Raw genomic sequence first — 121896 nt, forward strand, 5'->3', positions numbered from 1 at the left:
TTTGTAAAAAATACAGGTAGCAAAAGCTGTCACAATTCATTTGTAAGTTTATTAGATTTATGACTAAAATTTCATTGAAAGAGCAGACAATGGGAAAAGTGTTAAAAGAACTACACTTACAGCTTTACTGAATAAACATGTACATATGTACTGTAACTATGTATCTACTGTTTAGTAAAACTGCCATGGTACTACTACGTTGTCTCTTATATTAAAAAAAATAATCTGCATTGTTAGCACTTCTGCTTATCTTAATAGATGCATAAACACCGAAATTCAATTTGTCCATTAAATCACCGATAAAAAGAAAAAAATCTTCTCCTATTAAGCTTTACCCCTATTAAGTTTGCTGGATTGCTGTACTCTTCATTACTGTTGTCTCTCAAAATATCACCTTCACTTCAGCTGTAAATAGCCCAGGAAAATAGTTCAAACCTTAAAGGGAAACTTCCAAAGAGAAGATATTTTTTTTTCCCCTCATAGCCGAGACCTTTCCCAAGGGAACAGGCCACTTTTGGAGGTGTTAGTGCTTCATGTTTGTAGCAATGGAAAAAAAAGTATATAGAAATAATGGGTTGGCTGAGTATATTATGAAAGGATTGCTCCTATTAGGGGATTCAGGGCAAATAAGAGTCAAGATAAAACAAAGTTATGGTGGAAAGCTTGGAGAATTTGTACTAGTTTCAATATCTTTGCTTCCATCTTCTAAATTGCCAATTGTCAAATGTCATTACTGGTCAGGCTGTTAGCTGCTTATTTGATTACGGTGTAGCCCCCTTTCTGGAGCATGAGTGTGTCCATGTGTAAAATCATAAAATGTGCTTGTGCGGGTGTAAAAGCTCAGGAAAGCATGAAGAGGATAATTAAAGATATTTTGTTGCCTTTTTAATACATAGATATATCTACAACAAAACACAAAAATACTAAGCTGTTTGCTTCCATTTGTCCTTAAAGAATTTGCAGCTGCATGTACTTCAGTAGTTGCCAAGAGTTCTCGTACAGTTTTAATACTAATTTATGATGAAGTATACCAAATGAACCACAAGTTATTTAAGAAAATGAAATAAGGAAACTTTAGAGGTTTCAGCAGGAAAACAGACTGAAGGGAGAGTAGTCTGATGTAAATGAATAGACGGCTTCAATGAAAATGAAAGAGAAGAAAACTCCCTCCTGGGGTTCATTATGCCTCTTGAGCTGTTGGTAGTAAAGTTAATTTTTAAATGCTTTGAGGTGATTAAGAACTCAGGCATCACTCTAAATGTAAATAAGTCCTGTTTCATTTCCTTGCAGTTAACTGATTGCAGCAGTCACCAGCTACTTAGCTTGCCGATGTATTTGAGATCCATAGTCTAGTTCATAATTAACCCTCTTCATATAAAGTGAAAATGCTAGCAAGCCTGGGTTTGAATGTATATAACCAGGATGTGACATACTCACTCACTAGAGAAAAAGAATGTTTATATTTGTAAATAATGAGGGCACTATTTGAAGTTAAAGTATCACAGAATGAAAATCAGCATATAAATGAAAAGCTTGCTTCCACCGAATGCAGCTTAAGAACACAACCATAATATATGCAGTGTAGAAACTTCAGCTTAAATAGATGAATTATTTATAGTAAAAATTTGGAAATCCATTGCAGCTGGACCTCTTCCTCCCCAACAGGTCTAGTCAACAGAAAATGTCGACAATCTGTATATGAATATCACATACAGAGAAAAAAATCTCAGATGATAATCCATTCTTGTAATGCACCTATACAAGCAGTTAAGGTTTAACAGCAATAATCTTGTTCAAGGCAGTGACTGGGACCTCTGAAATCTGTATTCTCATTCCAAATCTGTCTCAAGATTGTTTCATGGCTAAGCAAATGTTTCAGAAGTGACTAATGCCATGCACCAGTTTGTAATTACCTAACCCAGGACATGCTAAGCCATAAACAATCAAAATATCTCTGCTGGATACTGAAATACTGAGGCAACCAACACTCACTTCTGAAAATGCTGGCCTTAAAGTTCCCTACACTTAGAAGAGGACAACTACATCTCTTTTAGAAGACTGAGGCTAAATTCCTTCACAATTCTGAAATATTGTAGTAATCTATTTTTAGCAGAGGTTCTTTGCATCTGTCCTACTTTGACCTTGATCATTCCTATGATATAAGCTAAAAAAAGCATGCCAATAAGAGCTGAATTCAGGACTTCTACACTCCCATACTTACAAATGAAATGAAATGACAGATAAACGGCGCTTTTATTTCCTCATACACATCAGCCTGTCAGGGATTCCCCACATCCCAACAGGTAGATGGAGATTGCTATTTGGTCCAAAGATCAGCTTTAATAATTTCAGCCCAAAGGTTGTTTGTATCAAAACCAAGAAGCTCCCAAGGGTGATATGCTCAAGGATAACATCCTCCCAACTAAGAATCCCAAAGGTACCTGGTTACACCCCCCAGTCTTTACAGTTCTGATACAATGGCAGGAGAAGATGCAGTTTCTCAAGAAATTAGGTTTAAACCATTCAGAGATTTGTGAACCTACACCTGTGTTTCCAGCTCCTCCTTGGAAACAACAGGCAGCTAATGCTGCACACAGAAAATCTGCGCATCCTGCGCTCCTGTAACTTGTCCTAGCTAACAGGAATCTCAGGATTCCACATCAGTTGTTTCCAGCTGATTTAAGGTGATATCCCATATACACTTCACTGCAATGGGAGTATATTCAGATTGGATATTAGGAAAAAGTTCTCCACTGAGAAGGTGGTCAAGCACTGGAACAAGCTCCCCAGGGAAGCGGTCATGGCCCCAAGCCTGTCGGTGTTCAAGAAGTGTTTGGACAACGCTCTTAGAAATACCATTTAACATTTAGTTTGCTCTGTGTGGAGTCAGGATTTAGACATGATGATCCTTGTGGGTCCCTTCCAACTCAGGATATTCTATGACTCTATGATTCTAAAAAGAGCAAAGGTACAGGTTTTATTAACAATACAGGCATCCAAGACAAAAGATGCAACATCCCTATTGTTAAAGTAGTAGTCTAAAGCCCAGGAAACTTGGGTTCAGCCCCTAGCCCCAAACTCACCCAAAATGTAGTGAAACAGTTTTCCCACCTGCTGTCAAGTTTCTTTACGACCCACAAAGGCATCTGACATTTGTCCAAACATACTCTAAATACTGCAAATATTTCAAGGCAAGGGGCAACCTGCAGAGATGTCCATCTACCTGCAAAGTCAGTCATTTCACATGTTTAGTCAAACCAGATTTAAACTTTCTCTTTTTTTTTTTACTTCATTTCCTTTTATTTACTTGAATACAAGAGGGATTGCAGGAGGAAAATGTACACAAAATAGACATGAGGTTTTCATAGGCCCCTTCTAAACCGAAAAGCCAAAAAGTATCTCGCGGATGTTGGGTACACCTCTGCCTTGCAGGGAAAGAGAGATTGTGCATCTAGATCTAGATGGAACAAAGAAAGAAAGTAAGGTTGATCAGCCAGTGAGCTAGCAAGAAACTGGTAATTTCCAAATGAATAACAAAATACTAAAGTCATTATAAATAAACTCTACAAAAATGCAGTTGCTCTTTTCCCAGCACTCATATTTAACCCCAAGTGACTAAAGTGGAAGAAAGAGAAATGTCCTAAACTGATAAAGATAGACTTCCTGAAACAGCTGGCAGTCTGAGCTTAGCTCAGCACTGCCCCAGCTAAAATCCTATTTCTGCTCCCAGATAGACACAAGTTTTTAGTACATTTGCTGAAATAAAATTGACTCCACCCATTTTGGAAACAAGGTCTTTCCAGTGACTTTTGCTCCCAACTTCCATTCTCACACTGAAAAAAGTTTTACTCAATGTTGTTTCCAGATTAAATATTTCATTACAGTTTTATTCTACAAACATCTTGAATACAAATGAACAGCTGGATTAATAACGCTTTCCTTCCAGAAAAGACAGGACAGTATAATAATATCTGGCTGATGAGTAAGTCTTTCACTACATTTTAACTCTTAGCTTTTACACAAGTTAACATAAGAGTTTCTCTTCTCCCCTGCTCTTCTCCAACTTTTAAATCAAATTACTGCAAGTATTACTCATGTCTCACTTTCTATACTTCACACTTGTAGCTGGAAAAAGATAGGGAGAGAGAGGTGAGAGAGGTTGATCTAGTCATTTATTAATGTCAGGGAGCTTCAGGATACATCTATTCAGTGTGGGAGAAACATTGTTATTGCTCTCAGTAAATTGAGGCAGGTCCCATCAGTCTTGCACACAAAAATTCTCCAGTTGTTCACATTTGCTAAACGAAGGTTCTCTGGTCAGCTGCCTGCCGACAGGCACTGAAAGACAGCAGCAAGAAACATTGTACATCTCTCGGGCACCCGCAGGGAAAGCAATGTTGCCCCATAAGAAGGTTCACAGAATTTCTGAGTAGCAAACAAAAAGGCACAGAGAAATCGCTGGAAAGCACATATTGAAACAGGTGTCTGATTGTACAGTTATATACATTTATTATTTATAAGGCAGAGCTGGCTGTAGCATCTCCAGCAGGCAAGATGGTGGGGTTTTTCTTTTTTTTTTTTTCCCCATATTCTAAATATAGTTGACTTCAGAGTTTATTTTAAAAATTATGTCAAGCTTTGGAAGTTAGGCTTGAATATCCCTGTACATGGATACGTGCATTCAATGATTGTGAAAATGCAAATTGATCTATGATTATAACTAGAAATTAGTCTGAAAATAACTCTCAAAGCGAGGTAATACCTGCCAGACAGCACATTTCAATACCCGTTTTTGCAAGCACAGCAGCTACCTACTTCTGTGTTTGAAACTCAGGCCCTTTGCACAGTACTTTAACCATCACTTAAGAATTCTACATCAATGCCCTTATTGGAATCACAGCCACATTGTTAGCAGGTGGAAGTTTTCTCAAAGGCCACAGCCATAACAAGCCCGTAACATTACCAATTAATAAATGTGGAATTAGAAAGGTAATTTCTGTTATATCCTGGCTACCAGGAATCTGATAAAAACTCTCAGCAACTGTAGCACTCCATGAGAAGGTATGCTGGCGAATACCATGTTATTTTGTTCCTTTTGTTCTTTATCCTTCATCGTGCTTCACTTTTGTGTGCTAAATGTGGACAGATTCTTTGCACAGAAGCTCCCCACCCCTCATCTCTCCTTCACCCACCATGACACCCATCCCCACAGAGGACAGGTTACCTTCACCATTCTTCTCCCCTCTGGGGCTGTTCACTCACAGGCAAAAGGGAAACTGAAAGTCTTCCCATCTCACTGACCGGCCATGGCAAAAGTATCAGAAATCCTGGCAGGGCTTTCTACCCATCCTGACAGTCAGCCAAAAGCAGAAGCAGCCAGGCAGCCACACGATGGGTGGATGGACACAAGAAGAGCCAGGTCCTCTCCGCGAGGTGGAGCAGGTGCCCGGCCCTTACAGCTAAACGTCCCCCAGGACACAGACACCTCCCAGCGAGGAGCGGGGGGCTTCCCCCTCACTACTTGCCAAAAGCAAACAGTCATCCCACAACCAACACGCTTATTTTAAGCCTTTCGATTTTTAAAATAATCTCGTTGTCTTTCATAGAGGTGAAAAAGAGGTCTAACCAGTTTTGAACGTTTGCAAATGGCAACCAGTATGAACTGTATAAAACCACAGTAAGTGTTGGCACCTTGGTGTAGTTGAACGAGAGGTTCTTTCACAATACTTAGGCATGGATTACAGTTTTCTTCATTGTACCACTTCATTAATGCAACCTTTCCCATGCCTTACCTGTCTGGGATAATAACAAGTGCTTCTTCAGAGGAGTACTGCAGAAATTAATATTGAAATGTATACAGCATCACAAACAGTAAGTGTAATGTCTCGTTAGCAGGACAGAAGCACACACTTGATGTGGTGCCCAAGTGTGTCTTCCCCAAGTGAAATTCTGGAGGAAGCTCAGCCTCGGCAACCCTGAAGCACAGAGCATTAGCTGGTGCTCAGCATCTCTCAGAGTATGAGCAAGACTGAGCAGCCTCAGCCCACACTGACAGTCTGAGTGAGGATTTTCACATCTTATTCTCAAAGCTTTTCAAACCCTGATCCTAAGAGAGGTCCTAGGAGACTTTCTAATTTTCATACTTCTCAAATGCAATTTAATTTAGTTGCCCCTCTTTCTCAAGTCAAATCAAGACTTAGAGGGATTTGAGGAGAAATACAATCTCCTTTCATTAAAAGCAGGGTCTTATCACAGATCTTCATGATTTGTATTGTCCTGGCAATAGGGGAGATCATGTAACTGGGAGTGTTTATTTTCTATGAGGCAATTAAGGTTGAGAGATATGATTGTAATTCTATGTGCTTACTTGCAAAACTATGTACTCACTTACACCTGGGCTGGGCCTGGTCACTCTGGCACCAGTTGCCAAAGTTACTTGTGTGTGCACATATCAAGGGCTTTGCGAGGTCAGAGAGAGACCATTCAATTGAGACTTGATAAACCTTGTCAGTGTAAACAAAATTCTTATCAATTTGAGAGAAATATTGATTTTTATATCACATTTCTCTTTTCCCAGCAAATCTACAAAGATGTAGCACAGAAAACTCATGATTACATTTTAACTGCTCTTCTCTGCAATTTAGAAAGATGTCCTCTTTTAAGGGTTTTTTTCTCATATTAAATAGTTATTCACCTGAATTCATACCCCTTTTTATCCTTATCGTGCTGGTCCCCCAGTTCTGAACACCCGAACAATTCCAGATTGTGTTGGAATCAATTCTTACTACTCAAGCTTACCAGGTATACTTTTTTCCACAGGTTAAGGAAATGCACCTCTCCTAGCCACTGACAAAATACTACAGCCTGTTTTAATATCTTCTGAGGAAAAAAAAAAAACCAAATTACAAGACAGAGAGAAGGTTGCCTGCACAAGGCTATGACTTGCAAGTAAGGACAGTTACGACTGCTGATTACAAAAATGCATTTTCTTTTGTGACTGGGGACAAGCCCTTCCAGTAAAATATGATTTCAATTAGCATTTACCATAGATCAGATAGACTGGTTCTTAACCTTCTCTGACACCAGAAAGAGCAGAGGATGAGCAAGTTAGTCATACGATACATGGATACTCAGTTAATCATCTAACACAACCAGCCTCCTCAGGTAATCACCCAAGTACTGCTAATTATGAAAAGAATAGATTATACCACAAAAAACAGATATTTAAACTTGTTTCCTGGGCAAGGTGATTTCTTCTCTTTTCTTATCCCTCAAGCAAAGACTGAATATAATAAACATCAGTATTTTCTTCCACCAGCTTGCTATTCTCAGCTACATCTAATCTTTCACACCTGTTCAGACTCTTTAACCCTTGAAGTTAAAAATCCTGCAGAACAATACCTCTCTTAATTAACTTCACTGCTTGTAACCAAAATCATAAAACTAGGAAGAATTTGGTATGAAAGTTGGTTCTTAATCACTTTCATTTATACTCTCTAAAATCTGATACAGCCTGACCCATTTCCTTCCCAGTCAGTGGCCAGTTCCTGCTCTACCCCCGTTCTCCCACTCTCCATAACCTGTACCTAAAGACCAGCCAGACGAAGCTGACCCCAGTGAAGACTCTGGTGACAAGAAGAAACACAGCATGCTGAAGCATTTTTAGCCATAGTGTATTCTCCTTAGGACAGAGGACCTATACTATTGTTGAATTAGTATGTCCCGAGTTCATCAGTGTCATTAAGCTCTCATTTAACATTACCTTCAATGTAAGAAGACTACTTAACCCTGATCAGCTGCAAGTTGTCCTCAAGCTCAAGTACCAGTATTGTCCTGTGGCATCAGAATGTCCATGGAATCTAAAAATCTTGCATTACATCTTGCAATGTGTAACAAGAAATGCTACAGGTATATCAGCTTTGTTTGCCAGATTCTACAATAGCATCTCAGGGAATACTGAATTCAGATAAAAATACTAAATGTTATGTTCAAGGTAACTTATGGCTGATAACTAGAAGATTGATTAAAACTTCTGGATAAAGATTATGGGCAAAACTATCACTCACCTGGCACATTGGGACTTCCACCTTAAGGGTAAATATTGAGGGCTAACACAAGACTGCAAGATAAAACTCTCACAAGCCTGACTACCTCCTGCTACCTCGTCTTTTCACACAGTTAGCAACATATGTGTATATGTGTAGGGATGTTCATATACTCACAAAAAAGAATTTCAAAACACTTTATTGCACAAGCTTACTCCATATTGAAAAAAAATTAATCCAGATGCAGCAGGTGTTAGTTATGTTGGTTAATGTGCCTCTGGAAGGCAGGGCGCTGTGTGGTATAAGAACCCATAGGATGCAAAGACTAAATGGAAATGAGATTAGCAGTGTCTGTCTCTAGAGACAAATTATTCAGTCAAAATGATTATTCAAAAAGAGCAGTCTCTGACAAGGGAAAAAAAGATAGAATGAGGGTCATAGGGAGACAGTGTGCATTGTTCAAACATTGATAAACAAGCAGCACAGAAGGGGGTAGAGCCCGAGGTACCAGTCACAGCTGAAATTACCTATTTATCGGATGCTGAGAATTACTGAGGTGAAAATCTACTGGGAATGGACAAGGCATAAGAATGCAGAAAGACAAACAGATGCATGTAGAAAACTCAGAAACCTCCTGACAGGGATGGAGCAATAACTGCCATCTCCAGACTAACAGGCAGTAGGAATGGAGCAGCACTTTCTACTGACCAAATTAAGGTTTAACAGACTGGGAAGGCAGTGGGGGAGGAGGGCTTTAAAATTAAAGGGGTTTACATAAGAATTGTTGTTCACTTCTTAAGGTTACAAAGTTGGGCTTCCATTCCTATTACAATGTCCTACGTTTTCCAGCACACTGTTATCTACAAGTACTGGTGTGTAATTACGTGTTTCACAAAGTGGCCCAGTTACAGGAAGCCATGACTAAATGCTGCTACTAAATTAGCCTCCTGTGTATTAGTTACTCTTTTCATACAGGAAAAATGGAGATTGACTCTTCTCTCATGTTTACACCCATTTTGAATCGATGCAAGTCTAGCATCTCACTGCATCTAATGTGATCTACCTTTCCAAGTGGGAGAAGACTCCAATCTGCTGTTTCCATTAACTTTTCAAGATACATATTTTCCTCCAAATATTAATGATATACAGAACCCAAAAAATTACCTCATGATGTTTATAATGCTGTATTTCAAAAGAATGAATGACTTAACTAATGTAAGCATAAGAATGAACTTTGCCTATTTACCATTATGCAGTAAATGAAGGCAGGAGTATGAGGGAACTTTCATGTGTATTTTTACGTACATTGCATTATGGGTGTGCATTGACCTTGACATTTCTGTAAATAATAAAACTTTTCTTATGACCACAGAGATGAAAGAAAAAAAAAAAAAGAACATCAATAAAATATTTTTTCTTCCCTCCCCAGCCCAATCTAATCCCAGTAAAGAGAGGTGCTGGGTGGAGAACCTTATTCAAATAGGTTAGGATATATACTACATAAGTTGACTAGTTGAGCAAGAAATGTTTCAAAGACCTTGAGTGCAAGTCTTTGTTTATTGAGAATAAGCAATCAATCAGTCAGAGCACACAACAAGACCTTGTTCAAACAATGGATAATGATGAGTGCCTCAGTCACACAGCTGAGATTGAACAAGTAAGCTTGATATTACCAGCAAAAAAGGCAAAGTCAACAGCATAAAAGTCACAGAATAAGAGAGTTCGGGGAGGTCTCAAGCACAGGAATGTTAATATACATTCAAATGGACAGAGGGCTTTCTTGAGATTTCTCTTAAACAAAATGTTTATTATTTAAAGCTATCAAAACTCGCCTTGGAAACTAGATTAAATAAATCCCCCACATTTGAAATCTCTATGACTTAAGGCCCACTTCTGTTAAATTAATTTTCATGAGATTAATAGCATCAAGATTATTTTTTCTTCCTGTATGTATTTGTTTATGTTTTCCAGATTTCATTTACAGCAATTGCTCCTGTTTATAAGCTTCATTGAAAGCAGGCCAAATGTGAACAACAGCACAGAAGAGAAACAGTCCACATCATTATGAAAAAAATTAATGGAAAATTTAGGGCAAAACAATAACTAATTATTCTGTGCAATACATCTCTTTCTCTTCCCAGCAGTTTCTCAAATACATCTCTCTGTATTTCAAATGAAATTATAAGAACTCCCAAATTTTGCAGCCAGTAGATCCTGACAGTCTTCTGATTACTGGTGATGGATGAACTTGCACTATTTACACAGGAATGGGGGGGATGTCTGGTGAGAGAAGAGAGACCAGATATGCAGAATGATTCCACTTCCTTGGGTTAATGAACAGTGACAAGATGAGAATGTCATTTGCTTCATCAACCTGCAAAGTATATTTGAAAACAGAACTTGGTTCAACATAAAATTTATGGGTCTGCTTTACTTGCTGCTAACTGCAAATCCTAGCACATGTAGTCTTCATTCTCCCACATTTTCCAGGAAGGTAGTGGAAATCTTCAGATTAGCAAAGCTATTTGTGTGAGAGAGTTTACAAGACCATAAGACCACGTTGGCTGTGGTGTAAAACATTGATTGATAACCCAGGCTGTTACTGCTAACCATTTCTGCACTGCATTCCAACAGCCCATTCCTCAAACATTTAGCTGGTCATGTAAGATCATTTTCCTTGAGCCCTTGCAGAACTTTTCTGTTCAAAATTTCTCTGTTATGTAGCTGCTGAAATTCATTCATTTATCTTATTTATATAAAAAAGAGTTAACCAGGAACTTAGTTGTTGCCAATGGAAATTTTTTGAAGAGAATCTAGTATGTCTTTTGGTTTTGATAAACTGTGCATTCCCGCAGCTACGCAAACTGAGGGCATTACATCTCCATAAATAAGTATCAGTCTTATTTATTTCCACATGCACAGGAGAGACAAATGCTGGAAATGGAAGTCCGAGGTATATTTCACAGTGGACAGAACCAGGATGCACTTCCTGCTCCTGTGCTGCACTTGGACAAGGGCCCTCCAAACCCTCAGCCTCTGTTGTGGCTATGAAACATTCATTTTGCACATGTAGAAAGGAACTAAAGGACACACTGACCACTGTGTTCAACTGCTCCTTTTGCCCAAGAGGGAAAACACTGTACTGAATTTTAAACGAAGTGAATTTGGTAGACTTCCAGAGTATGAACTGTTTGATGCCCTCTGCAACCCAAGGGCTGCAGAATGGCAACAGGGTTTTGGCTGTTTGAGATTTCAGGGGATGAAGGGCAAAAGTAATGAGAACTGTCTTTGTGCTTTGCTAATTTTCCTCCATTTAGAAAAAAAAATATATACACATAATGAAGTTGCTGCTTATGATAAAGTCTAGGAAATTTCTTGGTAAATGTATACTGACCTTTAGTTATTTTCAAGCATTCTGTAGATTGAAAGACAGATATATATGCATGCAAAAGGTACCTATTCACTCAAGCACTAAGGATACACATCTTTTCCTAAGATACTTTTTTTTATGGAGACTTTTTATTCTAAGATGATGATGATGATGATGATGATGATGATGATTATTATTATTATTATTATTATTATTATTATTATTATTTTGATGAGATACTATTAATGTGATCCATAATCAACTCTCCAGGACTTTTCTACAATGATAGAGGAAAACTATGGCTAAAATATTTTCAATTTCAGCCCTCTCTTCTTCTAGCTGGTTATAGGGCTTCCCCAAAGGATTAGCATGACACACTCTAGCAAGTGGGTGACCTACAACAAGGTAGATGAAAATTTGACTAGACTCAAAGGGTATTGGTCAACAGTTCAAAGTCTAAGTGGGGGCTAGTTAGGGATGGTGTTCCTGAGGAGCCAATATGGGGCTGACACTATTTAATACCTTCATCAGTGAGCAGGGATGAAGGACTGGGAAGGTTCGTGGCTGATGCCAAGATGACGGGAAGAGTTTCCACCCTGGGGAGCAGCATCGCCATGCAGAGGAACTTCAGCAAGCCGGAAGGATGGACAGACAAGAAACACATGAAGTTCAGCAAAGACAAATGCCAAGTCCTGCCCTGGGGATGGAAGTGCCCCTTGCAGCAGTACAAGCTGGGGACGGACTGCCTGGCTTGTAGCTCTGCAAGAGGGGCCTGGGCAAGGGGTGCAGGATAATGGCATACAGTGCTGCGTTAGCAGAAGACCATGGCCAGAAAGACAAGGGGAGTATTGCTCCTACTCAGCACATCTGTGTCCAGTTTGGGGCTTACCAATAGTTGAGATATATTTACAAACTGGGAAGAGTCCAGAGAAAGGCCGTTTAGCTGGAGGCTGGAGCAGATGAAATCCAAGGAGAAGCTGGTAGAATATGTTTGTTCAGCCTGGAGAAGAGTATGGGGGAACCTAATTGCAGCCTTCTGCTACAGAAAGAGTTCTCCTGAGGGTGGACCCAAACTCTTCTCTGAGGTGCGCAGCAAGAGGCAACAGTCACAACAAGTTGCAGCAAGACAAGCTCTAATTGGACATAATAGGAAAAAAATTCAGACTGAGAGTGATTAAGCACTGAAAGAGGTTGACCAGGGACATGATGGAATCTCTGTCTTGGGACATTTTAGAAACATGACTGGACAAGATCCTGAGTTACCTGATTTAAATCTGAAGTTAAGCTCAATTTGGGTTGGACTAGTTGACTTCTGGAGGCTTCTTCCAACTTGTCTCTTTGACACAAACTCATCCTTATGGGAACAGCCATCTCAAAAGAATAGAGATGGACTGTGGTCCCTCTGTCATGTCAAATGAAAGCACAGGAGCTGGTTGCCTTCAGGAGACCAGGTGCAGCAGCAGCATGCAGCAACACTTTTGGAGGTTCAGCTGGGCTAGTGCACTTCCATACATCCACTCTCTGCTGCAGTATCTGAAAAGCACTGAACATTGTCGGAGTTTGTGTAGAGCCCAGAAGAGTCTATTATGCGTAGAGGATAAAAGAGTCATGACAGTAAAATAGTTTGCCTGGGAGGTAACCTGACCTGCTGTCACAAGCTTCGTTCAATAAACTCACTGAATCTCTCTGAGAAGCCACAATGAAACAGTCTTCACATTTACTCAGAGTGCAACCCAGTGGGGTCCAGGTCCTTTGGACAGCTTTATAAAATAAATATTTATTAATTTGAGTTACTATAATAGTCTAAGTGTTTACTGTCTATGAGAATTGCTTCCTTTTGGTCTCCTCCCTGAAATTTTCTACAGCTGGAAGTTGCTCTTTCCTTCACGTTGCCTGACTGCCCTCTGAACTCCCCCTCACCTCTCTCCATCCTTCCTGTACAACTGGCATTACACTCTAATCTCAGTTCACTTTTCCACTCTGCTACTACTTCATCCACTCCCTCCTCAGTACGGCCAGCCTGGCAGAACCCTCACTTGCCGTTTTTATGGATTTCACATGTCGCCTGTCATTCCTATCATTCCTGCTACCACTTTCTGCATTGTCTTGCTCTGTCTGTTTGGATGTTGTGTCAGACCAGGTGCTTGGATACTCATGGGAACGGGTGTGGTGAATAAAATTTATAGCTTATGGTAACGGGAACTTCATAACAGCACTCTGAGTATCTGGGGTTAGGTGAGTGCAAACTCTGCAGGAATTCACAGGACCAGGCAAGAATCCAGGAAGGAGTAAAAGTAGGGAGATGTATTTGTATTTCCAAACAAGCCGTCCTTTCTTTGAGTCTGACCACTGCAGTCCCTCCTCTGGTGCACGGCAGCACCAAACAGCAGTGGTGCACGTTGGCTTGCAGAGGAATGAAGCAAGCCGTCCCTTCTGCAAGCTGCAGCAGGACAGACACTGACACATGAGGGTTTGCTCATCTTTCCCATATTGTATGCTCCTCTAACACACAATCAAATGCTGTCTTTGGGGATTTTGTTATGTTTTTTAAGGAAAAACAAAGAATCTGTAGCTGATTACTCAACACCAAATTTGTGGAATTGCCTCTTTATTAACTAAAAGATAAATCAAGCAGTTCTGTGAGTGCCCAGATTAATGCAGCCTGGTGGATTAGAGCACCATAGCTGTGACTGACATTGTGTTTTGGGGTAGGCAAGAGTTGCAGCTGAAGCTTTCTGCGTGATGGAGACATTCAGAAATTTTCTCTTTTGAATTTCCTAGTGTTCCATGAGGAGTGAGTTATCTTGTGATGTGCCAAGGCACAGCTATGGTCTGTCTTTTTCCTCTCCCTACCCGCTTAGTTTCACAAAACCTGTAGAAAATTATTTGGTTTTGACAATTTTACTCTCTGGCCAAACTCAGGTGAGATCAGCTACCTCTTCAAGCACCACTGTAGGAGCACACCCTGGCATAAGTGCATGAGGTGTACACATACACACACAGAGGATGAGTACATAAGCCTCATCTTCTTAGGAAATCTGGCTAAAGAAATGAAAGCAAAGAGATGGAACAGAGAGGTATATTTAGTAGTCAAACAGGTTTTTTTGTTTGGTCTTTTTTTGAATAAACAAATAGATTTAGGACACTCTATTCTACTTGCTTTTGGGCAGCAGGACATTTTCAACACTCATACCTTTACTCATTTTTTTCTACCACTCCACAGCATATGTAGGTAGCTACCAAAGCTCAGGCATTTCCCATTTCAAGTCCAGGTTTCCAATGAAGATGGCAATATATAAATGTAATAAACTGCTTTATACATCCCATTAATGTAATCGATTGTAACTTGTGCCTATCAGTCTGTCAGTTGTTACAATCACAGCAACTTTTGAACAATAAACCTCTAAAAACATCCATCTTGTAGGTTTTGAAATAAATACAACAGGATGTTAATAAACTCCAGGAAAAAAACCATGCTCGTAACTCCTACACACGTTCACAGTTGTATTTTTAGGTTATATATAATAGACAGCAATCTTTGTTTGGAAGCCAAGACACACTTCCCCAGTGAACTGCAGGATACACATAAATAATCAGGGCTGGAAAAAGGTCATCACACGGCTAGAACTGGGGTTAGCAACAGCACTGTGCAAACCAATTGCTCAGAAAGCCTTAAGCAAAGCAAATCAAACTGCATGCAACATGACTGACTCCTGAAAGCTGAAAAGACTTAATCTTAGGGATGAGCCAACCTTGAACCTTATCATTCAACAAATTTTATTAAGAATCGACAAGTAGCGAGAGAAGTTACACAGTTAAGCTATAGCTCAAGGGAATAAGAGTGCAAAAACAAGCTGAGGAGCATTTAATAAGGTCCAAGGACCACCAGCTGAGCTCGCAAGAATCAATAATTAAGAGCTTGGTCCCAAGGTCTCCTTATTGCTGCAGTAGAGAACATATTAATGGTATATATTGACTTGCAATTAGGGATTCCTGAAAATGTTTCCCTTTTAACTTTTGCAACATAAAATGTAGTTAACAGCAAAAAAATAATATATTGACAAACTGTGTCTGTTTTCCATCAGAAAAAAAAAATAGATTTCATCAGGAGCTACTTGTCTGAAAGCTCAATTTTTGTATCTGAAAATTGAGTTATTTTCATTTCAATGCACTTGGGCACTATCTTGTGGTCATTTCATGATCTCATTTGCTTCATTGGGCTAGAATCCCTAGACAGATTTGCCTGCACTGTGCCTTATGCCCAGGGACTCCCATGCTGCAAGCGAGAGAATCTCTGCCTGAAAGTGGGAATTCTCATGGGAGACACAGGTATTTCCACAAAGAATGAACACCTCACAGCAGCTCACAAATTGTGCACAGAGTATATAGCATGCTAAGAGTCACTGCTTGTCAGGAGGAAAGGTGGCAGAGGAGAAAGCTGGAGATTCAGAGGTGTTACACACTTTGCAACTGAATTGTTGTATGCTTTAAACACAGCTTCACAACACTAATTAGGAAGCTAAGCCCCGTGATTTCCTGACAGATTCCTAAATATCTTAGAAAATCCCTCAGGGAGAACTGTAAAATGCAGGAACTCCACAACTGAACTGTAACTAAACAGACTGAGTTTTGAATCTCACACCAATCTGTCCACAAAGTCTGCTTTCTATCTGAAATTTTTGCATGTTCCATATCAAGGAAATATATGTGCTTGTTTGTTTGTTTTTCTTTTCTCTCAAAAGTTTCCTGTAAACCAGATAAGGCATCTTGCTTTGAATTCTGAAGGCGTTTTAAATTAATACTGCATACTTAATCTTGTCTTAACATGCTTTTTGGTTTGTTTTTTTCATTTGGTCTGGGAGCTATATATGATGGGATGCAGCAGTTGTACAATCATACTGATTAACTGATGCTCACTGTTACAGGAATGTTACGAAACAGTTAACTGAAGTTTGTAAAAAGTTTTTCAGAATCTTAAATGAAAGCTGTATCAGTTTAAGTAAGAAAAAGTTATAAGGAGTAGAAAATGGAAGAACATCTGATGAAATGATGTATAGGAAAACTATAAAACAGAGGATCTGTGCAAATCTTAGCTAGATGAACACCCATTTGTAGCTCCTTCAACAGAATTAGAGTGGTTGAATACCATGTGCTGGAGCCTGATCTCGTTTACCTCAACAGCACTGATGGGAGCTGAGTTACTCCTGATTTACACCAACATAAACAAGACCAGAATCAAGCCATGCAAGAGCCCTAGGCACAAGCTTACAATGAGAAGAAAAGGAAAGAGCTCCACACTAGACAAACCCACCAGCCCAGGGGCATTCCTAGTCTGAACTACATGCTATATGACAATTGCCAGTCCTCTGGCAAAACTGCCGCTCATTATGTATGAATCCTTACAATCATGAAGAAGAACATTTCTCTTCCACCAAGGATACATAAAGTCAGTGTTTGGGGAAGGGCAACATCTAGTCATGGTCAGAAAAAAAGATCTGGTAAAAACAATTCCTCCTTCCTCATCAATCAGATTCATTTCCTGTATACCTGAAACAAATCTGCTTATTTTATTGACAAAAGAGGCTTTTTTTTATTAGTTACCTGCAAGCTGGCTGTTCTTTTGAGCCAAATCTGAAGCACACAGTGAATCTTTTCTTACATCCCCAGCAATGTTCTTGGTGAAGCTTCGCTTGCAGCCCACACTCCAGCTGTAGGAGTTGTGATGGAATTACAGCACAGCTGGATGTGAAGAACATGATTGCACTTTAAGGTGCACTTGCAGCTCTTTAATAAAAATTCAGTCTGCACATGTCTGATGGAAAGGTCACTCAGAAATAGACACGTATGCTGGCAACATACTTTCTAGGGTAACTTCAAAGTATATTCAGTGTCATGCAGGACAGAAGCCATTGAGGAGCTGTGAAGAACAGTAAGCCCAAATGGGGAATGTTTGCAAGGAGGCTTACAGTCCACACAGGTCCAGCTGGTTCCAGGACTGTTCTTTCACACAGATCCAACCTTAGCATTAAATCTGCAATTTTCAAATGAGTATTCACTTAGTTCTTACCACCTGTAGCAACTACCTGCTTTCACATTACAACATTACATATAGACACCGAGTCCCTGTACAGTTATTCTGGCCTTACACTCCAGAATTCCATTTTGGGGCTGAGACTACATTGCATACTACAAACATATCCACAATGACTTGTCCAAAAAGCTCACCAGAAGTCTGGGGAAAAGCCAACTATTAAAGTCAGATCTGCAAAGATCTGTTCAAGTATCCGTATTACAGGACCATTATTCTTCTTCAAAGACTGCCAGAACATTGCGACTGTATTTCAGATGCCTGACAACTGTTGTATAAGAGGATATAATACTGCCCTCTGCAATACATTTGTTCCATCGATATCTGTACGCGGCAGAGAAAAATTTTTACTAATTCTGCCTGCCGTACCTGCAACACTGACTTAGATTCCTCTGCCAGCCAAGGAGGAATTCTTGAACAACAAGGGAGTGCCAGGAGCAGAGACCAAGTGACAAGACTAAGATCAAGGTAGGATTCCCTACTTGCTGTAATTTTATTTTCTCTAAGTTAAAAGGAAATAATTTTTTCCTTTATCTCTCCTCTTTTTTTTTTTTGTTTTCTAATGCAGTAATTTAAGGTGTGGTGCATTAGACACTAACCTAAAAGCGCCTGAAACAGAGATGGAATAATCAACACACAAGCGGTCCCAAAACCGAGCAGAATATCTGGAGAAAGGATCTCCATATTATTCCCCTTGGGTTACAAAGTAAGGTTTCCAATCCTTTCAGCATTTGGGTATTCTTGTTTCTTTTTTCCTAAAACCTCCCCAGTTTATCATTAGCCTCAATGAACTGTGAATACAACTGAGTATAATATTCTTGAAATGAAAATACAAATGCCAGATATAGGGTTTATTCTCCTGCTTACATGAAGTCCATGTTAGTCCTGTTTGCCAAGGAGTTATCCTAGAAGTTAATATCCAGTTTACCATGAGCCAGAATCTCCCTTAGTTGTCATCAGAATGACTGTTTCTGGGACAATCTCTCCTCCAGTACCTTTGGCTTCTATTCTTTCTTCCAAGATAAAGTTGCCTGTTTCCAACTTTTTGAGATCTGTAGGTACTGTTTCTGTTCCTTACTTAGCATTTTCCCAGTCTTCGAGCTATCCGCAAACTTTGTGATAATTTAATTTTTTCTTTCAGAATATGTGAAAAAACATAAACATAATGGGGCAAGAATTAATCCTTGCATGAGCCCAATACTAGTGTCTTTGCCTGGTAAGAATTTCTCACCTACAGTTATAATTTGAAATATATTATACAAGCATAATAATTTTGTACCTTTGTCCTTTCTTCGTCAAAATGTCACTTGGTACTAAGCAACACTCACTGCAGAAATCTATCAATCAAAATTGTAATCCTACTATAAACAAAAATGATTTTGAGTGGATTTCCAGGCTGTCAATCCATGTCAACTACATTAATTGCATTATTTCCCCTGCTTGTTTGTTAACTGATGCACTCTAACAAATTCATCTGGTATTGAATTCAGGCATTAAGTAACCTAGATTTCTAAACACCGAGGAATGGTACTTAAATATAATTTTAAAATATTTTACATCTTGCAGCCCTTTGAAACTTTCCCAGTAGACTAAAACACATCACTGTTAATGATGGAAAAACCTCCTCAGCCTCATCTTTTTAAAATCTCAGATATATATCATGAGTTCATAAAAACCAAACTCAGTAACTACTCTTCCTCAGCATCTCCCAAATTACTAAGGAAATTGAAAGTATTTTCAACTGTGAGGTGATATGAATTCATTAACCCACTTTTTCACCCCTGTGGACAAATAAATATATTTTTTCTCTACTGTGCCACTTTTCTGTCATTGGTAACTGTACCATCTCACCAGTAATAGACCAACAATATTTTTTAGGATTCTTTTTGTTACATGAATGAAAAGCTTTCTTGCAGTCCCTAAAAGTGCCAGCCACTGATTTTTCCTTTTCTGACTTTTGCCTCCCTCTTCCATTTTCTATAACTTTATATATCTACTTGGTATTCATTGATATCAGCTTCTTCTTTAGTAAATATTACTCTTTTAAAAGCTGTACAGCTACTTTCATGCTCTTCTTTACACCATGTGGGGTTTTTGTTTGTTTTTAAGATACAGTCTTCTTTCTAAGCTGTAGAAATGGCTTTTGGAGGCTCTCATAGAGTTTTCTTAAATCCCTCAGTTCTCTTCTTCATTAGCTGATTAGTGGCCCTTTTTACACATGATGAATATGCATAAATGCATGTCACAGTGTATATGTTTCTACTTATTTAACATACATATCTAAATACAGTAGTAAAAATTTATTCTTTTCTCATACAATAAATGCAACTGTCTCAATCACATCAACTTTAAAAAAACCCACTGATTATGAGATGTCATAATTTCCTCTTTAATTTTTAGAGTTGGGTCTAATATAAGATTTCTCTATTGTGGGTACAATATCTTGTGGCTTGGAAATGAAAATTTAAAAGTTTTTTGAAAATCCAGAGATTTTACTTTTATATTATGGTATTTCCAACACATTGCTCTCACTAAAGTCTGCCAGGATAACACAATGTCTTTCCCTTATTAAAAAGCACTCATTAGGGACAGTACTTCAGGGGGTTTTTTGTTGCTACAATAGTAGATGACAACTAAATTCTTTGTTATGCTTTTCTCCTTTAAGACCCTGACCAGCAAACACCTAAAATCACTAGCTTCGAATTGTCTGTCATTTGGAGACTTCTTTTCCTTTGACATACAACACTAATCCTTGGGGGGTTTTGCTTAACCTGTCCTTCCTTGATTTTAATAATAAATTTTAACCCTTTCCATCATGCTTATTTTCATCTCATGTATAATGAGATGGAAAACATCTGAAGTCTGTTGCTTCTTCTCACGACAGAAGGTGAGACAACATTGCACAAACATACCCTCACACTTGTTCAGTACATTTGTGCTCATCACCTTCTGTCTCCTGCTGTGTATAATGGTACCTGTTTCTCCTGCCTGGGGTGATTAATAGCCAACTACTTTCATCCTGGTTTTCACTTTCTTTGGCTCCTCAGCAGCCAGATGCCCTCTTCATAGATCTGGAGAAGTGCTGCCACTCACAGTAAGCTCTCCAAGAACTCTTAACCTTCTCCGATATGCCACACTACCTTACTCATCCTTTCATTTAACTTCCCTGCTCTTTATCTGCTAGACCCATGTACTGCTGTATTTGAACCAAGGTGGCAGCAAAAAAGGGACAGATTTGTATCTTACTCCCTTCCAATTTGCCACAATCCTCATACTTTCCACCTTTTGCTCCTCGTTTGTGGAGTTCTGTTTTGGTGAAGCCAGTTTTTATCAGCACAAATATTCAGAGAAGGCTAGACATCTTCCTTGCATATCTTGCTTACTGTTCACAACAATCTTTCTTTGTATCTAAGAGTGAAATAACGTGGCTCTGATTACACTTGCACAGCTGTAAATCTATTTGTTTAAATGGAGTTATTCCTGACATTACACAAATGTCAGAGCAGTAAGCCCCGTAATTTCCGAGCACAGCAACTCACTTTAGCTAAAATAGGGGGTTATTATTATTTTGTAAAAATAAGATGCTTTCATTCTGACCTAGATAAGAATCTCTTTCCCCTCCATACTTAAGACAACTATGAAAATGAGATTGTAAATCTCCTATCGAGAAGAGACTTGGACAAATCAATAATTTATGTTATGATTTTGAGAGACTTTCACCTTGAGGAAGTGCCAGCACTATCGTAATTCTGTAGATCTTGTTTGAAAATGTTTTCCATTACTAATCAGGAGAAACTTTTTTTTCTTATTATTTATACAAGGCTGCTTTGATTTCCAGTGTGTGACACTTCAGAATGAAAATGGTGTCTGCATTAATTAAAAACAAAGATGAGGACTCTTACTTTCCTCCCCCCTCACTTAAAATCCAAGTAAAATGCTGGCAGGCAATACTCAGCATGTAGTGCTCTACTTCCAACCATGAACCCCTTTTATAGATTTCTGTCATTTTAGCTGCTCTTGTCTAAAATCACTGGTTATAACAGTGAGTTGGAAAGAAAAATGAGCAGACAGTTAAGAGCAAAACGGGGGATAGGTATGCGTGGCAATTAAATAAGCCTTCTACAAATCTCAGGCAGAGAACATGTCACTCATACAGCTCCTAAACAAGACCCTGGCAGTGCAAGGTTCATGCTGAGGCCTTTGGGGGAGAAAAACTTATGAGTTTATGCCCAACCATCTTTCTTTTGACCTCCAGAGCTTTGTCAAGTGCAGACTGCCATGTCAACAACTCACTTTCCCAAATCTCCCATTGTTTCAAGAAATCTTCATTGTGACTTGTAGCAACATGTTTGAACTGCTTGCTTGCTTCCTTCCACAGGATCTCTTAAGAGATTAGATAAGATTATTAATGGTCACCCATTCTTGCACATTGCACCATAAATCAAAACCACTCACTCAAAGTGAGGTAGCACTCCCAGGTATGCCCACATAAAGTACATATACAAGAGCTCCTGGAATGACATAACCAACAGCAGGGCTGGGACAAGTCTCCTGGTAGAAGTTCTACATTTCCACCTTGGCCACTGCAGACAGCTGTGACATTTCTGAACCCTACCTAGAGACAGCAGATGACCTTCAGGCCTTCTGGAAGTTGTAGAAATTGTGTCTGACTTCTGTATGCCAAGTAAAATTATTCCCTTACATCCTTATAGCAAACCAAATCTAAGATGTGCCAAAGGGCTAAGAAATCTGGAAGAATAGGAAATATGGGGGGAAAAAATAAGGGAAGAGTTCTTTGGGCTGGTATTTTCACTGTTAGCACCAACTTTCAGCTCCAGTGGATTTAGCCTTTGTTTAAAATGAAGCACCATGCCACACAATTTTTACAGATTTGTGGGATGAAATTACTTGCTTTGTGCAGACATTTGCCTATCACTCCAAACACCTTTTCTCCCAATTCACTGTTACGACCGTGAAAAAAATGGAAATATTCATCTATTTTGGTTCACAATCTGAAGAAATAAGCCCATGCTTTATTCAAAGTGAAAAAAAAAACAAACCAAAAAAAAACAAAACCACCCCCATTTAACTTTCCCAAACTTCCCAAGTCTTGATAAAGCTTTATGTTGCAGTCTTAGCTTCCTAACATAACAGGACATCACATCAAGCAGGGCACAAATCTAAAACAACTCCAGAAACACAACTTTTCATCAAAACAGAAAGCATGCTTTTATTTAAATACTTTCTTTTTCATGCACAACTAAAAACAACATAAGTAATGAATGAACAACTAGGATGACAAAGAACTTCATGGTCCCTGGTCAATTTAAGATTATTTAACCCTTATCTCAAGGTGAAAAATAATAACTATTGGGTTTTTAATAACTTCAAAAATTGATCAAAACTCACAGTACACATCAAGAATTATACTGGGAAAGGAAAGCCTACAACCTCTAAAGATTCAGATGTATAGACTGGAAACTATATAGCTCCGACTCCCTCTTAACTCCTAGTCTCACTTACTCCCTCCCCTTTCTCGTATTAGTTTTTTTCCTTTTTCCTTACCTCCCCTCGCCCCTACAAAGCAGCTCAGATATCCACATATTTATACAGCGTTCACGGCAGCAACTCTGTGACTAAGACAAACTGATGAATATGTAACATGATCTTAAAAAATGCATGTGAATTATGCAAAGGCATCAACTTAATGAGTATTTTCATTTTGTCCTTTTATTGCATTGAGGGGTTAGTTTATCTAACAAAGAGCATCAGAATAAATCAATTGTATTCTGAAACCTAGGTAATCCATCTGGCTAAACAAGGAGAATTATTTGAAATTAATCAAAGGACTGGAATTCTTCTACCATAGGATGAGACGGGATGTGCTGTTTAAAATGTCAGGGCATCCAGGACATTTTGATATGCCATCAGAGGTCTTCAAAATGTGAAGTAGGAAGTGAGCTTCCATCTTAGCAGTCAGCAAACAGAAACTTTTTAAGAATCTTCACTGCCTTTAGAAGATTGTCGTAACAATTATTCATTTTGATTTCTGGAATTGAAGGGATGATGTGACTACTTTGCAGAATGTAAAAACAAAAAATGTGCCATCATTTATCATGCCTTTGTTATTTCACCTACTGGCTCATTATCATAAAAGTGATTTTAGTGCAGACTCTTTAAGGGTGACAGAGATGTGCTTTTATTTGTGCAGTGGTGCATGATGAGTATTCAGATAGGAAACTACAGGTGTATTAGAAATACATATTCAGAAATCTCACAGATTGTTGCATTTGGGTATTGCCTATGAAGTGCAACTGTTAACTTAAAAAAAAAACAAAACCAAAAAAAACAACGCAAGAAGTAACTATATCCATTTCCAGTCAGTCTGGCAAGATGGACAATACCATATAAGTTGGGCAGATATCTCAAAACTTCAGCATTTGCAAACGTTAGGATTCAGAAGCAGCACTCAGTGTAAAATCCGACATAAATTACATTTGCATGAAAGTCTTCAAATAATTTTGAAGTGACACATTCCTAATAATTTCCAGCCATGTTTGTCTGGAAACAATTAAACAAAACTGGTTAAAAAAATAATCTGTTGATGCATTTTCTCCATCTCTTCCAACTAGTAATTCAGTTCCAGAAGTTTCACTGCTGTTTTTATAATGTATGCTTTTTTTTTTCACCTGGGTCATTTCTTACACATGTGAAAGTTCTATCTCACTTTTTGCCTTCAACAGTTTGAAAACTTTAGAGAAATCATTAATATTAAGAAGAATGCAAAAGACGATAGTTTTCTCATCTTGTCTTTGTTTCTCTTTTCCTTTGGGCCACATAAGTATGTTCAAGTCAGCAGAGACAGCGTTGCTCTTTAAAAAAAACTGCTGATTTAATATTTAGTAGGTGATGGATTCCACCTCAACAATCAGACTCAGGAATAAAAATAGTCTGAATCCCACTCAGTGCCATGCACAAATCCATAGATAGAAACCCAAAGTATTGTACAGCACAACACTTCCTGCACAGTAAGCTCGAGACAAGCTGCTGTGATTCCCTATATATACACATATATTCTGAGCTGATGCCTGTCAAACCAGCCCCTGGTTAAGTGGCAAGCATAATATAGCTTCCTTTCCCTAGAGGTAACTGTCCTCATTACTGAAGCGAATGAACCCCTAGGTGTATAATAGAATCTTCTTTAAAATATTCATCATATGACAGCTGATATTTCAGCCATATTTGGCTGGAATGCTACATTTTGGGGAATGTAGGACTCCATAGTCAATTAACCTAGTATTTTGCTCACCATCTAATTTTTTTTTATCATAACTCATTAAACATTTATGTTAGTATATAACTTGTTACTCTCCTATTCAAGGCTTAGAAAGATGTGCAGACAAGGGTTTCTCTACTGCAGCAATGTCCATGAAAACCTCTGGACTAGCAAGGCTGAAACTTTCCACTTTCACTCAGCCGGAAAACACCAACTCCTCCAAGGTTAGTCACATCATCCAGCATGGTTCTGTTTCCTTCACACTTCTCAGAATCAACACTGCAGGCTGTGAAAACCTCCCTCTGCCAGCAGGCCTCAGGAAGACCATAGACAGGCAGGGGGAAATAAAACAGGGGCTAGAATACCTCACCAGAAATCAGAACAAAGAAGCTATGCAGGGAGAGAAAAAGAGAGAAATACAGCTGTGTGTTATTCAGCCCAAACATTTCCATCCTCAAACATCAAATGATCCTTTTCTTTTTGCCTCTGTATTCTTACTTCTTTCTTAGAAAAACACTCCCATTTTCCCTGCCCCCTCCTCCCGTTTGTTTCCCTACCTGTTCTAAATTACAGCCACAAACTCCAGTAGGTCCTACTCCACCTGCCTTCCCACTGTACCCCCTCCCAGCACCAGTACCTGCTGCCTTTCCCAACCCTTCCCAGTCCTGGTTTCTCGCACGGCACATAAGGCAAGGACACAAATAAGCCCCGCCAGTGCGGAGGGAGGGTGTCACTGACAGGCAAGACTTCGCAGGATGTTTACATTCTGCCAGCCTTCCTGACACCAACACAGCATTCCAGCATGCTGGTATTATTTTTAAGTGATTCCTCACATGATTAGGACTCTCCCTCCGTTCCCACATGCTACTCAAACACTGGTGGCAAAAAAATCCATCCTTACTCTCATCAGGACTTGTTTGTCATCAGAATCCTCCTTTAGTTTTAGTCATTTGCTTAGTTTTAATCTACTGATCTCATTATGCTGGTCTAATTAAAATCATTTGCTGACGAATATTGTCAGTAATGTTACAGTTGGCTAAATTAACACTGGCTTAGCCTTAGCTTTTTTATCAGCTTAACTATGCAGCACTGATTGATGAGCATTTAAAAGCAGGAATTCCTTTCTTCAGGTCAAAGGCATAAAAGGAAGAGTGAAGATTTGAATGTGATACATCAACAAGTATTACCAAAGAAAGTCTGATATAATCGAGCAGAAGGCAAACCAAACGCACCTCTCCACAACTTCCCTGCAAGCTAGGTCGTAACAACAAGCATGCATTTGGCGCAGCCTGTTAAAACAGCAGGAGCAGAGCTTAATATCTTGCTCTAAAATTGCTGTTATAAGCAACATATCTTGTTGTCTGACTCTTATTTACTTTTTTGGCATAAAGTCAGTATTTCTAGACCACAAGTATTCCTACAGACAAAAATTAATTGCAATATTCATCACCATATATGTCTAAATGATAGGGATGCTGGAGTGTTTTACAGTGAAAACACATCCAATTTTAATGAAGTTCAAAAGAAGAAATGTTTATTTATGGATTAAAGTACACAAAGATCTGCTGCTCACACTTTCTGAAATACTGACAGCTTTTTCTTTTTTTTTTAAGAGAGAGAGAGTGCAAGGGAAGGAAAGACTTCACATCTCGTACATAGTTATGGTGAGTGGATCAATGTTCCCAGCAGACAGGCAGAAAGCTCCTGGGTCTTTTGACACTAGTTGAGAATAGATGACATACAACTGAAGTATGAAGACAAAGTTGCCTCTAAAAGGTTGCCTCTGGTGAAAGGGTGGAGATGTTGTGCTGATAGCCCATCACAGCTGCAGGGGGATGTCTCAACATGTCTTGGGAAAAACTGCATATTTCTCTGTTTGGGGCTCAGCTCTGCTACTGTTCAAATTCAGTGACATCTTCTTAACACTCCTAAAGTTATTCTGGAGAAAAGAGGTGGAATCCAAATTAGAGGAGTATCCTGGAGAAATTTATTTTCTATTTATTAAGTTCTTAAGAGAAAAGAGCATAATTAGATATCCAAAATTAGACCCTCTACTGAAGACCTAAATAAAAACAACTTTAAGAGAAGATGTGAAGGCCTCAGAGTGGCATGTAAATATAAGAGAACTATGAAAAAAATTCAATCTAGAGAAAAATACAGCTCTTGGATAAAATTCCTAGAACACTCTTCCCCACTTTAGGACTTTGCAACCACTGCCTATTGAAGGAGAGCTGCTGCTGGTGGTCTTCAGAATGAGCCATTAACTGATGGTGCGCAGAAATATTACTAGAGGGAATATCGGCCTCCCTGAAATACAGATTCAGCCTGCTTGGAGTCAGATGTTGGGAAGGAAAATGTTAACATCACTAGAAAACTGTGGCTGTGCATGGCCTTGACAGTAGTCCACTGGATCAACAAGAATCCAGGTTTGCACAGGCTCCAGCAAATTAACTAACGCAAGAAATCCTGACTGTTTTAAGAAAAAAAAAAAAGTTTTTCTTGGATTTCTCTGTTCAGGCTGGCTGGCTGGATAATTCATTTTTGGGAGGGGCATAAAGGAGAAAAAGAAAATACAATAGGCAGGTAATCCTTACTGCTCTGAGAATCACTGCTAACACCGACCTGCTGTCAGATGATCCAAGGACAAGAAAAGATACAATCTGTTGCCATTATTACAGTCCAAATCCTCTATGGATTCAGCCACAGGAAAACAGCAAATCCAGAATTACACCTTAGTGTGCACTACATGGACAAAGAAAAAAAAAAAAGACAAATAATTTTTGCTAAGCCAGCTAACAGCATGCTGCTTCAATACTCTGCCTCAGGCCATGCAGCCTCAGCTGCACCATCTGCCCTGGAAAGACTCCAGAGAGAAAGAAGCAGCTGAGAGTGCAACAAGTCGAGGATCCAGTATAACCATGACTGTTCTGTGCTATGACTTCACCTGAAATCTCACCTCCCCAGATCCTATTTCTTGTTCTCAGACACCTACTTTGTTAAATTGTTATTTTTGATGTGTCCTCCTCTATTCAGCTGTCTTCATTACTTATTTCCCTGTAAGTACTGGTTTCATATGCCTTTCCAATGTGTATCCTTCTCCCTGAATTCACAAGGGAGAGCAAGCATCCTGGATAACAGGCACAGTGAAATGCCACTTACGGTCGAGGTATTAGGCACCAGGAATAAAACACAAGATCAGATTTTTGCAAGAGCAGTAAAACCTTCCAAAATCTTGGTGACATCAATTATTGGAGATAGAGGTAAAATGCTTTTTCATATATTCAGCAGCAAAATTCCCATTGACTTCAACACTGCAGGATATGTCCCTGTGCACTGAAACAAATCATCTGTATATGAATGCAGACAGGAAGAAGTGGCCTCCAGCAAAGCAATTTTTTATCTTTTGGTTCTGAGGAGTAATAGTAAAAAAGTCTCTCCCTTCAATCTGTATCTCAGTGAAGTCACCCACAAAGAGATGTAACATTCTGGATCACACTCTTTTGTTTTCCTTTCCTTGACACCTTACCATGCTTCCCATTTTGTTTATACATTTCCTTTTTATTCTTAACATGCAAAAGTGACTGACTTCATATGAGGCCATAATGCAAAGACATTTGTGGTTTCTGAGGGTTGTGATGTAAGGAATAAAATCCAATGGTCTCCTACAGGGAAGAAATAAGAAGGCAGTACGAATCATCTGCAGACATCGGTGTGAAAACCTCCATTTTGGCTAACAGATCAGGAAGCAGACTGGGGATACTTAGGTTGCAAAGTGCAAGTCTACAGATTCAGCTGGAGAACGTGACTATCTTGCTGGCAGTGCAACAAGACACACACCCTTTGCAACTCTCGTTCACAGGAGAGAAAGAATAAGAAGGAGCAACTCGTGAGCTGCGCTGCCTCAACCTGCAGAGCGGAGGAGCAGTGTCTGTCCCCTGGTTACATGTCTGTACACCCTGATTCCCTGTCTGCCAACTGCAGAGGCAGCCCTTCCCATGGGGCATCTCCTCATCAGGCCAGAAGACACTCCTGGCAGTGCCGAGACCGTTCTCCTAAAAACCCTCCATGCTCCTGCAGCTGTACGCAGGTCCACGTGACAGGGACGGATCCCTCCTATCAAGTATATGCAACAACTGAAATATTTTGCTACTATCTTCAGGACATCAATGTCAAATCTTACACTGTCTTTAGCAGGAGCAGGGCAGGAACCTTACATGGCATCGGATGAGTTGCTGAATGGAAAATGCACACTACCTGGAAACTATCTTCAAAACTCATTTTAAAGAATGACTTTGGAAAAATCTGCCATCATTTTCATCTTTACAGATGGATTAAAAAAGACACCTGCAAATAATTTAGAAAGCTGCCTTTGTTTTTTTCACATGCATACAAATTATTTTCTGCTTGTGCTTTTGAATATCTGAATCCTGATTATTTCCACTGGTCTTACTGCTCTGCAGGAAAGCACTGCTTCTCGGCTTCTAGCTCCTCACATCCCTGAGGTAAGGGCAGGACCTGTTCTTACTTGTTGAAAATGACTCTGTTGTCTCAGAGCACAGAGCAGAATTTAATGATCAGAAAAGTACATATTACACAGGCAGTTGCAAGCAGTTCAATGCTTGGGATTTTGAAGGAGGTTATTTCTACAGCACAGTTATGTGGAATGTTTTCTGAAATTTTCACACATATATTTGAATCCATCCTTGGGGCCTGGATGTACAGCAGATGGATTACGAAATCTGACTTCCAACTGTTTTATTATCACTGCTTACTGCTGCCAAAGCCATTTCCTTTGATATCTCTGATATAATCCCATCATCACATCAGGGAATACGAAGTGACACCCGGCAGACTCGGAAAGGATAGAGGTGTTCAAAAACTACAAGAGAGGAACTCAAATTTCCTAGGCCAGAGAAGAATGTAAAGAGAGGTAAAGGAGAAGGAACGAGCATAACATCATCTTTACTCACTGCAGTGGGTCCACTTGTGTGTGTGTACATCACTCCCTGCATTCACATCCAGTTCTCGGACTGAAGCCACCGTTAACTCCTTTCTGCTCATGGAGAGGCACACGCCACTGCACGTGACATCTATCAATGAACACCAAACACGCTGTGAGGCTCAGACAGGTAGTTGTAGAAAAAAGAAGGAAAAGCAGCATAACACTACTCGCTACCAACCGAACAGGCCAGAAGAGTAGTCATGGCAGGCAGATCCAGCCATTCATTGTCAGTTCTTACCCCATGCGGTATTTACGATCCGAGGACCCTTTGGCAGCTTAGGTTGAAGCAAACCATTTGTTGCAGTCCTCGTCCAGGGAGCATCCACCAGGGCCTTATTGCCACCACACTAGCACCAGTTGGCACTGTTTTGGCTGTATCATAAAGCAGAAGAGCAAACCAGGCAGGGAGACTTAATTTCTGTTCCTTAAAGGGAGAGAACTAGGGCACATGAGGAGGACAGAAAGGAAAGGCTACCTGTAATGACTCTGTCCTTAGCATAAGTGGAGGGGCTTACAAGGCTATCACTTTCCATAAACACATTTAGAGGCAGAAGGTTACCATTTTGCCAGCTGTGTGACCTATTTATATTCCATTGTATTTTCCGCAAGTGCAAATGTGCAAAAAGCAAACTTCTGCCCATCTGAACAAAGACAGTAAGGGTGAGCTGTCCCATGATACTGCAGGATACTCCTCAGCAAAACCTATAGCAGGAGGTTCAAAGGCAGTAAGGGGGAGGACACCCCTGCTCACAGCACGCTTGCTTTCCTCTCCTGTGGTCACACCAGAACACTGCAGACTGTGTCTCTGCTAAGATGTCTTTCCATGCATGGAAAAAACAATGACAAGGAATCTTTTAAGATAATAGTCTCAAACCATTGCAGTCATGAGCTTAATGAAGATGGCTTTCACAAATCAAGTGAAGAGCTCTGGACGCAATCCGAAAGACAATGTTGGGAAGCAAATTACTGCACTGACAATCAATTGGGTTCCTATATCCAAATTTTAAAGTACGTAATTGTATTGAGTTTTGTGGCTATTTCCCTCTGTAACAGCCAAGAAAGATGAAGGGACTCTCGGCATAAATTTATAATAGTTGCTTTACAGACTGTATCTGAAACTCCCATTTCACACACATCCTTACCACTGAGATTCACAGTCCCAAATCCTTCCAAGAAATGAGTGACCAAAATAATGTTATTACAGTTAGTACAAGCAGTGCAACAAAGTCTACACAAGTTTAGATACAATACAAAAATTAGTACATTTATTAATATGTATCCAATGCTTTTTAGCTTATCTAGTCATCTTAAATACACAGCATTGTTCAACTACCCGTAATTAAAAAACAATACTACCCATGACACAAATGGCAGTATCCAGATTATGACACGCACTGAAATTTGTGATCCAGGTTTCCAGGTTCTTGCAGGTGGAGATCAATGGGGTCAGCCAGACACAGCAAGACTTTGCACAGAATACAACCACAGGATCAGTAACCTTTCCTTTTCTTAGATGACTTTTTACATCTGTTTATTCCTTTAGGATCTGCTGCTTTTAATGACCAACATTATTCTACTTTAGGGACAAACTATTCTTTTCCCTAATGGGAATAATTTGTAGCAACCACTTGTCACCTTCTTAAGACCTGCCCATTCAAAAGCCTGTTCCAGGGATTCACATTAATTGTATGAAAAAATACTTTCTGTAGTAAGCTCTGACATATTGCAAATGCACTGAATGCTTGACATTTTTATGATTATGCTAATATTGTGATATTTGATGTGCTTGTTTTCGAAAAAGCATGGTGCAATTAAGTTCTCTGAAAGAAAAACAGAAAGAAACAAATCAATCACTGAGAAGGCATGAAGAATGAAAACTGCTTCTACCATCTTTGGAAACAAATGCCTGCTAGTCAATGGCAAACAACACATTTGAACTAGATACTTCAGGAGACTTGTCAGTTTTACTCTGAAAGTAAAAAGCACTGATAGGGTGACTTTCAATTTTTAGCACAAGTACTGGCTTGACTCTCACCTGTTCCCTCTACCTTTGAAGTATATTAGCATTTGTCATAAAATGACTCCTTCCTTCCATCACTGAAAGAAATAAAAAAAAAATCTGGTTCCTCTTAGACAACTTCAAACCATGAATAACCCAGTTAGGTCACAGAACCTTGCTTTTAAATTCATCTCCATTTAAAACATGTTGCCTGATTCAGTTATAGCCCAAATTAAATTAGGAGAGGAATAAGATTTATAAATACCAATATAAATAATTTTATAATTCCTCTCCCCCACCTACAGACCAGCAGATTAACAGGAAGAACCAGAGCACTGAATGAGGCACTACTGGAACAGCACAGTGCTTGATGGCAGGAAGGCTAAATGGATTGGTGCTGTGGAGTCAAGAAGAAACACAGAAGAGCACCTTTGGCAAAGGATTCAGAGAACAGATGATCAGAAAAGTACCTGAGGGAGTTAGAGTGAGAAATCCCCAAATGCCTGGAGAATGTGCTGTTCACCTCATGAAGCACCCTAACAACAAATTGTGGATGGGGAACTCTGCAGAGGTCTAGCAGAATCTTCAGAAGAGGAAGAGATGATAGTTTCTGATAAGTCACAAAAAACCACATCCACATCAGAGATGACTAAAGTCCCACCAACATCTGATCTTAACAGTGCAGCAGACACTGGAGGAGAACCAAAGGGGAAACCAGCTGCATATTTTTTGATACAAAGCTACAGGAGACATAAGAAATGGCTACAGCTTGATTACAGCAATGCTAAGAAGCAAGACCCATCTCCCCTGCCAGAACCTTGAAAGCAGCAGCTCACTGAAAATACTGAAGTAATTTAGTAGCAACTTTGGAAGCAAATTAAAAGAACATTCATAACCTCAGGGACTGTATACATTTAATCTCCTGTTAAAGACAAATACTAGCCAGACTGAGTTTAATAAGTCTAACTTGATGGAGACTTATTATTGATGAAATCAAGAATCAGCTTAATTCCCAGAGATCCAATTCATTACATAATTCATAGTCAAGGCAACAATAACAAGCTTAGGAAACCGCAGAAAGAACTAAAAGAGGGGTTTGATAAAAAAATTGAACTCACAATTATTGGCAAATCCTGAGTTAAACTCTGAAAATAAAGTTATAAAGAGGAAGAAGCTAGAAAACTGTAGAGAGAAGTTTTAGCTCTTTTCCCTGAGACAACACAAAATAACAGATTTAAGTTAAAGAATTGGTCTGGAATTCAAGGGAAGAAATGAAAAGATTATTCAAAATCAAAAGGGATGAACCAGCATAACACAAAGCCTAAGAAAATAATCCTTTCAGCACAGTCAGGGTCTCCTACAACCTTTTCTGTTTCTAATAAAATGTGTACACCTAAACTTTGTTAATGTTCTCAGTATTTGGCTTTTTTCAGATACATGCACTCTGGGATTAATAATGTAGAGGCCCTTGACCTACTGAAAGAGCTCCTTATATAATTGGCATGGTAACAGACGCAGCATTTCTTTAACAGAAGTGACAATTAGTGGGTACCCCTTCTGCCACCCATCCAGTATGACACTAACCCTTTCTGAGTTACTTTCCTACACTGTAAAAGTAAACCCAAAGCTTCCCAGATCAAACATCCTTCTTTTGGGATGTTTTAACTTGGGACAGCTCAACGCCCCATATATTTGTTTCCTTGGGCTTAGTCTCCAACAAACTCTTTCTGCTTTTGCTGGCTGCAGAGCCTTTGAGAAGTTAACCCATTGGTCATTTGTGGTGAGAAGGGAAGCAAAATCTGGAGGGAGATGGTGTCTCTTTCTACTGAACTTTCTTTGAGTAGGTCTATGCCAACATGTAAGCCCAACTACAAACACACTGCTTAGCTGCAGCTATGCACTTAAACAGAAATTTATCCCAAAATCTTAAGCCTTTCAAGATGGCAATTAGCTTTTCAGTACAGACCAGTATCTCAGCCGCATGTCCTGGAAAGACTAAGACTGAACCAGACCAAACATACTACAGTTTATTTTACCTACCCGGGATCAGCTAGTTCCAAGCTCTGAATATTTTGGGTGGGCTTCATCTCACCTTATTTTAATCACCTAGAGTGTAGAAGTCTGTAGCGTTCGCTACATATCAAGGTGCCACGCTTAGACCACTGGTCGGCCCGGACCAGGTAAAGAGACAGATAACACACACAGTGTGAATGCCAACTTCCGCCTTTTATTGCGCAGTTAATTCCTTTTATACTAACAAGGGGAGGTGGGGTTACAGGTACATCATAAGGCTGCGACTAACCCTCTAACTTTCCGTGACATCACGAGATCTTCCAAACGCCGAACCCTACAGAAGTCTATATCTGAGCTAGTTAATCTAGGGGGGTTTTAAAGTTAAAGAAGAAAAATAAGCATTTCAAAATGATTCATCTGACCTATTTTAGTTGATCTACATTACAATGAGATTGATCACACCTTAAATTTTATTAAGTCGAATGACTCAGTTTCTGACTTGGTAAATGGAGTATAACTACCGGCTCAGGTATTTTGAATATACAATGCAACCTTCTGCTGACAATGGAGACAAGACATATGCAGGTTACTAGAATCAGTATGTCTAAATTCTTCTCCCAGCACTCCACATATACACTACACAGAAGGTGCGAGTCCTCCACTTCACTTTGTTTTCCACCAGCAAATAGGTTGTTTGGCTTTCTCCATCTTTGCTCACTTATATGATTTTTGTAATGCAGAGGAGTAAAAAGGTATTTTGCTTTATTATTTTCCTCAAACTTTGGGAATCCAAATCAGAAAAGGAAGAGTGTTTAAGGCATTCACTGCTGACTATCTGGATGTCCCAGGTTCTTACTAGATACAGAAGGGTGCCAAATTCTGAACCTTGGTTTGAATTCATTTTCCTAGCCAGGCTCTACTAGTACAAATAAAATGGGATCTAATGCAGTAGAATGTCAGTCTTTAGACCCACCATGAACTGATATGGGTTTTTTTAAACCCAAACCTGACTAACAAGGTTTTTCCAAAACCCAAACTCATTATAATTAAATGTAATTACAAACCCCACATCTTTAAATCAAGGTTTGCTCAGAATGAAAACAGCTTCTGCTAAATTAAATTCTTTTTCCCTGTAGGTGGCATGGTAAAAGTTGAACTAAATAAGGGAAGCATATAAAATTACCAAACAAACAAGCTTACATATATATATATTTTTTTCTTAATCCAATGCCATTGTAAACACTAATTAATGAAGTAGCCCTAATTATTACAGTAAAGTCAAAGAACTAAAATTTAAAATAAGACCAACACTTTCCAAACTGTCTGAGATTTTGGCTACCTCTACTTTTGCATCACCAGCTGTGAAAAGCCAGTTCCCTCATTTCAAAGTGCTGAATTCACTACCATAAAAACTAACAACAGCTGGGGTTCCCCGGCATCTGTGAATATTAGATCCAGAACGCCACACCTTCTTCCAAATATAGAAACTCTTTTTGACAATATTTGCCAAAGTAGTTTCCTGTTATACTACACAACTCCTCAAACTACTAACAAGGCAGTCCTTAGACCAAAAAGATCAAACCTTGGTTCCACCAAACGCAGCAGAAGTTCTGACACTAATCACGATGAGGTAAAAATTAGCCTCTGGTGCAGAAATAAATGGAGGCGCTGTATATGAAGTTATTTTCTGCATTTCTTATAAGGAGTAAGCCTCACCTTTGAGTCATTCTATAATAAATACCATATCATTGCTCAATTGTATGGAAATGGTGATTAGTAGTTTTGCAAATGTTTTGTTTGGGATTTGCATTTTCTCATCAAAGGGTACTTCTCTGCCTTCATATGCTGTCAGCCTCTTTTGGATGAGACAGCTCAGCACAGAGATGCCTCAGCTACATCAGGAAGAGAAGAAAACATATTAAACCACAAAAAAAAGTACAAGATAAACACATAGACTCTGAGTTCAGCTACAGGGGCTCGGAAATGGAGGGAGCTGTGGCATAATATTTTGGGTTGACTAAATACCATTCCCCAAAATTTAAGCTACTGGCAGTTCTTAAAAAAGAAATTCCAGAGACTAAGGCAGAATGAAAACCAGGAGGGAATTTCAGCTTCCACTCCCAATTTCTGGCTTTAAAATATTTTTACCTTAAGATATTTCACCATTCAAACTTTGGGGGTTCTGTATAGTTTAAACAAGTGTCAAATACATGTGCTGTAGACCCTCAGCCACGAGGGAGTGGTTGATAATGGGGAATGGATAATAGGGTGGGGCCACCGTCCATTTCAGAGCTCCTGAGATAGTCCTGGGTTTTAATAGGTCCTTCCCACCATGCCAGTATCGTCAAGGAGCTCCAAACTGATTTGAGTTGTGAGGATCATGTTGAGCAGAACTTGCTATAGCACTTCTTTTCTTAGATAGACCATGCAGATGGGGTTTGGTTCGTTGTTTTTTTTCCTTTTTTTTTTTTTTTTTTGTGGCAGGGAGGACAGGAGAGTTCACCTTCCATCTTTTTGTTGAGATTTAAACTAAATCTAAGCAGTTCTGTATTGATTAGGGTACCCAAAACCAAAAGACAGTTCTTTGGGTTGCATTGGTTTTGCTAAGAGGGATTTCACACAGTTTTACTGCTGGCTATCACCTTAATGCTATGATAGAAATATCCAATTATAATGCTTTTTAGACTTACAAAAGACAACAGAACAAACTGCTGCTGTTCTTTCAGCACAGCTAAAACTGTAGATCTGCAATAACCCATCACATCCTTTATGTAAGGATTTACTCAAACTACTTTTAAATATGCATTGTGTAGCCAGTACAACCATAACAACAGTTTGAAATTAATGGACTTTAACTGCCATTAACTCTGAATGGATACCACTGTGAGCATTATGAATGTGAAACAGCCCTTGCAGTTGAGGAAGCAAGTGTTCATACAGGATAGAAAAAGGACTGAGCCACAGATTCTGGCTATGGGACACCCCTGATGTGAAAAAGTTTATTTAGAACCCATTGCTTATTTAGGTATGCAGTATAACAACAGGAACAGTAACCATTTGAAAAATGTTGGTTTGCCTTTGTAGAAGCCAAGGCTTCAGTTTTGCAATCTATGATGTATTAAAATCTTTGGAAAATATAACAATTAAACAAAATTATTGATTGATCCTTTTCTGTGAAAGGATTACTCTGGACTAATGACTCTAGAGGGTGACATCTTATAGACAAAATATAACATAAGCAACGGGCTTCTTCCAATCGTCTTTAAAGATGGAGGACGAGTGAACAGAGTGCTGAATTTTCTAATACCAGATCTAAATCTGAGAACACCAGAAAGGGTGTCATCTGCAGCTAGTTGAGAAGTAAATTTACAGTTTAAGGATACCTGCCCGTTAGGGGTCAGGTGAGCCCACAAACTCATTCCACTGCACAGATGTGAAGTAGTAACATCCTTAGTCACTAAATGTAAAGTCAGACTAAAACTAGCAACCGAGCAGCTGCATATTGCATATTCTTCTGCTTAAGGTTTCCATTTCAACTCCAGTCTTGGGCAACTACTTTATTTCACATGATCAATAAATGGCTGCTCAAACAACATTCTCTACTGATATAGCCTACATTTGATCTGTTACTGGATCCACTGCCTATGAAAGTCTGGAAGACAAATACAGCACAAATTCAGAACCACAGTATGGTTGAGGTTGGAAGGGACCTCTGGAGGTCACCCAGTCTAACCCTGCTGCTTAAGCAGGGACACCTACAGCCGGGTGCCCAGGACTATGACCAGATGGCTTTTGAATATCTCCAAGGACGGAGACTTCACCAGCTCCCTGGGCAACCTGTGCCAGTGCTCGGTCACTCTCACGGTGAAAAAGTGTTTCCTGATGTTCAGAGGGAACCTCCACCTTTTTCAGCTGGTGCCCATTGCTTCTTGTCTTGTTACTGGGCACCACTGAAAAGAGGTGCTCTGTCCTCTTTGCACTTTCCCTTCAGGTATTTACTTACCTTGATAAGATCCTCTCTTCCCTAGGCTAAACAGTCCCAGCTTCATCAGCCTTTCCTCACAGGAGAGATGCTCAAGTCCCCTAATCATCTTCATGGCCCGTCATTGGTCTCTCTCTAGCATGTCCATGTCTCTCTCGTGCTGGGGAGGCCAGAACTGGACACAGCAATCCAGGAGTGGCTTCATCAGTGCCTCAGAAATGGAAAGGATCACCTCCCTCGCCCTGCTGGCAGTGTTTCTCCTAACACAGCCCAGGATACCTTTAGCCTTTGCTGCAAGGACACATTGCTGGCTCATGATCAACTTGGCATCCACTAGGACCCCTAGGTTCTTTTCTGCAAAGCTTCTCTCCAGCCAGTTAGCCCCCAGCATATACTGGTGCATGGGGTTGTTCCCCTGCAGGTGCAAGGCCTTGCACTTCTCCTTATTGAACTTTATAAGGTTCCTGTCAGCCCATTTCTCCAGGCCGTCAAGGTCCCTCTGGATGACAGCACACCCTTTGATGTATTAGAAGTGAAACTTGTGCCTGAAGTATGAAACTTGGGACAGCTTCCTCATCATTTCTTCCAGGATCTACAACTACAAGGCCTCAGGACTGGTCTTCAGGTGAATTACCAGACCTCTCTTTCCTGGGGGAAGTGTGGGATACCCAGGTTCACTAGGTACACCCGCCCAGTTCTGTGTTCACTCCAACAGCACAAGGGATAGCTGCATTTTACAGATAACCTTTTAATTAGGCAAAGTGCATTCTTCATTAGAATGCCATCTTTAAGGCACCGAAGTAAAAAAGGATTGTGGCTCGCACTAACTCGTTGACAGCGATTTCTGTTCTATCAAAACAAGCCTCATAAAGACAGATTCTTTCTCAAATGTGCCAGCAGTTTTTTAAGAGAAAACAAAAACCAGTATTTGAACAGGAAAAAAAGAGGTAGAATTATAAGAAAAGCAAGGAGTTTTTTCCTGTGGAAAAAGATTAGTGTCACAAGGTTCAAGTATTTAAAAATATTAAATTTATTGCCTGATTGAAATTCACTATAAAAAAAAAAGTTATTCGAGGGAACTGTTGAAAACCCATGCTAAATGGTAACATTAAAAAATGAAAGCTTTGATTTTTGCTAGCAAACAAAAAAAAAATGTGGCTTAATACTACTCTGAGCCTCACTCCACCTCTTCTTTACAGCTTTTCATTAAATTCCATTAACTTATGTTCAAATCCTGAGGTATATTTAAATTTATTGACTTCAGGAATTATTCCAACAGCACCAGACTAATGAGAGAATCAGGCCCTAAGAGTTGCTTGTATAAATACTGTCACACCTTTACATAGCAACTTTTTCCTTTTTTTTTTTTAACATTATTACATTTAAGTGGGAGGGCTCCTGCAGGCTGCATTTTCCTCACTCATCACTGCCACTTTGTAAAGCATGTGTTTAATGAAGCTGTGATTGAAATCAATTTTTCATGTTTGTCTTGGTATCGTAGGCAAAGAGCTTTTGGACGACAGTGGTGTGAATGACCATAATACATCAGTCTGCAAACAGGGTTCCGAAAATAGAAGGATGACCTAATACTCAAAGGAGAGAGTGGAACTTTAGAGTGCCCCAAAAAGAAGCTTTTATGAGCTCTAGAGGAGACACTATATCAAGGCAAATTGAATTAATCCAAAATTTATTTAACAAAGCTGGACTGATACGATTCTTCTACAGTTTACTTCACAGCTGTTAATCATTAAACACAGTTCAGATAATCATCTGATATTCATTTTACATGCAGTAACATTTTTATTGAAGTTAACATAATTGTACATCTTAAGAACTTTGTTGAAAATGTTCCCTTAGGAACAAAATTATCTGCAAAGTAATGCCATGAGTTTGTGCCTCATGGGTTAGCCAATGTTGTAAATACACATGAACACATTATTATGACATTATTCTGATGCCATACATACCCCCTGCTTTAATATGCATAGTAAATATTCAGCCTGGGTTTTTTGTGAATGTCACTGATTTACTCATTCTGGAGAGGTCAAGAGAGGAAATACAGAGATTGTAGGCTACTGTTTTACAGTTATCTTGTTCTTTCCTGTTTTGAGAAAGAATTTTTCCAGACGAGACTTTTTTTTCTGCTCCCTTAAGATCCTTCTCTTGACTTCAAGGAAACTCCTCCCAGAAAAATTACTTTGGCCCTAATCCTGGAAGCTGATCTCTGTCAATGGACATACACAATATCCCATTGAACTCAGTGGAGCTCAATATGAACCTGAAGGTTTTGTGGATTTAGTACGAAGAGCAAAGTAAAATTCAAAGGTTTTCCAAGGTAAAGTCTATACTTCTATCTACAGTGATTTATTGGCTAATATTCAGCTTCAGGTACACTAGACTACTTTCCTAATGAAATGTAACAGGAATCCAATGAGAACAATAAAAATGTTTCAAATTCTCACAGATAATTTTCTGTATAGGAGTTATATTCATTTCAGTGACTTTCTGAGAATTTTGTTTCTAAAAAGATTTCAAAATGAGCTTATGGAAATAGATATTTTTGTAAACTCTTTTTCTCCAAATTACCCAATTTTAAGTTACACAAAAAGAAACACTCCTAGTTAATCCTTTACCCGAAAATGTTGATTACTCTGGTGAACAACCTCATTAATTGGAACTGCAGTGAAGGTGAATTGCATGTACCTGCCCAGAGATGATTCTTGACAAAATCCTACCCAAGTTTTAAAGCTTCTGTAAGTAGAAATCTAATAAACCTATAGCCAAAAAAAGCTGAAGTTTTTCAAAGACTTTAACAAGCTGCTTGCAATTTTTTCTGACTTATTGAAGGAAAGGGAGTCAAGAGGAAAATTCCAATAAAACTGTATGTAAGCCAAAGGTTTGTTTATGTTTGTATGGATTAGCATTCACACATTTCCTGTTACTAGACTTCCTATTAGTGATGTTTAACTTTAACCACATATCCTGGGTTAAGGAATAACTCCTAAAGTCAATTTCCTGATTAGGCTAAGAAAGGTCAAAGGTTAATTTTGCAGCCACATGGTTAAGCTACCAACAGCTACTGCATAGCCTTGTTTTAACATATAAAGTTACGCAAATATTAGTTAAAGGAGGTGGCAAGCTCTGGTGATTACACAAAAGTGTTGGGAAAAATGATCGCAGAGGCTTATTCACTCTAAGTGAAATCTACTCTCTTTACATGCATGCACAAAATACACATCAGTGGAGACACCTCTCAAATATGGTGAGGTCAACCTGGCAACTACAAACGTGTACATCCTTTTACACATGGCTGTGTGACCACTGCCAGAGCCCAACCTGCATCCAAGAAACTTCCAGCCGTACATCCTATTACAGACTTTCTTCATACACTTCCTACAGACCTTCAAGAAGAAACAAAATTTAATGGTAATATAAGAATCCACAAACTTAAACTTATCATATTCTTGAACAGGAAGCACAAGGATTTCTGCATCCTTAGAAAAAAAAAGCTGATGGATGATGAATTTGCAAACAGCACTGCAGCAGATACTCCTGTTGTGCCAAATCAGCAGGAATTATTGGATCAGTATTTCTTCCATTTAAATACCAAAGTGAACAATCCTCTGCCCAAACACTGCAGATGAAAGAAGAAGTATCTGAAAAAGTTTGTGGGGCTTCTGTCTGGAGGGATACTTGTTTTCAACAGTAAAATCAATTTTTTTTAATAGTGACATGAGTAACAACAGCAGATTGATACATATCTAAAACCAATGAAGGAATCAAGAGTTAAAGCTGATAATGCAGATTCGTTCACACTGCACAGCATTCTCCTTCCCTGGTGAGTTCTCATCTACAAATGATTTCATTCTGATTCAGTTTTAGTAACCTAGCCAGCACAAAAGATGACAGTCAAATGAATGCAATCCCATGTACTGACGTTATAATTTTTTTAGATCTGAGAGATAGATGGTGGGGCAATTTGACATTGGATTTAGTGAAGTTAGTCTTGGTGTTTAGTTACTTTGTTACAACTATTGTAGACTAAAATAGAGGGCTCACAAGTAACTAAGTAACTTGGGTTGCAAGTCATCATTTTAAAAGTGAAACTTGATTAGACTCTTACCCAAGGCCTAACATTGCTAATACAACCACAACTCTTTGGGGATTTATTCTCTGTTCTGTCTCTCACACATTATCATTTATACTTGCATCAGTGTGGCGGCATTTTACACTTGTTTTGCACAGTGAAGGCCTCTAGATAAGATACAAGATAGCAGAGACAACCAGTCATCAGTCTTTACTCAGGATTTCCTGACTGCATGTGAACAATAACAAAATCTACTTTTTTTGTAAAAACTAATGCATTTGAATATATATAGAGATAGAGAACATCTGTTTCTTACACTTCAGTCTGGTTAAATGCCAGTCACAAGGAACTGGTTCAATTTGCACATTTAGGCTGTTTGCAAGTAAGACATAATTTTTGTGAATCATTCATAGTCATTTAGCATTCACTGCTTATAAACAAAGCAAATGTAAGTACATGCACATGAGGTGTTCTTTATTCACTTGTGGACTTAACATTTGGAATTCACTTTTCCAGCCACATGACTGGTTCTACCAGTCAGACAGTACAATGTCTGTTCTCTGACTAGATTTCTTAAACTTCGTAAACAGTCATAGCACTTGAAAAACATGTTCCACCATGCAATAAAAACAATGAAGATTACCTGAGAAATAGCAACCTTGGTCAGAAAGAACAGTCTAATGAAATCTGCTATATTTTAAGAAATCTTCATTCATTCTTTTGTGCTGAGTGATATTTCTGTCTGGCTAAGGGTATCCATTTCAGATTTTAAAATAAACTGTTTCTTTCCTAACATGCAGTGGAGCAGGGTAGAAGGAGGAAAGGTATCAATCAAATTTATTGGCTGGATTTCTCTTGTCACATTCACACCAACTCATCACTACAAATGCAGCTTTCCTGTCCACCCAGGAGCTGCCACGTTACTGACATGCTCCTCCTTCCTCTCCATGTCTCCCCTGATTTAGTTTAGTTTGATGGTTCTTTCCAGTCAGCAGCTTTGACATTTTATCAGCTGATTTTGATTAGTTATCACAAAACATGAAGTTGTAGGACCGTTTATATTTTACACTGTAAACTCTTTTGTAGAACATGTGATGACATTTCAGCAGCACAAGCTCCTCTGATGTAAATCCTCCTGTCCAAATATTTGACTACACTGCAGGTACAAATTCCCTGTATTCTCCAGTTGGAATACAGCAAGGTCTACAGCCAAGGAATCTCATTTTCTACAGTGCTTTTGCCTTCTTTTTTCTTATTATTGGGAATGCCCATACTATGGCACCTTGGAAAATTACTGCATTTTTCAGTCTTTTGTTTCTTGACTGCCTATAATACCTGCGTACACACACCCAGGACATATAGAATTGTAACATGGGTAAATAACTCCACTAAAAATAGAAAATCATGAATGTCCTGTGGTATGCGTCTAATATGTATCCCACAAAGACGATAGCTGCTGCTGTGTCCTAATAGTTCTGAACGTACAACCCAATAAATGGACATAAATATTTTGATCATAAAGTTTCTAGTTTCTGTCACTGCTTCTTTTGGTGAGGGAGAGTTGAGGAACCAACACAAGTTCATTCATGTAGAAATATTTCACACCTCTCAACATTATTTCTTCAAAATCCCAGACAAATGGCCACTGCTCATGAATGGTGAGACTCACCACCACATGGGCAGTGAGGTAGATTATCTATTTCTCTCCTGTGAGAAGACATATTGCACTCTTTTAACAGTGATGGAAACACTGTCAGTGCCCTTGCTTTAAATAACAGTGGAGCAACTAAAGGATATAATCAGATCCTGGGAGACTTGGATAATACGTTCTCCTGAGAAAAAAGGTGTTCATCTCCTGTTTTCAAAGTGCCCTAACCACTAAATTAAAGCTTGATCAAAGTGTTCTAGTATGGCATTGTACAACATCACAGAGCAATATATGAACATCTACAGAACGCACCTAGAACCCGAGTCTAATTTTAGCTTCCTATTTGGAGGTGTAGGGAGAAATCCAGCCTGTGGTTAGATATCACTATTCAAGATTTCCTAGAATATACACTAACTATATTCCTCATTAATCACTGTCTACTTCTGTCAAGATAATACCACAGTAACTCCAATGAAGTTACAACACACTTACAGTAGTACAGCTGATAGCAAAACTTGGCTCGATATCCTCAAACATAAATGGATATTTTATCTGTTTAGTGCATGCTGTCCCTTTTATTGAAACCGAAACAGTGAAATAAAAGTCATCCTGAAGAGACCAAAAGAAACTTAAATATGTATTTTTTCTAAGCATATGAATATTTTATGATCTATGGTTTCCATAGTGCTTATTTACTTTGTTTGTTCAACATTTTGAGTTGTCAGAATAGACATTAGACAGAGCAACAATAGAAAATTGGAAAATAAGTCAGTAACACAGTTCTTACATTTTTACTTGGGACACAGACATGAGGATATACCCACTATCAATGCACTGCAAATAACATATTAATTGTTTATTTGGCCCAAACTTAAACCAAGACTTCAACAATCCCAGAAAGTATTTAATATATAATTTGAAAATTATTCTGCTCATATTAAAATGTAGAAAAGCCTCAGTAAAAAAAATCATAGAAGGAGAAGCCAAATCAGGTATATTTTGAAAAGAAAATAGTGTGTCTTCAGTATAATCACTTTATCAGATTAGCCAATTCCTTACTAATATCTACAATGAGATTTTCAAGTCACTTATTTGTGAAAATAGTTTCAGAAAAAGTTAAAGTTATCAGGTATTTTTTTTAAATCCATGTTATTATTATTTCCTCCATTTATCATTCTTTCTTCATCAGAATTAAATCCTTATTTGTACGTAGCATTTTGGTATTGGTTTTAAATGTATCAAAATTTGCTTCTTCATTTCAGGTAATGGCAGAGTAGGAAATAGCAAAGACAGGCTTGCTTGGGAGATGCACAATGTTTTTTACTGTGTCTTTTCCAAACTCTGTGTTGTCTTCCAGTGAAAAGCAAACAGAAATATTTAAATTACTTAATTGCCTCCCAAGGCTTTACCTAAACTCTTCCTTCAGTCACACTCTCTGCTTTCAGTGAACCTCGACAAGGCAAACAGAAAGCTTTCTTTGTTATCCTGGTCTATGGCACCTGAATGGTGCCAAACAAATCTAAGTTAATTCAGAGCTCTTAGGGAAAGGATTTCTTTCTCTGACTCCTCCCCGATACCAAATAAAGAAAAAAAACAAGCCCTTTTTTTCCCCTCTCAGTATTAACTAACAGCAGAGACAATAAAAATATCATCTCCCTGATGTGATGATTTACGTAGACTCAGCTTCCACTTTTTTTTTTTTTATTTCTTCTGAGTGTCCATTTGATTTCTCAGGGATATTATTCATCTACATAAATGCGTTACCTCTTATGGTATGAAGTGGTTTTACGTGGAATCCTTGTAATGCAGCAACTCATAACCATAATCTAGGCTAAAATGTGTTACCTAAATTGCTGTGGTTTCAAAATTTACAAAAATGTATTTCCTAGAGCAATCTAACTTCTCCTTTTACTACAACAACAAAGTAAACCCATTAGGAAGACTATGAGTTTGAGCAATTAATTACACACTTAATAATATTTTATAGTTTTTCTCAAGACTTTAAAGTTCCTTCCAAACATTATGATTCAGATCCTGCCACCATTCCTCACACAGACTAGGAAAATAAATGGAACTACTCCAAAAGCAAATTATATTTAGGTTCTGGGAAAATTTGTGTTCTATTTCATTATTTTTTTCCCTAACAATTCAGTGAAACAATTTTGACTGAATGCATTTTGCAGAATGGGAAACGGAAACACAGATATTAAGCAACTTCACTTAACAAAATGGTAGAAAGTCAAGGTTTCTTTCTTTTAAGAAAAAGCTTTGACTTTCAGTATCTCACAGAGGTGAGAAGTTCCAAATGCACAAAAGGTGGTTAGACACTTAATCATTATGGAAAGCCTCAGAGCTGGATCCTACCTCACATGTTATTTCTGTAAACCCTCCCCTTGCTGCGTTACTGCACTATAAGAACATAAAGAATGAATAACTAACTACTGCTGAGTTTCATGTTTATTACATAACAAGTTCCATAATCATATCAAGAAGATGCACAAATTAAAAGGGTATAATCATAATATCCAAAAATCTTAAACATTTCAAGTGCACCACTGACATGACAAAGACTTCAGCAACTACTCAAATCACACAGTTTGCAAAGGCATCCTTTGTCAAACAAAATAATTAAAATTTAGGTTGAAAGTTAGAAAAAAAAGACAAGGACAAGTATTGGTTCTGATATACCTGAGTTAGAATTTTAAAAATATTAGGCAAATATTAGTGATTTAAAGATGTTGACTCAGAGAGTATTAGCTATTTACTGAATGTTTAATAAAGTCAGGTACAAATTAAAAAGCTCAATATGTATTTCTCAATTCCACATAGAAATCCTTGGTTTGGTTGTTGGAACCATGTCAAATCAAATTTTTACTAGGTTTGAAAAAACCTGCATATATTCATGGTTTCCATAGACTAGTCAAGAGCTCGAAATATTGGTCTTGACTATCCAGTCAAGACCAATTTTTTCCACAGGAATGTAATTCTCAGAGGAAATTATTTGTCACGCTACTTCCAATCTGAAGATCTAAACACAGTCTTTCCTGTAGCCTTTGGCACAACCCATAATAATTGGACCATAGGAGAGAGCAACAAAAAAGTGGATCCACAAGATGCATGCCAAACATCACTACCAGCTCAATCATTTGCTTTCTCACCATTCCCCTCCCCCCCAAACAGGAATAATCAGTAGCTGAAGTATTAAATGACATGTCATACTCATTCACTGATGGAGGAGCAAGACAGAATGACATATTCTGCTGATCATTTACAGCTATTGGTTGTTATAGGGTATTAACTTTCAGTACATAGCCTTGTTTGAATTTCAGATGAGCAGATGGCCAGATGGATTAGCCTGTAAAATTAATATTCCAACCCATACACAGCAGGACTTTGTATGGGTACTGACTGCTTCAAAATCCATGAAGTCAGTTTAGTGGATTTTATTTTTCAGGCCTTGCTTATTATTTCCTCCACAAGTGCTGAAACCTGTGACAGCGAAAGGCAATTCTAGAATACTTCTGTATTTTGTTGTCACAGCTTCCTTGAATATTTCTTTCACAATGCCAGGAGCACTCGTTTCCAGTGCACACCTGGTGAAAAGACCAAAAGTGATTTATCTCGGTCACATATAAATGTTTGTATATCCCTATTGTACAATAAGGTGTACAGTGCATGGGAGCTATAGATATTAGGTGCCTACTTTTGGCAACAGATTTTAGCAACACTATTGAAATTATTCCCCAATAAACTTCTCAGTGCTTTTCAGAATGATTCATGGCCTCCCCCTATTTAGCCCCCAAATGACTTTATGTGTACAGATACCTGGCAGATGTCATCCCCGGTTCCCAAATTGACTAGAACACTAGCACAGATGTGTTGAAACAATAAGGAGCAACCCACTCGGCGGTATTCATAGTGATAGAGGCTGCAGTTAGCAACCATGGCCTTGGAGAAGGTGACAAGTTCCAGCTATTAAAAACTGCAGATTTGTCATGTCACCTGGACCTTTCTGAAAACCTTACCTCAATTGCAATCACTCTGCCTTGGCCTCTGACCCATTGCAGATGAACATAATACAAGTCTTGAGGGAAACTGCTGTATTTTAGAGCTACCAGCTTGATTACTATTGATTATCTCCTTGCCTCGATGGTAATTTCCCTTTGACAGTAGCATTTCTGCCTGACTGCTCCTTCTGGGACTTGGGTTTTCTGTTCTTTTTTTTTTTTTCCAGATTTGTTACAAGAAATATATTTTGATTACTGTTTTGGGCAGTACAAGGGAGGTAATAGAGGGGAAGGGCTCAGCTCTAATCACAGCAGGAACTTATTCAAGAAATCCCTCATTGTTGCAGGGTAACCAAGAAGGTAACTCTACATTTGAAAATTAGACTGTCTCATGAGGTAAGTTTTCCTTTTCCCTTTTGATGAGGGAAAAAAAATCATTTAAAATAAATAATATATGAGACATTAGAATACTCCCATATAGTTATAATCTCATGAGATAATGTGAGGACTGAAAGGATTCCTACAATTAAATCACTGTGTGGTGGAAAACTAAGTTTAGAGCTGACTCTCAAATATGATGACCCAGTTGAGTGGTTCAGTAACAATGACATTGGGCCTCCAAATGGCAGATGAGGCTTTTGTTTTATTTGTTTGACAGTAAATATCTGGCCTGTTGCTTAGCAGCCATACACAGAAACAAAGGCGTTTCCAGACAAAATAAACTACATTACAGCAGGTAAATCTTTCACAGCAATTACCAAATGGAAATGAGAACTGAATTGATCATTGCAAAACAACCCAACACCTTTGTTTCCTGCAGATGTTTTAAGCACACAAATGGCAATTTGGGATTTCTTGATAGCAGTGTGAGAAGACTTCATATATTAAAAAAAAATTAGTACACTGATTTTGAAAAACAATATGCTGAAAGTCCTAGAAATGGAGACCAAAGTTTTCAAACTCCTGTTCAGCTGTTAAATCCATATTTAAATACGTTAAGTAACTAGATTTGCTCTCAGAGACAATAAGCATTTACAATTGTGGCTGAATTCCAGGGAATTTTCATGTGCCCTAGGAGCACTGTACTCATCTGGAACTGAAATACAAATAACAAAGCACCACAGACTGAAAAGCTTTTGCGGATGTTTTAATAATTTGATATTAATTCTGTCAAGCCTTTCTTCTACCTTTGGTGTCACAAATGCATCCCCACACCGTAAGTTCTCAGGCCAAAACTCGTGCGTGACACTTACCCTTGCACACAAAGTCTTCAGCTTTTGCAGGACTCACCTCTTATACTGAAAAAAAGGAAATGCCAAAGCTACTCTTGCATATCGCAGCTGTACAGCTTTAAGGCAGGTATTTCACTGAGAAAGCAGCACTTAGCCTCACTGAGCAAACAGAAAGGGCCAAATTCTGCTCTCAGTTACCCTGGGGCATTCCACCACAAGAAGGAATCTGCATGTGAATAACCTAGAGAAGAAATGTGTTTCCAGACACTTGAGCTTAAAGACTAAAAAAATGCTGGTGTGAATTCTGTCATCTTATATTTTCATTGAGGGGGTTTGGGGGGTCGGTTGTGTTGTGGGAAGGGTTTTTTTACCCTCAGAGTTGATCCACAGGGCATTGTCATTTTGTTGCTGTCTCACCTTTCAGTTGATAGACAGACTTCCTGCTGGAGAGACATTATTATTTAACCGGATCCACTCATCCTGCCACTGATTTGTTTTACTTTTGTTCCTGGCAAAGAACAGCAACTCTAGGTAATGTTTCTTTCCTCATTTGGCTAAGCCCTTCAGAACACTTTAGTAAATTAACCCCATGTAGTTCACTTAGTAAACACAGGATCTCCTGAAAGGATTTATAAAACTAAGTTACTTCAGAATTTGCAGACAATCTTCGTTTTTCTTTCGTTTTGTCTGATACAAGCTTAAGAAAATACTCGGAAAGCAAACGTGAATGTTAATTCCTCATCAGATAGGAGCTGTCTCAAGCACAGCATAAGAGAAGCAAAGCAAAAAGGAGGGAGTTTAATAAACAATATAGATGAAGACATGCCAACTCTGTTTCTGGAGTAGAAGTATTATCAATGTATCTGCACTAGTCTGTTTTTAATTACATCAATCTTTTCTAGCTAGGGTTACCCTTTAGCAGTTGTAATCCCTCTGGAAAATCACATCCTCAATTTGACCACAACCAAATTCTCATTCAGTAAGTTTAAGCTGCATGTACATATATTTGTGTATATATATTTATGATACATACTGTACTGCACACCACTGCTCAAAGAGAAGTAATAGGCTTCCTAAAAATATTAATGAGTAAAATTTTGTCATCTCAATAACATCAGGCCAGACAATTATAATAGTCTCTTACATTCATCTATAAATCTACTAAGAAAACATATTCAGCATACTTGTGTTCAATGGACTATTCTCCCTCCCATACTGACAGAGTTTAGAAACTTCTATCAGGTGGTAAAAAAGCTTTAAAATACTACTTTGTAGATGGCATTCATGAAACCTTCCTTGAGGATCCAATCCCAACTTACGTAACAGACAACAAAAATATTCCAGTTAACCTAAAAAAGCCTTGGTCTGAACTGTAGAGTGACCAGCTACTCACCACTAATTTCATACATATTTTCTTCTTTCTAACTATGATTAGGAACATAGTTTGCTCAGTGGTGCCTGCGTCCTAAACGAAAGATTTCTCTTACTACAGCGAGACAAATGGATCTGAGAGGTACGCAGGAATCGCAGTACAATGAAATCACAGACTGATACAATTGGCTCTGCAGGATGCCAGTACATTAAGCACCTCATCCCTGCACTGGCATGGTACGTGACAATACAACAGCACTACCACGGTGGTTCCCTGGCAAAAATGTGTACACTCTGGCTGGACTGCAGTTCTTTTATAATCATTCATGTATTTTCATTTGCAAGCAAGTTAATATGACTGAGTCTTGTGAATACTTATCAAAAATATAGCCACACATGCTGAATATTCCCACGCAGCTATTTTGAATGGTCTTTGATTTAATTCCTTGATCGACAGAGGAATCGGTTATTCTGTCAAGGAGAAGAAATCATAGCATTTGTTCTCAAGTAATTAACAGCAAGTAAACAGACAAAACTTGTGAGTAAGACATAGATTAAAGTATGTTTGTAAAAAAAGAATTTGTTTAATTCAGATAACTGTTCAAAAAATCAAGACCTACTGGAAGATAAACACAATGAAGTGCTGGATAACTTGACCATGGTATGTCTGAATCCTTTGCACTGACTGTATGCAGGCTAGGGAGCTGGAGACCCAACAACTTATTTTTCACAAGGGAAACATGGAAATGAACTGAAGTGGAGTTGTCTGTGGGGAGAATGTATAAAGGTCTGAGAGGAATATACACATCAGTTTCTTCTTGCCTCCCCACTCCTTAAATGCTCCAAGAATCACCAAGACAACAGGATACCTTCCAAAGTCTTCATTAATGCAGACAAAAAAAAAAAAAAGGAATTGTGCCCTAACCCAGAGCATTGCGGTGAGTAACTGAGTAACTATTAGACACGTGGGCACTAGGGAGGAATCCATAGATCGACAGGCTCAGGGACATGCTTTATATGGGAAAAAATGCGATGCCTCTGTTAGAAGTTAGGCAGGAATATTTTCAGGCTCCTCACTCAGGATTTAAACACATATAGGGGACAGACGAGGATCACAAATGTACGTCTAACCTATTTGCAGTCTGAAAATATACAAAGCAGCTTTAAAAAACCTAGTATGAGTACCAAGAACTGTTTGGCTCCAGAGCACAGAACTCTGCAAGCTAATTTGGGTGATGACAACATTAACCCACACAAAACTCTGAACTGGATTAACCCTTGCACAGAAATTAGCTCAGTTAAAACCAGCTTAAATACCTCAACACTCACTCTCCTATAGTCCATCCACCCTGCAGAACACCCTAAAAGCTTCACGCAGCGGAGGTGGCAGCAAGCACTCTGTCCAGAATAGTTACAAAACAGAGAGAGGATTTCTCAACCAGGGTTAATATGTTAATGTCAAAACAGCATTAGCAAAACCCATCAACTCTGCACAGAAAGCAAAGTGAAATGCAAGCAGATGGGAGCAAGGACTGCAAGCCTGTAAGACCATCCTGCTCTGAAGGAGCCATACAGTATGGGGCAGATGGCTAGGTCTGACTAGGAAAAAAAGGGTTGCATAGAAATTTTGAGACCAGTTGGGCAGTGTTGCCTCTGCATCAGCTTCTTCTAAGTTAAGAGCTTTAATATATTGACTAAAGGTGCAAAAAACAACATTAAAAATAATCCCTCTGAAGTCCCTTGTCATGTTAGCTGCCTTGGCTCCCTGTCTGTACAGTGTTTACTGTCCCAGATGTCCCATAATCTGTTCAGCAAACTCCTTCCCCTTCCATACCACTGCAAATACTTCTTCCAGCTGAGCTGAGCTTCTTTGCTGTGACCAATCCAGAACTGAACATCAGCACTGTGGCAAGCCCAGGATGTGGCAAAGCCAAGCCAATAATGCATAGTACTAAAACCAGTATGAGCTCCCAGCCAAAACTGGTGGACATGTAAAACTGTGCTTAGAAACCCGCCCTGCAGTGGGTTGTTTCTCCTTCAGCGGATACTCCTTCAACCTCACCATTAAAAGCTGTGTATATCCAAAGAAATTCCAATAGTGAGACCTAGCACCAGCAACTCCTCTCTGCATAAGGCAGTAAATCCATATAGGTGTTCTTTTTTTTCTCGTAAATACTCTGCCTCAGTGTATTTAAAGCTGAAGTTAATAGCTTTTGCCTTCAATCCATAGGCAGTACAGTGTCAATTTCCTAATTACATATATAAAAATCTGTGTCACCTCACCAGAAGAAAAAAAGTAATAATAATGAGCTGAGTACAGCCATAATAACACACACACATTTATTTATAATGAAGTCAGGACACCCAAACAAGAGAGGCTTGCAGCAGGATTTTTTGTTAAGTATAAACTCCAGTTCCCTTCACTTTCAGTCTTCCTGCCACAGCTAACAACTATTACGCTTAAAGCCAAAGCTGCTCTGAAGGAGAACAAGAGCTGGAACTGCCAGAACAGAGGCTTAGATATCCAGTTAATAATTTAGCAGCAGCAACCTATCAGGACATAGCAGTTCACATTCCTCCTTTTCCCCACAGAAACTTCTTCTTTGTGAAGGAATTTTTTTTGGAGGTCACTGCTAGAGAAGAGAGTGGACAGCACTATCTGCAAGGAAATGCCTATTCCAGGCTCCAAGAATTAATCTGGATAACTTGCACAGACTTATTTAACTGATGGTAGTAACATTTTTTAAGAATATTAAATCCTCTATACAGAACTCTTCTGCCACATTGAAGCATTTTACCTAACTTGAAAATAATCTAGTTCTTGCCCTTGTGCAGGCCTATCAAGAGATCCGTATAAAACACGAAAATGAAAGAGAAGTATAATTAAGCTCTTCACAATCAAAATTTTAAGTTTACATAGAACAAGATTGAGAGTGAGTGAAGTATATCCAAAACCTAATGTCAAATTTTGTGCTGCTGAAAAGAGCCCATTCTTTTCTTGTTATAAAAGAATTTTTATTCACATGCATTATTATTGTCTATTATTCCTCATTTCTTTCAGGACTTTCCAGATGCCAGTGCAGGTAAATAGTACCATTACTTCTATTTCTCCTTAAGAGAGTCATCCAAATCAAGCAATATTTCTGCAGAGCATCATCAAATATGATATACTCATCAACTATGATATATAAATGGAAATTTCTAACTTCAGACTGTAAAAATATGCTCAAAAGGAATAAAGGTGATACAAATGAAAATCACCTGGAAAAAAAAAAAAAGAGTTCTATGCTTTGACTCATCTCCTTAGCCAAGCAAAGCAAGGCATTTATCAAAGTAAGTTTTAGTGATCAGCTTTCCAGATTAAAAATACACCTTTCTGTTAAATTTAAATGCTGCTATGTTCTTCTATATAATTTTTTGCTATGTACAGGAGAGAAAATTGAGGAAGTTTTATTTCGCTGAGATCCAAATTCATCTCACTAACTGCTGGAATTTCTCTAGGGTGCCTAATTAGGAGCCCCATCAACAAAGGTTGCCTATATAAGTCAATGTTGAGAGACAGCTTTAAAGGATAATTCAGTGTTGCTACTCTAAAATTGCCTCTTCTCATGGGCTGTAGAACAGGGCTCCTAATCTCAGCTGGATATTACAATTAGTTGAAATTAATTCTGGCCCCAGTCCCTAGGGTTCTTTCAGCAAGAGTTTTCCTTTTTTTCTCTTCATTCTCAAAAAACATTTCTACTCACAAACCCAAGAAACACATAGGACAGATGCTCCTGTCTTTCACTTGGCTCTGCAGGCTTCTGGCAACCTATGAAAAATACCACTGTCACTGGTGCCGTGGCTTCACAGAGTCATAACCATTACCACTGCCTTAGACTGCGTTCACTGTTTCTGGTAGACATTTCTAGCTAGCTTTCTTGAACTTCAGATTCACCCCGTTTCAAAGTCATTGCACTCCCCAGCAAGGACTTTCAATGTTCTAAGGTGAAATGAAAAGAACAATGACATGGCTCCCCACTGCAAACCTGTGGTGGTTTTGAACACAGATGGAAAAAGTAAAACAGAGCCCAGAGTAACTCTGCATCCCCAGTCCAGGAATCAGTCCACTGTGGAGTCCTGAGGACACCCAGGATACACAAATCTCACAAACATACTTTGCTCTGTAAGTAACCTGCTTGTGAATTTGACACGGGAAGAATATAGAGCCATGAAATAGAAAAAATTTTCAGGTCCATGTATTTATATAACTTCTTCTTGGGATACACTTTACCACAGTCAAGGGACACACCCTTGCAGAACCCCATTCCAAGCTCCATGAACTCAGCCAAGTTCAGTAGTCTTTCAATAAACCAGGTAAAAAAAAAATCCAGGCTAGTGACATGCCAACAAAGCAAGGGTCATTTAAGAATGCTAAATGAGAATATTCAGCTGTCTGGCGTTTGGATGGGGGTGGGGGAGAGACAAAACTATATTTCCCCATGCTCCTTTCCTTGAGAGACTACTTTGTTTTCCCAAAAAGATGCCTTGCTAAGGAAAAAACAATGATTTCTCATCCTTTCATACTGCTCTATATGATACATGAAAAACTAAAAGGAAGAATCAAGAAGCTGGCTTAGCTTGGTTTTACAGTCAAAATTCATGTCTGTGGACTCTGGAAAGGCTGCAGTAACTGAAAAATTTATGAAATTATGATGTGAGAAAAAAGAAACAGAAAACAGAAAACCCTACAGAAATAGAGATTGTGTTGTCTAGTGTCCTTCAGCCAAGATTTTCAGGAATGACTAATGATTTTGGCTGTTACGATGCCTGAATTGCCTGTGTGGGGATTCATTTCCAGAAAGTGCTGAGTATCTTTCCTCTGAAAATCAAGCCTCTTAAAACTGTATATAGCTGGGAAACCAAAAAAGGAGGCATGGAAAACTTTCTTTAAATTTAGAATATTTTTGTAAACACCCACTTTAACTACAATGCCCAAAAACACACTTGGAAAAAATAATGTCTTTGTTAAGGGATCGGATTATCTGCTATATAGTTACAGTATTGCAATATATACCCCTGAGATATTCAAGCAGCTCATGAGGAAAACTAGGGATGATAATGTATTATCTGAGACATGTAGAGTTTAAAAATAGGAAAAATAATGCCTCCAGACATTTTTTCTTTGCTGTACCAAGACTGATACTTTTAAAGTATTTTGTACGTTTACTAGACATTGAATTTACCACATTAGTGATTAGCCATAATTTAAACTGTTTCAAAAGAGTGTTTTTGCAGAAATTAGTGGGGTTTTTTTCCAAATGCAGACACTTTCCTGAAGTTATAGATATACACCTTGAAATCATACATGAAGCCTGTGGAAACTGATAGATCTGATTTGCATTTAAGAGTTCATATAACTATCAGGCCAAATGGGACTACACAGATGACTTCAATGAAGAATGTGCTTGGCTGCCGTTATAGGATTAGGACCTTACCCATGTAGCATGGCCTTCACTTATATTCAAACATTCAGATATCCTAATATCTGAATATTTACTACAATCCACTTGAAAAAAACACCACAGCACACAGTTATTAGATGCTACAGCATACCATTACCTAGTTTCCAAGTTCACTGGGAATTTACAAATTCCCAGCAAATTACAAGATGCAAACAGCTGCACACAAGATTAAATCCCCTACCTCCAGCAGTTTTACAAGTTTTGCATGATATATGTTCATTACACAAAGCTAAGTGCCCACCAATCAAACTGCTATGAATGCCCCCAAACTGGTTATCTCTTTAGAAGATAAAGTGTGCTGTTTATATAACTTATTAAAAATTGCACCCTTGCATTCCTTTTTCAGATAAAAAGTGTGAGGGCACTGCTTTATCACTTTAACTATGTGTTTCTTTGAACATATTTGTGCTTTAAAGTAAACACCAATGCTAGTTTTTTTACAACTACTAAAATCAAAACACATCTTTCCAAACTAATCTGTACAATGGTTGGGAAGAGCCTTTGATTCAGTACCGTAATTATAAACAGGCACTTAAGTCAGACATACTAAAAGAGCATCAGTCATTTAAAATCAAATTAACAGTTTGATTAATCAAACACCAGACTGTCAAGTCAGATAACATACCTGATGGCTTTGTTCAGTTACCAAAGAGGGTTTCCACTTTAAGCACCACAGATTTCATCAGCAAAACAAAATTTACTCAAGCAGAAAATTTGGGTTTCCTTTAAATGTGCTCAATAGTATTACTAGGAAAATTCTCATGATGAGCCAAATTCTCCTTCGCTTTCATGTGGTCACAGCAGCAATTGAGAGACTTTACAGATATATTGCCTGTCTCTTTGACACCCACTTTTCAGGCAGAAAATTGCAGTGGGATTTAGGAGGATGTACATTAACAGAATCAGGTCATGCTTATGAGGTATACCAAAGTTGTAGAAAAATAGCTTATTGACTTATTTCTGAAAGTTAGTGATTCTCTACTAAAATGAGAGGCCGGCACATAGCATATGATACATTGCATGCATGTTCACATCTGAATCCATTAGAGTATTTTCTGTTCTAGCATATGACATGGAGGCTGAAGATCAGTCTTCTCTACGAAAATATGGAAAGGGCCTTTGCATTAGAGACAATATAATTGCTGCCATGACGTTAAAAACACAAAATGGAAAAGGTCATGCTATGTCACTACTACTCCAGAGTAACAGAATTCACAGACCAGAATATATCATGCTAAAATAGCCACACATCTGTAGAACCATTACGGAAAACACCAGCCCTGTGCCACAAAGCAGGGTATTCTTCTGTGGTACTGGGGTCAACCAAAACTGAGAAAATATGACTGAAGAATTCTCTTCTGAAGTGACGTAACTCATCATTGACCCACTGCAAGAACAACATATGGCAGCATGTCTGGCAGGAGGTGTCTCCAGATATGTTGTATTTGATTTGTGAAGAAAAATGAGTTAGTCAATACATAAAGAAGGTATACACTTCAATTGACCAGAAAGGTCTCAAACAAAAAGAGAGAGAAAGCACTCTTTCATCTGCAATATCCAAATGCTCCTAATGTTGGATGGAGGCAATCAGGTGAAGATTCTGCATGCTCCAGAATCAAAGTTTTCAATCCCTTGGCCTTCACAAATAGCCTGAAAACATCTATGAAAGTAAAGCTAGAGAGAGAGTTTCTCACTGTATCGGTTCACCCACTATTATTAGACACTGAAAGATTGCACCTATGACAAACACTCTGAGTTGTGAAGCAGCATCAAGAACATGATATGTGCTTCTGAGGATAGGCCCGTTTTCAAAAGAATGATTGTAAATGCATGTCCTTCACAATGTCTGATCCAGAGCCCATTTCCAGCATGGCAAGGAAGGATAAAATGGAAGTATGCCAAGTATACCAACATAAAACCTCTAAATTCATAGCAGACAATTAAAATGAATGGGAATAGGGACCAATTCCAGATTAAACAGCAGCAAAGGAAAAACTTGAAGAAACAAAACCCACCACCTCATACACCAAAGATCTTTCTGTCATGATTCAGTATGCAGCCTGCATAATATCTATGGACATGTAACACACGAAAAATCAAAAATGCCTCTTGTAAATGGTGTTTTGAAAAAGTGATAAATTCTTGGCTTCATTCCACCACTGTTTTTGATACTTGTTCATTTATGATTACAATTCAAACTTGAAATGCCTCTGTGCTTTCAGCCTAAAATACAAGTTATTTGTTAGCTGCATTCTAAATGACAGCTCTTTCAGGGAGGTTTCTGCCTATGGGGCCATTTGGGGGCTGAGAAGTCTTATTCAGCTTCATGCATTTTAATGTTCAACGCTGCCCATTGATATGCCGTGACTATTGAATGTGAGAGACCTAAAGATGTACAGAAAGTAATTGGCCAGTGGGATATTCCCCCCACATTACAAGTAAAAGTCTTAAAACTGTGTAAAAAAAAAAAGGGCAAGAAAAAAACCTTAACCTACTGCTTAAGCGTTAAGAGTAAAACAAAGATCATGGGTTATAGGAAAGCTAAAGGCTTATGGTAAAAGCATTTCTCTTGCTTACATTGGCATAAAGACAAAAGGTTTCAAAGAAAACGTATATGGGTTTTGCCAATTCATTACAGTATTTCTGCTAAAAAGAATTTCCAGCACAGGTCAAAATCCAATGATATATGAACCACAATGTCTTCTGAGGTTTGGATCAAGTATGCCCTGAAAATTATGGCTGCTTATCTAATCTCTGAAGCTTCCTTTCTTCCCTTTCCCTCCACAGTCTTGATCTCTCCCTCCACAGTCTCATCACAATTTACTACTACTCATACCACTGTTTATAAAATATCATGTGTAAATCCTACCAAAGCCTTTTTTTTTCTTCTAACCACAAATATCAGTCTGATGGCTGTTTCAGATATCAGATCTCAGGAAAAGAGAAGTGGTAATGTATTGCAACAGCAAGATTCAAATCCTGTATCTGGTGGGCTGAGTTCTTTCATATCCACAGCGGTTTCCTCAGGATCGAATGAACTAGAACTCACCACATCCATCCCATAACCCCACTGCAAAGATATGTCCTAGAGATCTATTGTATATACTGTATACAAAAATTCACCTATGTTTTTGCACAACTATGTAGGCAATTTGGACTTTATATTTTTTATTCAAACCCATTACACCTGGAATTGACACAGTTTGCTGTTGGTGTTCCTTAATGTGAAGAAGTGACTTCTTTTTAAAGCAAATGCTTGATCTTCAGGCTAGATGGATCATCAGGTAATGATGACTGATGATGGCTATGTATTCTACCACTTTAATCCTCACTGATATTAATGGCGGCCCAGTTTTCAAAATGGGGTGCCTAATAGCAGGCAACAACCTCTTCACTTTATGTTTGAATTATCTACCATACTGATCTAAGAATATTTTGGATCAAAGAAAATTTGATCAGGTACTTTTGTCTGGAAAAAGCGATTTTAACAAAACACAAAGTTTTCATCAATTTTGATGAAATCTTAGATGTGATAGTTTCTAATGAAAGATTTCTGTTGTATTTTTTAATTTGCATTTTATTTCTACTTCATCACTTCATTTATTTTACACCTTTGCCTTAAAATACTGATATGTGGCACACTTCAACATTAACAAAGCAAAATCACTTCAGTATCAGGTTACAACGATTCAATATTTTTAAAATTATATTTCTCAGAATTCCCACCTCATGGAAAACTTCAAGTTTTGCTCCAAGTTAGAACAAAAAGAGAAAACTTCAACACATTTTATCCTGAACAGCAGAAAAATGTCATTTTGATCAGCAATACAATACTTAATTTAGGAATCTAATTTTAATGGCCTTATATAAAATTGAAAGTGCTTAAGACAGATATGGGCATCATTTTCAGAAAAACTCAGAAAGACAAAACAGTGATCAATGCTCAGGACTGAATTTTTAAACACTTGGATTCCTTATTTTTCTTCTTTTTATAGAAAAGAAAGAAACAAACAAAAAAAACCTTTCCCAACAGTATAGTCCCAGCTACAGGCAGAGAGGAATCATTCTCTTCCACATCCTAACAGACATTTGGCTCTGTCACTGACATCCTATCAGTCTTGGCACTCATATAGGAAATCTCAGTAGAAAGGCAAAATAGGGATGAACTAGCCCCTTTAACCTTGGCATCTTGACCACATGAAGATTCAAAGCAATGTATTTTGTCATCCCTGTTCCAGAATACCTTCTTGTGGAGACACAATATCCTTGAACAACACAAGAAGACTGCATTGTAAAATAACAATTTTGCTCATAAACTAACAAATTTTATTCTATAACAGAATCCCTACATAGGGAACTGCAATAAAATAGCTTATTTTCCCATACGGTGGTCAGTTAGCTTACCCAAATTCCATAGAGAAAGTCACTTGTAACTGGTGTCCAGGCAAATCATTACCACACCAACACCTGCATGGCCACTAGCAACAGTAGTACCTGACTCAGTTTTTAGCCTCATATTTTGCCCAAAGTCTGAATTCACTTAAAAAAAAGAGAAAAAGTAAATATTTATCACATTTCATAACTTTTCTAATTGATATTGGCTTAAAGTACAAGCATTTAAAATGAACAACAGGAGGGACATGTTCAGACAATTGAGTAAATTCATGTCCCTCATTTGCTGTAGACAAAGAGTACTCTCTTAAAGTCTTTTGAAGATTCAGATAAAACTAAATCAGACTGAATTAATTCAATCTCTTGCTCTCAAGGATCTGATCAATAAAACAGGGTTTTAAAAATATCAGACAGACAGTGAACTTCTCCAGAAGGCCATCTCAGCTGAATTCTACACTAAAATTTCATTTGCTTTAATCTGGCTTATATAACCTATATATGTCATCTGGCACACTAACGTATATATTCCTCACTATTCACAAGAATTTGTAGGAGTCTGGACCATTTCCTTCATAAATCTTAGGGGTGTAATAAAAAGAAGCCTTCCACAGTTTGTCACTGTGATTCTAATTCCATTAACAACTTTATTTCAGCAGAAACTGTGACCCTCCAGATATGGACTCCTGAGACTGCAGGATTTTCTTTTCCCCTTTGCATTAGTTTTAGACACAGGCTCATACAACTGAACAAAATAATAGCACTCAAAGGAAAAAAATACAACTGTATAGGAGGAGTTGTAATCAGCAAAATTCCAGAAAAAGAGGAGAAATGGGATTATTTTAATAGCTTTTTCATATTGGTACTTGCTGTATCTTTAGAACAAACATTTATGGAAATTAAATCAAGACTTTCTCAGACTTCCTGCTTCCTTTGCAACTTTCTCTCCTTTTTTGGTCTACGAACTGCAGAATAGATTTAGCTCCCTGTTCACTTGCCACCGTTAGCTCATGCTATCCAAAGGGCATTTGAAGGAGAACTGCACCTAATTCGGGCAGGCCAGCAGTACCAAACTGCATGGGATAAGAAGCTCTGCCCTCAGCAAATAAACTGTACCATACTATTCTTTATATTTTTAATTATAGCTGGTATTTCTCAGGCACTAATCAAAGGACACCTCGGTCATCTGCACGAGAAGTTACACTGTTGTAACACTGTTTTAAACATCTGAAAGGCCAATACCAATAAAAATATGTGCTCACAGTGAAAAGTTCCCTTATTTGACATCAGCTGCCCAACACATCTTGCTTCTGTCCAAACACTATCCAGTCAAAAACCAGAGACTGGAAACAGCGTAGCTACCGGCTCGACAAGTACAATGGTATTCACCCCTTTTTTTCACTCCTTGCTCGCTGCAATGTGAATAGCCGTGGTTAAAGTAGCACTTGACCATGCTCTCTTGGAGTCAAATCTGAATTCACTTGCCCCCTTCCAGGGCAGTTTTCCCTGACTGTGGGCTTGAGGAAGGCGACCTGACAGACAGTGTCAAATTCAGGGCTCATTTCTTGTACACTCACCGAGAGACAATAATCCAGGGCCAAGCCTACTTTCCTGGCAGCAGAGATTCAGGAAAGAGGGCGTATTATTTAAACAAAAGAATGAATTATTTATTCCATTGCTAGCAAAACTCTAACTTACACTTTTACAGCCTTACATAAAAGTCTATGATGTGGAAAGAGAAGGTGCATCTCAAACAGACTGCATAACCTCTCAGAAAAACTGGTCATGTTTGCAGCAGCAACATCTAAAGACCCAAAATAAACTTGGGACTCCACGTGTTAGGTGCTTCAACCATAAATGCAAAGGGATATTGCTACAAAGAATGTACTATTTAAAAAAAAAAAAAAAAAAACGGACAAGGAGAATGAGAAAATATGTTCATTTCCAGATTATTACTGCAAAACTGAGGCACACGCATATCAGGCTATCCTGGAAGGGTGTAGAGAGTTAAGTGTAACACCCATCAAGGTATCTCATGTTGCTGAATCACAAGGTAACAATTTCTTTCTTACTCCAAATCCTTTTAGAACATGTGAACATATATAATTTACTTCTCCTGAGTAGGACTGCATACCCAGTGGATTTTCATATTTTTGGACAGCACAACATTCCTTGAAATGACTCCAAACCTGAATAACAGTGTTTTAAAATTAACTCCAGTCAGAGTTTCATTCATCCTCAATAGTGATCCAGCCCTGGAAGGGGCTGGAGGTCAAAACCACCCGTGATCACATGTATTCTTACATAAGAGTGGCCATGCTGGGTCAGACCAAAGGTCTATCTAGTTGGATATCCTGGCTCTGAGAGTGGCCAGTAGCAGATGCCTAAGGAAAAGTATCAGAGCAAGGCAAGCACGCGGTGATCCTTCCCCCGGTTACACTTCCAGCATCCTGCCGTTTCAGGGTTTCCTGAGTCAGAGGTTCTGACAGCAGCTTTATATGCTGAATTACAGGATGCAAATCCGCAGCCCTTTACTTTGTGTAACAACGGGAGAAAGAAATGTTTTGCAGTTAATTAATTCATGTGATAAGCAAGATCTGTTTTTTTAGCCTCAACACAATTTAAGTGCTCCTGCTGCAAAGTTACATTTGTTTAGGCACATTTCCATGTCACACATGTAGGCAGGAATTCCATCGATCTTCTCATTTCATTTGCTGTTTGAAGCTGCAAAGAATCCACAGTTTGTCCATAGCAGATGCCAAAAGCCTAGAAACTTATTACACACTGCTCACAGTGTGGGTTCAGATACATTATCAGCATAAAAAGAAAAAGGCAAATTAGGCCACAGTAGGAGAACACATTTTTAATATTACAGTCTGCAGCTTGCATCTCTAATTTAATGCTGCTGTTTCCCAAAGTTATGCTGCATCATTCTAGGTTGCTGAATTGAAGAGATGACAGTGAGCTAAATTTCTGCAAGCAACTGGGCAATGCAGATAGTCAGTCCACTTGAATTCCAGAGAAACCTTCAGGGTCAAAGTGAATGAGACATTTTCAATGAATTCTTTAGGCATTCATATTGACAGAAATTAGGTATGAATATGTTTGGTGTATCAAACTTGGGAAAATGGGAGATTTTACTGCATTCTTCCAAAAGAGAAAGGAAAAACACTCAGCACTTGTAAGCAAATGCATATATCCTCTTTAAGTTGTAAATGCTCAGTCCTGTTGGTTAAATACACGCACCACACACAAACTTCACATAAATTATCATCTCAAGAAATCATTGCTTACTGAGAGGATTATATATGCCATTATGGCTTCTCTCTGGAGGTGATAGAGAGTTATCTTTTACTTCATATCTACTGTTTACTTCAGCTACAGCAGAAATCTTGAAAGTAGATATATTATGAATAGCAAAGAAATACAGTCAGCAAGGAAAAATAAGTTGCAGAACTTGCAGTTTCATGATACACCTTCCCAAGATTCTGGTCATCTGGGGCAACTATGTTTTGCTTAATTTGAAGTTTCCTTTAAGGAGAATCTCCCGACTAAGGATTAGATAACTGATATTGAAGGATACCTCAGAGACATGAAACTTTAAGTTATGTTATTTTTATGAAGTTATAGATTTTTCTGTTTAGGAAGAAAAAAATCAGGCAGCTCATATATACGGAAATGTTTTCACCTAGTCAGATGGAAGCAGAAAGGCAAAAGCCTAGCGCCTGTTGACTTTAGGGTAAATAAATAGAAATCTTTAATATTAGACAGGTTCAATTTCAACAGTTCCAGTACCCTGAGATTTTGCAATACTGTTCAGAGGAGATGGGCTTATTAGACTTTACCCACTAAAATTACTGCCAAAGGATGATGAGTTCTCACCTTGAACGTTTACTTTGCTAATATTCAGAGGATCAATATGCATGCACCACAAAATGAGTCACAAATGAACATCATGTCTGCTCCTCTTGCTAGCTACCAAGTGGCAGGCACAGTAGAAAATGATTCAGAATTGTAATTAATCTCATGATTATTCAGCCAGCATTTCATTTAAAATACTTACAGCAGGTCATTTTACGTTGTCCAAAAGAAGTAGTCTGCTACCATTAGATATTTCCCTCACACAAACTAAAGAATTCACAGTACAGTAGGATTTCAAAAGAACTACGTAACAGTCAATGTTCATGTCAGCAAATTGTTATCAAAAAATGGCAAAAAACAAGGTGGTCTTCATGGTGGATATTCAACATCTTTGGACCTCTTCTGCATTTCTTGGCTTGCTCTGAGGAATGAATGGTTTGAGACCTTTTGGTCTCTATTATAATCCAAAGTATTGTGTTACTTGAGCAAACAAATTAAACACAGCAATTAGCTGGGAAGAAGGTATCAGTGATTCTTGATATCCTGAAGTGGAATTAAGTTAGCGCTGGCACTCATGTATCAAACATAATATTACTATTAGATGTTTATTCAGCAACACTGCAGGGCCTCAGAACCTTTAAATTAAATTTACATGGCCAGTTTTTAAATAGGGAATCAATAGTGCATATGTCTGTAGAGTTTGAGATATGTATGGTTTGCTGGACTGAATCATCAGACAAGCTTTTAATTGCCATTTTTATCATGATTTTTTCAGGAAAATATATAAGTGTAAGAAGATAGGAAATGTTTAAAGATATCAGGCCTATTTGTCTCTCTCACTCAGGAAGAAATCAGGATCAATTCTTGGAAATACTAATTGTGTGAAAAAAACATCTAGTTATTTCAGGCCTAAACTAATCTATGAAAAGAACTTGCTAAGAAGTGTATTTTGGAGATATCAGCCTGAAATACAGCAAAGTTGGTGAGCTCTGAGTGACAGAAGAAATAGTGGAACAGTGAATTGACAGGGTTCAGCAACCACTGCCAGACAAAAAGCTCCGTAAATTAATTAGTAAAAGTAACAAATCTTCTACACAGTCTCCACAGACACCAGACTGAAACAATCACTGCAACTACCAGACTTTTTTTCCCCATTTCAGTAGTCTTACAAATCAAGAAAATAGGCACACTTGGCTCATAAGAATATAAAATTGGCCAAACAAAGTCAGACTGAAAGTCTACCTCATATCAGAAGGTGAACAGAACAGGATACTTAAGGAAAGACTATAGAAACAAAACAAGACTTTTTTCTATGATACCCTTCCAGTTTTGGCAACTTGCAGTTTAAGGATAGCTTGACCCAAAAGCTATATCCACCCATGCCTTTATGTTTAGCAGTTCATCATAAACTTTTATTAAATTATTTATAAATATGTTGAGTAGTTCAGGTTGTACTGTAGACTCTATGGGAGAACACACTGACCACCCCTTTATGAAAACCTATAATTTTTTCTGCCTTCTGTTTTTAATCTTTAACTAGTTATTACTCTATAAGAAGGCAACACATTTTAACACTATTCATTCCTTTAATAATGAGGCTGATTAGAACATAAATTCCACACTGTAGCTAATAATTTAACAATTCCATATTTGAGTTCTTCTAGAACTCCTGCAACAGCACTGTGAATCCTGGGACACAATTCATCTTGTCCTGCTGATCTGTCATTTGCACTTCTGAGCAGAATCTTGTCGCTGTACTGCTGGCCAAGCTGGTTTTAGGAAAAGGTTCTTTTTAAAATTTTTTCTTTGATAGGTGGTACACTTTTACTCTGAGCCTCTAATGTAGGGTCTTTAATCATTTTACCCTGTTGGCTGCTCTTTTAAATTTCTTTTCAAGAAGCTTTCTCATTTTTATATGTTTTCCCTTTTTGAAGTTAAATATTACTAAAGTGGGGTTTTTTTCCTTCCACGGGACACAAACTTTGAATTTGTCCTGATCTCTTCTGCCTGACAAGTAGTAACATCTTGAACTACACTGTGTGCCTTGTTGAGGATTTATTCAGACATCACTTCTCCTTTTTTTGATTTTTGACTCATCACTAATAGAGGAAAACTTTCTAGAACATACCAAAGATGACACTTGTTAGTGGCAAAATTGCAAGCCTGAACTGCTTCTGATGCATTAGAGAAATTCCTATGCCGATGAGTCAACCTCTGTGAGTATAAGATTGTCACAAACCATGAATCAGCAACAAACCACGAATCATAGGTTGCTGATGAATAAAGTTCATAAGCATCTTTCCTACTATGGGGCAATATTTTTTTACATAGAAAAAACAAGAAACGTTTAAACTGCTTGCTTGTAAACACGATTTTGCTGCATAATACTAAGTTTTCCTCATTTTTTATATAAAATAGCCATAAAGTTATTCCATCATGCTTACATGTTGAGTATGTATGTAAGGAAAGTCAAGTTAAATGCAGCTTCATATTCAACTTCCAAGTGAGTCCTCAATGGCTGGTTATTTTACAAGGTAGCAACTGGAATCTCAAGAAAACTAAACAAAACAGAAGACTTGCCTACAACAGAAACTTTCACTGCCATAGTTTTGTTAAAAGTAGGAAAGAATTATGGCAGCCTGATAAAAATCCTAATGTAACTGAAGCGGTATCACCCCTCAAAAAAAACCCCACCTTTTTCATTAATTCAACAGTCAAAATAAGCTCTGGCAAAATGGTTCTCATTTGCAGCTGTAATTATTGAAGTTGCAGTCTTAATTATGGAAATTTCTAAGCATAACACAACCAGTAAACCTCGCATAGATAAACACAGCCTTAGCCACATCCATAAAGTAGCAGTTAGTAGTATAGTGTTCCCTAAAGGCAAGTAGAGCAAAGGCTAATACTGGTTTAGCACCAGATCCGAGGCCCTATGTGCATGAAACCAAGCATGATGTATCACAATGACTACTACTGGAAATTGATTTTGAGACATTCTGAAAAGACTATTTTTAAAAATCAAAGGCAACTAACCTCATTTTCAGAAATATGTGTAGTGTTTTAATTTAATTAAACATTAGATTTTACATTGTTTGGAACAGACCTACATTTGTGTGTCTAACGCCACAAAATAAATAAACAACTACAGAAGCCCATGTGTTACTTAGTTCATATTACATCCCCCACCTTAGGATGTGCAAATGACATGTAGAATTGGAATAAAAATACTGACCTCATGTTTCTGCTGAACTTGTTATCAGTAAAAATTACCAGGGTCAATATTTAAAGGCTAGATTTTCAGGAAAACTCAGCATTCAACATTTAGACACCTACCTCAGTGGACAGACTTTCAAAAGAACTTTGTCCCCATTTTGGCACTGAAATGTATTAATTAGATTTCCAAGGACTCAGTCCTACAAGGCATCAGGCATTCTGGCCCTGCAGCAGTGAAGCACTTCAGCACACGTTTAATTTAAGAATGTAAATGGTCCCACTGAAGTCATGGGGCTATCTGCACACTTAAAAGCCCTCACACAATCTATCGTGCTGCTGGCTTAGGGCCGGAGTTTTCAGCACCTCACAGGAGTGACCCCAAAAGTAGTGAGGAAGCCTGGGCACATTCGAAAATCTGCCATAGGTACTGAGGCTTGATTAAATTAAGGAAAGTTTGTTTCCCATCTGTCTGAAAGTTTGCCAGTAGCTGGGGCCTTGCTCACTTACTTCTATTTGGAGGAGGAAAGAATGTATACAAAGTCCTGTTTTACTGAACAAAAAGAAAAAAAAACAATACTAAAGGTGAATATAATTTTTTTTAAATCTAAGTCTGCCCTTCTATTAAGTACTGTACATCTAAGCTCTGAAAACATCTCCACCTTCCCTGTAGCCATCTCTGCTTCTCTTTATTCATTTAACTTTCTGTTCACTGATGTCCCTCATCCACAGACACTTGCGAATCAGCTGAACTGGCACGCATTCCCTCTGAAATTTCTTATCCCATTGGTTTTAGTTTGTGTTTGGCTTTTCCGCAGTCTTGGACAGTGGCTTCTTATTGTTTCTACCATCACCACAGAAAGGCAGAGGTCACTGTTCTTTCCCTTCAGCTCAAGTGAAAAGTGATTATTGCTGGTTGAAGAGCAGCTGGGCAGATGCCACCTTTAATAAACACAAAATAAAATGCTGCACAGAAATTGCCCTAAGGGCTGTCATAGCATCAGTGTAAACTATCAGTCATAACTGGATCTGTGATCACTCCACAGATTAGAGATGGCAGCCCTTACTGCCAACATGAGTTGTCCACTCCTGTGCTCCATGATCCCACTTCTTCCCTCGAGTCTCCATGGCCACAGTAATTCTGCAGCAGTGGGACTACTCCTGCATTGCTCACCCGTATCCATGAGCCATATGAGCCATACCATCTGGCTTTACAGCTTACATTAGTAGCACTGTAACAGCATTTGCAGCTGCTTCTGTGGGACATTTGCTTTTGTTTCCATGAAGCCTGACAGGCTCCCAACTGCAGCTCCTCTCTAATGTACAGCGAGCACTGGTCAGGGATGCCAAGATGATAATGTCAGTTCCAGCACTACATCTGATGGCATCTTTCTGCTACCATGTGCAAACCTTCACACAGCCTTTTATCCCTAGTCTGCACTTTCACCCACATACATATACAGCTGTTAAAATTGCCAAGATTCTTCACCAAAATGATATTAACTCCTATAAATTTATCACTTTTACAGAAAGATTTTTGGATAAAGGGAATTAAAACTGTTCTTCAAAATTATGCAGATTCCTATTATGTGTAGTAAACATCACGCTAAAAGGGGGAAAAAAGAAAAAAAGAGAGCATTCCATGCAGCCAGAAGATGTCAAGCATCAAAGATTTCATTTCAACATTATGTCAAAAATCACTATGCTTTAAGGCTCGTCAAAACACGAGTACATCTCCAAGGCAGATGTCTTGACTCTTGAGGCTGTTGAATGGCTGGATTACAGAAAACTTACCAAAAAAAAAAAAAAAAAAAAAAGAAAAGGGAAAAAAAAAAAAGCACCCACCCGCACATCTAAAATTTTTAAGAAAGAAAAAGCATCCATGCAAACATGACAATAACAGTTACCCTTACTTTTGGCTACCGTTCTTATTTGTCAGCTGCATCTACTATATCTAGCACTCCTCACCTGCTAAGGCCCTTTTGAAGTCTCTTGGTATACTCTCTTGGTTCTGATTCCACTTGGTCTCCAGCTCTAAGCAACTGTTACTGCCTTTTAGTGACATTTTTCCTCATTTGTCTTTGTGTAGGTCATACAGATTTTTATATATGTGCAAGAACATACCAAGCTAAGGATAAAAAATTCATATAGGTAACAAAAAAAAAAAAAAGAAAAAGAAAAAGAAATTGTGTTTAATTTAACTTTGGTCTAAGCTGCCATGTTACCAAGCATACTGCTTCATAGAATCTGTTACATACCTGTGCTGTAACACTAAATAGTGGAAAAAATCATTTTCTCCAAAACCCACTGAGATTCAAATAGGTTAATTCTTCAATTCCAGTGGCTTTAACTTGGCCTCAGCACCACTTGAAATGGCTAAAAAAGCCAGTAGCAGAAGTGTTAAAGATATAAAAGATGTATTTATTGCATAAAGATGCATAAAACCAGATCATATTGGATTTATGAACCAAATTACATCAAAACATCTTATTAACTTCAAGGTTCTAGGGGAAATAGCCATTGACATGAACTATAGCAGCAACAGATATCTAGACTCCCAGAAAGCGTTTGAGAATTTTTCACTTGACGGATTAGTGCATGTGGTATTAAATATAAGCTGCCCTAAGGAAAATTTTGAGACTGAATAAGGAAAATTATAAGACTAAATTATAGGTTTATAGACAGAAAGCAGATCAGAATTTAAAGTATCCATTCACCATAACATGGCAAGAATTGTTTTGTATGGAATTTATATCAGATAGCTATTCTTAATATTTTGATTAACAATTTACAGAAAAGAATTAAAAGATGAAATCCATCTATTGCCATCAGCATCAGAGGTTAGGAACTGGTTAAAATATGAAGAAATATTTACATTTTGATTAAAATATAAGCTCAAGGTGATATGGGAATTTTAAGTTCCATGTGTACAATGATGCACCCAGAAATGGTAATTCCTTAATTAAGTACAGGTCAAACAACAGGAAAAAAGTGTAATGGAAAATGTGATCTGATTAGGTACGGTCACAGTTTTTACATTCACTGTCTAACACAAAGCAGAAATCTAAATGTATTTTGCTTTTCTCAGAAATGTTCTTTTGGAAGAGAGAAATCCTCATGGAAATCCACGGGAGTATTCCTGCTCATTTCAATGGGTCAGGGTTTCACCAAAAGTGTCTCCCATTGTTGGCTCTATCTAAATAAAGAAGGAAAATGTCACATGCATAAGTGGTGAGGTTAAATGCAACAGGAAAGCTTTTCCACATGAGAGAAAATTGGAACAAGTGCAGGTGGGGTGGGTAAATTTACCCTGATGAATTTACTTGACTTACTTAAGGACTTACTTTCTGTAAATTAACCACAATCAGATACATCAGATGCAAATGGGCCTGTCTGAAATTACTTAACAAATGGTTCCTGTAAATAGACATTACACTCTAGGGAAGTTCACTTTCCTAACATGCTTCTGGCTTACACCCACCTCTTCCCTTTGTGTATAGAAATGAACGGCTATCACCTTCTGGATTGTTTCCAGAAGGTCAACAGATAATTTAGATGAGTCTCTCAGTTTTTGTAATGAAGATGCTCTCTCCTTGGGCCTCAAAGATAAAAACACACAGAAGGTCATTAAATTATGACTGGGGTTTTTAATTGCACTGGAGCTGCTGCTGAAAGACATATCCCTATTTATTGGTGATGTGGGGAGCTTGGGGAGGGAGGGAGGGTTGTCTTTGAAGGATATCACCTAGAGGTATATCCTCACAGACGGAAAAAGGATTTCGTACAAAAAGACAACAGATTTCCTCAGACGATATAGTTCACTACTACCTTACACCATGGTGTTCCAGACCTAGCATAGGAACTGCAGTCCCCAGATGACTCTCACTCATTCCTCATGCCAAGATAGAGCATTTTGTTTGAATTAGGTTTCCAGCTTGCAAAGTCTGTCAGGTTTAGGTATGGAATCAAAAGAAATCACTGCCTCAACTTGCATCCCACCTACAGTAGGAACAGAAATTTCATGAGGTCACTCAGCCACCACAAGTCACTATCCAGCACACTTATGTAAAACTGCAATCAACTTCAGGGCACTGCTTTTCTCTTTTGCTTCTTTACTTTCCCGAAACAACTCTTTGGTTTTCCTTTGCCTGCATCTTGGATTCTTTCCCCTGTATTTCTTTATCTACAAGAACTTTCTTGCACATGTACCTTAATTCTCCTTACGCACACTCACTTGCCCCATTTGAGATACCACATACTAACTACAAGTTTAACTGGAACTTTGGAATTGGAATTTTGGAGTCCACACTACAATGAAATTGAAAGCGGAGAAGAAATCACTGCTTCAGTGATACTCAAACTACACAGTAAATTTTTTCTTAAAAATTATGAAGAGAACTGTAGAAAATAAAAATACACTAGGAGACCTGGAAAATTTCCTGGTGTCCTAGAGGCTACATAAATACATCAGTCAGAACATAAGTCTGAACGCTGCCTTCTGTGCAGATGGAGGTGTTAGTGACCCTGGTCCTGATTCATCCCGCAGAACACTGGCATTTAACTGAGGTGCTTAAATAAGCAGACTCTCATCTCAGGAGCCTTCTGCTATCACAGAGAGACACAGACATACATTAGACATGCTGATTGGCTTTCTGGGTAATCCTGATCCACAGGTGTCTAATTGCAGAGAGAAGACAAAACAGAATACCCTTAGCAGTGATACCTCAGTCTAGTGCTAGAATTAGCTGTGATAAACCCAGGTTGTAGCATTTTGCCTAAAACACCTACTAGCAAGCATTGTAACTTCAGGAAAAGATTAATGTTAACATTATTGACTGCCTTAGAGCCTGTTTATGCTTCAACTGGGATTAAAAGAGCATATGAATTTTAAGTGGCTATTACGAACATCTAGGAATAACCAAGAGAGCAGGGAGATGTAGTTGGAATAAATATATAGGCATACACAATTATTCAGAAAGAATTCACAATTATTCAGAAAGAATTCTGGAGCGGCTATTCTTGACTAGCTCAATATATAGTCAAGCCCCCAGTCAAAATGGTTTGCTAGGTTAGGGGAACATAAAGATGGACATGGTTCTTAACAGAGAAATCCTGTATTGCAAACTATCAGCCTTGGTCAGCTGCCTTGCCCTCTGGAGGTGCTCGTCTATCATTAGGAGTTACCTACACTCTCGTCTTGTATGCTCTGGCAAAATATATAAAGTTATATGAAGTAAATTGTGGTCTTTTCAGTCTCACAAGAGTCTGGAGCAATTAGGAAGAGAAAAATTTACAAATTCGTATTTTTAATTATTTGAGACAATCTCAAAGTTAATTTATCCTTCATGGGATATTCTCGCTTCAACAGAAACAGCAGTTGCTCCACATATAATTCAACCTCTGCTTGACAGCCCACCCCAAAACTAGTATGAACAGGCCACTGAGTTGCCTCATTCAGAGAGAAAGAACATGTGGTCATGGGAGGAGATGCCTTGATACTTCCAAAATCTACATGGACCTCTGAAAAAAAAAGACAAAACTGGAAGTATTGTTACAGATGATCTATTCATAGATTATGAACAAAGAAAATCATACAAAAATTGATTAAAATAAATTGGAAGAGTAAGGATAAGATAGCATTGTGAACAGAGGAATAATGAATTTCCAGGAAGAAGTGGCAAAATTAAGTATTACTAGTGTATGTAAGCACAAAAGCAGATAACATGAGCAGTGTTCAGTATGTTTGAGAAGTATCCATCAATTCAGCATCCACAAAAGCCATTTTGCCTTTCTGGGACTCACTGGTGATTTTGGATTGGTCATATATTCCCTGTGCAATACTGGCTATGAACTGTGCTGGTGTTACTTCCTTCTTCACCACAAGGTCTGTGATGTTCACCCTGCTTTGAGGGGTTTGGACTAGCTGAATGCCCAAGGTCCCTTCTAACCTAAATTATTCTAGGATTCTATAATGTTTTTAAGACACAACCTCACAAATCAATCAGATTGGGAAATTTATCTTACCTGCCCAGAAATTAAAAGCTCCTTGGACCACATTTGGGTTAATATAATGCACTGCCCCACTGAAGCCAACGTTTTCAATAAAGGACAATGGCCCTCATACATCCATTGTCCAGAAGCTACAACCAGACCCATAAGAATGCTAACTATGGCTGTGAAAAAAAAAAAGCCTTGGTACACATGGAGTCCTATACAGGATGAAACTTCCTACCTAAAGGCTTTGTCTCAGGCACAGAAGGTTTTGTAAACACTTTGTTTCTCAGTAAATGCCAGACAATCCCTTAGGTGATACTGCATTATTCTGTTTTGGTGCTGTCGTGGTTTAACTCCAGACAGCAACTAAGCATCACGCAGCCATTCACTCACTCCCCCACACCCCCAGTGGGATGGGGAAGAGAATTGAAAAAAAAAAAGTAAAACTTGTGGGTTGAGATAAAGACAGTTTAATAAGACATAAAAGGAAGGGGAAAAAAAATAATAATAATAATAGAATATACAAAGGAAGTGATGCACAATACAATTGCTCAGCACCCGCTGACCAGTACCCAGCCAATCCCAGAGCCATGGTGTCCCCCAGCCAACTTTCCCAGTTTATATACTGGGCATGATGTCATATGGTATAGAATACCCTTTTGGCTCATTTGGATCAGCTGTCCTTGCTGTGTCCCCTCCCAGCTTCTTGTGCACCCCCAGCCTCCACTGGCAGGGCAGTATGAGAAGCTGAAAAGTCCTTGACTGAGTATAAACACTGCTTAGCAACAACTAAAACACCGGTGTGTTATCAACATTATTTTCATCCTAAATCCAAGACACAGCACTATACCAGCTACTAGGAAGAAAATTAACTCTATCCCAGCCAAAACCAGGACAGGTGCAAAAAGGCCTAAAACAACCAATTCCAGATCACCTGTTCTTCTCATGGAAAAATGGTTAGGAGGAGTTGCTCTTACCTGAAAACAGCCAATGATTTTTATTAAAGGTCAATAATAATTAAACTCTGTACATGTGTGTAATTTTTCTGCTCTTTTTCACTTTTAATATCAGACACTTTATGTAAAAGGTATTCATGCTGGCAAAAATTTACCTCTTTTGCAAGAAAGAATAGAAGATTAACAAAAACATTAAAAATATTTTGAAAAATATGTAAATTTTTTTTATGCTGATCCCATTATGTAACAGATCTTCCAATGTGTTCCTAGAATCATCTGGGTTAGGAAAAATTTCAGTCTGTAGGATTTCAAAGGCTATCTAAATCCAAGCCTCCTGCAGCATAATTTCACTAATCCTACACCACCCCTGACAGATAAGCATCTTGTTGAGTCTTGCATATTCCAGTGATACTGGTTACAAAACAGCCCTTGGCAGCCTTTGCTATTGCATAATTGCTCCTACGAGGGCTGATTTGACTTTGTAGAGTTTGAAACTTGATGAATATCTTATCCTCTTTTTTGAGGAGTCACAAAAATAAAATCTAAATTTGGGATCCATTTTTCTTATAGCTGAAACTGATTCTTACCAGCCATGAAAAAGCTAGGCTACCTTAGGTTGGTACTTAATATTTTGAACACATGGAAGATTTTTGCTGTGAAATCACTGTGTTCTTCCACTATACCTTTATTTCTGAAAGCAGGCCATACTTTGCTGTTTTCTACTCCAGTCCTCCATTCATAGCTCCTCCGTACAAAAAGCAGATTCAGTGGTTGAACCCCTCAACCTGACAATGAATTGAAAATTAGAAGAGACAAATTTGTCTGTTCATATTTCTCACCACTAGAGTGCAAAGCTTTCTGATTAGTCTTAAAATAAGGGTTTTCCCTCTCCTGCTGAAGTTTAAGGCTATTCATTATTGTTTTCTTATTAAGCAGTAGGAATAATTGATGACAGTAATCCACAGTTATCCCTTTGAATGCTTACAGACATAATCAGGTCTATTTCATTACATATCTTTAGGTTTCAGCGAGTAGTGACAGCATCTGTAACATTAGCTCGGTGCATATGATTTCATTGTCTACAATCAAAGCAATAAACACTCCTCAGACTAGAAAGGGACAGTGCCATCCACAGCAACTTTCATACTACATGCACTCATTCAGATTAAATGACTGGGTACAACGGACGAGTGAATTGAATTAATAACACTCTCAGGGAGCAGAAGAAGCTGCTGCCCTCTGGAACCTGCCTTCCTACTATGACATATATTCCAGTTTTACCCATAACTTTAATAAAAGTTGTTTATTTGACTGTTGGAAACATTTGATTAGTGTTAGGAATGTTTAAATTCCAATGTTCATAGAAACTATTTTTACCCCTCTGGAATATTAAAAACGCCCAACGAAGGCTCAGCTGCTATTTCTAATTTGTAGACTGTGAGTGAATAAATGTTTCAAAGTGTTTTGTTGGTGAACTTCAGTGAGCATCATTAAGAAGGAGCAATGGGTAAAGATCCAAACAAAAAAAAGGATGTTGCTCTGAGCCAACATTTTGTTCCACCCTTGAATACAGGGCAAAAGCCACCAACACATGGGGGGGGCGGGGGGAAGAAAAAAAAAAAAAAGAAAAGAAAAGCTTTTACCTTCACAGTACACAACAGCCTTTGCTGATTCTTAGATCTTTCTCCTGTGCTTCCTAATAACATGAGCGGTCAATGTGTGCTCTAATGCTTAGATCAGCTCTGCAAATACATGGTGAATTAGCAAGAAGAATTCAAGGACATTTATCACAACAAATATCATATATATGCCCAAACTCCTGAATCTGATTCAATGCCATGACATTCAATGAAAAAAAAAGTTGAAATTATGCCCTGCTCCATTCTAAAGAAAATCAAACTTAAACTAAAGTTTAAGGTATTATTTTGGTGATCTGGGTTTTTTCCTCCCTCATTTGATCAAATCCTTGGTCAAGGAGCTTGCTTTCTAAGTTAAAAAGCAGCACAGAGCTTCCAAGCAGAAAACTATGTTAATATTTAACTTGGACTAGAAGAATTCCCCATGTGTTGGTGGAATCAATGCACAGTGACTAGAAGAGCTGGTACTGACAATATATCTACCTGGAATAAGACCTTAGAAAACTTTGTTGTAGTGACCAGGCAGCATATTGCAATTAAAATCTCTGCTTTTCCAGTTTAAGTTAATCCTTCTGGCAGCTCACAAAAATGAAGCATTTCTGGTAGATGCTTCTTATTACTCACAAACATTAAAGAAGCTAATTTTCATTTGACAAGGCTCAATTTCTCTCTGCTGCTTGTCTACTTAATACACAGTGATGCTGTTGTTCTAATGGTGCAAAACCTATATAATGTGATGTCCATATCAATGTAAATCATATGTGAGGGCAACTGAAGCAGAAGTAAAAACAAAATGTTGGAACACTTTTTGAAGACTCTGCAAGGTATTTATCAAATTCCACAGAAGTAGTGGTACCAGCATACTTTTGCAAAATGAGTTCTTTAAAAACCTCAGTCCTTGACTCAGAAACAAAATGAAAAGGTGGGAGATAAGCATTGCCTGAAACCTTACCAGGATGACCCAGTTCTCTGTTCTATTGTCAGTCATCATGACCAACTCCCAAGTCATGGTACAAAGCTAAGTTTCATGCTGCTTTTTCATGGAAGTCAAATATGTTCTTGCTCTCAATGAAATCAATACAGCTTTTCTATTCATGGCAAAAAACAGAACTCTGCCCTACATCACCATGCTTCAACATACCTATCTATAAATAAACATCTAGCGAGCTCAAGAATTCAATGAAGTTTTCATTTCTCTCAGTCAACCGCAGATCACAGAGGAAGCGCCAATGACAGCAAAGACAGATGATGAAAACCTGATCAATTGCTATCACTTCAATTTAGATAAAAAGTCACTCACTTTTCAGCTCTGCTTGGTGCCCAGAAGAGATTAGATTAAAACTAAATCAAGAGGAAAAAAAATCCAAACAACAGCCAAAGAAAACCTTTTCCAGCTCTTGTAAGTGTCCTCAGTTAATCCTACCATGTAAAGTCAGGCTACCAGCAACAGCTGAAAGCAAATTCCAGAAGGCTTTTGAAAGTTATCGGTACTATTGAGCCTTCAGAGAAAACCAGCATGAAAAGTTAAACTACCTGTTTGCTAAAATTATCCCCCTCTATACTGGATTTTGGACTACATTAGAGAACTTTCTAGAACATGATTGGGGCAAACTTTACAAATTCTTGTGTCTGCATTACCCAGTATTGTGTACAGCTGTGTGGTGTGTGATCCCAAGAAGTTATTCAATGTACTGCAGAAATTTGCTAAGATCTGTCTATCACACCCTGGTTTATTTCGGCTTTGTGAAATGTGGATAAAGCACTGAGATGCAGGATCAGTAACTGACACTTTAATTTGTATTGGATAACAGTTTTACAAGTGGTTTCATAAAGCAAAATACAAAGAACGTGAATTTAGCTCATTGTTGCAAACAGGACACAAGTAAAGGGAGAAGACATCTATTTCACCACCACAATGCTGTCATCACATATAGGAGTCTCTAAAGCAACAGAAGTAAAAAATCCTGACTTTATTTTTTAAAATCTATGCTTTATTTAAAAGCTGAGGAATTACACTTGGTTCATCCTATCAAATTCTGTGTACAGCAGCAGTTCAAATATGAATAGCATATCTCAGCAGGCAGAATTAGCACCAAAGGAAACATTTTAACGAGAACAATATTAATCCTAGATTATATCTTTCTTCTGTCAACATTTGTCGCTAGCACAAATCATGCAGTCGCTTAACCCATTATCTCGTGATGCCCAACCCCGTGGCTGCAACACACATCAAGGCCATCTACTACAGCCTTGGCCCCTCTTTGGAACCAAGCATACTGCTAGTGCATGACCATGCACCCCACGGTGAGATGCCCACAGAAATATATATATCTCATCACATGACTGAATATTTCCCTCTTACACAGCTGGGCTTACCAACCCCACCTTAAGATTTAATGGGCACGCCACACGCTAACAGAGCTGCACAAAGGAGTGCAGCAAGGAGGGGGCCGCAGGCACTCCGGACAGGTTATACATTGGCACCCAGTACAGCTGAGGAGCACTCAGAGAGAAAAGGGAGTACAGAGTGGATCACAGACTGTGACAACTACACTGCTGGGCTGTACCACGGCTGCTATTGCCACCTTCACATGATATGAAAAATCCTTGGGCTTAAATTCTCTTTTCTAGCTGTCAACATAGTACAAGATAAACAGAATTTTGCAGTAACCAAAAAGGACCAAATGTTTAAAGTACCATAAAACATCTTTCTTCTTTGAAAAGTCTTGTGTGGTATGACTTGGCCAAATTACCTCATAATGCCCCATGTTGGCTCAAAGCTGAGGGCACTAATGAAACTGTGAGACAGAAAAATTCAAATGCTTTTCTACCTCTGCTGCAAAGATAGAACTGGTTTTGATTCAAGCCTTCTATTATTTAACTCGTGCAGTGCCACCATCTTGGTCAGGTAGGGTTTTTTGAGAGTAAGTAGAGACAGAGAGCAACAAGCATATTGGTAGAGAGACACCACACAACAAGTGTAAAAGTGCTGGCTGTGTACTTGCATATTTAGAGGGAAGAAAATTGGGATAGAAAATTTACACAAGACCAAGCAAGCAAAATAGTGGTAGCCTAAAAATCCAGCAAGCAGAAAGAGGATACAAAGTTGAATGACAGAAGCCTTCACATCTCACAGAAGCCACACACTTTCCAAACAATTCAGAGGTCCTAAAGCTGACCTGAATATTGAGGCAGCCCATTCAGAATCCCTCTTCCCTACTTTATGCTGGCTGAGCCCCCCTTCATTAACCAGTTGTCTCTCCAGTTCCATATAAACTGTTAATTAATATTAATATTCTTAACAATTTTTCTGTTATTTGGACAATAAAGTCCAAATCTTAGCTCAGGACTGAGAAACTTCATGCAAGAAGTAAAAAGCTTGATTGCACAGTATCCAGGGCTTGCATCCCTCTCCGCACCATTTATACACAGAAGTTATCTTGTCATTGATGACTGTTGGACATTAGATAGTCACACAAGCATATAGTAGAGGAAGCCCAATAGATTTTTTGCAGGATATCCCTGGGAAGACTGGATAGATGCACAAACAGTGCTCTTAGTAGGGAATACCTTTATACTCACACAGTTTCCCTTAACTCAGCCAACATCTCAACACTTCCAAAGCTGTATACCACTTGAAATGAATCACAACAAAAGTTAGCTGGCTGACATGCACCACACTGGTGTAAAGGGATTGAATTCAACCAGCTGCAAGTATGGACAAGCCTTAAATTTCACAATTGTACAGACACTTGCAAAAGCATTGTTTGGCTGTGGGGGGTTTTGCTGTTGTTGTTGGTTTTCATATTCTTGTACACATTATTAGTCAACTACAACAAGAACATGGAAATCGTACAATCAGTAGCATTTCTCCAGTAAGGCAGGAAAAGGGGATGTGTAGGTCCAATGGTTAAATTTTCACTGAAGCACTTCATGCCAGAAAACATCAGTTTAGGAAACTGCTGCACTTTTTTTTTTTCCTCCCCAGGAAACCATCTCTATTAAACAACATTTCTACTAAAAAATGCAGTACTGGTTCTTCTGCTGCAGTTTTAGACATTCATTCCAAAAATTGATAGCATTATGTTCTGAGATTTACTTTAATTTTTAAACTGTTATTATTCTAACATCAATTCATAAAAGCACTGCACGATGTCATGGCTACTAGAGGAAAGTGAGGAAATGATAAAAAAATACATATCAAAACACACATCAATATAAATACTCATTTGGAAATTAAATTATGAATTGTTATTTTGGAAAAATACCGTAACCCTACCCTCAGAGAAAAAGAGACACCCATCAATTATCTTCTCATTGTTTCCATTCCAGAGGAAGACTAGAGAATTATTACTGTAACAAGAAAAAGAAAAGCCAATATTTCCCACAAACAAAATTTATGGTTTTATGCAACCCTGTACCTGCAGCATACCATCTTCTAATTACATTTTCTCCCCTTCCTCTCCCCTCCTCTCCAGACACACGGGAGGGATGAAACCTATCTGCAGACTTCACCATAACCAATAGCTTCCATATTTATGAAGACCCAGAAGCTAATGTAAGCTTATTGCTGAGATGACAGTTGTGTCTGAGCAGAGGAAACTCACAAAAAAAAGAGAGAAAAGGGATGAAACAAAACATCTGAACTAGAAAGACTAGCTCAACAGTTGCTTTTTAGGTCTTCCAAAAAGAGCAAATGAAGACAGAATATGGGCTAACTAAGCCTTGTCTAAACTAAGGTTGCTCAGAGGATATGTGGCAGCAGACCTGTGAAGCCTTAGCTTTTTACAGCAGTGAAGCAAAGGGCACACACATCACAGTGTGATTTTTGCATTATGAGGAACATAAAAACCGTTCCGTTTGGTTGTGTGATTATATGTGGAATTCTGGGATTTGTTCAGCTGTGCTATGAATTTTCTGCTATATTAATTTTCAGATACATTTCTTTTCCGAGATGCCCAGAGTCAGCACTTGATTGATTAGTGTGGTTCTTCTGGTTTACCCACTAAGTTGATTCGAACAATTCATTTGTTAATATAGCGAAACACACGTTCAAGATTACAAATTGTTTAACAAGTCTTAACAAACAAGTCCCTGGGTGGTCTTGAAGTTTCTCACAAGCAGATGGATGAGGTACCATTTTATAGATTCTCTTTCCTATTTGTGTAAAGCTGCTAAGGTCTGAAATAGGCTTTAGTGCAAACAAGGGGCATTGTCAGACAATAAAGAGACAATTGCCTGTGTTAGCACAACAATTAATTTATTTGCAGAGAACCACTCAGTCTATTTGTTACCAGAAATGTGCTAATTATTCCTGCTAATTACATGCAAAACCTTCATTATCACCTATATGAGGAAGAGGACCCCTCAGGTTTCAGTGACAAATTAATTACTGTGTTTTCCTTCTGAACGTACTTCTAGACAGTCCCTGTTATCTAAAAAATAAATTGGCTAGCAGGAAGCTTGTCTATCAGAGACATTCTGCAAACTAAAAGCAAACATACAAACATCATATCAAGTTACTATTGCTATTTTTTCAGGCAGGTATATCCTGAAGCTCTCAGAACTACTATATTAATTTACAAGCTCTTAATCCCACTAAAATATACCACGCACTGCTAAATTCCACTATGTAACTGCTTTCAGAGCCCTTTACGCATCTATAAAACAATGGATAAGATAGCAGGCATTAAGTTTTAAAAATACAGCAAATAAGCCCAATGCTAAACTACACAGTCAGTACAACATAGATATCATTTTAGTGAATAACTGTGATTTAAAATTCGTAATAACTGAAGTGAAAAGGACAGCAAAATGGTTGAATTACCCAGTCTTTCATTGTCACCATTCTAATTCAACACATAGAACACTTGCCACCAAGTCCTTTCAATGCCTGTCAGGGGCAAGGGAAGTTTCATGCGGAAGGGTGAGGAAGAGGAGGCACGCAGGATCAAAGTCTTGGTTTGGGAGGTAGGAAGCATGGTAAGCGAAGGAGTTACAGCACAATTAATCTGCCAGAGGGATGAAAGGTGAGCCTGCAGTGAATTCTCAATACACAGGCAGATAAATTTACTATTTTAAAAAAATGGGTTTAAAATGTCTTAAATTTTGCTTAGAACCCATTAAGTTTTCAGCCATTCCTGTGTGAGAGACACCTTGCCAACAGCCTGCCTCTACTTCCATTAAAAGGTGCTCTGGAGTACAGTACCCACTGTCCACTTACTTGAGGCCTCCTCAATTTCTGTGTTTGGCACAACAGAACATCAATACCTGAACAATTCAAAGTACCAGCGGCATCCATTAATGGGCACGTGAACATCATACAGTTCCAGAATGTGGACTTCAACCACAACTTTAGCAGCACCAACAACACTACATTGTACAAAGCAACAGCTAATCCATGGCTGGAGAGAAACTGTGCAGTCTTGGCAATACAGCAGGGGTGGGATAGAGTAGCTCAGATAGGGCTACTGAAAAGCTAGAAATACAGTTTCATGGTGAATCAGGTGATGATTACCACCCACACAATGTCATATTTCAACAGCCACTCCACCTCATGAAGATAAAGCAGGAGTGGAGGAGTGGATTCAGAATCTCAATGTCTACAAGACACAGCCCCACCTCTCCAGACCATCAGCACAGAACGGCAATGCCCAAGAGCGCTGAACCTAGCCTTAGAGACTAGTTCATCCATGACTCACGGGACCTATGCCCTTCCTTCACTTTAATCTGGGTATCACTTGTCATACAGCCCTCTCTACTACATAAAACGTAAGATACTTATCTTCATCTTTACTTGCATTTGTAGCCCATTCCTCAGACCCTTGTATCTATTTTGTGTATCAAGAAACTGACTTAAGCCTCTAACTCCCCCATGATATCTCCCATCCCTACTTGTTTTTAAGTAACTGTGTTGGTCCTTTCTGCAATGTTCTCCCTCAGAGGTAGGAAACCCCCATAAATAACTATATGGCAACTTTATTATTCTTCAAGTGTAGCTTCATCCTCTCCTTTCACTTGAGGCCTTCAAAAACCTCAGTAACAATAATGCTAATGATATGCTCAGCTTCCATATGCTGTACTACTGAATACAGAGTTTCACTGCAGTTTCCATCTCTGTAGCTTGGTTCATCTCTTGTGTCAGAGGGTAAGTTTCCAAAGCAAGAGCCATCTCCTTGGTGTATTCTTGTAGTAGTTAGCAACTTAAACACTACTTAACAAAAATTAACAACAATAGAAGTAGTAGTAGTAGTAGTAAGAGGAGGAGGAGGAAGGACAGTGCAAGTTTTCCAAACCAGAAATGCAGGGAAAGATTCAACATTTGGAGGCCAATGCTACTTTTGTCATTATTACAAAAAAATTTTTTAAAGATTAATGGCAGACCAGCAGAGAAAACATGCCAGCTGGCATGTAACCACAGCTGCATGCACTTATAATTTTTATTTTAATTTTAGTCTATAATCCTAGCTGAGGTTCTGGCATGTGTGCATTGTCTATGTTTGTGTCCTCTAGCTCAATACCCACCTCCATTCAAATAAATCAAAATGAAAACAAGTGGACGAAAAGGAGGAGTACTGTACTGCATCTGAGTGCAGTAGTTTTAAGTCAGAGACATTAATGTAAAAGTTAGAATGTGTGTGGTTTTATTTCCCCAAAATAGTAACTCATAAAATTATGCCTACAGCTCAGACCCTGCCACCAGCACAGCAGCTGCTTTGTTGATAGGATATTAGTCTAGTCCAAGAGGATAAACCAAACTTTTTACCTATGAAAAATTCTCACCTTCAAATCCTAGCTTATTACCAGGTTTTCTGTTCCAAAGCACAGGAAGGTTTCCTTGGCATAAGCAAAAAATCCCATCCCTGAAATTTAGAACACACTTTTTTAACCGGTATATCACCTTGTATGACTGAAAACCTGAAAAGAGAACAGAATAATTAGCATTGCTGCTAGGCCTCTAACAAGTGTCTTCCAACCTATGGTACCCAGAAGTAGCTCAGATCCAGAAAATGTAAAAATAACTTATGATCAATCTGTTGAAAATTGGTCTCAACAAGCAAGAGTTTAGCAGCAGAATTCAAAAGCAGGGCATAACTTACTTATGATAGAAAGACCTTTTCTCCATGTATTATAGCCAGGTTGCTCACCAGATTCTTTTATCTATTTGTTAAGAACAAGAACAGCAACATTTGACTGACTTTGAGACATAGCTGGCAACAGTAAGGCCATGTGGCAATGAGAATAGGAGGATTCTAAATTTGACGGTAAAGTGAAGGAGGAGGGGGATTGATCTGAAAAATAGAGGTGCATAAAGAGAGCTGCACAGCATCAAAAATTATTGAGAGCTGGAAGTGAAGGGGAAGATGGAAAAGCAGGTGATTGCAGCCTATTTTTGCTATGACACAGAGCAGAGTGAAACATTTGAGCAATAAAATCATGAGTTTGCCTAGAAGGCAAACCCTTTCAACATGGGCCTTAATATCTTCTGATTTGCCTGGACTGAATTATGAGGACACATTTTTGGTCTGGCGTATACCACAAAATATGAGTAGGATTAAGAGCATTCAAAGTAGCTGACAAGATGCTGAAGCAGAAGAGAACCTTCCTGCAGAGACTAGAAAGTAGGGGTCAGCACTGGATTAGCTGACACATAGACTGCATCTGGTGTTCCAGTGGCTTCATCACTTAACTTAAACCTATCAGCATGTAAAAGTAGCAACAGAAAAAAACTATAAACTCTTTGTCATAGCTGGAGGCAGTGACAAAGAATGACTCGGTAATACTTCTTGCTTCTTTCCTATGTATGAAGTTTTTAGAGACTACCTCCTCTCTTCTTATTCCTTCCCATCTAATATTAAGATAAGAATTTCAGTAGTCAGAATTGTTACCATTGTAACACTTTAGTAGTAGGGGCAATTATTTCAAATTTAGGAGCTTAGACACTTATACATCTACAGCTACAAAGGATCTGAATCCAGTCTTCCTGCTGATACCAGCACTGGCCTATCAAGTTCTCCAAGAGACAAAGCAAGTACTGAAGTTGGAAAGAACAGATCTAACTCAGAATTACAGTACTACTACAATTTATTTTACGAAAATCCACGTGCACTGAAATACCAAGTAATTTTAAACTCCCTTACATTTGGTGGGGAGGGGGAAGTAGTTGTTGGGTATGGGATTTTTTTAGATCTACATTTTCCTTCAGGTTTTCACATGCTCCTGCATAAACATTTCCTGGCTCCATATTGTGTTTGCTCACACCACAGTTCTTCCAGAGGCATTTACTTCCTGCTGCAAAGAAGGGGGAGGGAGGCAGTGTGCAATGGAGCACCATTTATCCTTTTCAGACAAAGTTTGATTTAGAAGAGAACCAGCCACAACTTGCTGGGTACCAGAAGCCAAATAAATGATTTTACTGTTTGATTATGCACATCATTCAAAAACAGTGTAAGTGGCAATTGGCTTGCCTCCTGTCATACCGGGACCTGGGTTGCACAACAAGTTTGTCTTGCACAGAAACGTAGGTTTCTGAGTTCTCCTGGAACTGTTAGTTTTCAATTATTTTGTCTTGGACTGAGCACCTTAACTCCTCCCTGATCTCCAGCACAGCAGCTAAAATGGAGCCATGATGCTCGAGCCTGTACAGCCAGCACCTTCCCTAGGGACCCCCACACCCTTCCCCTCACATTAATGAGTGGCTAACTAACAAAGTAAATAGAAATAAATTAGCAACTAACTTATCCTGGTAGATGTCAAGGAAGAAGAGTATCCCAAAGAGGAATTTAAACAGGGAAAAAGATGTATGAGCTTTACAGTTCAGCATAAGAAAGAGCACTTGCCCAAGATACTGCATATAAGAAAATGGTTTTAAACAAAATAGAAAGTAAGTCTCCAAGGCTTGCACCACTAATGGAATTGAGAGCAGGGATGAAAAATGTTAGTATTATCTCTGGCTCAGAAAGTCCCAAAGCCATGATTCAGTAGAAGGTAGGAGAAAGTACACCAAGAAAGGATCATTACATGCTTGACATTTTCTTACACGCTCCCCCAGGCTGCTGTCAGAAACAGGATACGCGGCTAGACAGATGTTTAGTCTGATCCTGTATGACTGTTCTTACTTTGTGATAGTAAGACATAAATGTGGATAGGAAGAAAGTTATGTGCAACTCAGGGGGATCACATGAAACTTGAAGTTGATGCAGGCGCAGCAGCCAACAGTGAGGGGATTCAAACTGAGGGGTGTCAATTCTGGGCAAATTCTGATCACTATGGAGTTTCCCCCTGGGAGAAGTCCATACTGTCCAAAATCCTTCTCATACATTTCAGGACTTGTCTTTAAGACATGGGGCACCTTTGTAGTCAAACCACTTCCCCGACCCTCCTCTGGTCCTTCATTAAATATTTCATTCTTTTTCAAAAAAAAAGAAACATCTCTTTTCTCTCTCTGTGAATTAACATCTGTCATCATTCTATTGCCACTGTGGATATTTTCTGCACTGCATTTTCTAGGTTTTTGCAAGAAAGCAAATCTTCCCAGTGCCACCAGTCCTTCTCACAGGCATGTCAAAACATATTCACTAAGTACAGTGTCCATTAACCCTCCAGCAGGCGCTTGGGAGCAAAACCAGATATGCAGAGATATTTTGCAATGTAATAACAATGTCACGATGTCAACCATAATTTCTCCATTGTACACAGATGCCCCAAATCATCACAGGTCAAACACAGCTGGAACAATTGGTCAGGAAGGGTTTTATTTCCTACTTTAGTACAGACTACAGCAAAATGATGAGCAACAGTCACAAGAAATTTTCTTTCAGCACAGCCATCAGAAAGACTACCTTTTCTTGCTCCTAGCCATTTTAATTCATGCTCTTGCTATAGTCAAGCAGGCTTGCTAAAGAAACTGTATATAGAAAATGTTATACAACAGTTGCAGCAAGTAGCCTATACAGCAGCTTATTTGCTGTGACAAATTGCACAGAGCATGCCACACACCAATACTCCATATTCTCTTCTGGGTCACCGAATTGATTCTGGTTCAAATTCCAGACAAACCATTTCATATGCAAAGCCATTAAAGGACTAGAACTATTTTCTTTTGCTAGCTCAGACCAGCCTCTACTCTAGGAGCTAGGGTAGTCTGCAAGGCAACATGCAACATGGATGAAAGCCCACTCAGACATTTCTTAGATGACTATCTAGCCACTATAATGTTATATATAAGGGAGCTGTACCATCTTTCTCCCAGAGATAGCAGCTGTCACATGAGGAGATGAAGCTCTCCAAGGATATTGTGTGCTCTGGGAACACTTACCAGATCAGCTCTCCCAGGTAATTCTGATCCCAGAACATCTGCTTCCTGGATCCCAGCCAAGGTTAAGGAGCAGGGCAATGAGGTCTGCTGAAACAGGGCTGTTTGCGACCGCAGCTGCAGCAGCATGCCAGGCACCACAGAAGGGTGAAGTTGGTGAAGGTGCTCCCGGAGCTCAGGTATCTCCAGGGTTAGGCTGCAGTTAAGGTGGCACTCTCACAGTCACAGTTTTGGACCTAAATAGCTTACTCTTCCAAATCTCATTTTAGGAAAAAAAAAAGGGGGAGGGTGGGGGGGCAGGGATGGACAACATTTCAGTGATATATTTCTCTCAGCAGTATTGTACAGTCTATAAATTTATTCCTCAACTGATTGAGAAAATTACTTAGTGGTTGTGTGCACAACAGCCTGATCCCTAAGATGAGTCTTCAGGATAGAAATGCTGTATTAGTAATACATTAAAATAGTTATAATAGAATGATTTTCACTATGGAGGTATTCACCTCGCTTCATTTCAGCCATCTTTTAAAAACCAGTATTTTCTTAACTAATTATCTAGGGCCTCTTTCATAATGGGAAGGTGATTTGGTGACAGTACCAGCTTAAGCAGCAACTTCAACAAGATCAGACCTGCCACTTAAAGAATAAAAATAGTCATGGACAAGTTTAAGGACAACCATCCAGAGAGCAATACTTTCTCTCCATTCTGACAACAGATGAAGAAGCATAGGCAACTCACTTAAAATAGAGAGCAAGGTCCATGTGTTTATGATAGTCAATGTCATCTTGTACCAGAAGAAACAGGACATATACAGAAGGATTTATTTAAAGCTAATGCACTTTAAAATACAGTGATATTACATTTTTCATTAGCAGCTATAAACTTTTTCTGCTCTGGGATTCCTGCAGAGTTGAGACTTGTGCAACAGGCCAGGTATACCAGATAAGATTCACACTATACTACGAAAGAGAAAGAGAAGTTCTCAAAACAGCAACAGGGTTCTTTAATGTACCGTATGCTACACTGTCCATCAGAGTAACATTAGTTCTTATTGCTAAGTAAAAATGTATGTGTGTCTAAGTAAAGAGAGATACAGAGATGGATATTCTGTTAACTTGAAAGAAGGTTAAAGACCTTTAATCAATCTTTACATATTAAGGCGTGTTTATCATTTCTATCATAACACCCACTCCAGTCATAACATTGTGCTCTTATGGAAGACCACAATCAATCTGTTACCTCCCCAACTAATTTTTCAGTGACTTTAGAATTATTTAAGACCCCTTCCAGATCAATAGCCCCCCATGACTGAACCTGTGTTTCAACAAGAAAAACTTCACTGGGGGAAAAAAAGGGTCATTTCTGTTGAACTTGTAATGCTTATCAGTGATACTGAGCAACAACTTTTTTGATGCTGTCTTACACCGGATGGGAAATGACTTTCCAATTAAATGGAAAAGTAGCATATATACGAAGTAAGAGCCAGCTTCTGCGTGTAGAAGTAGTACCATTTTCTCATTTTGCGGGGTAAGTCTGCCCTGCTTCCTCAAAAGAAGACACAGTAAAGGAAAATATGACCTTGGAAAGATTTGCTATGTATGGCATACAAAAACAGTTATTCCCAAGACTCCACAGCCCCTAAGTGTTTCAAAACCAGGCACAGAAGAATGAAAAAACAGATGGGTGACAATGATGGCATCAGCAAAACAACTTATGCCTCACTCAAGTATTTTACATTCAAGGCACAAGTTACAACTCATAAATTTCATTAAATCTACCTAATTTATACCAGAATCCGTTGCTTCTTTGTATTTCAAGGGAATAGAAATACATGAGATATTGTGGACAAAACTGATATTTCTTGTGGGAATAAAATCCAAACAGAAAAAGAGAGAGAGAGACTTAGGCTTAATCTTCCTTATTATTTGATAAGAAGCATTTTCTGAGTAAAGGTACAAGTCATTTGTGGTTCTGATCACTCCAGTACGCTGTTCCATACCTAAGAGTAGAAAATGTTTCAAATATTTAACAAATCATGGCTAATTATATAGAATAATTGAATCCTTAATATAAAGCCTGAGAGACTTTATTCTTCTAACGTTACTTGCTGCTGATGTGAAAACCATGAGAAGAGATAAAGCTACAGACCTGTTAATAGAAAGAAGACAGTAAAAAATTACTTTCAGTTTTGAGAAAAACACTAGGCTCTGGATATAAGTTAATTATTAAAATTCAATTCCCTTTTTTTCCCCCAAAAAAAGTTATTTTAATTACTGCTTTTTTATGCCAAGTGTCTGTTTTACTTAAGAGAAGAAATGACTTTCTATTTGAAGCAATGCCTACTAGAAATAAGAGTTACTCAAGGGCAGTGTTTTATTGATAAAGCCTTTTTCTTTATAATCATCATATGTCATAACATTTCACAGGATTCATGATGTTCATATTTTTTCAAAGGCAGAAACAACTGGAAGTTCTGATCTGGAGCTAACAAAAAACCCCAAAGCACTGTCTAGAGTTGGAGTAATTTTTTGCATTTTAAACCCTAGATATAGTAAAAGACAGGGCTTCATGAAAGTAGGAAAGGTTATTTTTTTACCGTAAGAGCTACCATTTTCAAACTGTTATGAGTATTTGCATACATTTACATGCACTGAAAGCACAGCCATTCAGAACAAACAAGGTTCATTATGAAGACAAACATGCAGAGTATGACTGAGTGACAATCTACACAATGGCTAATTTAAACTTTATCGGTCTCCTCCATTCACGGACCATTTTTCTGACGAGGAGGAATAGCTAAGGATGCCTTACATCTCTTTGGCCACTTTTTATTTTTGATAAACCCCGGGGCTGCCTCTGTTAAGGTGAGAGAATGCACCAAGCAGTCCCTACAGTCTGTCAAAACCTCTGATATGGTCTCTGACTTCTAACAGGCAACCTTAAATGAAGCTCTCTCAAGTAGTGGAATAGGTAGGAAAACTGGTTTAGCAAAAAGACATACACAGTTCCCTTAAACAGTTCAACTTTAAGGCATGTCTGCATGCATTCCTACTGCCTGTGACAATAGTAACACTTCCTTTCAGCCTAATAGGTCCTGAGCCCCATCCTTTGTCTGCTGATTAACTGCTCTATTCATTGACCAGACCACTAATTGCATGCTCCTTATAGTTACCCTACATTACTGTAAGAATTAATGAGACACAATTACAGCTCCCAGAAATCTCAGGCCTAGCCAACTGCAAAGCACTCCAACTGAATAAGAACTCCCCAAGAATAAAGAGAAAAATTCAGCCCATTGTTCACAGGAAGCAGAATGTTTTTTGTTAAAAAATTGTATTTATTTGAAGCTGTTTCATAATTAGGCCCTGGAGAAAAAAAAAAAAAAAAGGAGAGAATAGAGAAAGAACTTGGGAACCAGCATTCACTGAGAAATCACAGTGGATGCAGAGAGACACGCAGACAGTTCAGATATGAGGAGAAAAAAACATAAGGGATGGAGTGCATGAAAAATTAGTGCTATGACTACTACAAACATCTATAACCAATCAGCTGTTTAAACAGAGCATGTTCCACTGTATGGGAATTACCACTAATGCAATCTTATATTTGACTAATATAGCTTCAATCTGGAACAATTTAAAATAAGCATATGGCATGCTTCTGCACTCATGTCTCTACCATGAGATGGAGGAAGAGGATTTTAATTTCCCACTCCCGGAATTTAATATGCATTAGAAGTCAGTGTCATTAGCCATGAAAGTCAAAAGGAAGGACAGAAAATGAGTTTTTTGAAAATCAGCCATATTGAAAACTGCACTCACATTTAATCTGTGTAATCAACAGCCACAGCTATTCAAAGTCTTACTGACTACAATCACTACCTATTAGCCTGTAAGTAGTTCAAAAGCTATTATTCTCACTTGAACAATTTTCCAATACACAAGAGACAGCATTAAGTTAATGAAGTTAATATGCAAAGTCAATATTCTTTGTTATGAAGTCATCTTCTTCCATCGGTTCATCTTCAACATATTTTCACCGTATAAATTTGATTTAAATTACATGTATAGTTTGACAAAGCCACTGATACTTAAAATAGAGCTTGAAATGCAGCACTATACTTTATAGTCCCGGTAACCATTTTCCAGGGTACAATTTATAGCAGCCACTGAGACCCCAAACTATGAATGTTATAGACTGGCACTGCTACATTCCAGAATCAACATCTTTGGACAGAGACAACATTTTTTGTATGACTCTACAGGGATTCTCAATAATTGCACCTAACTGCGGTAATAGTTTAAATTCATGGAAAATGGATGTTCTTCTGATACTATCGCTCACTGATATCACAGCAGAACGCTTTCCCGCATGAAGCAGACAGTTACCACCATGTGGTGCTGAATCCCAAGCAGGAAACAAGGCACGAATATGGATCAGAGACCTTTGTGTTCAGTGTATAATAAGTCCAATATCCCTGTCATAGAACAGCAATCATTAACTAGGGGATCTTTTGTTAAATGGCCCCTGTGGCTGGACTGGTAACAGCAGGGATTGAATTTGCAATTTCTGTATCTCAAAATATCTCCCTTTTACGATTATGATTGCATCCAGTGCCATAGTTATATCTACTTACCCACCCCAAGACTAGATTCAACTGTCAGGGAGACGGCAAGCCTACAGATTCATGCATTTCCAAAGTAAGACTCTAGGACTTGAAGTGAAAATACTGATTTCCATTAACCTTGGCTGATTAATCAAGCTCAGTGCAGGACCACAGAGCTTACATATGCAGCTTTGGCTCTGGCAGTATTATTTGAAATGGGCTTTCCACATCTCTTGAAAAAACCTTTGAGGAAAAAGGAAACCTTTGTCTCAAATAAAACATCACCTAGCTTGTTCAAGCTATTCCTGTTTCAAGCCCAAAAATAGAACAAGTCCAAATTCCTGCAGAGCGTGATGTGAAATTATTTCTGCTAGTGCAAATAATTTATTCTGGTATCTGGTCCAGCTTTCATTTCTGATGTTATGAAGTAACTTGAACAAATACAAAATATGCATATGCTTGAGGCTAGCTGTAATCTCTAGTTAGTGTCTCTCTCTGCATAAGAGAAAAGGGAGTCCTTCCTGCAGACAAACACTAAGGGCCCGCTCTTTAGGTCATCAATTCCAACTAAGGTAGAACATCTAAGTGAAAGATAATTAGAGGCATACAGGCACTGCTTCTTAAGAGACAAGGGAAGGTTTCAAGTCATAATCTGGGTTCACTCACACTCTTTCTACTCTCCTGTTCCACTACCAATTTCTTTAGAACTACTTGTGAGTTCTGGTGCTGCATGTAGGATAAGCGAAGGACAATCCTGATCCATCAAGTGGTTCCACATGCTTATTTTTTCTGGAACGGATTCACCCAAGGAAGCTTCCTTCCACTTTTGTACTTCTTATTCTTTAGTTTGTGTGTTGCACATCACAAGCTTCACTGCTAGGGAGTTTCCTTCCTTCCTTTTCATTGTTGTATCTGCATCCAGCCTCCTTTCTTCCTGCAAGTAGTTCAGTTGAACAATAGTTATGCCTATACTGTCTCCCAAGTGTGGCCCCAAAACTATCTTCAAGACTAGAACCACCAACAGGACAGGTGCTAAACATGAAAATTCATGCATTGCCAGGCATTATTCATGCAACTTCCAGCTGTAAAACAACCCTGTAGACAGAAGATGAACAGGACACAGAGATCAAATACTATTCTTAGAGTTGCTCTGGAGGTCATTCTTCAGAGCGACGTAAGCATAGGCTATGATACATCATCTCTGTGTGCAGTAATAAACTTGCATATGAGTCCCTACAGGATGAGGCCTACAGTTGATTTACACTAGAAAGTTTAATATAGAAATTATACTAACAAGACTCCTCTTCCCAAGCAACTTATACCTATCCCTGAAGAGAAGTAAAATGTACAGGTAAAAGAACTTCTTACGCAGCTTCTGCACTAGGGTTTTTGCTGGCATAGCTATGTCAGCAAAAAAATTCATATCCCTCCCTGACAGGCCTCCTTGATAACACTTTTAAGTGCAAACTAGGTGTCAGTATTTCAGTTATGACAGAAAGAGTTCTACACTAGTCATGAGCTGAATATGTAGCCTTTCATGACTTGGAGAAGCCCTTGCTTCCAAGGAGGTCAAATCCCATGATCATGTTTTCCACCAGCATAATCCCTCACGAGCACTGATTAATACAGTACTACTATGGTACTATATTAACACATATAGAGTAGGTGAAAATAGCGTATCAGTCGACAAGCCACTTATAGTCTGCATTCCCATCTAAAAAGTGTTTATTTACACTACATTAAAGCCACAAAAATTCCAGTGCATGGGAGGCAGCAACACTTCCGTGTAAAAATGTGCTGTGATTTTTAGATTAGACTAAAAATAATTTTAAATCTATTACTCTCTGAACATTTCAGTTGGTTGCATTTGGCATTCAGAAAGATTTAGATGATTTTAAGAAGATATTCTATAGATTGAGTTCCTAGATGCATCTGATCATGAAACAACATAACCAAGTACAAACATCTTTCATTTTAATCAATCAGCATCATTAGGTAGAAAGTTAACAATACTGGTTTAAGAGCAGCTAGATAGCTTTCAAATACAAGGTTCATAGTTAACTACATAGACCTAGCATATGGCATTAGGCAACAACCCCACAGCTGAAGAGAAGATTGGAAGAAGCCACTCTGCCACAGGCAGAGTTGCAGAGTGTCCCTCAAGGATCACCAACATTGTACGTGTCCCTAACCTAGTTTACCATATTCTCATCATCTCCAGTTCAGTTGCTTTCTGATGCTATGAGATTATTTATGGAATATGTTTAGGCCTTGCACTGATGTGGCAGTAGATAAGGCCTTTTGAAAGCACCCCTCACTGAGGTGGAGTGCAAGGGCCATGGTCCACCTGGGGTACTCCTCAGTACAAGCAATGATGCCTTGTGATAAAAATCAGCATGAATACAACAAAGTGTTTCTAACTGCTTACACATGCAACATTCATGGCCATTGATTAGCCAAGCAGCATGAATCTCTGAGCTACAAGAAACAGTCAATCACATTAATTTAATTAATGAAGGATTCTTTATTGAATATACAGAAAGAAAACAAGTTTCACAAGCAAAAAGCAGTCTGTAGCACTACTGCAAACTGTATCCTACTCCTAATTTTTTTTTTAAATTATTTTAGCATTTTTGATAATCCACTAAGTGTACTCATAGCCAGAACTGTGGCAAAACTGGGACTGTAGGAAAACTGTTCACATACCACTAGCTGAGAAAAACACTGGTATTAGTCCAGAAACCAATTTACTCTCATAAATCAGCTTTATTCTTGCAAACAACACTGAAGGGGAACAATTTTGCAATGAGGCAACAGCAACACAGAGCACATGCCCCCTTCCATCCTCACCTTATTCACTGCCCTTCCAACACTCTTTCTTCTACCCATTTAGCAGCACTGTCCAAAAATCCTATCACCCTGGACACAGTCCTTGACAGGACAATATCCTCTTTCCTGTGTGCTTGGTGGCCTATGTACCCTAAGCACTGCATGCTCTTAGGCTTTCTTTGTCAAAGTCCCTATGACCCACAGATAAGACAATGCTGTCACCCCACTCAGGGGCTGGAATACACTTCTTCCATTCTCCTTCCCCTGGTATAACTTTACTCACCTTTTAAAAAAGGAGTATGGTATAATACCAACTGTGTTGAAAGAATTGGGGCCCCCCACCTCCACTCATTCACCCTTTCCCTACTCCTCCTAGGCCTAGAAGCTTGCTCTTTCCCTCGTCATCCCCCTACAGCAGCTACAGACACTTGTCTAGCTCATCATTTGGGCTGCAGCAGAAGCCAACATCTGTAGGTTATTTGCCAGGACACAGGGCAAGGGATCCCTCTTGCTGACCACCACTGTGGTCCTGAGGAAAACTTGGCTCATGATCACATGAAAAAAGTTGCACTGCGATTGAAGGATGGTAGATTTTACAGAGCATTCTTTAACACTAGAGTCCTTGTTTACATCTGTTTTCATTCCTTTCAACTTCTGCTACACTTTAAGGAAAACTGTACTGTGGAAGTTAAAAGTCTAGCACGGGAAGAAAGCGCTATGCTCTCATTGTGCACTTCGGCTCCAGATAACCTGTGTAGCGAACTAGAGAATAGAGAAGTCGGATCATACACAGCCAGAGGAAAGATTGATTTATGCCCTGATTTACTATTACTAGTTTCAGAAGAGCAACCGGCATAGTCATTTCAGTGACAAAAGCATTAGACTGACAAGGTTTTGCATTATTTAACTACCTGTGGCATGCACCCCTAGCCCACCCTTTTTGTCAGTCAAACGAAGTAGAATTTGGCTAATACACAACTCACATATTAGGCATACATTGATCAAAAAACAGAATGAGTGGACAAAAAAGTCAAATCCCTATCAATTTTGAGACTTAATGATCCCTTTTATAGCATCTTTACAAGGTAGCTAGCTCTATTAATACCAAAGGTCTTAGGTTTCATACATGCCAATGTGAGAGGGTAGCTAGTCACTGGAAATTAAGTGTCCAAGTGCCTTTATTAGGTACACAAAATATAAGAGTGGAAAGAGCTGAAAAGAAACAGACAGTCCAAAGAAATACAGGATAAGACTGGGAAGAAACATATCCCAAAAACAGAAGCATAATTAAGCATCCAAATTGCCAATTAACAGTAAATAGCCAATGAGGAACATGTATGGAAGAACGCAGGGATGTGTGGAGAACTAAGGGGCTACATTGCAACTAAGCTTTATTCATGGAGAATTCCAAGGTATTTAGGCTCCTAAATCCTACTTAGAAACTTAAATTCCCACTCAGTTCTACAGGAAATTAGCCACCTCCACATCTCTTAGGATTCAGGCTCAACGATCGCTACCATAAGGCATCAGTGTACATGCCTCTCTGGTGCCTGTCTCCCTGTATTAGGCAACCAGAAGAATATTATGAAGAAACTCTTGATGCACCAGTGACTCAGAACAAAACTCCCACTCTACCATAAATACATTTACTGTCCTACACATAGGACCATTTAATGAGACTCAGTAAAAGCATTAGAAGAGCAGCTGTATTGTAGAAATGCAGAGAATGGGGGAAGGGAAGTTACAGGCAATTGCTTATCCTGAACCTACCTACAGGTTCAGAAATTTCCTCTGTAAAGCTGCCAGCCTTTCTTCACACACAATTATCATGTACTATTTGTATTACTGTAGAACCTACAAGCTCAGGTTGTGGATTGGTCCTACACAGATGCAAAGAAAAAAGGAATATGCCTACACATCTGACGAAAGTCATGCAACCCAAATATTAGCCATAACACTTTCTAAAAATTTTATTGCTTAGAGTAAATCTAATTACTGTCATCCATTGTAGAAATATCATAAAAACATTCTTCATGTTATAGTTGAACAGGCTTAGAAAGGAGAAATAGGCATTGAACCACAAGGAGGAATACAGATTTTTACAGTACTACATATACTCTAGGCAGGCAGGAGAAATGCGTTCTTTGCATTGCAGTGTTTTGTTTAAATAGATAGCTAGATAAAATGTATTCCATGTAAATTACTTATAAAAACTGAAGAAATGGGAACCACTCCTATAATTAAAATCTTGGAGAGCTTTCTGTTATTATATATCGTTTATAACCCATATTCCCCAGCAATAATTTACCCTTCCACTCAGAAACCTTGTGTAAAGATACTTCACTGTTACCACACACGAAAATCAAAATAAGTTATGAGAAAGCAACAAAGTAAATTTGCATCTTTCAGGCAACCTGATACTAATATCTTCATAAGGTAAACTATATTTTAATGAAGACATTCTCAGCAGTACACTTTTTTTTAATTCACACTTCGATTTTATTTCATTTATGTCACGATCTACCATGCAAGTTTAAGAAATACATCATTTATTCATGACCTCTGCTTCCTTCCAGACCCCCCCAGCTACACAGATGACCAGGTTAAAGAAAAATCAAGTGGTTTGTCTGATAACAGTTAGTGTCAAAACAAACCATATATGTTGTATTTCTATTAGCTGAAGTCATGATAAAAAAAAAAAAAAACAACAAAAAAACCAGTGCTTGTTTTACTCTACCTTTTTCCAGAATAAACTCTCATAATTAAACTTTCCACTTTTCCAAGTAGCTGACTATGTATTCCTGCACAGTGGGAGGTTTTCTCCACAGATATATTGACTTGGACAATAAACAAAGCAGAAATCCCTTACTGGAATTTACAGCTAAATTTAACCATGCATATCGTTAGTAAAATTTGCATATCTGTCTTTCAACATTAAGAAAAAATAAAAGTTGAAATTCATTGAATTTGGGCACTGCACTGCTTTGCAAGCAAAAAAAAAGAGATTTAAGTTGTAATTTCCATACTTACTGAGGCTGTGTGTCAAAGGAAATCTGTGCAAAAAAAATCCTGGTGCTGCCTTGATGAGATTTGAAAGATGACAGCATACTAATAGTAAAAGAGCTTCTCCTTAACAAAGATGGCTTAAACAGTACCTATAAAATACTGATGAAGGACCACTGAATTCTAGAAAACATTTCCAGTATTTCTTATCTCTTTGTCGTTCAACCATAAAATACACAGAAGCAGTTAACGTGTTTTGAAAAAATATCACCCACCTTTTTTTCCCTCAGCATTAACTTTCCCCATGAAACTTTAACAGATCAGTCAGCATTGGCTTCTTACAATTAAAGATGGTGGAAACTTTCACTGTTGCTTTTTCATTGATTTTTTGTCACAACACTCCATCACCACTAACCTTCCAAAGCCATGAGCCATCAGTAGGAAATATTCACCACCTCTTTTTTGATTTTTATGTCTCTTTTCACAGCATCCTGGACACCTGCATGTCTTAGGAATTTGATTTAAAGGAATTAGGGTTTCTAATTCCTTTAAAACTAAGTTACTTCATGTAGGTCTGCCTATCCACAAAAATTAGACATTGGGATGCAATTGTGCCAGCATAAAATGTTTTAGATGAGCTCAAATATTTCTACACTGAAGAGAGAAAGTCATACTACTTTGAGGTATTTTTCCAGTATAAAAGTTGGATGTATTCCAGGGATTATACTGCTGGTTGGTTGAGGGGTGTGTGTGCATTATTATTATTATTATTATTATTATTGTTGTTGTTGTTGTTGTTGTTGTTGTTGTTGTTGTTATTATTGTTGCTTTTTTAAAAACTGAAGCAGTAATTTTTTATCAGTAAAGCTCTCATCAAATTATGAAAATGCTCACACTACCACAGTGTGTACTTCATGGCTTTCCATACTTGCACTTGCTCCGAGCAGGATTTCAAGGGCACCTGTAACCTATGCTTAGGTCTTTAGAGTTTAGCTACTCCTCAACTGGAAGATGGAGAAGGAATAAATGGCATTCTGGCAAAAGTGAGGAATTTGGTCATCACTTTAAGACATTACCTACAGTTGACTGGGCAGGTAAGTGGCCCAGTCTTTCTTTTCTTAGGTTTCAGATGAAACAAACACAACCATTAACACTGAAAGGACGAGATTTCTAACACCCCAGTGAGAGGCACAGATCAGCTCACACCTCTCAGAGCACTTCCAGCATACCTCATAGATTTGGGCAGGAGATCTCTGAATCACGCTTCTGAATTTTTCCTGCAAATATAACTGCAACTTTTTTCTTTTCTAATAAACAAGCCATGCTGTGAGAGAAGTGCACTACAACCACCTCTAGCATTCAGGCTGTGGTTATAAACAGCCTCGTATCATCACAAGGTCTAACTGAGGTTGGTGACACTCTATAAAATAGTATGGTTCCCTACAGAGTACCCCCTTGTGAGATCCAGGCGTTGCACAGTTACATCAGATCTTTTGCGCAATGTTGCATTCAGATATTGTGTGACAGAGATAGCTGAGGAAGTGGAGGAGTTATTTTATTCTGCAAAAGTGCAATGAAAACTAGGTAAATAACCTGTGATACAGAGCACTTACCTGGAAGTCACCAACGAGCTATCTGCATTCTGGTCTAATCATAGCAAACCAAAAAACTACAAGAAAACATGACTTCCAGTGAGGTAACCACGAGATGCTGAGAGCTCACTGGGATGTGTTCATGACATTGCAGTCAATGGGAGTCAAGGCCCACAATTGTCCAAATACTAATTGCTGAGTAGGAAACCGAGGCAGCAGTTAAACTTTTCAGAATCGGGCACTGAAATTAATGAGTTAAAGATTAATTCACTCACAGACTGTGTGTACAAGGTCACCTCATGGGGCCATCACCAGGAAGACAAGAGATCTTCTTAGAAGAACTGGCTGTACCTGAGGCTAATTAACAGATATGCTGACTGTAAATAAAAGCAGGAGGTGGTAAGCAGAAAAGAATAGGAAGTTTGATAGGGCTCCCAACTGATGCTGTGTGTCAGTAAACATCAACTGAAACTTAGATGCTGCTTTTGTACTCTCTTAAGGAAATCATTATTATTACATTATTCTGTAACACAGTCTAACCTAATCTCCATGCATCATACTAGGGAAGATATTTCTGATCAACTCTACATTTTTTAATTACAAAACCAAGCATGTTGAAGTTATTTTGTTTTACATACAGAATGAAGCAGCTTATTTAAAAGTGCAAATTATGACACTTGGCTTTACTACCCATAAAAATAACTATTTCTTGTATCCCTATCCAAATTAGTGACCCTTGAAAAATACTGTTTCAAAACCACCAGTGAGATAGCACAAACAGCTGTATAAAACAGACAAGAGACTGATATACACAACAACAATTAGGCTTTTTAAGCACAGTAACACTTTTTCAATCTACCCTTATCATTTCCTAAACCTGTAGAAGATATATCCCTTAACCCTCCAGGTTTTGGCATGAGATTCTTTATTTGTGTTTTACCACAGCATTTTCCTTCACTGACTCTTTCACAAATTTTCTGCCAATAAAGGGTTACCTGTAAGAAAAACAGTTTTGATAGTACTGAACATTGAAAAGATGATGATATTCATTGTCCATTCTCTGCCCCACACCCCCAAAAGTTAAATTCCACTGCAAGTTGGATTTTGTTTGTTGTTTCCTAATCCCCTCTCCCATTTAAAGACCTGATTTGACAAACCTTTTCTCAAGTAAGCAGACACTTAAAGGTAACCAGGATCACTGACATGAGGATATACTATTTTGCATGAGAAAGTTTTGCAGGATGTAATCTTCTCTCTTCCTTGAAGTTTAAGTAGTTACTACCTACCACTTAAATGAAAGAAATTTAATAGTCTCAGTCCAATTACTTGTGAACATGTTTATTTCGCACCCAATTACTTCCCACAATTCTTCCAGTTTCAAAAGAGTGGACAGATTTGGCAACTCTACTTGCTTCTCACTTCTTGACACTATCATTAAGATTCAGACTAAAGCATATAAATTATGTGAGAGAGGTTGCACTGTTCTCGCCATTCTTGACACACTTTAGGGAGAGGACTACAATCTCTCCTTTCACTTCATGAAATTTCTAAGTTAATTTTAAAAGAATTTACATATTTTCACTGCATTTTTAGGAAAACATGGACGTAATTTTTTTCCTACTTTTTCCAGCTCATGAATTCTAGTGTACTAAAATTTCTTCCCTATACAATGATTACTTGAAGTAAAGCTAATTGAGTGTGTAGCACTATGCTTCAAAAAGTATTTGGATTCGACACATGAACAGCTGGAAAGTGGTACCATAGGACCTCACTCTTATACTCCAATATTGTGCTTTCCTTTCTCCATCCTCTTTCCCACCACAATTTTGGTATTAGAATAATGAACCTCTTTCTCAACAATACTCAAACTATTTCTTCCTTTCAAATGTTGTCTGGCTACTATCTTTTCCTGAAAATATTTATTTAAAATAATAACAGGGAAGAGCAAAATTATGGTCATCTACTGACAATGTACTATAATCAAATTCTGCTGACACAAATTTGAAGGAAAAATGTATATCCTGTCAGGAAAAGAAATAAAATACACCCCATCTATTTTGGTCAGTGTAACTGCTAAGTAAACTTAAGTACATGGGAGTATAACTAGATATATCTATGTTCAGGTAATCGTAAAACTTTTAAAGAGCTTATTAAAAATATAGAAAAAAATTAGCTGCTGTCTTACAAAACTAAGCATATGCTCATTTACAGATTTGATCATTAATGCATGTGAAGGCTAAAAAATGCATAGTATTGCTTAGCAGTCATGAAGCAATCTAAATTAAAGTGCCATGAAAACAAAGTTTAAAATATCTGGAAAGGTATTACTGTAAGAGTGCTAAGATGCAAAACAAGTAATAAAGAATAACAATCAACTTTTGCTTAAGAAATACCACATGTTGCCAGTTGCTGATAGATTCTGGCTACAAACTGCATTCTAACACTGAACTAATGACAGAACACAACACATACTAAAACTAATGTAGGTCATATTAACTTTCCTCCCTGAATTTCAATATTCACTTTGTTTTTTCTTCTTGTCTTAATACAAAGTCCAGTGAGCTCTGCAGGAGTCTTATACTAATGTTCTATTCACCAACTTTAGAAGAACACCCAAAAAGGCTCACAGTTGTATTTAAGACACAGTTGTAGCAAATACTTACTGCTACAAGAAGATGTGGAAGAGAAATGGAAGCTGCAAAAAACAATTAAAAAAAGCAACAGAAAGCTTGATACTTCAGAATCACAACCTATTCAGATTAAATTCTCTGTCCCCAAGCTCTCATCTTTTGAGATTGGCTTACACTTTTTTTGGAGGAAGGAGTTTCATTTCTGATAAATATTGTCGAATTCCAGATTGCCAAAGCCCAGACTTACTCATTTAACAGCGTACTTCTCCTCACCCAAGGATGGCTATGCCAATTCAGATCAAAGGTCCGTTTAGCTCAGTATCCTGCTTCCAAAAGCAGCTACAAGTCAGAGTCAAGAGAAGAAAGCATGAGCAAAGAAATCAAACACAGTATTTTCCCAGAATAACTCCCCAACCTTCAACTATATTCCACCCAGGAATTCCTGAGACTGATGTGATTTATCTGTTTAGCTTGCCCAACGGGTCTTCTCTTTCAAGCATTTAGCCCATTACCCCCTAAACCCACGTATACTGTTTGCACCCACAGCATCCCAAAGCAAGGCTACCCTGGGCAAAGAACTAAGAACTGTATCATCACGGTGATGCTACGTTTTGTGTGTGTTCAGTGGATACAGCTATTCACATTTGTTTATTAAAACCCAGCCAAAATCAAAAAGCAAGATTGACACACCCCTTGAAAGAAACTTTCAGTTTGCACATCTCCCAGCAAGCTGAGTCCAGTGGGAACTAGGATTCTGAGCACAGTAAAATGCTGCAATAGCAAGAATTATAACAAGGTTGAATATAGCTGGAAAAGCAGGCAGATGTCATGAGTGAAAAAACAGACACCCTAACAAAAGCAGCAAAAAACCTCTGTGAGCCTCCCTCAGTCCAACAACTGAATTTTGATCCAAGGAGGTTAAATATAGGGCTGCTTGAAAATTTTCCACTGCATCTATTTTTGATGGGAAACGAGGCTTTCAGCTAAACACTTTTTGGTTGGATTTTTTTTTTTTTTGGCATGTCTAAGTATGTGCTTCTGCAAATATACTTTTCTTACCAAAAAGCCAAACTTACAAACCAAAATATTTTGATTGAAAACAAAAAATGTTATTAAGAAATGCTAGTGTAGCATCTCATTAAATGTGCAGCTTACCTGCTTTACGTGGCAGATCTCCTTTATCAACTAGACTTACCATTTAAATGACAACTCCAATAACAGATCACTTTGAGGGATTCCCTACTTCTAGCACTCCCTTCAAAGAGGAAAGATCATGGCACAGTGTCGAAGGTGGTAGGCAGCCTCAGCCTTGCAGAATAGGACCAGCAGGCGTCCAGACTATAATGTCGGAGGAAGACTACAGTAACCCTTTTCAAATCAAGAAGTTTTAGTTTTCAGACAAAGTATTCCAGTCCTCTGACTTCTGTCAAAGCATGTAGTTTCTCCTGGAAAATTAAGGCAAAAATGAAAAAAGCTTTTTATTTTTTTATCAAAAATTCATGCAGGAAATTTCATGGGTCAAGCAAGGTCTTATTCATTAACCTGCAGATTCAAACTTAGCATCTGGATCCATCCATACACAAATCAGAAAAACTTTTAACAGCAGTAAAATGTTTCAAATTTTCCATAGCAGTCCTGTTAGCAGGACCATTCAAACGCCAAGGAGCTAAAACCAAACAAAACCAATATGGGCTCGTTAGATGGAATAACTTAGTGTATGAGCCCTAAGTTATAAAAGTTCAACCAGCCTAACATGCAAAAGCAAAGGATGAAGATAAGATTCAAACAATGGTTATACATAATGGGTAAGAAATCTGTCATACAGAAAATCTGTATAGCAAAATTGGCGAAGTGGCAAGAAAATGAGATATTCCATTTATTATTTCCTTTCAGGGCTCTCTAATTCAGTGGATTAACCAGAAGGAACAAATTGATAAGGCTAATGCAATAAAAACTGAAAGTAACAGCTATCCCATTATGGCTGTTATCACCGCTTTTCTTGGAACCCCACAATCCACTGGAAGAATTGAAAGCCTCTCATCCAGCAACAGGCCCTGACCAGACCAAGACAGAGAAGCACCCAACTAATACTACCAGGGACAATGTTAGAACTAAATTTCTAATATCCATCTCTTCCCTAGTGGCTGTTTCCTGCCATACAATTGCGTCTCCCACCCCAAAGGCAAAATAAATGTATAAATAAAAGAAATAAAAGACAAGAAATCAATCAAGACTGCATCTTTTGTAACACTGTTGTGAGCCCACAGAAGACAACTGCAAAAAATCTCATACCAGTGGGGTATTATTTTATTTTCCTCCTCAACACTCACAGAGGACTATTACTGCCATCATTAGCACCAACTAAGAACCAAAAAAAATAATTCAAAGGAACTGGCAAAGGAATAACCTTATTAAAAACTCAGTGGGTAAAACAAAAGGAAGGACATTTTGCTATTACAGTGAAATTCCTCTCAACACTTTGCTTTTCAATCACATCATTCTTTCACTAAAATAAAAATAGAGAAAGGTTTTTAAGAGCAAGCTTCTGCTGAGACTAGGCACCTGAGATTTCCCTATGAGCCGTTCCAAACACTGCCTAATGCTGATTCCCTGCACAGAGTTAACATCTTTGACTGCCTAATGTTATAAAGTGAAAAGTGCTAATATGACTTGTCATTCTCGAAGCCAATTTATTCATCAAAATTAGCACAAGCCCAAGCCTGCTGTCCTTATTCATATTTGGAATCACCAGCCACTTAAGTGTTGTCCCAGCAAAATTAGCACAGTGAAGAATTAGTCAGGATCTAACCCTAGAGATAAAAAATTTGTTTAGAGTAAATGAAATACAAAGAATAAATATTCAAAATGAGTGATGAAAGACACGTTTGCTATTTCCATTTTAACTCCAGGGCAATGAGTAATTTCAGTAAGAATTTCTCAGTGTGATTTTTATCATTCAATATTTTAAAAATTACTACTGTGCATCCTCCATCAAAAGTTGGGATTGGCAACAGTGAAACTTTAAAAATGTCCACTTCAAACACGTATGCAAAACATTATTCCCTTAAATTATGCTAATACTGACTTATGAGGTGCAAAAAGTAGTGGCAGAATTTATGAACAAATTTGTATTGTACAAGGATTTAACGACACGCGTTCCTCTTCAAATCAGTTATACAAAGTTTTGCTTTCTCCCATCTGGGTTTTATCCTTATCCATGCCTTTCAACACAGTGTCATTTTTAATTCAGTTCACTTCTTACTCATAAGTGCATCACCTCATTAATTTCTCATTTAATTTACAGCATGTGAGAGGGCATACACGTCAGTTAATATCTCCATACAGCTTATGCAAAAGTTAGTAAGTCAGAGTGGACTACACTGCCTAATCTTGTCTCTGCATCAGCTCAGATGATAGCCCAGACTAGCCTACTGCAGATGGGGGATCCTTAGCTCAAAGCCTTTCACATCTACTTCTCTCATGTCTACTTCCACCAGGCTGGATCAGCTAGCAGGGAGCTGCGCACAGGCTGGGCTAGATTTCTTGCCAGGAGTCCCACAGCTCCTTGCAGTGTGGCAACTGAGCCACTCCAACTCAGAGTGACAGTGTACGAGGGACAACCCTGCACTCCCCAGCTTCTCTGTTACGGTTCTTCCTTACACCCCGTCCCCTGTCACCTAACCCAAATATAGATGCCACAAAGTTAAGTACGTCAAGTTAATAGATAGACCCCCCCTTAATTCCTCCAGTAGATCTGACATCAAAGACCAGATACATGCATGCCATACCATCTTAAGGCCAGATTGTAATTTTTATTTGGAAGCTGCCCACCCCGGATGGCTACGGCTCAGTCAGGTAAGCCAGGTGGCAATGCAGTAGCAGTGGATATTTACCAGAAGCTTTGCAGGGGTTTATACCCAAGTTGTTAAACCTGGGGTTTCCAAAACTGACAACCGACCAAATGGACTTAACCCATGCTGGGAGTAATGATGGTGCGTGTGTCATTTGCGCATATGTAAGCATTAGCAACCTTTTGATGGAGCAGGGACAGAGAATCACAAACATGACTGCAGAAGTCACTGGCATGCTAGAAGTCAGGACAAGCTTTGACTTTTAGGAGAGAGTGGTGCATGTGTATACTCTCATATTATCCCCAGATAACCTTCCCGAGATTCAAGACTGCATTTACATACTAATGTTCTAGCAGTTTCCAGAAAGTAAATTAACGGTTACCTGGGCAATCAGAGGAAGACAACACTACTCATTATGCCCATACATACTTAATATGGCTAGCAATTTAACTGCGTGATATTGGTGTTATTTATTCTCCAAATACAGTGACAATGAACCAATGGACTGTTTAACTCAGAACAATTTGTCTTCAAAAGTCACGTGATTTATCATGTGTGAAACATCCCACCATAAGGTATTACAATCTGTAGCAGAGGTAGATTATAAAGCTTGTTAAATAATGGGCAAAAATTAAAAAATAATATTAAGGAAAATGAAAAAGATTGCCCTCAAGAATACTTATTTTCTTTCATAATCCTTATAATTTGTATTTTCTTGCATTCCTTCTTCCTGCATCATTTCACTAATGAGAAATGAAGCAATATACGATTGCACCGAGTGTGCCAACACGTTGCAGCCCAATCATCATCCGCCTAGTGTGGGAGAATAAAGGTAAGCCCTCTGATACACATTGATCTTATGTCGCCCTCACGCTAAACTGCTGTTCCCCCAACTTCTTATGCTCATTCTGCTGCTCGTGCTGCTTCTCTAGCGAAGCCTACACATCCAAAGCAGCCTCAGGAAGAAAGTCTAATCATGGTCTGCTCCTATGTTGAGCAGAAAATCCTCCAGCCACATTGAGGGCTACAGCCTGCAGCTTCCCTGTCGGAGCAATCCTCAGAACACAGCACTGATCAATCACTTTGTCATCTTCCTTTATGGTAAAGGGACAGCAAAGTACTCTTCCAGCAGTTTCTCCTCCTTCTCTGCCACCTGCTCACTGCACTCCAGAAGTAGCTATTGCAGCAGATGGTATTCAGCCTATTTTCTTTTTGCCGAAAGGCTCTCTCACATCTCACTGACCAACAGGAGCATCACACTACTGTGCCCATCCACGATCAGATCTGACATCCCTGAAAAGATGTATGCAGAACACTTCTTATCTACGAAAAGTTCTCATGGATCACAATAAAATACAGGCTGCCTCAGAAGCTGTGTCAATGCCATTTAATATTTTTGTGAAAGGAGAAATGTCTATCAAAATATAAGATATATACACACGCTGTATTCTCCCATCCCTGTTTCTTTGCAGGTTTCACAGTGCTGGGTTTTTCCTCATAATTTCTGCTTTGCAGACTTGCAGAAGTACAGATCAACACATTCCTTCCCATACATGGACTGCCCATCATGTTGCTCTGTTCTGGACTACATGTAGCATGCAAGAGAAAAGGATGGATTGGAAAAAACTCTTTCTCTTACTTTTAATTGGTACTTTTTAGGGAAAAGCTGAACATAGTAAGATGCCACAACTTCACCTTATGCTGTCTACTACCTTGCCTGTAAAAATACTCTTTCTTCCTGCTCCCACTTACCCCGTCATCAAGAAGTTCCACGGTTTCTAGTTTCATGGTGTTGTTCAATGTATTGGCCATGCAAAATCCCCTGTCTTTTAGCTAGCCAGTACTTGCCTAGACAGTCTCTGGATAAAAGCTCCATAGCCTGCAATAGGAAGGAGATCAGCCTAGACGGCCCCTTCTGGGTTTAATCCATGAAATTACTGCCTTCAGTCAAGGCTTCATTCTAATAAGATTATTTGAACAATTTCCAGGGACTGAGTTCTTCTTCTCAAACATTTTTATAAAAGCACCATTCATTGACCTATCCAATGCAGACAATGCCCCACTAAAATTTACTGGAAAACATTAGGTGGGAATTAAAAAGCAAAATTTTCAATCTTATAAAACAAACATCTGTATTTTTAAACAAACAAAATACCATTTTAAAATTTAGATTTTATATGGTATTTGTCTTTCCAGTAAAAAAAAATCCAGTAAAAAAATCAAGCGCCAATTTACTAATCGCGAACTAAAATGCCCTGTAGTTACCATTACCTGCTTTGGTGTGATCCATATAATTCCAAATGCAAAGCCTTAGATGCAGACAAAAATTAAGCTTACGTTAGAGGGGCCAGTGACAAACCTAAATGTTTGAATAGAAGAGGCATGAATATCTGTGGCAACAAAGACTTGTAGAAGTATTATCTACTTTTTGTCAAATCTATAGGTTTGCAAACGGTTGTAGTATCTGTAACATTCTTGCCGGCTTTATACTTCTGCATGACTTGATGACTAGACATCTGTTTTGAAATCCCTGCAAAAAGTGCTCTAAAGTAATCTGTATTGCTATTGCAAAGCTCAGCTTTTCAGAAAAAGCAGCTGCTGTATATTCTGGAATAAACACACAAACCATTTTAAAGACTTGACCCTTGATTCCTTCATCTCAGTACTTCTACTAAGTTCAGGGAAGTCTCAGTATAGGAGGAACACACAATGGGCTGTGATTCCACAGCCTTGAGCTATCCAGGCTGCTTCTTTTCAGTCACATGAAGTAAAGCAGCCTCCCCACAGCTGTGCTGTTTTATATACCTGAAAGACAATTTCAAAAATTATCATGGTCTTACGAGAGAATTTGGATAAGCAGTCATTACTAAATTGCCATAAAGTTCCCATATTACCAACTTTGTCATTCCTGAACCGCTTTGAGACACACAGTATCTTTGTGCTGCAAAGGCTGTAAAGAAACGAGAGCATATGAACGACAGTAAAAATGAAGCCAAGTGTACTGTTGAGAAACTTTGTATTCTCTTATTTCTAGGAGAGTTATAGTGTAATTCTAAACTGTAGCATTCAGCATGTCTCCTGAGTTTCCTTGCTGAAATGCTGCAATGGAAATTTTACAGCATCTGTGTTGCTTTTGGAAGCCATCACCTCACATCTGCTGTCTCTGTAGTGTAGAGCTTAAGTTCAGCGTAAAAAGGTACTTTGTAATAGGCAATAGGAATCCTGACAGAGCGGTAATTTACAGACTCACCCAGGTCTCCTGACTAGACTCACTCGTTTTTACATTCTGTAGAGATTTTTAAATAAGGTACTCTTCAAGCAGTCACCAGCATAACAGTCACTTCTTAAAACGGAACATCACATCCAAGACTGGAAAGAGACTTTTTAAACCTCTGTCAGTCACGGAGATCTCAGCCAGATGACAGATTTTTCATTCCGTTTTCTTCACTGGGCATTGTTCAATCTCCTCGCACTTTGCAGTAGGGTATTAACTAAATTAGCGCTAAAATAACCTTCAGCTACTTTCGCAGAAGTTCGGGTTTTGACCAGAAGGAATACCACATGTGTAGTAGTGGGACCGATTTCCCAGCCCGGGATGTGAAGCACGGAGGAGCACGGCCGAGTCCTCCCAGCACTTCTCTGTCACGGCTGAACGCAAAACCTTCCCTCAGGTGGGCGCTGGGGTCGGGGGGGGGGGGGGAGAGTTTGCAAATTACCGCAATGATTACACAGTAAACGTGTTTATTGCCCCATTATTGCCCATTTCCTCCTAACGGGGTAATCTGTGCGTTCATTTAAATACACAGGCGGGAGCGGAGAGGATCCTGTTAGCACAGCCAACAAACTTGGGACCGCTTTTGTTGTTTTGCCTCACGCGTTTGATTTCCTCCCGGCGCCCGCCCCGCCGCTCCCGCACCGCCCCCCGGGGCGGGCTCGTTTCCCCCCCCCCAGCCCCGGCTCCGCTTCTGCCGGTTTGAAACCCGGCGACTCGCAAAATCGCACGCCGCCAGGAGACAAACCCCGCCGGCTCCCCGAGCGGCGTGTTCCCGAGATTACAGTCATTACGGCCCCAGCGTGAGCTCCACACAAGCGCGAAGCGCAACAGCGCGTCAATTAACAAACAAACGCCCCGTCCTGGGAGGACGACAACCCCCCGGGACGGCCCCGCCGCGCACGGAACCCGCGCTCCGCCGCCGCTCCCCTTAAGGTGGTCCGGCTACCGAGGGGCCGCCGAAGCTTCCCCCCCACCACCACCACCACCCCGCCTTCCCCGGAGAAGGGGAAAAGCGGCGAGTCCCCTCCGAGCCGCCCCCCCGGGAGAGGAGGGCGGCGGGCAGCGGCCCCCGCCCGCCGTGCGGCCCCCGCGGCCTTGCGCGGGGAGCGAGGCGCTCGCGTGGCGCCTTAGCCCCCTCCGGCCCTCACGGCCGCCCGCGGCGCGGCCCCACCGCCGGCAGCGGCGGATCCCCGCGGGCGGGCGGCCGGCGGGAGCCGCAGGGGACCGGCGTTGCTCCCTCAGAAGCCGGCCCCGGCGGGTCACGCAGCCCTCGGCGAGTCACCGCCTCCGGCGCCGGGCTGACGCGAAAGCTCGGGGGAGCGTGGGGGGGCCGCGGCCCCGCCGGAACCGGCTCCCGGGGCTCCGGCTGGGCCGCAGGTCACTCGCCAGGGGCGCCCACCGCAGGCCGCCGGGCTGCACCTCGGTGCCGCCCCGGCTGGAGGGCCACCAAGCTCCAGCCGACCGGCCGCGCACCCCTGCGGCGGCCGGCCCGGCCCCCCGCGGGGAAGCCTTGTGCCCGCCGGGGCGCGGGGCCGCTCCCCGCGGTCCCACGGGGGAACGTCAGCCGCCCGGCCGCCGCCCGGCGTGGGCGCACGGCTCGGTGCGGACGCCCGCCCGTCTGAACCCGCGGAGGGACCCGTCTTGGCCGGCAACCATCTGTCCGCGCGTGGGGACTGCCGGTCGCGCTGGTGTTAGGCTTCGTGCCCGCTGCTTAGCCCTAGCCCCGACCCCTCGTAGGAAACCACCAACGCCGGGCTGCGCGCTGTAGGCGCGGCTACCGACGGCTGTGCGGCGGGCGACTGCGGAGACGCGGGAAGCCCGAGGAGGCCAGGCCGGGTGGCCAGCACCGCCGGGTGCCGCCGGCTCCCCGGCTTGGCCGCGCTCCCAACCTCCTTCGCTAGGACGCGCGACAGCCGGTCCGAGCGCGGCCTTCGCACCCCGGGGCGAGCGGCGCTCGCAGTGCGCCGGCCGGCGCAGGCTGAGGACTCCCGCGCACCCCGAAGGCGCGACGGAACACCGCTTCCGAGGAGAGCCCGGGCGGGTACCGAACGGCTGGCGCTCCTCCCGGCTTGGCCGGGACCCCTCGCGAGGGGAAAGCAGCACCCTGCGGCACACCACGCACCCGGCGGGGAGCGCGCCCGGGCGCAGAGCCGCACCTCTCCGTACGGACAGCAGCAGCCCCTACACCGCAGGAGAGGGGGAAGAAAAGAATAAAAAAAGCCCCACCGCCACGTCCCCCCGCCGCCGGCTGCGGGGCACCGAGCAGCGCCCGCCGCACCGCGGTCGGGGCGCCGGCTCCACCTTAAGGAGGGCCGGGGCCGGCCCCCCCGCCCCCCGCCCGGCCACGACTGATAGGCGGCCGAGGCGACGGAGGCGGGGCCCGGCGGCGCTCGCTATAAATATTCATGAGAGCGCGGCGGCCGGAGTGGCGCTGCCGGGGCCGGAGAGCGAGAAGTTGCGCGGAGGCGCTGCCGCGCTCGCCCCGCGGCTCAGGTGGCGCGATCGCGGCCGGGGGCGCCGGCGGCCGGTTCGCCGCGCTCGGCGGCGAAGAGCGAGGACCGGCCGGCCGGCTGGCGGTCGCCCGCAGAGCCGGGCGGCGGGAGGAGGAGCCGCTCCGGCCGCCCCAGCACCGGCCCCGCCACCGCCCGCTCGCTCGGGGCGGTGGGAGCCCGGCGCCGCGGGGCGCAGCGCCCGGTCCCCGGGACGCCTCAGCCATCTTGACCGCGCCGCGCGGGGGCTGACGGCGAAACTTCTCTGCCGCCGCCGCTCCGCGCCCGGCCGGCGCTGGAGCAGCGGCGAGAGAAGCGGCGACCCCCCCGCCCGGCGCAGCCAGCCCCGCGAGGAGCGATGCGACGGCGGCTGAGGGCCCTTCCTTGAGCGGACCCCCGCCTCCTCCGGCGCCGCGCGGGGGCCGGCCGGCCGGCCGGCGGCTCCCCCTGCCGCTCCCCCCCCCCCCCCCCCCCGCCCCACCTCGCTCCTCCCGGGCGACGGAGCCCCGCGGGGGCTGCCAGCCCTCTCACCTGCGGCCGTGCACGGAGGGGGCCGCCCTCCGCCCCGCAGAGGGGTAGCCGGGGCGGGGGGGCTGCTGCGGCGCCGCGCTCCCCGCGGCCGCTGAGCGGGACGGGAGAGGAGCCGGGGCCGCCGCCCGCCGCCGAGCATGGAGTGGAGTTACCTGTTGGAAATCGCCTCGCTGCTCGCCGCCCTGTCCCTGCTGCAGCGCGCCGGCTGCGCCGCCGCCTCGGCCGCCGCCGCCGCGTCCTCCTCCTCGTCCTCCTCGTCGTCGTCGTCCTCGTCGTCGTCCTCCTCGGCCAAGGAGCTGTCGTGCCAGGAGATCACCGTGCCCCTCTGCAAAGGCATCGGCTACAACTACACCTACATGCCCAACCAGTTCAACCACGACACGCAGGACGAGGCCGGGCTGGAGGTGCACCAGTTCTGGCCGCTGGTGGAGATCCAGTGCTCCAGCGACCTGCGCTTCTTCCTCTGCAGCATGTACACCCCCATCTGCCTGGAGGACTACAAGAAGCCGCTGCCGCCCTGCCGCAGCGTCTGCGAGCGGGCCAAGGCCGGCTGCGCCCCGCTCATGCGCCAGTACGGCTTCGCCTGGCCCGACAGGATGCGCTGCGACCGCCTCCCCGAGCAGGGCAGCCCGGACACGCTCTGCATGGACTACAACCGCACGGACCTCACCACGGCCGCCCCGCCGCCCGCCAAGCCCCCGCTCCGCGGCGCCAGGCCCGGCGGCGGCGGCGGCGGCCCCGCCAAGGCGCCCCCCCCCGCCGCCGCCGCCCCGCCGGCCGAGGCCCCGCGCAAGCCGCGGCCGCCGCCGCCCTGCGAGCCGGGCTGCCAGTGCCGGGCGCCCATGGTGTCGGTGTCCAGCGAGCGGCACCCGCTCTACAACCGCGTCAAGACGGGGCAGATCGCCAACTGCGCCCTGCCCTGCCACAACCCCTACTTCAGCCCCGACGAGCGCGCCTTCACCGCCTTCTGGATCGGGCTCTGGTCCGTGCTCTGCTTCCTCTCCACCTTCGCCACCGTCTCCACCTTCCTCATCGACATGGAGCGCTTCAAGTACCCCGAGCGCCCCATCATCTTCCTGGCCGCCTGCTACCTCTTCGTCTCCCTCGGCTACCTGGTGCGCCTGGTGGCCGGCCACGAGAAGGTGGCGTGCAGCGGCGGGGCGGGGGCGGGCGGCGCGGGGGCCGGGGCGGCGGGGGCCGGCGGCGGGGCGGCGGCGGGGGCGGCGGCGGCGGCGGGGGGGCGCGGCGCGGCGGGCGGCGCGGCCGAGCTGCAGCCCGAGCTGGCGGGGGCCGAGCACGTGCGGTACGAGAGCACCGGCCCGGCGCTGTGCACCGTGGTCTTCCTGCTCGTCTACTTCTTCGGCATGGCCAGCTCCATCTGGTGGGTCATCCTCTCCCTCACCTGGTTCCTGGCCGCCGGCATGAAGTGGGGCAACGAGGCCATCGCCGGCTACGCGCAGTACTTCCACCTGGCCGCCTGGCTGCTGCCCAGCGTCAAGTCCATCGCCGTGCTGGCCCTCAGCTCCGTGGACGGGGACCCCGTGGCCGGCATCTGCTACGTGGGCAACCAGAGCCTGGAGAACCTGCGGGGCTTCGTGCTGGCGCCGCTGCTCATCTACTTGGCCATCGGCTCCATGTTCCTGCTCGCCGGCTTCGTCTCGCTCTTCCGCATCCGCAGCGTCATCAAGCAGCAGGGCGGCCCCACCAAGACCCACAAGCTGGAGAAGCTGATGATACGCCTGGGGCTCTTCACCGTGCTCTACACCGTGCCGGCCGCCAGCGTGGTCGCCTGCCTCTTCTACGAGCAGCACAACCGGCCCCGCTGGGAGGCCACGCACAACTGCCCCTGCCTGCGCGACCAGCAGCCCGATCAGGCCCGCCGCCCCGACTACGCCGTCTTCATGCTCAAGTACTTCATGTGCCTGGTGGTGGGCATCACCTCCGGTGTCTGGGTCTGGTCCGGCAAGACCCTCGAGTCCTGGAGGGCCCTCTGCACCCGCTGCTGCTGGGCCAGCAAAGGTGCCGCCGTGGCTGGGGGCACGGGGGCGGGAGCAGGCGGGCAGGCGGCAATCGCCGCGGCGGGAGGACTTGGCGCCGGAGGCGGTGGCTCCCTCTACAGCGATGTCAGCACCGGCCTGACGTGGAGATCAGGCACCGCCAGCTCCGTCTCCTACCCCAAGCAGATGCCCCTCTCTCAAGTGTGAGGAGGGGGAAAGAGGCCAAAGGTTAGGGAAGGAGGGACACCGGCCTGCCTAAAATGCCCCCTCACTGTTTGGTGCCATTAATGAACCCCTAATGGTCCTTATTAGCCACAGCTTGTATAGAACAATGCAGCTGGCAGAGGCCCCAGGCTCCAGCCCCCTCCTCCTTCCCCTCCATTCATATGCAGGGAGCATGTACTTCAAGGAGCCAGCTTATTATTTTGCTGGCAGAGGAGGGTAGAGGCTCACCCGTGTCTTGCAGAGGGCAAGGCGCAGCGGCTTCTGATTCACTCTGGACTAATAGCAGCTCTCCCGCTCGTGGGAGGGAGGGTCTTCCCGTCCTGAGGTGGGAGTGTGCTGGGACTGCAGGTTTTTGGGATCTTGATGACCAGGCAAATGCCTTACAATACAGACTGAATCAAAACATGTCTTAATTATACACCCCAGCTAAATACGGGTTTCCTACATTAAAGGATGTATTTATATAATTATTTGTTACCTTGTACAGATGTGTAAAATATGTATATATCCAAAGCTATACAGTCTGTAAATTTTTTTTGTAAAAAAGTTTAGAGGCTACCCCTGTAAGAACAAATATGAGTATTCTATTTTGTCAATAAAATGACTTTTGATAAATGACTTTTTCAAGCTTTCCCCCTACTCCTGCCCTGGTTTTTCCAGCTGCTGTGTCTTTAGGTGGTTCTGTAAACTATGAACTGCACTCATGCTCCAGTCGCTAACTGTGTAATAGATGGCTGCCTCTGTTAAAGCGGTGTGATATGCAGACACAAGGAAAACAAGTCATTCAACAAGTTGTTCTGAAAAAGTGTTTGCCAAAATGGGGAGGTGCCTTACCATAGTTCTCCTCTGCTTTTTGAAAGACGACAGTGTCTTTAAACTGAGCCTTTACAAAAGAGTCATCTCACATGGCATGTTAAGTATCCTTTTAAAACGGGTGTTATTTTAGGAATGTGCACACACGCCTCTCATATCGGTTGTCTGCACTTCTGTAAGCACCTGCCTTTCCGGGGATGCATGCTGAAGTGTAAAAGGTTAACGTTTTAAATTCATAGATCACGTACTACGGTGGAACAGCGAGTTGAGATTGTTAGATCAATCTCTTCTTAACAGATTAAACTAACATCTTAACTTTTGTATATCAAATATGGTCCTTTTTCAGCAGAAAAGGTATTGTTCTTCTGTCAGGACTAAGCTAATTTATTTGAGCAGAAGGCTGTTGAATTAACAGAAGAATGCTTTGGCAATTGTTGAACTTTTTACCTGTCTGCCCAGTGGCTCAGAACATCATTCCTTTAAGAGGAGCTAAATGAATAGGGTTAATCTGTAGGGAACTTGGTTTCTTTTGAGTTTGGGAAAACTTTGATCTTTTCTCTTCACCAAACGTGATGTATAGTCTGAAGTTTCTTTCCCTGCTGCCTGGTTCCTCTTGTTGCAGACCAATTGGCCACCATGGAGCCTTAAAGTTCTTCAATTAAAGGGACTTGGGACTTTTTTTTTTTTTTTTTTTTTTAAAAAGAGGAAGACTTGTAACAGTTAGTGAACACCAGAGGGAAAAGGGAGAACAGCCTTTTAAACAGCTTTTCCCTGCATTGTTAGCCAGACTGCAGGCAGCAAGGCACGGCTTGGAGCATTATAGAAAAGAGCTATGAATGCCCTACAGGTGGTCTGCTCACATAATCTCCCCAATTTAAAACATTTTCCTTTACGGGACAATTGCATTACAAAACTCCCTTCTCTTTTGCTCCTAATTGAACCAAAGAACAACTACAAGATTTTCCTTAAAAACTGAGTGTCTAAAAAAAATTAAAATCTATTAACTACATTCTAATCTGTTTTCTAAAATGGGATCACTCAGAATACCAGGAGTAAAAGCTGCATTAGACATTATTCCAGATATTTTTATGCCTTCTGCTTATATTCTGTCAAATTAGCAATCATTTAAAAGCAATTGGTTAGGTTGTGTGCTAGCAGTGGAAAGATAGCCCCAGGTCCCTTATTAACCTGTCAATCATTATAAGAGATGGGCAGCTACCCTACTAATGACCCAGATATCAGTCATGATTTGTGGGAAAAACCTTGTTCCATTGAGCACTGACTTGATTATTGGTGTCCCTTTCAAAGATCCCATAACTTAATAGAGTCCTCTACTTCCCTAAAGTTACTGGGATCATGAAAAGGAGGAATTTAAAATGCCAATCTGTAACTCCTTGGAGGGAAAAATAATTTTAACTTCTCAAATGTAAAGGCTGTTCCACTGGGATTTATGCATGGTGCCTATTTATACACCAATTGACCAAGATCAGAATATTGACATACCTGTAAATCGAGAAGGCCCCAGTATTTCCCGTGTATTGCTGGAAACATTTTTTAAACCGTTGTTGAAACATACAAATCAACGTGGCAATTTTCCCTGCTGTCAGTGAGGCTAAGGTAGAGGTCTTTGTGCTGGGGAAGCCCCACATATGGAAGCACAATCACTTCTTCAGAAAAAAATCTGTGTTCCTTCCCCTCCAGCACATTCTAGCAAGGAAGACCAAGGGGAGGTACAGCCACAACTATTCTGTGAGAATTTGTTCAGATAGGTCGCTCGCAGACTGCTGGTACAGGTTGCTAGTGCTGAGGTAAAAGCATTTCTAGTGAAAGATAGGAAGTAGCCCTATGGCTTAACCTACCCTGGAATGAGCTAAGAGGTGCTGCAGGTGGACTTAGTCAGCAAAGCAGTTCAGAGCTAGTTAGGTTAACAAGATGCCTGCTTTGGAAGTGACTGAGTAATAATGCAAAGGTTAAAGAAATAAAAATGAGACAAAATTCAAGTCTCAAGTAACACAGACCTGGGGAAATGGTGCTAGAGAAATTAATTTGCAAGTGCAGATTTTTGTGGATGAACATGAAATTTGTGTCTAAGGGGAAAAACAAAAATCAGAAAAACCAACAGCAAGGCATTTAGGTATACTAGAAATAAAAATCCACAGCTACGCTGAAATTCACATTATTATGATACCTTTTATCAGACTTTAAAGATAAATTTGCTATGAAGATCCAAAAAATATCCGTGAGGTGGTAGGAGTTTCATGTTAACTTTCAAGGTCTGATGATAAACTGCCTTCTCCCTAAATTTGCTGGAGAATGACTAAATACAGTCCCAGCAGACCTGTGGCCCAAGTCCTTGCCTGTGGAGCAGAAGTGCCCTCAGCATCCCTGCTGGCATAGGCTCACCCGTGGGCAGGGGCAGCACCCACGCACCCTAGCAGCCGCACTGGCTCTGGGGAGCTAAGGGAAAGCTTTATTATCACGGATGTGGCTCCATAGCACAACTTGTATAGCAACATTTGGAGAGCTGGATAAATGGCAACTAAGAGCATCCTGCAGCTCACGGAAAGGTCTAACTGCTCTCTGTTCAGGAGAGTGACTAAACCAGCAGAGAAACACGGTTCAGGATTATTTTTTCTTCTCTAGTAAAGCAACATACCTTCAGAGTGTTCCTTTTCTTTCCAGGGCCCCTCCCTGCTTTACATGTTTCTGCTTCAAAAGGAAATCCTCTGGATTATTCTCCTCCTGCTGTAATGACCAAATAATCCTGCAGCCCCTGAAGGAGGTGGCCCAGCTGCCAGTGGGCCTTTGTGAAAGGGTCAGGGCAGTGCAGGTGTGCTGTAGGGCCTCGGGAGGGACACCACACTCTTCCCCTGGGCCCTGCTGCTGAGTCCCTGCGAGCTGCCTGGAAGTGTCCTGCAACCTGCTCCAAAGTTTTCCCTGTGCAGGGGAAGCTTCCGTGGAGCTTTGATAATCAGTCATGGAAGGGAAGGGACTTCAGACAGGGAGGAATTGGGAAATTCTTATATATTGAAATAATATGAATGCGGCCAGGCTTTCTGGGAAGGCTGGGAAGGCTAAGACTGGCACACAAGGAGTCGTTTTTCCTTCTTTCTTATGCAACATTTTAAAATCAAAGTATTGGGGTGCTCACGCATTAAAGAGTTCTTGAAATGTGCTTGACTAGTACTAAAAGGTCTCCCAGGTGGGGTAGGAAAGCTGGAGATGGAGGTATCTCTGTGTGCACACTACCCACAGGATGCTTCACCCTGGCTTCAGAGCCCAAATTCTTTCCAGATTCACTCAGGCAGACACCTTGCTAGGCACCTGAAGGTGGCTTGTAGGACAAAAACCCAAGTTTTTCACAAGAGGAAACCAGTACTGGGACCCAAAGTGGAATGCCCAAATTTAAAAAGGAATCAGTAGCTGAGAAATAAATACCAGAGTCCCTGGGAGAATCCCAGGTCTATATAAAAACTTCAATACAAGTAAGACCTCTGTTTGATCCCAGTGTCTGGGCTCAACATACTTCTTTCACAAGCATTACATGCAGGGCAAAAGCCAAACCTAGCCTGCCCAGTAAGTTAACCTTCTTAACCAATAAAGATGTGGAATTTTATATGGTATAGACAGGGCACCTAATATGGGCAAAAAGCGAACTGGTGATAATGAACATTGAAAAATTACAAAATATATTCCTGGAGTGAAACCTCACCTACAGTCAAGATCATGCTGCAAGAAAGCTCAATGTGGGCCAGTCAAACCAGCTTGTAGAATCACAAGTAGTTTCCAAAGTGCGTGTTACAACCTGCCTGTAGCATGCCCTGCTCCTGCACCCCGTTTCCAGAGCCACATGGCCTGTGTTTCTCTAGGCACACATTTCTTCCACCCAGCTTCTGGCCCAACAGGGAAGCAAGTGAGGAACAGTCTCTCTCCCTTGCCCATCCTGGCCATGTTCCCTCTCTTTTTGCCTTGCCTACCAAAACTGGATGGTATGGAAAAGATAGCACACCTCTTCCTAGAATTAAAAAGGCTGGGCAACAAAGGTCTCCCTGAAAGCAACTGGATGAGCCTAAGAAGAGTAAAGAAAGTGATTTACGGATGATCGTCCAAGGAAGAAATGTTGAACAGAGCAGACTCCCTGCATGTGGTCGTGATGAGTTCTAGGCAGCCTTTAAGAGAACTCAATTAGAAATGTTCAGACAGTGCTATTTATGTAAGCTTTTCTAAATGCTCATCATTACTGTAATCAGGTATATGAATTTCACTAGTTCAGCAGAAAGGATCACACATCATAAATGCTATGGTGGTATGGAAATAACTAGTGTCTGGTATTAAAATGTGGAGCCACAATCTCAGGTGACTAAGGATAGTCAAATCACTTCAGAAACTAGTACCTAAGGTCAAATGCTGAACCAAGCATTTTGAAGGCTGAGATAATACTTTTTCACTCCTACAAGTCTCTTATCTATGATCTCAAAACACTTTATATTCACTAGTGAATTAATAGTAAAATTTCTTCTTGGGAGACAAAAATTGCAGTAATAATACCCAGGCTAACGAAACTTAAGTTCAAGTCTAGGGGAAGAACCTGGATTTCCTGACTCTTCTCTTATTTCAGTAATGCTCCATTTTACAAGCACATCCTCACACCTATGCCCTCCTCACCATTTTCCCCCCAGCAACTCCCCCCCAAAGGCCGTAGTCCCCTACATCCCAAGCGTACGCAGTTTCCCAGGCACAGCACCAAATCTATCACCGTTTTCCAGCGAAGCTGGCTCTCTCAAACACCGATCCCACTGCTGCCTTTACAGCTTGGGGGAGAGATGTGATCCTCTTCATCTGGAAGACACAAAGAAATCGGAGTTTAGGTGAAAAGAAACAGACTAGCGTGGGGCCATCCCGTCAGGCTGACCGAGCCAAATCTGGGCTATGTATGCTGAAGGGCTAAAGTTAAACCGGCTTTTAAAAGACCAGAGAAAAATGACTCATTCTTCCCATTCTCTAAAGCAGGCAGGTATGGAACGGCGGGCTAACAACCGTTTTGGAGTAGGACCGGGCAAGAAACCCGGGCAACCGTGGGATCTGCGGTGGGAAGCGGTGTGGCGGCGGGAGGGGGGCAGGCCGCTGCGCTCGCCGGCCGGCAGTGCCCTCACCTGGGAGAGACCGGGAATTTCAGCCCTTCCACCGGTCCCTGCCCTCGCAGGGCTCCGCAGCTAACGTTTCCCCCCTTTTCCTCAGCTTCCCCGCTCCCCGCGGGGCCCGGCGGAGGCCGCGGCGTGGGCGATGGCACCTTCCCCGTGGGCGTGCGGGCTGGGAGGGCAGCGCACCCCGCGGGGGGACCTGCCCGCTGCCCGTCGGGCTCCCGCGAAACGTACTGCTGCAGAGAGGGCTGGCACTGCAACCGGCGGAGAAAAAGAGAGAATGCTGACGGCCTTTTTCAAAACACAGCTTTCCAGGAAATTACAAATTTAGTCCGAAAGACGTGGGCAAATCACTGTACATACCCAACATAACATAAAGGAGAAAGCTGGGCTCTCTCTCTTGGATACTACCTGATTTTATAATAAGTTGCAGGAAAAAAAAGGTTCTTTTCCATTCATTTTTGCCTTATGTGCGACTTGTTAGATGCTTTCACCTGTGTTTTAAATGCGTTAGCTAGATGTGCTTTCCCCCAAACATTTGTCGTTGCTAAATTATACCTAACATTTTTCACAAAGAATTAGTCTCGATTACTTTTTCTACTTGATCTTTTTTCCAGAAAATGAACCCACAACTAGAATACCCCATTTTCACATCTTCTGAAGTTAGAAAGAATAATCTTCATGCTATGAACTGACTTGATTCAAAATGTATGTTAGACGTTATACCCTCATCATTTCTCAGTGGTTGAAATCTAAATGGCCTCTTTCAATGTAAATCAGAAAATTTAGCAATCTGGCTTATGAAACAAATGACTGGCTTTGGCTTTCGTTCCAAGTGTAGGGTGGGAATAAAATTAAATCTGACTTTTGGGGAGGGAAGGGAAAATGTTTCCCATCCAGCTACAGAACCTGCAGCTTTGGGGCGGCCCATGTTCTGTACATTGCTGCCATCTGGAGCTCCAGCCTCCCCGCGTGCAGAGAGGGGAGACCAGTCACTCAGCAGGTTTCCCCAGACCCGCTGGGCAGAAGACACATTTACCATTGTGATTTTTAAGTTGAAGTTACTTTTTTTGCAAAACTCTAAGGAAGCGATATTTTGCCTATAACAATTTGGAAAATCCCAGTTTTCCAGGGTACGGAGCAGGGCATTAGGAATAGTCAGACCAGGAAACCACAGAGACCCACAAGGAGCTTCATTGCTGCCATCCTCTAGCTCATTAGTGTACAAGAATTGTGTGTGTTGTTTTTAGCAGCTAAAGAGTTATTTATGGCTTCTATGTTCTCAAGCCAAAGTGAGTGAGGGGTGCAACCAGGGCAAACGCATCAGAGCAATGCAAATCACTGACAAGGCATCATGAATGCAAGCTGAGCAGAATTTAAATACAATCCATGAATGAGAGGAAAGATTTGCATGAGGGAAAGAATCATTAGAATCTGATTTAACAAGCAGTATGTAAAATGGGCCTTTGCAGCTTAAAATGAAGCAAAGCACATTCACATTATACATTCTTAATGAAAAAAAAAAAGCAAAATCACAAAAAAACCTAATTTATTAGAGCTTGGAATAGAAATGGTTTTCACAGAATACCTTTAGATCCTGATTCAGAAACTTGTGCTTGATTGCTTTCTTGAATAGAAGTGGATCATAAGCGTGTAGGGTGGCAAGGACTATTTAAGTGCATGCCAAAGTCCTATTGACTTCAGTGAGATTTTATAAGATGCTTAAAGTAAGAATATGTGTAAAAGATTTACTGAACAAGAGTGCTTTTCTGAAATAGGGTTTAACTCATGAATTTACGCAGTGCTTTCAAACATAATTCCTTCTGGGAAAATAGGATAGATGAGAATAATAATAATAATAATAAAAAAATTATATACTTCTGCATGTCTTAAAAGAAGGTAATGGAGAATTATTTTGTGTAGAATTAT

At 40.2% G+C, this 121896-nt stretch overlaps 1 protein-coding gene and 1 long non-coding RNA gene across 3 annotated transcripts; one reads left to right on the top strand and one right to left on the bottom strand.

Moving 5' to 3' along the window:
- Positions 1-25947: 25947 nt before the first annotated feature.
- LOC142039408 (uncharacterized) lies at positions 25948-91435 on the bottom strand. 2 transcript variants are annotated; one of them, XR_012652876.1, is made up of 5 exons: positions 86989-91435; positions 83454-83533; positions 29750-30153; positions 27402-27521; positions 25948-26718 (listed from the first exon to the last, which is right to left on the bottom strand). It is a non-coding gene; the product is annotated as an uncharacterized LOC142039408 (long non-coding RNA). The 2 variants fall into 2 exon arrangements; XR_012652874.1 differs by lacking the exons at positions 83454-83533; positions 86989-91435 and having other exon boundaries at positions 29750-36334.
- A 20348-nt stretch (positions 91436-111783) lies between these two features.
- On the top strand, positions 111784-114631 carry FZD8 (frizzled class receptor 8). The gene has a single exon (XM_075045817.1). The coding sequence runs from the start codon at positions 111929-111931 to the stop codon at positions 113993-113995; it is 2067 nt and encodes a 688-aa protein (XP_074901918.1). The 5' UTR covers positions 111784-111928; the 3' UTR covers positions 113996-114631.
- Positions 114632-121896: the final 7265 nt, after the last annotated feature.

Source organism: Buteo buteo, chromosome 2 (genome assembly GCF_964188355.1).
Source record: "Buteo buteo chromosome 2, bButBut1.hap1.1, whole genome shotgun sequence".
Lineage (NCBI taxonomy): Eukaryota > Metazoa > Chordata > Aves > Accipitriformes > Accipitridae > Buteo > Buteo buteo.

Bases quoted from the DNA above. Each gene is read 5' to 3' on its own strand.
- FZD8 (XM_075045817.1), top strand. From the start codon at position 111,929: ATGGAGTGGAGTTACCTGTTGGAAATCGCCTCGCTGCTCGCCGCCCTG.